A 144,179-nucleotide genomic window follows, 5' to 3' on the forward strand; every position below is an offset into this window, starting at 1 on the left:
CCGGCAGCGACCACGGACGACAAGACGGGATGGCAATGGAATGCGACGATGTTTATCCGTGTGGCCGAAATATTTACGTGCGAGCGCGAGCGTGTGTGTGTGTGTGTGTGTGTGTGTGTGTGGTGCTCAACGCTGTGTGTAACTTCTAAGTTCACAAATGTGTTGAATCTTGTTAAATATTTCACAGAAAACGACCTAACGACCTTCTTCAAAGGCAGTTCTAAAAACAAATGCAGGATTTTTTGGTGGCACTACCGCCCCAGGGAACTATCGCCACAACAGATAACGAATGTACACAATAATCTACATGCAATTTGATACGTGATCAGCACTGTGATGATGAACCTCTCTGTTTGAAACCGGTAACTATGCTGTTTGCGTGGTGTCACCGCCAGACACCACGTTTGCTAGGTGGGTAGCCTTTAAATCGGCCTCGGTCCGTTAGTATACGTCGGACCCGCGTGCCGCCACTATCAGTGATTGCAGACCGAGCGCCGCCACACGGCAGGTCTAGTCTAGAGACTCCCTAGCACTCGCCCGAGTTGTAGAGCCGACTTTGCTAGCGATGGCTCACTGTCTACATACGCTCTAATTTGCAGAGACTATAGTTTAGCATAGCCTTCAGCCTCGTCATTTGCTACGACCGAGCAAGGCACCATATTCAGTAATTAGAATGAATTCTGTACAGACAATATTGTGAATCATGTACCATCAAGAGCGACGTTCATCATTAATGGAATAAAGTTAAGTATCAAACTAATTACGTCCGCTTTATGAATTCTAATTCCTTGTCATGTTCCAGACCTCACGTCAGTGCAGTCCTCCCCTCCTCACGCCAGCCTGCGTGAGATAAAACGCGTGCATTTCGGTCTCCTCTCGTAACACGGTGTTGGCTCTTCTCCCAACCCAACAGTTTGCTCTTAATAAATAGCATTATTAAAAGTGGCTGACGACTCTTTTTATTGTACAGTTACATTCCTTTGCGCATGTACCATAGACATACTAAATTTCTGTAATTGTTGTTTATTTTCATTACTGCTCTATGTTGGTTATTATACCATGGTCAAGTGGTAGTTAACGTGCACAAGGGCAGGCCACTTAACTGTGCAGACAAGCAGTATGGTGAAGAAACATGCAACTTACAAGCAGTCACGAATAAAACTGGTATGAAAACAGTATAAAAGGAGAAACGCGAACACTGTCCAATAGTATGCATGCTTCCTTGTTATAAGTTTTATGTTTCTTGTCATATGCCGGTGGCTGGAGAGGTTGGTGGCCTGTTCTCGTGTACAACTAGCCCATGACATTAGTGTAACAGCCAAATTGGCCTACACTGGAAAATGAACTGTAACTTTTGTAAATATCGCGAATGTTGTCATTAAAGTCTATTGTAAGAATTAACCCTTATAACAGAAAAAAGATCTTTGTATTATCTGTAAATAATATTTTAAGTGGGAGAACAGACTGTTGCAGCATACACGAAATGCCTCCAAGCCTACATGCAATTAAATGATTTAGAAGAATATTCCCATCTCCTGTTTTAGATGCTGTTGAGTGTAAATTACTATGACGTAGTTCAACAAGACATACATTAAAGTTCTACTACTAAAACTAATCTCCTCCCGAACAGGCCATGAAAGCCCAACGGTACCGACCGGCCGCCGTGTCATCCTCAACCCACACGCGTCGCTGGATGCGGATATGGAGGGGCATGTGTTCAGCACAACGCCCCCCCCCCCCCCCCCCCACGGCCGTATTTCAGTTTCCGAGACCGGAGCCGCTACTTCTCAATCAAGCAGCTCCTCAGTGTGCCTCACTAGGGCTGGGTGCAACCCACTTCCCAACAGCGCTCGGCAGGACGGTTGGTCACCCATCCAAGTGCTAGCCAAGCTCGACAGCGCTTAACTTCGGCGGTCTGACGGGAATCGGAGTCAGGCAGCAGTAGCCGACCGCGACAGACGCAGCAACAGTGAAGTAACCGCTTTTGTGTCACATACGAGTTCCTAACCAGGAGCGAATTTTATTACATCATCTGTCTGCTTTAATAGTTTCTGCGTGTAAATTTAATATCTAATAGTGACAGTTGACGCGTTTTCGTTTGCGTCGGAAAGTAAACCGATTTTGTGACATATTACAACTTCCTAATCAGGGGCAAATTATTTAGTTTCACCTGAGTGCTTCGGTAGTTAGGTTTTCGAATATCTGCGTATTACTAGACACAGCTCGTGCGTTTCCGTCACGGTCTAGAGTAGAGTTGCGCAGCACGTGCCGATAGTCCGTTTAACTGCATAGTTTAGATTTCCACGGTCTTTAGTATGGACAGGGACTGCGATCATTGTGTGCGGATGCCAGCCGAGTTGGTGACACTTCGCTCTCAGTTTCAGGCTGTGATGGCTTCGGTTATACAGCTTGAGGCTGCAGTGGATGGGCACGACTGTTGTGGGCCGGTCGTGGGGATCCAGCGGCCGTCCAGCGCGTCACAGTCCGCAGATCGGTCCTCACTGATGGCATACCCAGTTAGTGTTCGCACTGAGACTGATCCTTCACCTGTGGTCGAGTGGGAGGTCGCCACGGGATGAAGCAGGTGGCGAAAGACTTCCCAGGTGGCCGCACGTAAGGCCTCCCCGGTTTGTCTGACAAACAGGTTCCAGGTGATGTCTGTGGCTGACGCTGTCGCTGAGCAGGATGCTGTTGCCTGTCCTGTTTCAGAGGAAACCACTCAGCGGGCAATCGCAGAGGGTGTGACTATTGGTAGTTGGGAGCTCCAACGTGAGGCGCGTTATGGGGCCCCTTAAGGACTTGGCTGACAAAGAGGGTAAGAAAACCAATATGCGCTCCATGTGCATACGGTTGGAGTCATTCCAGATGTGGAAAGGGTCCTCCCGGATGCCATTAACAGCAGGGTGCAGCCAACTGCAGGTGTCGGTACCAATGATGTGTGTCGCTTTGGATCAGAAGAAATTCTCTCTGGTTTCGAGCGGCTAGCAGAAGTGGTAAAGGCTGCCAGTCTTGCTTGCAAGATGAAATCAGAGCTGAACATTTGCAGCATAGTTGATAGGACCGATTTCTGGCCTCTGGTACAGAGTCGAGTGGAGGGTCTGAATCAGAGACTCAGACGGTTCTGCGACAGTGTAGGATGCAGATTCCTTGACTTGCGCCAACGGGTGGTTGGGTTTCGGGTTCCGCTGAATAGGTCAGGCGTCCACTATACGCAGGAGGCGACTACACGGGTAGTAGGGGCTGTGTGGCATGGACTGGGCGGTTTTTTAGGTCAGAGGGTCTCGGGGAAACACAAGAAGGGCTTCAGTCACAAAGGGTGCAGGCTGAACACCGAAAGAACGTAGATGCAGGAACCATTGGTATAACAGTTGTAACTTCCGTAGCTGTGTTGGGAAAGTACCAGAGCCCCAAGCGCTAATAGCAAGCACTGATGCTCAAATTGTTGTAGGCACTGAAAGCTGGCTAAAGCCGGATATAAACTCAGCCGAAATTTTTGCGAAGAACCTAACGGTGCTCCGAAAGGATAGGCGAAACACGGTTGGCGGTGGCGTGTTTGTTGCTGTCAGAAGTAGTTTATCTTTACGCGAAATTGAAGTAGATTCTTCCTGTGAGTTAGTATGGGCAGAGGTCATTGTTATCAACCGGAATAATATAATAATTGGATCCTTTTACCCACCTCCCAGTTCAGATGATACTGTTGCTGACAGGTTCAAAGAAAACTTGAGTTTGAGTTCAAACACTTACCCGACTCATACGATAATAATTGGTCGTGACTTTAATTTACCCTCGATATGATGGCTAAAATACATGTTTAATTCCGGTGGTGCGCATAAAATATCATCCGAAATTGTGCTAAACACATTCTCTGAAAATTATTTCGAGCAGTTAGTTCATAAGCCCACGATTGTGAAAGCACACTTGACCTATTAGCAACAAATAATCCTGAGTTAATAACGAGCATCAAAACCGATTCAGGTATTAGTGAACACAGAGTTGTCGTAGCGAGATTGAATACTGTAATCCCGAAATCCTCTGAAAATAAGCGAAAAATATACCTATTCAAAAAAGCAGATAAAAATTCACTTGACGCCTTCCTAAGAGACAACCTCCACTCATTCCAAATTAATAATATAAGTGTAGACCAAACTTGGCTTAAATTCAAAGAAATAGTATCGGCAGCAGTGGAGAGATTTATAACAAGTAAATTAACAAACGACTGAGCTGATCCTCCTTGGTACACAAAACGGGTTAGAACACTGTTGCAGAAACTACGAATCATACATGCCAAATTTAAACAGACGCAAAATCCCCAAGATTGGCGATATTTTACAGAAACTCGAAATTTACCGCGGACTTCAATGCTAGATGCCTATAACAGTTTCCACAACAAAACTTTGTCTGGAAACCTGGCAGAAAATCCAAAGGGATTCTGGTCCTATGTGAAGTATGTTAGCGGCAAGAAACAATCAATGCCTTCTCTGTGCGATAGCAATGGAGATACTATCGAAGACAGTGCTGCCGCCGGTCGCGGTGGCCGTGCGGTTCTAGGCGCTTCAGTCTGGAGCCGCGGGACTGCTACGGTCGCAGGTTCTAATCCTGCCTCGGGCATGGATGTGTGTGATTTCCTTAGGTTAGTTAGGTTTAAGTAGTTCTAAGTTCTAGGGGAGTGATGACCACAGATGTTAAGTCCCATAGTGCTCAGAGCCATTTGAACCATTTTTAAACACTGCTGCCAAAGCACAGTTACTAAACACAGCCTTCCTAAATGCCTGCACAAAAGACGACGAAGTAAATATTCCAGAATTCGAATCAAGAACAGCTGTCAACATGAGTAACGTAGAAGTAAATATCCTTGGAGAAGTGAAGCAACTTAAATCACTTAATAAATGCAAGTCTTCTGGTCCAGACGGTATACCAATTAGGTTCCTTTCGGTGTATGCTGATGCTTTAGCTCAAAACTTAACAATCATATACAACCGTTCGCTCGACGAAAGATCCGTACCCAAAGACTTTAAAGTTGTACACGTTGCACCAATATTGAAGTAAGGTAGTAGGAGTAATCCACTAAATGACAGGCCCATATTGTTGAAGTCGATATGCAGCAGGAATTTATAACATACATTGTGTTCGAACATTATGAATTACCTCGAAGAAAACGGTCTATTGACACACAGTCAACATGGGTTTAGAAAACATCGTTCCTGTGAAACACAACTACCTCTTTATTCACATGAAGTGTTGGGTGCTTATTGACAAGGGATTTCAGATTGATTCCGTATTCCTGGATTTCAGGAAGGCTTTTGACACTCTACCACACAAGCGGCTCGTAGTGAAATTGCGTGCTTATTGAATATCGTCTCAGTTAAGTGACTGGATTTGTGATTTCCTGTCAGAGGGGTCACAGTCCTTAGTAACTGACGGAAAATCATCGAGTAAAACAGAAGTGATTTCTGGCGTTCCCCAAGGTAGTGTTATAGGCCTTTTGGTGTTCCTTATCTACATAAACGATTTTGAAGACAATCTCAGCATCCGTCTTCAGTTGTTTGCAGATGACGCTGTCGTATATCGACTAATAAAGTCATCAGAAGATGAAAACAAACTGCAAAACGATTTAGAAAAGATATCTGAATGGTGCGAAAAGTGGAAGTTGACCCTAAATAACGAAAAGTTTGAGGTCATCCACATGAATGCTAAAAGGAACTCGTTAAACTTCGGTTACACGATAAATCAGTCTAATCTAAAAGCCGTAAATTCAACTAAATACGTAGGTGTTACAATTACGAACAACTTAAATTGGAAGGAAGACACAGACTTACTAAGGAGACTGCCTACACAAACACAACAACGGAGATTCCGTGAACGTTGGACACCGAACACATACTACGTCTGACACTGACAGATGTCGCTAGTAAAATCTAAAATCTGAACTCCACTCGAACTGGCCATGAATGCCCAACGGTACCGACCAGCTGTCGTGTCATTCTTAGCCCACAGGCGTCACTGGATGCAGATACGGAGGGGCATGTGGTCAGCACACCGCTCTCATGGCCCCAAGTCAGTTTACGAGGCCGGAGCCGTTACTTCTAGATCAAGTAGCTCCTCAGTTTGTCTCACAAGAACTGGGTGTATCCAGTTTGCCAACAGCGCTCGGCAGACCGGATGATCACCCATCGATGTTGCAGCCCAGCCGGACAGCGCTTTACTTCGGTGATCTGATGGGAACCAGTGTTAACCACTGCGGCGAGGCTGTTGGTTAAAGTCGGTAATACTTCGTTGTAGCTAGGCAGACTCTTAAAGAAACTTTATGTTAAAGTAATCTTCCAGTCACCTGCAAATACTTATGTTCTTGTCGGTTCGATAAAGGATGATTTGGGTTTGTGGAATGCTGGAGTCTACAGAATGCCAAGCCAGTGTGGTAAAGTATACAGTGGTCATACCACACACACAATACATGCTAGGTGCGTGGAACAGGATCGTCACACTCGTGTTTCGCAGCCCAATAAGTCCACCAAACTCGAGTATATCATTCTTTGACTTATTCTAGCATGGAAATATTGGCAAAAACCAAATAATTCTGGGATTCGTTTTTTTAAGGAATCTGTGGTAATGCGCTTGGCAGAAGATGTTGAAACATCCCCATAGAAAAATTTATAAATAACAGTGCTCGAAAACCTCTACGTTATTTGATCTTCAAACAGCTGAGTAAATCTGAACGTACTCAGACATTTCTCTCTTTACTTATTCAGATCAACACTAAACTGACACACAATACTTTTTTTTTTTTTTTTTTTTTTTTTAGCGCAAAGCAATCTGACTTTCAATAATACCTACAAAAGAATGGCCCTGACTAACAATAACCTATACCTTTTATGAATCACTTACCTCACAAAAATCTTCGTTACTGAAATTACTGCAATACAGCGGGCGCCAATACTGCCAATTAAATAAAAGATTCTAACTACTGAAGGCACTAACTACTGATAGGCATTGTTAGCAAATGAAAGATTTTGATGGAGAACAAACAATGTATTTACCTTAATAGTGTTCAAAAGTCATAATACATATGAATAATTTGTGACATCCAGTTAGACAAATTTCCTTTTTCTGACGGACACACGTCCAGCTCGTCCGCTCATATTAACATCTCAAAACTCTGGCTTCTCTCTCCCCACATCCACCACTGATGCAGCTCACCTCCAACTGCCCACCGCTACGGGCTGTTCACATCCAACTGCCCAACACTACAATATCGAATATTCCAATAATGCCAACAAGGAACAGACTGCACTCAGCACAGTCAGTGATTTTCATACAGAGCGCTACGTGGCGTTACCAACATAAAAACGTAAACAGCCTACTTACCATGTTGTTAAACATAATGGCACCTTTCAACCTGAAAAGGCACGGAACTTAGTGATTTCTATAATATCTACAGAAAGAAAAAAAGATTATCCCTAATGACAGGTCTGCGATAGTTAATTTTACTATCTTAGCACCTGGATTTTAACTCAGAGGGCCTACAATTCGACAAAGGGCATGCATGAAAATATCTCCACAACATATGGGCCTGCGCGCCTTAGATGGAGTAATATTCGCCAGAGAGCGCTAAACTCGGCAGAGGGCTGTCATGCAACAGTAATATATGCGCATGAGTCTCCATGACAGTTTTCCGTATAAACTTAGTTACGTGCACCACCGATCTCCAGTATAAAACACTCACTTGAAGATGGCTAAATGACTGTCAGCCGATGCATCGTGGCAAGATGTCGACGTCATCAAGCAGAAACCTTACCAATTAGTGCAACTTCTCCTTGCGCGCGTATATTAGCCACCAAACTTCAGACGTAGGTGAGAGCAAGAAAATTAGCTGTTTTTCTCGTTGTGATTACTTTGCCGATAAGTCTGGAATTTGCTTCGCTGGATTGGGCGAAAACAACGCCTTTGAGAGAATAATTAAGATTCCATGAATATTTGATGGCTCACAGCTTATATTTTTAATAAACTTCTGTAATGCGATCTAGATGAGACATTTAACAGTCGAGCGAGATGATTAGTGGTTAATGAGCTGCACTCGCTGTCAGGAGGAGGTTTCACTCTTTAAGGTTTTGAGAAAGATTTTCCCCATTCTCCCTAAACTGCTTAAGGCGGCAGCCAGAATGGTTAACTTTTAAAAGTCATCGCCCTAATTTCTGACCCACATTTATCCAAACCGAGATTGTATTCCCTCTCTAACGAGGACGTTGTCTAGGATCTGTTAAATACTAATTCACTTCTAGTCTCTTGTTCTTTAGAGACTAATTGGTCTGTGAAGACTGGTATAAATTGAAGTCGCCAAGTATGTGATAGCTGTTCGCCTGCTAAGTTAACCTGTTGCATAGACCCGTTCATATCTCACACAGATACCAAGCCAACTGACTTCGTCATTGGACGCTGCCGCAAACACGGTAATAAATGTACATTACTCGTCCATGCAGTGATGTAGTGAACTCGTTCCCATGTACTCGTGCAATAAAGTTGTATGTTGTGCACGTCTAAGGACTACACACACACACACACACACACACACACACACACAGACAGACATACATATTACATACTGGAAAAAGTGCTTTAAATTTCTCTGAATGTACATCAAATATGAATCAGAAATAGATCGGATGGAGTTAACAGAAAAATCTATAGGTTTGGGTGAAATCTGCGATCCCCATGCGTTAGGCATCAGGCAGCGGCATCTTCAGGTCTCTTCTCGTCATTTCCCCTTGCTAATTCGTTTTGTACTTTATCGTCATACATCTTGACAATTTTGAAAAATTCAAAGAATGTTTCCAAACATGGATCGCTTCACAACTGTTTCTAGTTCTTCGAACATCACTTATATCAAGCCCAGAGAAATCTCAGTTGTATTCGAAACTTAATTTAGTTAGTCTGTAGTATCAGCTCATTTGGTATCAGCAAGTCAGCATATTTTACAGGTTGCACGTAACTGTTCCATCTCTTCGCACTTTGCACTAGTGTCCTAGGTTTATCTCACAGTACAACAGCCTACATACGTTCACCATCAAATGAACTACAAAAATTGTTTCCATTGTAAGGTTACCGAGTGTGCGGGAGAATTTTTCGTCCACCTAGGGCTGGCACTAAGGAGAGCTGAATTTGCTCGCTTTCCTGGGTGTGTGACGGCCGCCCTGGACGAGCTGAGATGCAGACAAAAGGAGCGCGTCGCAGGAAGCGGTTAAGTCCCAAAAGTTTGGAACTTGGACGGCTCTAGCTCTCTTGGAATTTGTCTAGGGAATGCACCAAAAATGGCACAGTGTCAGGCAAGCTAAAAGATGTCTCCCTGCGGCACTTCAAGAATCTATAATTCACAGTCAAGTATTGAAGCAAATCTAAATACATGTTCGAGCTCCGAAAAGTGAGGCACATCTAATGACGTAACAGTACGACGATATCTTTAAAACTACAGAAGTTAATGTTTGACAGCGAATAAACATTTTCACAATGAACCTCTGAATAAACAATTCTCAATTGCTTCATGCTTTTTCAACATACGATATCTGACGTCGTAGCACTGCACCATAGCTATCATCTCTGAAAGCTATCTATCTATATTTTATACCTTGATTTATCACATTTTTATATCTTTTCATTGGGAAATTATTCGTCAGATCGTCATATCGGCCGCTGTTACACAGCAAATGAATACAGCGTGAATACCCCACAATTTGTCACACTTGTGTATTTACTTAATAAACATTTTTCTACTGTGCCAGTAATTTTATTTCAGTATGTATTACTACTTATAATACAACATCATTGTAATCGAAGAAGTGGTCAGTCACATGTATTAGATGACGCCACCTTTGTTAGAGTACCAAGACATGCTTCTGACAAGCAGACTTGAATAACAATATTTGAGGGAAATCTGTTCTCATTTATTGTGGGCCCACTTGTGCAAGAAAACTGGCTTACTTATTTAATGAGAAACATTTGTTTATACATATTGTGAATGATCTGTGGGTAACTGAAAGTGTATAATATTTCTTTATTTTGACACTGTTGTGATACAGGATGGTCCATTGATCGTGACCGGGCCAAATATCTCACGAAATAAGCGTCAAACGTAAAAACTACAAAGAACGAAACTTGTCTAGCTTGAAGGGGGAAACCAGATGGCGCTATGGTTGGCCCGCTAGATGGCGCTGCCATAGGTCAAAGGGATATCAACTGCGTTTTTTTTAAATAGGAACCCCCATTTTTTATTACACATTGGTGTAGTACGTAAAGATATATGAAGTTTTTTGTTGGACCACTTTTTCGCTTTGTGACAGATGGTGCTGTAATAGTCACAAACAAATGGCTCACAATTTTAGACGAACAGTTGGTAACATGTAGGTTTTTTAAATTAAAATAGAGAACGTAGATACGTTTGAACATTTTATTGCGTTTGTTCCATTGTGATGAATGTGCCTTTGTAAACTTATCATTTCTGAGAACACATGCTGTTACAGCGTGATTACCTGTAAATACCACATTAATGCAATAAATGCTCAAAATGATGTCCGTCAACATCAATGCATTTGGCAATACGTGTAACGAAATTCCTCTCAACAGGGAGTAGTTCACCTTCCATAATGTTCGCACATGCATTGACAATGCGCTGACGCTTGTTGTTAGGCGTTGTCGGTGGATCACGATAGCAAATATCCTTCAACTTTCCCCACAGAAAAAAATCCGAGGACGTCAGATCCCGTGGACGTGCGGGCCATAGTATGGTGCTTCGACGACCAATTCACCTGTCATGAAATATGCTATTCAATACCTCTTCAACCGCACGCGAGCTATGTGCCGGACATCCATCATGTTGGAAGTACATAGCCATTCTGTCATGCAGTGAAACATCTTGTACTAATATCGGAACATTACGTAGGAAATCAGCACACATTGCACCATTTAGATTGCCATCTATAAAATGGGGGCCAATTATCGTTCCTCCCATAATGCCGCACCATACATTATCCCGCCAAGGTCGCTGATGTTCCACTTGTCGCAGCCATCGTGGGTTTTCCGTTGCCCAATAGTGCATATTATGCCGGTTTACGTTACCGCTGTTGGTGAATGACGCTTCGTCGCTAAATAGAACGCGTGCAAAAAATCTGTCATCGTCCCGGAATTTCTCTTGTGCCCAGTGGCAGAACTGTAGACGACGTTCAAAGTCGTCGCCACGCAATTCCTGGTGCATAGAAATATGGTGCGGGTGCAATCGATGTTGATGTAGCGTTCTCAACACCGACGTGTTTGAGATACCCGATTCTCGCGCAATTTGTCTGCTACTGATGTGCGGATTAGCCGCGACAGCAGCTAAAACACCTACTCCGGCATCATCATTTGTTGCAGGTCGTGGTTGACGTTTCACACGTGGCTAAACGCTTCCTGTTTCCTTGAATAACGTAACTATATGGCGAACGGTCCGGACACTTGGATGATGTCGCCCAGGATAACGAGCAGCATACATAGCACACGCCCGTTGGGCATTTTGATGACAATAGCCGTACATCAACACAATATCGACCTTTTCTGCAATTGGTAAACGGTCCATTTTAACACGAGTAATGTATCACGAAGCAAATACCGCCCACAGTGGCGGAATGCTACGTGATACCATGTACTTACACGTTTGTGACTATTACAACACCATCTGTCACAAACCGAAAAAAGTGGTCCAACTAAAACATTCGTATTTCTTTACGTACTACACGAATATGTAATAAAACATGTGCGTTCCTATTTTAAAAAACGCAGTTGAGATCCGTTTGACCTACGGCGGCGCCATCTAGCGGCCCAACCATAGCGCCATCTGGTTTCCCCCTTCAAGCCTAGCCGAGTTTCTATCTTTGTAGTTTTTTCGTTTGATGTTTATTTCGTGAGATATTTGGCCCGGTCACTATCAGTGGGCTACCCTGTATATTAGTTTAGTATGGAAGAAGTGGTCACGATGAGCCTGATGCAGTCTGTAGCACTTAAGAACGATGCATTTTTGGTGGGGGCGGCCGTCAGCCAATGGAAAAGTGGACAGTAGCTGAACACCACGTGAGTCAAATTGGGACAGGGACTTCTTGGAGTGAACAGCAGAAGGGAGCGCTTCTCGACACTCTTACGCGAGTTCTGGAAGAAGAAGAAGAAGACAAACCTAACTGTGGTGACGAATGGTATTCTATCGTGGAGGTGTTTCATTCTGGGCCGTAAACGGCCGCTACTAAACTTTAACTTCGGAAAGGACTTTATATTTTGAGAGGAATGAATGTGCTCCAAAGTAGGATTCTAACTTGTATTAAGGATTTTTATTTATTTAGCGTACGGCATTTAAGTTCATTTCAGTACTGGATCACGTTATTCTACATCACATAAATTCACAGACAAACATCTAGTCCTAGTATATATTTAATAGATTTTTGGGATGCCATGAGAAATTCTTCCAAGTCCCACTGAACGCTCTGGCACTACATTCTTCGCTGACGTGTTGGATGGTCTGCTTAGGCGCGCCGCAGCCACATGCTGCAGAAGACAGCAGTCCCCATTTGAAGAATGAGTCAGCACATCTTCCATACCAATTTCCTAGCCGGTTCAGAGGTGACCAGATCTTGCGGGGCTGATCAAACGCAGGAACTGTTTATCTGAGATGTCCTTCCTTCAATTAACATTATTCAACACAATTCTCTATCGGCTACTTCAATTACAGACCTTAGAACAGAAACCTCATTATTATTAAAAATAGAACACTTGTTATTAAATTTTTCATTTAACTTTTATTTTATACTTCTGTTTAGTATATTAACTTGCAATTCTATCCAGTGCAAAGACAATTTGACTGCAGGATCGCAGCTACAGGTTATTATTTGCAGCGAATTAGCGGTATGGCATGAAAGCAGACGTGTGCGGTTCGACCCTGTAACTACATCGAGCTATTCATTTTAAACAAAGCGGTGCACAGTTCAAGTGCCTAAAGCACTAGCACTCACAGGTGAAGACGCAATTGGTTTGCTCATATGGAATGCTGTTAGGAACAGCAGCCATTCAGCAGTAATCGTTAGGTAAATATTCGGCTTGTAAGTGTGTAAGGCCTGGAACGTTTCTGTAACATGAATGTAGGGTTTCACGTACCTCTTCACCAGATATGATTTGGAGCTGGAGAAATGTGCTCTGAATTCGCTTGGGGCTCTTTTGTAATGTGTCGGTACAGCTTTCTCATTTAGCTCTTATTTACTACCTTAACGTATCCCAGACAAAGGAAAGCACCCTATTCTCAAAACGAACGTTTCACATCTTTGTATTATAGGCCGGAATGATTCCTCATGTGAACTAGCACTGTGACTAAAATACTGGACGTACTGTTGTAGCCCGGCGTGTGTAACATTTTGCAAATACCACAACAGTCCCTGATTGCTAATACATTTTTATTCAGTAATTATGACCATCCCCTATCTGTCTTCATGAAGTTAGGAGAGTAACCTAATAAAATAAATGACATCGTCACATACAGTGAAATCATGACAAAATGGTGAAAACACATGACCTGTAATGTCGGGTCATCGTTGGCATCATTATGAAAACAAATCAGTCTGAAGATGATTATAATGATTGAAACCGGTAACTGAAAAAACCGAAATTTGCGATCAGAACCTGTTATGGTAACTACAAAATTTCGTAAGAGTGGACCGTAGTTATCATCATAGTGACATTGCCACCCCTCATCATAGTGTATATAATCACGTCTGGTCATTCTGTATTATGTTTTTGGCGATTTCTCTAGATGAAGTCAAGCAAATGCCAGTAAGTTCCCATTGTATAGGTCACTGGCGATTGGTTCCCACTGAAGTAACTTCATTTCACCAGCAATTCGCTCGTATCTCATGTTCTAGTGATTAGCGACGATACCTCTCGATCGCTGGGTGCCCGGTCGGGTAGGAGGTTTTCTTCGCTCGCAGCTGAATGTTTGTGTTGGCAAAATAATTTTATCTCATTTTCATGGTTAAGGGGTTTCGAACAATTAGAATGCTGTCAAATAGCAAGGGATGTATCATGTAAACGGAAGACACAAGTACTTCCAGTCCTTACTGTAACGAGGGGGGCCGGCCGGAGTGGCCGTGCGGTTCTAGGCGCTACAGTCTGGATCCGTACGACTACTACGGTCGCAGGTTCGAATCCTGCCTCGGGCATGGATGTATGTGATGTCCTTAGGTTAGTTAGGTTTAAGTAGTTCTAAGTTATAGGGGACTGATGACGTCAGATGTTAGGTCCCATAGTGCTCAGAGCCATTTGAACCATTTTTTGTAGCGAGGGTTTGTTAGTGTTCGTCTAATAAACTGAGTTACTTTCTTGTATTCTTTCAGTCTCCATTTGCAGCAATGATATCGCAATCATTTTAGAATTCGTCAGCAGATGATTTAAATACAGTATTTGTCTTCTCTGCAAAAGTTCGGTCGTTTGCAAAAAAATCCTGTACTCCAAACGAACCCACAATTTAATTATCTCTGTGATAACGGCTACTCCACAACTCCATCAAGAACAAAATAATCCGCCAGTCTAGTGTAGTCAGGTAACGTTGCCCGGAAAAACTGCAACGTCAGCCGAAGTGCAGCTATATGAACGACAATACTGCCAGCCACTGTTGACCGGCAACGTTTGCAGCAATATATTTCTGGGCCAGACTTGTTTATAGGGGCCACAGTCTTGAAATGGACGAGAGCGAGTTAGTGGAGAAGAGTGCGACTGTCCTCGACTTGGGTATCGAGTACCTAGCTTTCCCGAATTAATGACACGACTTTGAGTACATCGTAAAAGCAATTCCTTCGGGAACTGTTAAGACCAATAACCAATAGGAAAGACTGTAAACCACTAACAACCAGATTGGCCATCACCTTTCAGTTACTGGCTACGTGTGATTCATAAATAACTTTTATGTACGTCTTTAACACGCAGTTCACATCAATATGTATTTTGATACCAGACATTTACAACGTTGTAATGACGGAGCACAAGGAATTCATTAACACAGTCTAAAATAATAATCATATGTTTACGTTAATAATTTAGTGTGGTTTGACAGCACAGTAAGAAAACTACGAACATAGCAAATGAGATGCACTTACAACCAGAGTTATGGGACATGAAAAATAATGCATATAAAATCGTAATTTAAAAAAAGGAAGTTTGCTGCCGATAAACATGGAAACACGCCTGACAAAGCTTCGAAAACGCTTTGTAAGTCATAACAAATAAAACGGAATACCATTATGGCCCCCTAATGCAAATTTATTACTAAGGCAGATCGTATTTTTCACATTGTGATCTTCGTGTGTAGGATTTTCTGTGTTCCACAGCTCCGGTCTGCGAGCTAACATCACAAAGATGTTCGGGCTCACATTCGGTATCTCTTCGTCGAAATGTCTTGTCTCAAACTCGTACACAGGTTGAACCGTTCGTGTCGCATTACAAGCTGTAAGTTAGGCACTTGCCATCCTGTGGTTAAATTGTCTGGCTGATGGCAAGTTTGCGAAATACAAAGTTAATATAACATACGAGGGATGGAACTTTAATAATTGCAAATATTTATTTACAACTCGTACAAAATAGATACGTGTTTCAAAGTTTTACTGACCTTCCGTGTGTATAACCCGCTGCCAGCGATGAAGTCGTAGGATACTCTTAGCAATGCCAGTTGTGTAGACAGTTCGAGCGGCGCGGTCTATTGCCCGACGAATTTGTAGCAGATCTGCAGCGAATTCCGTGAAGTGTTTCCTTCAGTTTAAAAATCGAGTTGAACTTAAGAGGGCTGAAGTCAGGGGAGTGAATGAACAGCATAGAGACAGAAGTAGTGAAACTTTCTGCAGGACCTGACCATCATTTTGCACGACAATGCTCATGTACGTACAGTGCAAGCTGTTACTGATTTGTTTGACTGATGCTGCTGCTAAGTGCTATACCACCTACTGCACTCCCCTGACCTAAGCCCTCGTAAGTTCAACTCTATTTCTAAACTGAAGGAAACACTTCCCGGCATTCGCTTCAGAAGTGCTACAAATTCGTCGAGCTATAGACCGCTCCGTTTGAACTGTCAGTCCGCAGCTCATTGTCTCGCGGTCGCGTTCTCGCTTCCCTAGTAAGAGGTCCCTGGTTGGATTCCTGGCGGGGTCTGGGATTTTCACGTCCCTCTAGATGACTGGGTGTTTGTGCTGTCCTCATCACTTCATCATCACTCATGAAAGTGGCGAGATTGGACTGAGCAAAGGTTGGGAATTGGTACGGGCGATGATAAACGCGCAGTTGAACGTCCCACAAAGCGAACATCATCATCATCATCGAAGTGTCAACACAACTGTCACTGCTGAGAGTATCCTACGACCTCCACATCGCCCGCAACGGATTATACACAATGCTGGTGACTACTTTGAAGGTCAATAAACCTTATAAACACGCATCTATTTTGTACGAGGTGTAAATAAATAGTTGCCACTATTAAAGTTCCAACCCTCTCGTAATAACAGTAATCATAATATCGGGAACTAAATTAACGACTCATAAATGATGCAGCCCACACAGTTGCGATTTGGTTAGAATAGAGTTTATTCAGAAAGCAAACTAATAGCGAAAGTGGTAGTATTTAAAGTTACTGTAACACTCGAGAGCATAATTAGACGCAGTTCCATCATTCACAATCTCATCGCGAAATAAAAGTCTAATATTCCACCTCGTTATCCTCGCGAAAAGTTATTCACACCAGGCGCACGGCTGCTCACCGCTCAGAGTCCCGCGATACCACGCAACGCGAAATTTTCCAAGTCACTTCCCAGCTGCCTAAAGACCAACCGTCCGCTTTCGCGTCTGCACCAATACTGTATCCTTTGGTGTCTCCAGCCGAACTGTCCGCTTTCGCGTCTGCACCAGCACTTCCTCTGCCTGTCCCCGGACGTGTTTCCCGTGCACCGAATATTCTCGCTCAACTGACCATGGCAGTTCCCTTTCCTGAAGTCGTCCATCTGATTGGCTACAGCTTATTCTACATTATTTTACAATTTAACATTTTTAAATAATCAAAGCTTGACCACTTTCTGGTTCTAAATAAAGTAAAAATAATATTCATTACATAATAAATGTTAAATTCTTTTACATAAAACCAATACTATTTCCTTCTTATCATTGAATGCCATGGCCAATAGCCTTGCACCTATATGCTTTCTGATAAATAAATGAAGAAGTAAAGTAGCTATTACGCACTAAGCTTTACAACAAATATTCTATTACCTAATGATTCAATTAGGTGTCATGCTGTCATCGTTCAATGTCTTTTGTTTGGTGGAAATGATGGTCTGATGCTTAACTGAAAATATTGATAACATAAATTTACTATATCTTATAAACAAATGAAGTTGCAGAGTTGATTTTTACAACGTCTGTCAATTTAATGATGAGCTTCTATATGAAATGTCGATCGTTAAGATTAAGGTCTCTCTTACAAAACTTGTGAATTTAACTTTAACAGTAAATCCGAAACTATAATAGATATGATCAGTATTCAAGTTTAATTGGGATCACCATGAAAATTTATGGAGGGTGGCAGATGAAAATTACTGTGGCTTGATTTCCTGCATTGCTAAAGAATTAAATAGTTTTCATAAATGTTTCCCTTTATGTTCGATCTTAGGTCCGCCATATTTAACACTGTTACGTTTCCTTGGCCACAAACGGCTTCTACTGGGTTTCCCTATGTCGTAGGTTCCCGTCTGTGTCACTAGTCCTCAACAGACAATAGACGCCTGTGAGTTTCCCCATCTCGTGGTGAATCTGCGCCCTTTGTAGCACGCGGTTCTGGTCGACAGGGTTCGTTTCACAATTCCTGTAGGCTGACTCTTTCAGCCATGTATTTAAATGAGAGCTCAATGTTCGTTAACTCAGAGGTTGCAGATGCAAGTATCATATAAATGAAATTCACGGTTCTCTCGTTTCTTCATATCTACATTCCTGGAAAAACGGACTATTACGACGTGCTTCTTGGGGGCCAATTTTCGGAGGAGTATTATCAAAAACTAACTTATTCAAACAAAATAATGTTGTTTTGGAGCTGAGATTACGTCACTTCGCACCCGCAGCACTGCCGATGCGAGAAAGAGCAAGCGAGGCTGAGCGTGAGATGGAAGCATTTATAGACGAGGAAAGAGGTAGAAAAGGCACGGCGATAAGAAATATCGTCCGCCCCTTGGTAGACAAAAACAACTCCATGGCCATAGCTTGACGACTATCTGCAACAGCGTGCTCCACCAGCAATACTGCCTTGTCATACAGCAATATTCCCGTTTATCGCAGCAACATTGCAGTAATGTTGATCGAAACACTTTTGGGGCCGTAATTTGTTGTGAAATACAGCTCATCTAAATTCACCTTCCCGAGTTCCAGCGACCGTCTTCTGGCGGGGAGCGAGCTACGTGCATTACTTAATTGTTGATTGTAGCAACGTGTAAATCTTCTAATAATACAAACTGTATTTCAATGCGTCCTCTGCCCACGTTTTCTGTTAGAAGAAAAACTAGCAAAACCGCAAAATTACCTTTCATACTTCTTCCAGGGATGGTACATCCTGATACCAGTCATGTATCGTACAATGTATGCAGTCAGTCACGTGTGGCGTGTAACTGCTCCCTTTTGAAACGAAAGATATGACAACGAATACAAAATCTAATAAATAGGAAGTACATGAATCAACGACTCTGAAAACGCCTTTCGTTTTCATTTCTAAAAACAGAAATAGTAGAAGAGCTCTGTAGAAAGTAAATTATTGTAATAGCAGAAGCCAAATTTCGTACCAAGCGTTCCCTATTCACCTATGTATAAAAGAAGTAAGTCACAGTCCTCACGAAAGATGGGTCGAAATGTGATAGTTGATAGTAAAAGGTCTCCAATCTCAGATTCACACAACGTTCTCGAAATTTTGTCAGATACATACAATCCGTTTTTCTCCTAACAATTTGTTTCACTTAATATGAAAGGTACCTACAAGTTCCCCAGCAAGATGCCGCAGTTAGAATATAAAGTAATCGAGCAAAACAAAAGTTGTGACCTAAGAGATACCAAATAATTAAAAGAATTCCTTAATGAACTGCAATTTACTCACTCTCTTGCTAACAAGAGTATTTTTAATGTAATCAATTAATAGAATACCCTCATTTACCATTTCTGTTGCTCTATTCTCAACGGTATTTTACACAAAAATGTAAGAACTGCAGTTCAACAGGAGAACCAACTTCACCGGCAGACGCATTAGCATTTAGACACATTAAAACTGTAATCTTCTCCTCTAATTACGTAAGACCTGTTGCACTGCACAAAATGAAAGGAAAATACATTTTAACATTAGGATTTTAGAGCACATTTAAAACCACCCAGAACGATTATATAGCTCTGTAATAATTTGTTTATAGTACGACATTCCGACATTCATAGTACATTACGCATTTAGTTTATGACCAAAACACACACACAGAGGCAGACAGACAGACAGACAGAGAGAGAGAGAGAGAGAGAGAGAGAGAGACTACATAGATTTGAAACTACTCCAGCAATTAAACAAGTTTCAAAGTCACAGTTATTATCATAAAGATTTCAGCAGTTTTGTATTTATTCCTCTATTTATGGTCAAATCTATTTTTAAAATATTTTTGGAAATGGTTTGATCCTTTCTTCATTTGTTATGGGTTTTTTCTCCAAGTTGTCGATTAGTATCTTGCGTATAAAAAGTGAGACATCTTCAGGTTCACCTAACACTCTCTTGTGGGGCAAACACTTACACCTAGCATAACTGAACCTACTTTATATATATCTTCTAATGGCTAAACTGTCAGAAGGAGATAGCTGTTTATCTCATGTTATATCATAAATTGGTAATGAAAACTGTTTAAAAATACAGGTAGTGTTTGTTACACGAATCCAACAGACAACACTACTCCCTCAGAGGACAGAGTTAGTTTGTCTCTGTACAAGTTCTTGATAAAGTCGTATGAAGACTCTGCACTGAAGTCTACTTCCACTTCTTCATTTAGCTGTAACTACGTAACATACGCATCACATTTGGATTTTTACAGAACTTTTATCTCACGTTACTCCGGATAAAGTGCTACTGAAAGTGTCATCTAACTTAAAATTTAAATTCATCATTACTGAAAGCAACTGGAAATCAGTGTTATGATCTTGAATTTGCTGAACAGGAATTAGAGTTTTCAGGCGTACATTAGTACTCTGAGCAGCAGCTAACATATCATTTTTAAATCTCAATTTCGTTTAATATTCAAGACTTCGTTATAGCTCGTAAAACGGTTGGCACCACTTCGTTGCTGACAGGATCCAAAGTGGCTCTCATGTTTGTCGGATTGAAATTCACGTGGCCAAATTTTAGTTCATTCTACAATTTCCTAAACAAATATGGGACTCTGTTGCTTGAAATTTACCAGGCTGATATAATATTCCATCATCTCTCCAGGCATGCAACCGGGATAGTACTATTTCTTTTTCCGATAATCCAGCTGACAACCTTCAGCTATCTCCACGGTGAGCCGCTGCCCAAATTTAAATCACTTTTCACAATACTGTGAAGTAAACGCCCGTGCATCGGAGATAACACTGCTGGTAACAAGAGCGCCAGTCACAGATAAAACTTATGTGTCTAAGCGTGGAACAAAGCAAGGACAGAGTCAGCAAGGCCTCAGTGCTTACCAGTCATGTGGTTGATTATTATGAATGGCATATGTTGGAATGCCACGCTGTGAAGACCCACAACAATAATTTCTCTGAGAAGGGAACCTCCCCATCGCACCCCCCTCAGATTTAGTTATAAGTTGGCACAGTTGATAGGCCTGGAAAAACTGAACACACATCGGTCGAGAAAACTGGAAGAAGTTGTGTGGAACTATGAAAAAATGAGCGAAATATATAAACTGAGTAGTCCATGCGGAAGATAGGCAACATCAAGGATAATAGAAGCACAGGAGCGTCGTGGTCCTGTGGTTAGTGTGAGCAGCTGCGGAACGACAGGTCCTTGGTTCAAGTCTTCCCTGGAGTGAAAAGTTAAATTTTTTACTCTCATTTTATGTGTACAAGTTAGGTGGGTCGACAACAAATTCCTGTCATGCGACGCACATGCCGTCACCAGTGTCGTATAGAATATATCAGACGTGTTTTTCTGTGGAGTAATTGGTGGACCTATGACCTTGCGATCAAATGTTTTCGGTTCCCATTGGCGAGGCACGTCCTTTCGTCTACTAATCGCACGGTTTTGTGGTGCGGTCGCAAAACACAGACACTAAACTTATTACAGTGAACAGTGACGTCAATGAACGAATGGACAGATCATAACTTTGCGAAAAGAAAGAAAGTAAATTTTTCACTTGAGGGAAGATTTGAACCAAGGACCTCTCGCTCTGTAGCTGCTCACGCTAAACACCGGACCACGGAGCTACTGCGGCTACGGTACGTTGATGTTGCCTATGTTCCACATGGACTACTCAGTTTGTATATTTTGCTTATTTTTTCATAGTTCCACACAACTTCTTCCTGTTTTCCCGATTGGTGTGTGTTCAGTTTTTCCAGGCCTATCAACTGTGCCAACTTATAACCAAATCTGAGGGGGGTGCGATGGGGAGGTTCCCTTGTGAGTGTGCAGACGTGAAATGGGGCCTTTTTCTCTGATTCACTGACTTCTCATCTTTATGGAAACACCTCCAGAAATTCTTATAAACTGTTCTTCAGTTAATAACAAAAAGACGGAATCCTGAATCAGAAACTCGTAATAAATATCAACATATGCGGTGGCATGATAAAAAAATTTTATTAGTGCAATTCAAGATACCAAGAGCGAAATTAATTCGTAGACAGGGATTTTAGGTGATTTGAGGGCCCGTATATTCTTCCAGAGAGTGTTGAAGTTGAATTCTACAAGGAATTCACTCATTCGAACCTTAGGCCGGACAAAGCTGTAACTCGTCTTAAGTACACCGAAGGAAAATTTAGTTTCCCCCATTGCACGTCACGCTTATACCGTGTAACAACGCCACTATATTCGAGGCGGTGTGAGACGGTCTGACAGCACTTAGCACTGTTGCCAGCTTTCAACTGCGAAACGCCAACAGCTGCGGGGGCAAAAAATAGTCGTCTACATAGCTATGACAACACTGAGGTGTTACTGAAGAGACATTTACAAATTCGCGTTACGTTATTGATTGAGGTAGGCCCGCGCAGCTGCCGTGCTCAGCCCACTGCAGTTGTCTGGGATCAAATTATGCCCAGTCAACTAAAGCCTTGACAATGACCCAATTACGCGAAGATGAGAGCCCACGTTTCCTCAAGTATGCTACATCCAGCTTAAGCCACTCACTGATCAATAGATCTCGTGAACTACCAAATTCGGAGCATGTTGAATGCTACGCTTCAACTGCTGCTCCACACAATTACTTCTCTTTTGTGCGGGATTTAGATCGGGCGATTCAGCACTACAGAGTAAGTTCTCATCTCGTAAGTTTAAGATATCGTACCGCGACCCTATGACTGGTTATTGGCCTTTAGGGTAAATGAATTACTTCAGCCACGATCGCACAGAAGGTCAAATTGTAGCCTATCTGTACTTGGCATAACTGTAATTATCTGCTACAACATTAATCATGAGAGTTGGTACTATTCTTCTGAAATACATCATAAGGAAAGAAAAGACGCACTACCAATGAATTACACGAATTTGACGGACATTGTCAGATGTGACGTACATGTACAGACAAATGATTACAGTTTTAGAAAAACTGGATGATTTATTCAAGAGACAGATCTTCACAAACTGAGCAAGTCGTAAACTGGTTGGTCCCCCTCTGGCGCTTATGCAAACATTTATTCGGTCCGTCACTGGTTGAAAGTGTTGTTGGACGTCCTCTTGAGGGATATCGTGCCAAATGACGTCCAACTGACGCGTTAGATCTGTGTTATTGATAGCTACGCTGCTACAACGTAGGAGCGCTCTGCTAGGTTGTCACTAAGATACCGACACCGACGACAGCGCCCTCTAGCAGGCGCTGTGCAGCTCTACGAGCTCCGCTCCGGATTCAGCCCATTTGATTCCGAGTAGACGACCAAGCAACATAGTTTCTATTTCATAGTGGACGAGCCACTACAGATTTTGCCTTTGCACCTTCTAGCCGATGTTTGATTGATGAACGGCTTCGCACCTACGTGCTCATCTGTACGCGAAGTTAAATAAAATAGTGAAACCACTTTTAACTGCCATACCGAGCATTTCACCTTTTCCTGCTCCTATTCACTACCTATGTTCGGCCTACACTTCAGTTTTCAGGAGCAGACCCACACGCCACCTTCCAGGCGGGGTACAAAAAGATCGTCAAAATCCCTAGCTAGTTGGAGGGTCCAACCCATAATGCTCGGAACGTTCCTGAGTGAGGAACGATCCAGTGACGTTGTTGGCCAAGACAGAGTTTGATAAGTACGAAGATAAGGAATAGAAACTGTTGCTGAAATGTAAGCCGAGGATGCTTGGCCATGAAGGGCTACAAAACGGGGCGCAGAATATCGCCGACGTAGCGCCGTGCTGTAGGGGTGCAGCGGCCGTCAGTTGTAACACCATAGCTCTAATGATCTACTGATTTATTTTGCTTTTATTTATTTAATGTTATTTCTGTACATGTGTGTGATCGAATGGGTAACACACAACTGTATATTTCTTTATTTGTTAATATGTGCAAATGTTCTGTGTTATCCAATGCGTTTGTTTGTTGTTATGTAAACTGCTGATCCTCACTTAGGAATCTTAGCAATTATTGCACCATAAGGTGTAGTGGTTCCCCACGGGAACGGTATTGCATCAGAATGCGCAAATTGTGTTTGGCCTTGCGGAAAAAGGTGGGACTGGTAGCCACCGGAGGTAGACGAGGAAGTCAGTGGGAAAGGAGACGGAGACGAGCCAGCAGACGGAGACGGAAGCCGTCGGAGACGAGCCACCAGACGGACACGAGTTACGAGTCCGTGCTATTCCATGGGAAAGACGCATATTGTGCTGATTTCCAAGAGAGGATTTTCATGTTTCTCTCCAAGGGCTCGAATAGTTGGAAATATTCTGGAATTTGTCTTTATCATCGCCATCAAGAAATCGGCCTGCAATTCCACCTACCTGCATGCAGTTGCCACCACATTGCGCAATCATTGCATCATAGTAACATTATGATGTACAGTGAAGGATCAGCTTAAAGGATGTGCTAATGTGCTGAAATATAAGGTAAATTATATCTGAATTTGTGTATCTACCTTGACTTTTCTCTTCATCATAACCTCTTAGGATCCTCACCGTTTGGACTATACTGATTACCGAGTGTCCTTACTGAAAGTACATTGGAGCCTAGAGTGATTTTGTTAATTAAAGCCTCTTGAACTGAAAATTGATTTTCCTAGTGAAAACTGCTTATTAACGTGTTGTTGCCAACTTCAAGTAAAAGTTCTTAAGACTGAGGCTTAGTAAATTATTACATTACTGCTTATTATTGCAAATCGCAGAAGGTGAGTCAGTGTCTTGCATATATGTTATTTTTGTGTCTCACTGCAGTAAAAGTGGAAAACTGCAATAGTAGGAAATTCTATATTCAGGTTTACTCTCTCTCTCTCTCGTGTATTAGAACTGCATATTAATAATAACGTTATAAAGACAAGTCACTTTGTGTAAAGTAATAGTGTGTTTCGGTAGCTGTTATAATTTTGCAAGTTGTTTCTGCTGCTCTAATTGTTGGTTTCAACCTTATCATACGTATATGTATGTATCAGAGTTAATTGCACTCGCTTGTGGTCAAGTATAGGTTGTGTTTATCTGTTAAAATTATTAATTACTATTTTCTTCAATGAGGATGTTGATCATTCTTTTGCCTAGTTAGGCTGGCGGCCGTTTTACCATTATCAGTTTAACTGTGCAGGAAGGCAGTTTCTTCGTTTGTCACTGTTTAATTAGTTACGTAATTCTGACTTTCATTTCCGATAAGCCACTTCCGTTAGGTACAACATGGTCAAACAACAAAATTCCTCTCAGAGGGTAACACTGTTCTGAGTGCGTTATACCATAATTACTATAACAAAATAATTTTGTTTTGTAAACTGACTCCTACTTTGGGGTTATGGTGTAATAGTAGCAGAGTGTAGTGTTATACGTGGCTTTTCTTTGACAGGATTACTTGTTCTGTTGGGACATAATAAGTAATATACCAAACTTGGTATTTGATTACGCAAGCTACGTAAACATTGCACCACCACGCAGCCCAGTAGTGTTATACAGTCAGTGGGGCCCTGCTGTGAAAAGATATGGCATCCCACACCGTCATTCCGGTTGTCGGGTCACATAGTGGGCGACAGTCAGGCTGGTTTTCCACCTCTGCCCGTAGCGTCCCCAGTGGCCTGGAAACCGACTGCCTGGAGTCTTCAGTGATGAGTCCCACTTCGAACTGAGCCCCGATGACCATTTGTTCGTGCATGTACATCACATCTACCGATTTCAGTCCCATTAGGATAATCCCTTCGTAATGCGTCGTTTATTTATTTTTAGGTTTTTATCTTAGGGCGTAAAATATGATGTCCTTTATCTTCATTTGTTCACCTTCAATCTACGGAAAACACGCCTAACTGTATCATATTCATTTCTTTTATGATACTTACAAAATTTAAAAAAAGATAACTCACAACAAAAACGCCACTGCAGATTCAGTACTCCTATGCCAACAAAATATTTGTCTCAATAACCTACTAAGCTCTTTGCAATTCACTTTCGTTCACATTTCTTTCATTACTTGTTCATTCGACCGAGTCGGCACCATCACTACCTCGCGCACTGGCTTCCTAGCTGTTAAGTCGCATCGTCGCCGCTACACGACAATACCCTGTCCTCCGAAGATGGCGGGAGTCTGCAGAAGGTTCTAGAACAGTTGTCGTCAAACTCAGGAGCGAATATTAACACCGCAAGGCACACATCGGGCCGCATAGGAAGGGGGGAGGGGGAATTAAAGCGGTCACTGAAAGATATGTTCAATTCTCGTCAAACCAATTTATTGATGGAGGCTTACAAGGCGGGGGGGGGGGGGGGGGGGGAGTTAAAGTGACCACTGAAAGAGAAGTTCAATTTTCACCAAACCAGGTTATTGATGGGGGCTTTGCAACTGACACATTTCCAGTCTATATAATATTATAGGGTATAACACCAAATATTTTTTTACTGAAAGCTAAACATATTTGAACTACATGCACATTTCTGAAGGCTTAAAAAGTGACCAATATTCCATAGCTAAGCGGGGACTCTGTCCAGCGCTATCGCAACGGGATTGTGTGTTTGTTTTCCTGATTTCCGGGTATATTTACTAGGAATTTTCAAGCACTACTATCTGAAAGAATAAAAATGGTTGCAGCAGTCCATTTTCAATCGGACTTTTGTATTAGGCCAAATACAACACAGGCCAGACGGGTTTAAATAATACAACTTAATTAATTCCAAATTGTCACCAAGGGAAGGAATGGTGGATCATAAGTTTGAATATAAAAGGGCTTGGAAGTCAGTTTTATCTGTTGTATTATGACTGTGTTTTGAAAGTAGCTTACACTTATTGGGGCAGACACGTAAGCCACTTTTCCTGAAGAGTAGTGTAGCCACTTTTCCCGGTTGGACGCGATGTGGGCATTAGTGGTTCACAGAAGAAGCCATCTAGCCGAAATAAGTAACAAGAATTACATTTGAGATTTTGAAAAAATAATATGCATTTCCATACAGGTGAAGTAACAAGAATAGTATAAAAGACTGCTTTTAGATCAGACGATTCAAAAACAGAAAGTTAATGTAGGCTTTCCCTACATGAGATTCGCCAGAAGATGGTAAGAATGACACTCATCGAAACGTCGCGGATTTTCGATGCAGCTACCCCGATGGAAACCCGAGAAGATTTCATCAAAAACAGAAAGGTTTTTTGTAAATGGTCTTCACGGGTTTGCCGCCGGATCACGTTGGGCAAAAACCCGTGGAGACTATCTGTAACACATCCGCCGGGAAAGCTTGAAGAGTCACAGAAAGGTTTTTACTAAAAAATACCGGGACAAGATTCATTTGTGAATCTGACTGACAACAATGGTGATATTTATAAGAACTAGCCTGACCAGTTCTCGACAGGCAGCAGCACTGTTAACGACAAGCCGGCCGCGGTGGCCGTGCGGTTCTAGACACTCCAGTCCGGAGCCGCGCTGCTGCTACGGTCGCAGGTTCGAATCCTGCCTCGGGCATGGATGTGTGTGATGTCCTTAGGTTAGGTAGGTTTAAGTAGTTCTAAGTTCTAGGGGACTGATGACCACAGCAGTTGAGTCCCATAGTGCTCAGAGCCATTTGTTAAGGACAAGAAAATACACAATGGCCACTTTTTCGTCCTGGCCACTTAACGACATCTTCCGCTATCGATGCTGTTATTACTAAGTAACCTACATAAATCAGTATCTTATGTTAGTTAATAATAGCGATTGCAATATAAGACACGATCATAAATGCTTACTAAATGATTGGAATGCCATTTTGCTCATTGAATATTACAACATCCTTCATCTGATTTCATCTTATTTGGTACGAACTAGTATTACATTTGAAGACGAAATTCTTTACAGTGCGTGTCTCGATTCCGCGTTACTTCTCTTTGACTCTCATATCATATCATCTGATCTCTGCTAGTTGTGTACCTAGTGAGTTATCATCATGATGAAAATCAATAAAATATTCTCTCTCACACCTCTATTAACCTTGATGCCCCCTCTGCCCACATAAGCGGCGAACTTTACTTAGCTGCCAGCCGAATTCACCACCGTCATTTAAAATTAAGCACATCGTAAATTATTATTCTGTAAGGTATTCTTTCTTTTTTTACTGAGCAAGAAAAACACACTTTTCAGAAGAGCTTAAAGGTGGCTGACGTTTTTGGATTGTGTTGTTAGCTGCTAGAAGCATATTATTATAAAATACGGCTACGAACCGCGGGTCCTACGAACATGTGAAGACAGCATGCTGCCCGTGGGCCTCAGTTTGACGAACACTATTCTAGAAGCTAAGACCCGGCAGCCACCATCTGCTGTTAGGTAGACCGCAGGCAAGGACACCAAAAACGCTATCCTTATAAAAGTTGTCGAGTCTGTTCTTAATATCGGGTGGTTATAATTAAAGTGCAGCTACTCGCAGAAATCCTGTGTGGGCTGTAATTATCTCTTGGGAGCGAAGCTTGGTAATGTGTGATGCGTTTATGAGGAACCGATTTAGGCTAGAAAAAAAAATACTTCCTGTTTTTGCCACCAGGTGCAAATCTGGAGCTGTAAATTCAGGAAAGACATGTAGAAATGTTTTCATATGTAATGGATTAAGAACGGGACGCGCGTAGAAAAGCAGGAAACGTCAAATAAGTGCGAAAGCCATAACATTGACTTTGTTATTAACTGCCACTTACACAGTTCGTTCAATATGAGCATCGGGACGTCGACGAGATGCTATACAGTGCCAGATTTGCACCTGGTGGCCAACATTAGAACTAATATTTCTCCAGCGCAAATCGGTTCCGCATTAACGCATTAGCAAAAAAAAATGGTTCAAATGGCTCTGAGCACTATTGGACTTAACATCTGTGGTCATCAGTCCCCTAGAACTCAGAACTACTTAAAACTAACTAACCTAAGGACATCACACACATCCATGCCCGAGGCAGGATTCGAACCTGCGACCGTAGCGGTCACGCGGTTCCAGACTGAAGCGCCTGGAACCGCACGGCCACACGTGCCGGCCGCATTAGCATATCTGCCAAGTTTCGGTGCCATACGATAATTACAACCAGGGATATACCTCCCGTAGTTAATGCATTTTAAATATAACTATCCGGTACTGGCAGTGTTTTCTTGCAGCCGTGCGAATACGACTGTTGTCATCTTACGTGACGGGAGTGTCCACAGCGTACTCATCATGAACATGCAGAAGAGAGGGTAACATGGCAGGCTATGGTTAAACAAACACCCTGGTTCGTTTTCACGGTGACCTGAATGACTGGTCTCAGGTCATGGTGCGGAAAGCACACCCAAAACCTCACAGAACCACCTCTGGCCTGAGCCGCGGGTTAAATGGGTCATCGGGACTTCGGTGCAGTCGACAACTTTTTATTAGTTGAACAGAAGACCACTCGCGACTAGTAGGACAACACTACATGTTCGCAGTCGGCAACCATCCAGTTTCTGTGTTGTTTCGCCCACTGAAGAAGTGCAACTTACGTGCCACTCAGAGCGATGGCCTCGTGCGAAGAAGCCGTGTGAGAATGGGAAAAACCTGCCGTTTAAAACCGATACCGGTATTTTAGTTCTGAATAACCGGTATTTTCCCATTTTTGTTTGGTTTCGGTTGTAATAGGCTTTTTTAATGTTTTACTAATAACCAGGTAAAATAACCGGCGTATCAATCTGCCATACCATCAGTGCTACCATTTTTGTTTTTTTAAAAAAAGACCTTTTTTTTAAAAAAACTTAATATTCAATCCTAAAATTTCCGTCTCTTGGGAATGTTGAAAACACAGAAAATGAGAAAAGCGGTCAGCTCAATTTTAATATAAGCGTACAAAGTGAGAAACGAGCAACAGGCGTAGGACATAAGAATCAGTATAATAATATACCTTAGCCCTGTGGCATGGCCTACTGGGCGATACACGTGCACGGGCAGTATCGAAGACTGTCTCACACCTGGTCTATAGGGTAGTTTCTCACTGTCTCCTGGGACACCGGTTGTATTGCAGAGTGCCATAATCTCTGGTTTGGAAGTATTTTACAAAGTGTGGTCGCTATGAAGCACGGCGTTCCATTTTATTTAAAATAGTAAAAACAGGAGGAGGCACAACAAACTTACGACATCATGTGACGAGAAAACAATTACAAGTTTGCCTGAAACCATCTATACGGTTATGCAGGTTAAGATCCCAGGTATCACATACTGCACCCTTTCACCCTGGCGGGCCCTCATTTAGGAGTAACTGTGTGTGACACTCACAAGGTACGAAGAAAGTTCGATCAAACAGTATGGTTGCATTGTGTAATGGATAGGATAGTAACCTTAAGTGCAGGAGATGGTGGCTATGAATCTCGCCAGGTGCAGTAATGTTATTAATTTTTTGTCGAAATGACTGTGATCGTCATTTTATCCAATTAATTGATTTGAATGTAATTTTTTATTTCTGTTCCTTTATCACATTACTTTAATTACGATATTAAATTTCTTCATTTGTTTCTTTTCTTTTATATCATTTTTCCAATCGGAAATTTTGTGAATATGAATTTAATTATATTTATCTATAATACTACTCAATTACTTGAAAATTCCGACTATCAATTAAAAAACATACGAGCAAATAATATGTTTACATTGACTGTGCGGTCGTGTGAAAAATGTTTTTTTCGGTACCAAGCGTGCATTTTTTTCTGCATGATAATCGTCATAAAAACATTTCCGTCATAACCTAAATACCTATTGCACTATGGACAAAAACCGCAGATGAAGATTTAAATCAAACAAGGGTTTATAAGTATAACAAAATTCAAACAAAATGACAAATAGATATAACGAATGCAATAATGTGAATGAAAAAACCTGAGAGATGAAAAAAAAATTAAATCGAAATTAATAAATTAGTTAATTACAAACACAAGAACAAAGATTTCAAGTGGAAAAAGAATGATAGGAAGAAAAATGAGAGCAAATGAAGAAGTTGATGTTGTGGTTAAAATGATGTGACAAAGCAATGGAAATAAAAAACTGCATTTAAATAAATTAACTGTATAAAAATGACGATCAAAGTTATTTCGATAATGATTTAAAAATAAAAAAGTTACTGCTCCTGAAGAAATTCGAACACTCAATCTCTACCAGGTGAAGCTATTAGCCTATCCATTAAACCTCGGAACCGGATTGCTTAACACGACTTAATGAACGTTATTGAGCATCACGCAAAATTAGTATAGTTTTTTCGTCAATTATTCGCAAGCAAGGCCCAGCAGAGCGAATGGCTGCATGGTATGATACCTGAGACCTGAACCTACATCACCGCGTATTTGGTTTCAAAAAGTGGATCCCATCGCTGGGGACCTCTCCCTGTTAAATACGCTAATACTGATGAGAAGACGGAGGTAACTGCTACAGAACGTCGACGGCGGCAGCACCCTTCCGGGAGCGGCGAGGCGCCAGAGTCGCTCGGCTGATGCGGCCGGCCTTGGAGCTGTTGGCGGCGCGCCGTGAACTGGTGCTCTGGAACGGGAGCGCCGAGCGTTACCTTTCACGCGGATCATCAAGCGGCGGCGGCGGCCCCGGCACACCGCATCCCAGCGCGGCCATCCTCCTTTCACCTGTCGGCGTCGCCTGCGCGGACGAGGCCGGTATTGCGTTGCGTGTATTAACGGCCGAGTCGTCCTTGCCCAAATAGCGTGCCGCGGTGGCGCGAAAGGAGAGCTGCCGCTCTGGAATTAGCTTCTGCCTTACGCAACGCATGCACGCACCTACACACACACACACACACACACACACACAAACACACACACGCACACACACACTCATTAGCACACCCACATAAATAACACCAAGTTAGCTGTAAGAAAGCTGCGCACATTTTTTGTGGCAATGATTCTTCATCGAAACAATTAGTGCAGATCTATATCAGCAGACAGACACTGTTCATACACTGAAGCGCCAAAGAAACTGGTATACCCATGCGTATCCAAAAACAGAAGTATGCAAACTAGCAGAACATGTGTCTGGCGCAGTTGTTACATCGGTTATTGCTGCTACAATTGCAGGTTATCAAGACTTAAATGAGTTTCAACGTGGTGTTATAGTCGGCGCACGAGATATGGGACATAGCGTCTCCGAGGTAGCGATGAAATGGGGATTTTACCATACGATCATTTCACGAGTTTACCGTCAATATCAGGAACCCGGTAAAACATCAAATCTCCGACATCACTGTGGGCGGAAAAAGATCCTGTAAGAACGGCACCAACGACTACTGAAGAGAATCGTTCAACGTGACAGTAGAGCAATCCTTCCACAAAATACTGCAGATTTCAGAGCTGGGCCATCAACAAGTGTCAGCGTGGGAACCATTCAATGAAACATCATCCATTATGGGCTTTCGGAGCCGTAGGCCCAATCGTGTACCCTGGATGACTGCACGACACAAAACTTTACGCCTCGCCTAGGCCCGTCAACACCGACATTGGACTGTTGATGACTGGAAACATGTTGCCTGGTCGGAGGGGTCTCGTTTCAGATTGTAACGAGCGGATGGACGTGAACGGGTATGGAGACAATCTCATGAATCTATGGACTCTTCATGTCAGCAGGGGACTCTTTAAGCTGGTGGAGGCTCCGTAACGGCGTGGTACGTGTGCAGAGATATGGGACCCCTGATACGCCTAGATACGACTCTGGCAGGTGACATGTGCGTAAACATCCTGTCTGATCACCTGCATCCATTCGTGTCCATTGTGCATTCCGACGGACTTGGGCCGTTCCAGCATGACAATGTGACACCCACGCGTCCAGAATTGCTACAGAGTGGTTCCAGGAACACTCTTTTGAGTTCAAAAACTTCCGCTGATCGCCAAACTTCCCAGAACATTATTGAGCTTGTCTGTAATGCCTTACAACGTTCTGTTCCGAAGAGATCTCCACCAACTCTTACTCTTGCGGATTTATGGACGGCCCTATATTAGTCGAATCCATGCCACGTCGTGTTGCGGCGCTTCTACTTGCTCGCAGGGGCTCTACACGATATTAGGCAGGTGCACCAGCTTCTTGGTCTCTTCAGTGTACAATGAAACAGAGTGAACAAGGGGCCGTCAAATGAAAACTAGATATGTGGAAGAAATGTGTAAACTGTTTATTATTTCAGCATGAATGGCCACCACCATTGATACTTTTGTCCCACTATGGGACAAGACGATCATCAGTAACGGAATATAAAAAGTTTGTTGTTGCCTGCGGAACCCATATTGTATCCAGACTTGCACCCTTTGGATGCAAACCGACGGCCACGAATGTCTTTGTTGAGGGCTCCAGTTGTATCGAAATCGCAATAGAAGCGATAGGGACTACATGGAGGATGTGTAAAGGCTTCCCAGCGAAACTTCTGCAGCTCAGTCGAAAGAACATTGACAACATGTTGGCGAGCAACAGAACTGTGTCGTCCGTCAACATTGCTGGACATATGGACTTCATGGCGCGCACTGCGGTATGTGGACACTTTGCATAAACTGAAGCGCGCTGTCTAGTCCAAACGCCCAGGAATGTTGACGGACGGAATTATTCTGTTGTAAGATAACGCCTGCCTGCATCTTGCCAAGGTTCTTCCGGCTACTTCACAGAAGTTTCGCTGGCAAACCGTTACACAGCCTCCATACAGTCCTGATCTCTCCCCACGCAATTTACGTATTTTTGGTGCCCTAAATAAAGACATTCGTGGCTGTCTATTTCTTCGGACGATGAGGTGCACGCCTGGGTACAAACTGCGTTCCACAGCGAACCGCAAACATTTTTTCCGTGAAAGCACTGACCGTCTTGTCACACGGTGGGATGGATATATTAACAGTAATGATGTTTACTTTTGAAATAATGAACAGTTACTTACTTTTTTGCTACCTGTCTCCTTTCACTGACCGCCCCTTATATCTACATTAATGTTCCGGATGTTACATTACAAAATTTAATATAGTATACGTCTTATAGGGCGTTCCGATTTTTTTGATTACACTGTGCTGCCTAAGTATGATGAGAGCTGTTTGTGAGATAAAGCATTCTGAAAACTTTGTGGTAGCGCAGATAGGTGGATATTTTATATTTATTGCAGGCCCGAAATGTACAGGTGCAAAGAAATAAGAAATTAATTTTCTTTCGAGATTTTTTAGTGCAATTTTGTGTAAGAATTCACGGATCTAGTCATTACATCAGTGGATACGCAAACAAACCAGGGATTTAGAAGTAACCTACAGGTCAAAAACAGAAAAGCGAAAAAACCAGAGACAGAAATGTTACACACTGTCACTAGAGTATAGGTGTTGCTTTCTATTTATATGGACAACCTTCGTTGCATGAAGTGCACTACTTCGTAACACCTGACTTTTCCTTTACTCTAAGGTAAATATTTTTCTTTCACTTAAGAACATTCTGGAAATACAGTATATCATGGAAATCACTGCGACTATGGACGTTTTCACGTAGTATAGTGTTACGTCTTCATACTTCGGAAAATGCCCATATATCTTCATTTCTTCCAGCGACTGCACTTCACCAGCTTTACTGAATGGAGTGTTTACAAAAAATTTTGTTCTATGCACCCAAAAACGTGTTCTGCGTGTGTTTCTGTGTTGATACTTACGTGCCATTTACATGTAAAACGCTTGTGTATTGTGAATCCCAACAACTGATAACCCGGACAGCTAGTTCGAAGCAGAGAATACAGTATTTCTGGTGTATTCTTTACATGGATACAGCATTTGGAAATGGCTTTGAACACAGTTTATTCTTACTATCTGTACAAGCCGACCAAGACGCGGCTCACATGACAGATGTCGTGGACTTCCCGACCGTGGACTTCGCGACCCGTGACGTCAACATGGTGTTTCCGACCACAGATATTTTAGCCGTAGCTTTTCCGACCGTCAAAAGAAGCCTCAAAAGCGGAGGAGGCTCCGGTCCGAAATACGACAGTGCAAAGATATCTGTTGTTGGCTGCGGATTTTACGACTGTTGCTTAATAAGTACATCCCAGTCTAAATTAAAACCGAAGATCAAATTTCTGCGAGTGAAACAAACAGCAATGAAATTTATATTATTGCTTGTCACAAATACGAGGGCTGTCCAGAAAGTAAGTTACGATCGGTCGCGAAATGGAAACGACTATGAAAATCCGATAAAGCTTTGCAAAGATGTGTTGGGCAGTGTCTCTAGTATGACTCTAGGTAGAATTATGTCGCTCCTTTCATTTCTGAGCTCTTAGTGAGCGCGTAAAGATGTTATAGAAAATAGTGTCTCCCGCCAAGTACGAGGGCCTGGTGAGAATTTTCCCCTGAAGCTATGCCACCAACATTACATAACTGTCGTGCGGTTTCTTCTTCAAGACAATTCTCAGCCTCATTCTGCAGGGGCAATGAAGACGTCACTGCATCGTTTCAATTGGAAATGTTTGGTTACCCACAATACAGCCCGTAATTGTCTCCCACTGAGTTTCATCTCTGCTCAAACGAACCGCTGGCTATGAAGATAACATTTTGGCACTGACAACGAGCTTTAGGCAAGCGTAGAGAATTGGCGGAAAGCACTGGCGGCTGCCTTCTATGATGAGGGTATTGGGAAGTTGGTACAACGCTACGACGAATGTCTGATTCAGAACGGCGACTACGTAGAGAAGTAGCTGAAAGGTGTAGCTAACTGTTACAAATGAAACATTCCTGATTTTCACTGTGATTTTCATTTCCCGATCAATCGTAACTTACTTTCTGGACAGCCCTCGTATTTAGCAGTTAGCTCCCAAATACGTCGCGAATTTAGAGCGGGGGCTATGTACATAATACATAAGCAGGCATAAATGTTTATTTTCTTATTTGTTTAATTTTAGTCTAAATAAAAACCGAAGATCAAATTGTTGCGAGTGAAACAAACAGCAATTAAATTTATATTTCTGCTTGTCACAAATATTCAGCTGTTAGCTCCCGAATAAGTCGCGACTTTAGAACGGTGGTTAGGCAGGAACCTAAGAACGCAGCTCAAATAGCTGCGAGCGAAATGAGAAGCAATGACGGTAAATTTCCCCGCTGCCGCATCAAAGGGGGGCGCAGCAATGAGGAAGGCTCTGGTGGGAAATGTCATGTTACAAAACTGGTTACTTGGAAGTGCAACGGTACAGCGCCACCTAAGATTGTTCGGAAACGTCACGCTCGGAAAGTTCACGGAACCCGCTTGGTCTTTATTTTCATTTGTTTTCCGAGAACTGGTAAAAAAAAAAAGTGCTGCTCAGGAACTGTAGTTCAAAGTGAGTGTAAAAGCGAACAGTGTTATGAAAATAGGAAATTTCAGCTGATTCTTTTCCTTCGATAATTTTTTTTAGATATCTCGTATAGACCTAACTCACTAAGAATGCTGCGATTCGCTTCGTTACACTACTTGTAATCCATCATCTTCACAAAAGTCCGTTTAGAATCGGTATGCAGAATTTCATATACCTCGAGCCTTCATGAGCACTGAATTTTGTGAAGATCGACCGAGCGATGGATCCCTGACGTTACATCGAATTGTGGAAAAAAGATCCATGTAGCACAATTGGTCTAAAAGGAGAGACTGGTTGATAGGACACATAAAAGTACCTAATGCCTAATTTGGCGTGGGAGGAAGTGTGAAGCATGGAAATCGTAGAGGGAGACCAATAATCGAATAAAAAGTAGAATATAGTAGAATTCAATTTTTTGTAGTTATATGGAGACGGCGAGGCCTGCACGTGATAGATTAACGTGGAGAACTGTATCAAACCAGTTTTCGGATTGAAGACTACAATAACAACAAGTAAACGACGCCGTGAATATGTAAACGCTGAAGACCGGAGCTTGAGGAGTGCAAAACGTCAGCAGATGTTAATACCTGCTGCGCTGGCAGCCCCTAGGAACTTGCTACTTAGAGGAAGAGCAGAGCCAAGAACAGGCGGGGAGGGTCTTCCGACAGCGAGATTAGTGTGTTGTCGAGCGTAACAATGCTCACGGCCAACAATTATCCGGCCGAGCGGGCAGCGCCGCGAAAATTGCACTCCTCCTCCTCGCCAGCCGCAACAAGTGTTCTAGCCGCTGGCGATAGCTGCACGACTGCAGGCGGAGATCTGTTTTCGCTCGGTTTGCGGCCGCGCACATTAGTATTTGCGAGGGTGGGCTCCGTGCAAGAAGCGCCGCCTGGTGCTGGCGGATGCCCCCTGCGGCTACACGGACAGGTAGCAAGCAGCGAGCTGGCTGAAAGTCTGCAGCCGGACGGAGCGTGATTTATGCATTAGCTTCGCAAAGCTTCTGCTCACCCAACGGAAACACTGGCGTTTTTTCGTCATTGTCAATGCCATGGTCGGTGCAACACGTGTTTACCTAACTCCGTAAATCAAATTATACGGCAATACATATTTTCCAAGGCCCGGATTTACGCATAGGGCAGGAATGAAGGAAGAATAAGAGTTTTAAGGTCCCGTCGAGAGAGAGGTCATCAGAGACGGAGAAGAAGCTCGAGTTACAAAAGGATGGGGATGGAAATCGGCCATGAGCATTTCAAAGAAACCATCCCGACATTTGCTAGGAGCGATTTAGGGAAAATCACAGAATATCTAAATCTGGATGACTGGGCGGGAATTTGAACCGTCGTCCTCCCGAATGAGAGTGCAATGTGCTACCCAATGTGTCACCGAGAGGAAAGGGAACGCGGACAGAGGTCGGCTGACGGTTGGATTTTCGGCAGACATCGCAAAGAAAAAGAAAATAGAGACGGTATTGCATGTAAAGCAAAATCACGATTCATGTCTATTGATACTGTCGATGTCAGAGACAAGCAATCAATACCAAATGTTGACCAATATAATCGAACAGCTTTCATTTCACAAAAGTTTTCATTTCACAAAAGTTTTCATTTCAAAATTTTATACACAGTCCCATCTAATTTCTCTCATATTTCAACCCAAGGGCCTAACTTAACTTGAAATACTGATTTGGCGCGCCACACGTTACAATTTACTGTACACACATACCTGTTAAAGGTGGTATTATACATGATGTCCTCTTATGACATGAATTAACGTAGTATTTCTCTTTCATGTCTCACCAAATTTGTGTTTCCGTTTTCAGCTGCATACATAAAAGTTTTGATTGTGTTGACCAATTTCCTGCTACGTATATGGGAAATTTTCTGAAATTTCACTATTTAATGGTGAGTTTTCTTCACGTATAACATGCAGCTTAAGCAGCTAGACAGCGTCAGTCTTTAAAATGTCATACATATTTAGATAATTTTTTTTTGTTTAGGTCCCACTTTTTCAATGGAAATTATGGAAATAAAAGCAGCCGTTATCAATCTAAAAAAACAGTAAGTAGTGTATTTTAATTCTTTCGACTCCGTTTAACAGATAATATATTTTTCTGAAGCTATTGCCTATTTTTTCTGCTTTCACTAATAGCTTTCAAAGCTCACAGTAATTGCCTTAAGTCTAAATTGTTTCTTCTTTTAATATTGACCACTGGAGGAACACTGATGTACAGATAATTTAATGCAGAAATCCATAGGGCCTTTACCGATCTTGAAAAGGCGTTTTTACCACGTGAGCCGTAATAGGCTATGGAGGATTACGCCTGAATGTGGATATCATTGTCACCTAATAGAGGTAATCGAAAGTCTTTTCAAAAACACACGCATTGAAATAAACATAGATAGCAACCAATTAAAAGCGATTATTATTAATCAAGGTGTAAGCCTTTTTAACATTTAATTGGGTTCATTCCTCGTATATTTAAATTTAAAGTAACAAAGAAATTAAGATAGCGAGTGAGAAATATCTGAATGTGCTTTTGCTTTTGTTTGCAGACTGTATCTTTATTATTCAAAATAATGAAGATGTCCTCCAATGATCAGTATATCAGTTGAACAAAATATGCAAGAAATCCAGTTGAAAAGTTTTTAGTAATGAAACGAAATAATGGCATTCCGAAAAAAATACCAAGTGAGATCAAGAATTGTTTTAGATAATTTACTTTTGGAATAAGTCTCTCAAATCTCTTATTTAAGGTATGCTGTAAGTTTTGATTTTGACACTGATATTGAAAATTAAATATAAATTCCAAACCGTCTGTGCTATCATTAGAACAAAGTTTGGCCTAAATAGACCATTATCAAATTCTATAAAGTAAGGAAAAAGCAAGAAAATAAATTAAAACACAGAGATGAGGTTCCTATGGAGGGCGAAGAACTGAATAAGGAGACATATGTTTAGAAATGAAGATGTTACAGAACAGAATTAAATATTTTCTAAATGAATGAAAAAATCTGAAAGCAAGAAGTGAAGATAACACCTTATAAATGTCAGGTCACAGAATTTCCCAGAAGATCCTAAACTATAAGATGAATGGGAAAAGAGATATTGGAAAATCTCGGAAACAATGGGAATGATTTTATTGCGAGTTCAGGACAGACCATAGTCTAATAATTGAAGGGAAGATAATGATGTCAATGAATAAAACAAAGAAAATAACTTATGTTTCAGTGGATTCTCTACACAGCACTTATTTTAAGGGAAAAAGCAAACTACTTCCACTGTAACTAGATTTAGATTTAATTTTAAGGGCCTAACAAGTAGTTAGTCATAGGAAACTTGTCTGAAGAAGGGGAGTCGCTTATGTGGCAAACTTTTTTCGAACCGGCCCTGAATATGAGCTACATGTGCAGCATTGTAAGCAAAAATGTCCCGTTTATAACTCACTTCTGGATTCGTGTCTTATTGATTTCAGAATTCGCTGAACTATGAATAGATAGTCCACAAACCGGATAACCAATAGCTTGTTGTTAACTTCAACACATGGAAGACAAGCTAGCTGCAATGTCTTGTAGCTTTGGTTGACTGTTGAATTTTGTTGTCAATGTCTCCGGTAGCAACCACGAGGCACAAACTTCATTTCACGTTCAATTTTTCGGTTGTAATCACATAACATGAACGCGTTAAGTCTCCAGTCTCTTCTACAACTTTTCTGGCAGACAAAGCTTAGCATACACCGTATCTTTGATTTTCTAAATGTGAACCTAACCACCTTAAGTCGAATCTCGTATTCTGTTGATTGAAGTCCGCTTCTTAAGGGGAGACGGTAGCAGAAATAATGAAAAATTTACAAATTATTTTTATTTTGCTTATTTGATAGAAAATATAATTGAGATTATTATCCCAAATTTTTTACTTGAAATTCTAACTACAAATGGCATAAAAAATTAAAACCCTAAGCAGTGTAATGTGCCAAGCCCGTTTTTCAATGTACCAAACGGAGGAAACATTTTATTGCAGAATTTGGCCTGTGAACCTAGAAAATACAGCTTTAGAAGGCTGTGATTTTTTTACATGTAACAGCAGTGTTGTAAAGAAGGCTGTGGAGCCATTTTCTTGTTCAATCAGTGTGATATAGAAGGCTGTGGAGTGTTGTAAACAAGTTTTGTGCTGTTCAGTGGAATTCGAGTGATGCTTGATTTATTGTGCCGTTCTTTGTGCAAGGTTGAATCTGTTGATCGCTTTTCACAATGCCTAGGCCTGGTAAAGTATTAAAAAAATATAGTACGTCCCATATTTTCAATATAAAGCGGAAAACTGACATTGAGGTTAGGGTCGGGCCTGTAGATGCAAACATTAGCTTGTCTCCAAGTGCATCTAAAATAAAACTTGGGACAGGGATTGTGTCAGAAGAAACAAATCATGACAGAAATACAGGCTTCAGGATTGTGGACCTGGAAATGGTGGCAGAAGCGCTTAGAAAAGCCTGCAAGTGCTCTGTTTGTGGACGAAATGTGGATTTTGTTAACGATGAAAAGAGAGAAGGTTTGGTTTGCACATTGCACATTTTGTGTGTCAAAACTGTGATGCTAACAGACCGTTCAAGACATCAAAGGACAGTAATAGAATCTGTGAAGCCAATATGGGATTTGCTTATGGACTAAGATGTATTAGGATTGGAAGAGATAGTGGAAACCTTTTATGTGGTATTATGAACATGCCTGGTCCTCCCCTAAAATTTTCTGTAAAGAATACTTCTCTCCTCAATGCAGTTGCAGAAGTAAGTGAAGAGAGCATGAAAATGGCAGTCCTGGGGGCAATTCAAGAAAATTGTGAAGCAACTAATAGCAAAGATATAGCTGTTTCCTGTGACAGTTCCTGGATGAAGAGGGGGTGTACTTCACTGCATGGAGTTTCAACAATCATTGGTGTTGGCACTGGAAAAGTATTGGATTTAGAGGTGATGTCTAAATATTGTTCTGCATGTTCCTTGCACAAGAAATATATTGATGCAGATAAAGAAACAGAATGGCAAGAAGCCCATAAAGCTGTTTGTAGCAGAAATTATGCTGGCTCCAGTGGTGGGATGGAAGCTGCAGGTATGATGGCTCTGAGCACTATGGGACTTAACATCTTAGGTCATCAGTCCCCTAGAACTTAGAACTACTTAAACCTAACTAACCTAAGGACATCACACACATCCATGCCCGAGGCAGGATTCGAACCTGCGACCGCAGCAGTCCCGCGGTTCCGGACTGCAGAGCCTAGAAACGCACGGCCACCGCGGCCGGCGCTGCAGGTATGAAATTCATTTTCCATTGATCTTTGCAAAAGTATGGAGCAAGATACGTACAGTATTTAGGAGACTCTAATGCTTTCAAGAATGTAGTTGAAAGTCAGCCCTATGGAAAAGATTGCACTATTCAGAAAGTGGAGTGCTTAGGCCATATTCAGAAGAGGATGGGTGGACAACTCTGAAGACTTGTTGCAGAAAATAAAGGCAAACTACTAGAGGATGGGAAGCCACTGGGAGGTAAAAACAGACTAACAAAGAAGAGAATTGACAGCCTACAAGTCTATTATGGCGCTGCAATTAGAAGTAACCTCACAAGCTTGGACAGTATGAGGAAAGCAGTATGGGCCATTTGGTTTCATTACTTGTCGACAGACACTACACCTCAACATGGCCTCTGTTCTAATGAATGGTGCAAATTTTTGAAAAGTAAGGAAAGTGGGGAAGCTTATACCGATAAAAATAACCTTCCTTATGAGGTTTCAATGGCCATTAAACCAACTTTTAGAGCACTGGCTTCACCAGAACTACTAGCAAAATGTCTGCATGGGAAAAAACAGAACTCACGTGAAAGTTTCAATGCTCTTATTTGGAAAAGATGTCCAAAGACTGTGTTTGTTTCCAATTAGGTGATAAAGATTTCTGCTTTGGAAGCTGCAGCAGTGTTTATGATGGGAATGTGGCAACACTTCACATCCTCAGCAAGTTGGGCTTTACAGCTGGAGTTTTCACTGAGCAGATACTGCAGATCATCGATAAGCAAAGAATCGCGAAGGCAGAGACTTCAGTCCAGAACAAAAATAAAATTGCTAGGCAAAGGAGCAGAGAAGTTAAAAGAGCTGTAGAGGATGATGAGAAAGAAATGGAATATGGATATGGGCAATTTTGGCTAAGATATGATAGATTTTTTTTTTTTTTTTACGTTTCATTCAAACTTTAAAATGATTTTTCTGCAGCTTAAGGTTTTAAGTTTTCAGGAACACGTATATCAGAAACTACTGGAAGGATTGCAATGAAATTTGGCAAACCTATTATTTTACTTTGAAGCAATATTTAAGTGGAACAAATTTTAATCGAGATATTATACACATTTTTGGGTTGATAATATATTGAAAAGTTTGCTTGTAAAAAATGTTCGAATCCAAAATATCACAGAAAGTAATCGCATTAATTTACCAAAAAGTTACTGCGCTTAATTGTACACCCATTAGTGTAGATTATTGTACCATTAAAAAAATTTGCCTAATTTGCCTCGAAATTATGAAAAAGCGTAGCTTAAAATAATAATGCAATAAAAAATTCAAAATTATCTCACTGCATTCGATTGTTATTAAAAATTCAGATTTTTTTAACAAATCATATTAGATCTCTATACATAAGTGTGCAAAATTTCAATGAGAATTAGCAAAAAATGGCAAAGTAATGGATTTACAAAAATATCAGTGCAAGACTGCCACCGTCTCCCCTTAATCTGGAGAACCATTAGAACAGTGCGTTCGGCTCAGAGTATCATAATCGTAAAGTTTCTTCGTAGGTTCAACCGTTTCTATAAATATTATCTCCACTTCGGCACAAAATTTCTCATTGCATCGTCACTCCTGTAAACGAAGCATCGCGTAACTTGCTGTGCTTTTGTATCACTTTTAACTAAAACAGCAATCACTCAGGCAATTAAATGGATCACAATGGGCCATAAGAGAATTGACTCGACGTTTGACAGTCTACTTTTTGCTGATGGTCTTGCAATCTTTCCATTGGCTCCACGGCCACGGTGGTCTCGCGGTTCTAGGCGCGCAGTCCGGAACCATGCGACTGCTACGGTCGCAGGTTCGAATCCTGCCTCGGGCATGGATGAGTGTGATGTCCTTAGGTTAGTTAGGTTTAAGTAGTTCTAAGTTGTAGGGGACTAATGACTACAGCAGTTGAGTCCCATAGTGCTCAGAGCCATTTGAACCATTGGCTCCAGGCACAGCTCCAAAACTATTAAGTCTGTTCAGAACATTGGTTTGTTAGAACTGGATTTCTCTTACCGCAAGATCTTTCATCCATGATATCTATTCTTACAGGTATTCCATCAATATACGTAAAATACATTCAGAACTACCCCCTCTATTAAAAGTAAGTTCCTACTGCTGTCTTAATATTGTTAGTTATATCGTATCACCGTGGTGGAAGATCATTACACCCCGTCATGAGTTGGGTCATTTGTATGGTTGATTTTTTAAAAAATATTTAGACAGTTCCATACTTACATTAGCAAACGTGAACACAAATTTGCTTGTACAGGTAAAGGATTTTAGGTGGTGGTTGGGTCGCTACAGAATATTTGATATGAAAAGAAACACAGGACTTAAGAGTTAAATGTTTTGATGAGTGGTTTGAGGAATCTAGAAACAAACGGGATAAACAACAGAAAAATGGCAGGAGACGAGAATAAAATTTGTAACTTAGTTTCATCCCATGCCTTGAGAAGCAATACGCCTATGAAATACGAGGTAGAATAAATTGCGAGAAAAACACGACATTTAATCAAGGTGTTGGAAAATATCGTACGTAAGTAATGTGTACTTGGAAGTGGCCGAAAAAGGTGTCATAGTAGTAAATGGACGAGTAAATGATAATACTCCCTAGTAAACTTGTACTGACGAACCATAGTGGATAATTGTCGATATACATGAAATCACTAATGATGAATCTAATGAAGCAACGAAATTGTGGTTGAAGTCCGCAATGTTTTCACACACACACACACACACACACACACACACACACACTTATACATAAATAAATTTATAATCTACAGTTACTTAAAACTATAAATAAGATGACTAAACCCTCGCAATATAATCTGTACACCAGTACACAATGCAAAAAATGAATAGGGTTCATCCTAGATGTGGCGCAATTTTTCAAATTCAAAAATAAAAAATTTTTGAAAACTATTTCAACACAATGTCGACATTACTGATAATGAAGGTACAACAAGAGTTTTGTCCAGACAGTACCAGAACCTCGGCACAGAGTAGATCAATTTCTAACATACTGTCGTCGAGTTGAAGATGTATTCGTTCTAATCATACTCAAGGGCACAGACTTAACTTTCAGGTGTAATCAGCGATGCGTATACTCCGAAAAGAGTACCAGTGTATTTGTATTTCAGAGTCACTTAGTGGGCAACTGGAAATCATGAAACTAAAGTGATTGCCTCCAAGTTTTGTTGTTGAAGCTGAATACATGAGAAAGCTCTTCTTTTCAATTTCTGTATAATCACATTTTATTATTTCTATCTTCTTACGACATAATGTTTCGTGATCGCAATGAATGAATTAGTTTGTTAACTTCCTACTACTTTCGTGAGCTAAAGTAGTAAATCTAGGATACTGTGATGCTTCCTTCATGATACTCGGAAACTTTTATCAAGTGCTTCTTGACAATGTGTATGTAACATATAATAATAACAACAGCAGTAAAAAAAGTCATAATTTAGTTTTGGTAATTGTTGAAGTTCGATAATACTAATGGTAAAATGAACTGAGTGATTCAGTTAGGGTGCATATTATCTTGGGATAGTTTCCTTTTGACACTGACTTTATTATCGAAGATTTTAAAGCGTTCCTTTTGCTTATATTTTGAGCAGGGTGAAAAAAAATATTTTCCTAATACTGGTACACATCTGTCTTCATATCAGTGATCATTTTAGCTTGTCACAGGTAATTTCACAAGGCACACCCTTTGTTGCTAAGCTGACTATATCGCCGATCGAGTGGCAATAGCGTCAAATGGATTTTCCAGCTCCCCACGCGTCTTCAGCCACGGTGGCAGGTTTATTATATCTAGTCATTCGGAGATAATCACGGAGAAACTTAACTGTTATGTGTATTCAAAAACACTAGTTGTTACATAGGTGAGTTTGAAAAAACCTATCGTAAAAAAAAAGAATTACAAAATTTTGAAAATGTCATGTTTTGCTTTCTTTCTCGCAGTCAGTTTAAACATAAAACCTTTAAATTGCGAGTGCACGTGCCAACATTGAAATCAAGATAAATGCGAATCCCTTCCATGTCGCTGCGCTGTTTTAAGTAACCCCATTTAACGTTAATGTCATAAGATGAGACTATTGCAAAATGTTAAGCCATGCAACTTTCACAGCAAATGTGTAGAGCACATTCTGTGATTTTGCTTATAGATTGAGCCAAAGTTCAAACTAATAACATTACATGTGATATGCATCAGTGTACTAGGTATGTATACAATCACCTAAAAGGATATTTCAGTGTTGCTTCCGTTCTCACAGCCTTGCTTATAACATTGTGCAAACATACCGGAAGTCTGTGCCGGCCGAAGTGGCCGCGTGGTTCTGGCGCTGCAGTCTGGAACCGCGAGACCGCTACGGTCGCAGGTTCGAATCCTGCTTCGGGCATGGATGTGTGTGATGTCCTTAGGTTAGTTAGGTTTAACTAGTTCTAAGTTCTAGGGGACTAATGACCTCAGCAGTTGAGTCCCATAGTGCTCAGAGCCATTTGAACCATTTGAACCGGAAGTCTGTAAATTCCTACCGTTGTCGTTTACGGATTTTCTGTTAAAACTGACTTCGTGAAGCAAAGCAAAACATATTTTCTAGTTTTACAGTTGCGTTCTTTAAACGATTTTTTTGCAACTCGGCTACATAATACAGTGTTTTCTTAAGTACCGTACCCTGAACAGTTTAATTTCTCTGTCATTATTTCTGAGCTATTAAATATAATTAAACCCACCTCCATGACCGTGGACGCGCACAGAGTGTAAATATCCATGTGACACAATTGACACTCGAGTGACAATATCTACTGCCTTGCTACTAGCAACCCAAATATGCACAAATTAGCAAACATTGCAAGTACGCTTAGTTTGAATGACACGTTTCCGACTTAGGTTTCATCAAACCAGAGTTAAAGTGACATTGAGAGAAAATCTTAAGTTTTCACTTGATTCCTTACGATCGTGATAGCCCTACCCCGAACACGATCTTTAAATCCTGTTCAGACGTAAACGTAAGAGTTCCTTCATATGAATAGACGCTGTCTTTTTTCTTGTTAACATAAATTACATGGAATGAAATCCTGTAACCATTCTCACCAATTTGATTGCATTACACGTACCTGTAGTTTAGGTAGGAGGCACTACCATTCCTTCTAGATTTAGTGAATTAGCAGCGAGTCTTCCATTTTCGTCGGATTAAATATTTAGTTTCACATTTGTTGAAATGACAGTTGACCAGGTTCGACAGTCGCAAAAGAGCCTTCAGCTGCTCGTAATTACTGCCTTTCATCGTAATAGAAAATAATTATTTTTCCTACGTACAAACAGTTTCCGCGAGCAGTAATTTCCTAACTCAACGCCTGCACAATACGCTCTCTGAACGTGGCATACATCTGACAAAGATAATGTGATTTGCAGTCAAGAACATGTCTGATTCCAACGGCTGGCAGTTCATTAACTGACCGACATTTTTTAATCGTATCAAATTTAAAACAAGAGGAAACATTATTCCACCAAAGTTTGTCCGTTTCAATTCGTAAAATGGATGGGACATCCATTTCCTTTATGAGTTTTACTGACATCAAAATCGTCGAGATATTAAAAAAGGTTAACGTTTGTTTCTAGATTATTTCGTACAAAGGTGAAACTCTGTAAATTGAGTGCTTCATGAAAAAACAACTGGTGATGTAGATGTATGATGATTTTAATATGTAACTGTTGGAAAACAAAGTATAATTTATAAACCACCGTCACTCGGATGTTACCGTATATATAGACGATGCCTGCCTGGAATATGAAGTGCAGAGTTTTTGTCCATGACTGAGTTATGATTCACTTCTAGACGTGAGTGGGTAGCCACTAATTCCCTGGGGACAAAAAGTTAAAAATTTAGTTCTTGTGGGATGACACCTCCCGAAAGCAGTCAACTCATTTATAACGAAACTGGGAATTTGAAAGATTTTCTAGCCCCACATCCGGCAAAAATTTTTTCGAACGCTCATAGACTCCTGCGTAAACGGTTCTTGTATACTGATAAACCTGTTGTTCGGGACTGACATGTAATGTCTAGACGTTCTAGCAGAGTCGTTAACAACAGTTAATAATATTTTATGGCTTTGGATTTTTTATCCATTCATTCATTTTCGACATGTGAGCTGCGAATCCAAAGTATTTTGCAATTTATTTAGAGTACATCTTTCACTGATTTTCATATAATACAATTATGTTCTCACTGGTATCACATTGTTAGTAATCTTTGTATTACAGACCAAGTAACGGCAGGTTTAAACAGCACAGTCATGCACGGCATTTTCCAATGCGCTCAGTACTGATGTTTCTGGAAGCGATCTCGCTCATTATCATTTTGTTTTCTTCGTAGTTCTTCAAATGAATCTTAGCTTAGTATTTACCATCCCGGCAACTAAATTTACGTAAGTATTTCTGCACTGTATTCCGGAAATATTACTGGTGGCTACTTATACACTCTTCTCTTCCTGTACTTACAGACCAAACAGAATTGTTCGCCTGTTTGTTTATTTATTTACTTAAGATGATCTGATTATGGTCATTTGGCCGTTTCTTGCTTCGGATGAGGGTTTCACGAATATAGTACCTTTCCTACATCGTAGTTACCTATGAAATAACCATTTTAATATGATAAATAGTATTAAGACGAACTGTGTGTGATCTGAGCAACAATGCGAGTACATAATATTCAGTATGAGTCTTTCTGCCAAGTGCAGGCTAGTTCAAAGTCTGCGGGCACTTCTCAAGGAATTTGTTACGATTCCAACACGCCTAGGACAGAAAAATTTTTGAGACCTTTTAAGTCATACGTATTTATGCGTAACGGTCTTGTTACAGTAGTCTGAGGTGGAGTAGATGGTCTTTTTCCTTCTGTCGGTGCTGACTTGCTCTCTTGGTTTCTACCTGCTAAGAAGCATTGGGTTCGGTAGCGCATTTAGTTAGTTATTGTGTAGGTACGTTTTACGTACGCGACAGAGTGGAACTGTCAAATATATCAAATGCTCCCCAACACCAATGAAATAACGCATTATCCGTAGAGCCACTATATCATCGTTATGTGATCACGTAAATGCATAGAAATACTTGAGTCTACTGTCATACCGCCAGGAAGGATTTATTTTTGTTTCTGTGGCTAATTTCTTTGACCATAAAAACATATTTTTGTATTTTCAACATTGCAGCACGGCTAGAAATCGTGATAATCTAATACATAAGAAACTATCAGCCTCAATGAAATCAACCTTTACCTAGGTTTCAGCCCAAGTAATTGAACCTTCTTCAGAAGATATACCTGAATCTATAATATGTCTAAGAGGGCATGGTCTAGAAATAAAACTAAAACAGTCTGAATAGGAGTAGTCACATTTTAAAAATGCGGTACATACGTACTAAGTCAACAGCAAGACTTAACGCTCTGGCGTGCGCCTCGTCTCCATGGACGCTTGCGGTGGGCCTCGGGATCTCACGTGAAACGTGGCTTTAACTAGTGCGTTGCGTATCAATGTAATCCACGCGAACATTAGGGTCTGCAAAATTCAGATCTGTTTTCCACAGTTTTCTTAACAGTTCTGATTTTAGTCTCCACTTTCATTTCCTTGACCTGGTTGTTGTTTACCTAAAGTAGCAAGAACACAAGCACTGAAAAAAATACAGTTCCGCAACCTATTTGATATCCAGTCGTTGCGCAAGTATGTTTTACTCTGTCTGTAAAGAGGTAGACGTCGACAGCATGCTACACTAAAACTTTCCTTCGTTCCCTCCCTTGACTCACAGAAATGAAGCTACTCGCTTATTTCAACTTCACCAGTTCGCCCGCGTTTGCTTTAGCATCCCCATATTTTATAGTTGAAGGGGTCCTACCTGCAGATTACGCCATCTGATCAAAAGTATCCGGACACCTGTTAGTGGAGATTAATATGGAGTGTTTTCACCCTTCGTCTTTATGATGGCTTGAACTAAGCTGGGGACACTTTCAGTGAGGCGTGTGAATGTCTGTGGGGGAATGTCTACCCATTCTTCCTCAACAGGCGAAACCAGAGAATATAGTGACGTGGGAAACTAGGGTCTGGAGCGAAGTCGACATTCTAACTCATCCCGAAGGTGTTCAGCTGGGCTCAGGTCGGGACACTGGGCAGGCCAGTCCACATCAGGAAAAGATGCTACTTTATGACAGGGTGCGTGGTCATGCTGACACAAACAGTCATCGTCACCGAGCTGTTCTTCTACACAATGCTGTGAAATGTGTTCACATCCTTCCGCATTTAGTGTTGTCCCAAGCCCAATAAGGAGGCAACAACCTAACTACAAGAAATACCCGTATACTGGAACACTGCCTCCTTCGTACTTCACGTTTGGCACTACAAGTTTTGGCAGGTAACGTTCTCCAGTCATTCGCCAAGCCGAAACTACCAACCGAGGTATCGCAGTGGTTCGCACACTGGACTAGCGTTCGGAAGGACGGCGGTTTAAAACACCGTCCGGCCATCCAGATTTAGGTTTTCCGTGATTTCCCTAAATCGCTTAAGGTAAGCTTAAAGGGCTCGGCCAATTTCTGCATCTACAGCTACATGATACTCCGCAAGCCACTTAATGGTGTGTGGTGGAAGGTACTTTCGGTACCACTATCTGATCCCCCCCAACCCTCTTCCGCTCGCGAATAGTGCGTGGGAAGAATGATTGTCGGTAGGCCTCTGTATTAGCTCTAATTTCTCGAATTTTCTCCTCGTGCGAGATGCATGTGAGGGAAAGTAATATGTTATCTCCTGAAAAGTGCTGTCCCGAAATTTCAATAGTAACACTCTCCTTGATGCACAACGCCTCTCTTGTAACGTCTGCCAGTGGAGTTTGTTTAGCATCTCCGTAATGCTGTCTCGCCAGCTAAACGATCCCGTGACGAAATGCGCCGCTCCTCGTTGGATCTTCTCTATCTCCTCCATCAGCCCTACCTGATAGTGATCCCAGAAAGGTGAACAATACGCAAGAATCGGGCGAACAACCGCCTTATAAGTCACTTCTGTCTTGGATGAGTTACATTTCCTTAAGATTATTCCGATGAATCTGAGTCCGGTGTCTGCTTTTCCCATTATCTGTTTTATATGGTCATTCCACTTAAGGTCGCTCTGGATAGTTACACCTGGATATTTTACGGTAGACGCTGTCTCCAGCTGTTTGTCATCAATAGCGTAGCTGTACAGTAGTGGATTTATTTTCCGATGTATGCGCAATGTTACATTTAATTACGTTCAGGGTCAACTGACAGAGCCTGCACCAATCATCAATGCTCTGCAGGTAGTTCTGAAAATTCTTACTATTTTCTGGCGTTGGTACTTTGATACAGGCAACTGCATCATCTGCGAAGAGCCTTAAAGAGCATCCACGCTTTCTACTACATCATTTATTTGAAATGTTCAAATGTGTGTGAAATCTTATGGGACTTGGCTGCTAAGGCTATCAATCCCTAAGATTACACGCTACTTAACCTAAATTATCCTAAGGACAAACACACACACCCATGCTCGAGGGAGGACTCGAACCTCCGCCGGGACCAGCCGCACAGTCCATGACTGCAGCGCCTGGGACCGCTCGGCTAATCCCGCCCGGCGATCACTTATGTATATTGTATACAGCAACGGTCCAATCACACTCCCCTGTGGGACTCTGGATATTACCTTTACATCTGTCGATTTTGTTCCATTAAGAGCGACGTGTTAAGTTCTATCTGTAAGAAAGTGTTGAACCAATAACAAGTCTGCTTCGATACTACGTACGCTCGTATATTTTTCATTAAACGGCAATCCGGGACAGTGTCAAACGCCTTACTGAAATCAAGGAACACGGTATCAAACTGAGCGCCGTTGTCCACTGCGCTGTGGATCTCATGGACGAACAAAGAGAGCTGAGTTTCGCAGGATCTCTGTTTGCGGAATCCATGTTGATTTTTATAGAGGAGATGTTCATTTTCCAAACACGTCATAATTATTAAGCATAAAACATGTTCCGTAATTGTACAACAGATTGCCATCAACGATATAGGTCTATAATTGTCTGGATCTGTCTTACGGCCTTTCTTAAAAACGAGAATGACCAGCGCTTTTTTACAGTCGCTAGGTACCTTTCGTTGCTCAAGCAATTTCTTTCCCCAGCCTCCCAAAACTCGTACTTAAATTCCGTCTCTAAAAATTTCGTTGTCGATGGGGTAGTTAACTCCGTTATTCCTTCTTTCCTTCCTTCCTTCCAAACCCAAACTCTTGCGTCGGATTGCCTCGGCGTTTGGCGTTATTCCTCACTACAAATCACTCGTTTTCAGCCATTCGCTGTCCAGTGGAGTCGCTGTTTACACGACCTCAAGTGTCGTTTGGTGTTGACAAAAGAAATGTGTGGCTAGGGACCTGCTCGTCCATTGTATGCCATTGCTCGACCACTGTATCCCATAGTTTCTACGTCGCTACCCACAGTCACTGTGATAGTTGGATTTCTGGCAGCCCTTTGAGACTCACGAGTGTCCCATTCCAACCTTGGAAATGCTCGACGGTCGCTGTCAGTCAGTACATAAGGCCTGTCTGGTCTTTGTTAGTTTTGATTCTTCCTTCGCGTTTACACTTCAAATTTATATCACAACAGTCGGCCTAGACTGCATTAAAAAGATTTTAATGTCCCTGAGCTATAGGTGTAGACCTAAAATAATATGCCGCAAGGATAAAGAAGGAAACCTGATGACAGAAAAGAGGAAAGTGATGAACAGATGGAGTGAATATTTTAAAGAAATGCTGGAGGGTGAGCGCGCCGATGAGGGGTAACGGATATACAATACAGCAGAACCAAAAAGAGAAGAGCCTACTCTTGCAGTATTACAAAAGATGGTCAACGTAAAAAGAAGGTCATAAATTGCCAGGAAATGATGGAATGATATCCGAGGTGTTAAAGAGAGGAGACGGTTATATATACGGGCTATTTAAGCTGGAATCAAGAAAGATTTCCAGATGAATGGACTAATGGTGTAATCCAGCCTATACATCTATGCATAAGAAAAATGATAAGGCGTGTTGCGATAACTACAGAAGAACCACTCTGTTGAATGTTGCATATAAGGTTCTATCTGGTATCCTATAAAACAGACTAGTGTCATATGCGGAAGGTATATTGGGTGATTAACAGTGTGGTTTGAGGCCTAATAGATAAACTGTGGACTAAATATTTCTATCGAGACAAGTACAGGAAAAACCATATGAATATAATATAGAACTCAACAATATCTGCTTTGGCTTCAGGAATGCCTTCGATAGTTTAAATAGAGAAGAAATGTTAGAAGCTATAAAACTGCTAGGCATACAATACAAATATAAACTGACAGGAAAAACATAGGAACAGCAAAAAATAATTAATATAGAGCAATGAAATTTCGGGAATACATTTGTCTAGGTAACATTTAAATGACTAATATTCCAAGGACACAGGTTAATGTAAGCGCGAGATTCGCCGTTGCAAATGTCAAATGCTGGCACATCAATGAATGTAACCGACAGGATGTGGAATTTAAGCATGTAAGCATACATGTATTGGGCTGTACAGGTGGTCGGTCAATACAAGGACGGTTAATGATGTTTGTGGATGAAGCTGGGCTTGTCGTCTAATGATGCCCCATAAGTGCTCGATTGGAGACAGGTCTGGTATCGCGCAGGCCAAGGCAACACGTCGACAATTTGTAGAGCATGTGGAGTTAGAACAGCGGTATGTGGTCGACCGTTATCCTGTTGGAAAATACCCCCTTGAATGATTTTCAATCAATAGATTGACATACAAATTTGCAGTCAGTGTGCATGGGATATCGACGAGAGTGCTCCAGCTGTCATACGAAATGGCATCGAGATCATAGCTTTAGGTGAAGGTCCCATGTGTCTAGCACGCAGACTGGTTGGCTGCAGGTCCTCAACTGGCCTCCTCCTAACCAACACACGGCCATCATTGGCATTTAACCAGAACCACTTTTCATCAGCAAACACAACCAATTTCCACCCGGCCCGCCTATGAGCTCTCGCTTGACACCACTGAACCTGCAAACGGCGGTAGTTTGGGGACAGTGGAACGTACGTTACTGGTTGTCGGCCTGGGAGCTGTAACTGATGTAACCAATTTGTAACAGACCACCTCTGCCAGCAGTCATTTACAATAGCTGCATTCCTGCCAAGTCTTCTGAAATATCGCAGCTTCCCGTAGCTCTATTACACGACCTTGATAACGGCGTCTGCGTCGCCTTAAAGGAATTATTGACTGATATCAACGCACCACGTCCGGTCTCAAAAGTAAGTAACGCAAACGACCGCTAGAACGTATTTAATCAAACTTGATTTCATCCTCATCGTAGCGCTACGAGCGCCTCCATTATGTGACTGGTGCGGAATTTGAACAGACATCAACTTTCAAATGTAGAGATACGCCTACAACTTTCGTTTATGTCGCACAACTACATCTTCGTGTTGCGATTTTTTTCCGTGTGTGTATTTCTGTTATTAAGGCAACGTCGTCAGGTTCAAAAGCAATGGTGAGAGTAGACGGGGGAATTAACCGAATGTTTCACTATTATTAAAGGAGCTAGGCAGATGATGCTCTTTTCACAATGCTTTTCAGTTTGACCTTGGAAGCAATTACACGAAAACTCCAAGCATCTGGGTACATAAGTGTAAGGGCCACGGAGTTGGCTACATATGCTGCTGACGTTGCAGTTGTTAATACAGTAAGTATTCCATTGGAGAGAGCAGTGGTAGAGCTAAAGAAGCCACACACATACGAAATTAATGAATCAAAAACTAAACGTACGAAATTTCATAGAACAGGGGACAACAGCAGCAGGTTTTAATTTTCAACATGTGCAGGACTTTGAATACCTTGGGGCTAACATTAATAATGTAAATTCCATGTCCACTGAAATAAAATCCCGCGTTTTAAGTGGTAATATGTGTTATCATACATTTAAATAGCTAATAACATCTAGGATGGTAAGCCGACAGCTCAGTATGACTGCTTGTAAGGTTATGAATATGCCAACTGTTACGTATGGATGTGAAGCATGGACACTAACCAGCAGAATATTTGAACGAAGAATACCACGGAAAATTTGTGGAGGGATCCATAATAATGATAGCACTAGGAGAGCGAGGACCAACTATGAGTTGGATCTTCTCTTACTGGTAGGTGATATTGTAAGGCTAATCAAAGGTAAAAGAACAATCCAGGTGGGGAACATCCTAAATACGGAAAACACAAGAACTACAAGAAAGGCCTTCCGATGGAAACCGACAGGAAGAAGGTTACAGGAAATACCACTTAAGCGATGGCTGGGCAACGTAGAAGGAAACCTCACAGCCCTAGGAATCAGAGGGTGGAGATGGAAAGTAAACGAGAGGGCAGAATAGGATGAAACTGTTAAGAAGACAAAGACCCACTCAGGCTTGTGAAGCCACAAGAAGAGGAAGAATGTCCCCTGATGGATTTGTAATTCAAGTGATATCCAATGACAAGACCATGTTCAAAGACACTGAGCTCGTTTGACTGACCCATTCTGCTTACTGTGGAAGGTGTATGTGTCAATATCTTGTTTTGGACGTCTGAAATCGTGCTCGTAATGTCTGAATTGCTTAGATACTCTCAAGCAGCCTCGACAAATACGCTGCGCCGAACACAGTTGAGCCAGAGGTGATCTTCGCTCTGCGAAGATGCACGCCAGATTTATCTGATGCTCGCGAAAAGTGGAGAGGAGACAGTTAGTTGAGCTTCGGTGTTAGAAATGAACAGACGACTTTTGTTTCGGTATCAGCAAGGGACAAACAAAATCAGCAGTTGACTTATTCAGGAGAGAAAAAGAATTAATTTTTATATTGGTATGATTATATTTGTGTAAAATGGCTTACATGTAAAGATTAAGTTTGTCTTATTTGCGGTAGCGGTTTGATAATGCAGCATTCTTGATTTGTCTGATGTGCGGAACAGGCCTTCTTTTTTTTCGTTTGTTTTTTGTTAGGATATATCGACCACTGAGACAGAACTGAACTTAAGAATTAGATTTAGGAATTTTGTTTATGTAGAGATTACGAATGTCAATTTCAATTTTTGTAAGTTCAGTATTTGTAATTCTTGGATTATTGTTACGTGACCAGAGAAAGGTCAAATATTTTTGAAATTTCATTAAATGTTATTAAGTCAAAGGAAATGAAATTGGAATTGAGCTCATTTAAACGACAGTCACTGTCCATATCCAAAGAGTCAACTAATTTTCAATATATTTAAAAACTATCGTAAAAAATTAAGAATCAAGAATGAAAGCAACGTTTGTACGCATCGCACCTCCGCATATTTATGTAGCTATACATTGTAGCTCTGTTATCGAGGCTCGCTGTACCTACGAGCGTAGTTTGCACATAGGTACGACAAACTGTGTAGAGAACAGATTCTTTCTTTAGTTAAATTTCGCAGGGATCAACTTCACTTTCAACGTAATCAGTTTTCTTTTATCGAAGTTCATAGTCAGGTTTTCTGATTGTGGTAAGTTTCAGACGGGGCATGGTTTTCTTCAGATTCTCGCAGCTAGATTTATCTATGCATTCTCACTGTTGAATTTTCCGACCAACAGTTAGCGTTAAGCTATTTACAAATTAGGATTTACTTGCAGATCAACTTCCACTCACGAAAAGAAATCGAATGAGATACCTTTCAACTGCTTCTCTACCGATAATGCATTACTCCCCGCTTCCTTTTATACTGACAGGTCAGCGTCTCTTGTTATCCAATGGCCATTTCCGCATTTCATGGAGGTGTCCCAATACTTTTGCTCAGATAAACAATATATATAAATGACCTAGTAGATAGTGTCGGAAGTTCCATGCGGCTTTTCGCGGATTATGCTGCATTAAACAGAGAAGTTGCAGCATTAGAAAATTGCAGCGAAATGCAGGAAGATCTGCAGCGGATAGGCACTTGGTGCAGGAAGTGAGAACTGACCCTTAACATAGACAAATGTAATTTATTGCCAACACTTAGAAAGAAGGATCCTTTATTGTATGATTATATGATAGCGGAACAAACACTGGTAACAGTTACTTCCGTAAAATATCTGGGAGTATGCGTACGGAACGATTTGAAGTGGAATGATCATATAAAATTAATTGTTGGTTAGGCGGGTGCCATGTTGAGATTCATTGGGACAGTCCTTAGAAAATGCAGTCGATCAACAAAGGAGGTGGCTTACATAACACTCGTTAGACTTATACTTGAGTATTGCTCATCAGTGTGGGATCCGCACCAGGTCGGGTTGACAGGGGCATAGAGAAGGTCCAAAGAAGAGCGGCGCGTTTCGTCACAGGGTTATTTGGTAAGTGTGATAGCGTTACGGAGATGTTTAGCAAACTCAAGTGGCAGACTGTGCAAGAGAGGCGCTCTGTATCGCGGTGTAGCTTGCTGTTCATGTTTCGAGAGGGTGCGTTTCTGGATGAGGTATCGAATATATTACTTCCCCCTAATTATACCTCCCGAAGAGATCACGAATGTAAAATTAGAGAGATTCGAGCGCGCACGGAGGCTTTCCGGCAGTCGTTCTTCCCGCGAACCATACGCGACTGGAACAGGAAAGGGAGGTAATGACAGTGGCACGCAAAGTGCCCTCCGCCACACACCGTTGGGTGGCTTGCGGAGTATAAATGTAGATGTAGATAATGTAGGTATCGGAGCCCTTCTTATTTATCCCTTCAGTTATCCAACGTAATATATGAATTATTTTCCAAATATCTATGCATATCTGAACACGAACATGCAGGAGAGTAACCTTTTTCAGTTTTGAAATGTTATCTGTTTTAGAGTTATGCATGTGATAAAGGTTTCTCTTTGGCTTCAAGAAAGGTGACCTACAGGAAATGCAATTTGTTATGTGTGCGTAAGGTACTTGCAGGGATCAATGTTATGCTGAGACCATAGGTACTTCCTTTGGAAGTTTGAGTGAGTGAACCATGCAGTACTTGTTGAAAAATTAAAGAATCACGGGAAATTCTGAGCAATGCTTCATTTTGTATTCGTAGTACAGGTACAGAGCGCATCAACAGGGAACAGGTAACATTTTACAGGGAAAGTGTATAAGAGGGGGCGGGTGCCACAAGGCTTTGTTGTACATACGTATGTACTACACACTGATGCTGAGGCAGAACGTGGTGTGCACCCGGGGGGGGGGGGGGGGGGGAGGCTGAGGCAGAACGTGGTGTGCAACCAGGGGGAGGGGGGGATGCTGAGGCAGAACGTGGTGTGCAACCAGGGGGGGGGGGGATGCTGAGGCAGAACGTGGTGTGCAACCAGGGGGGGGGGGGGGGATGCTGAGGCAGAACGTGGTGTGCAACCAGTACTCCTTGGTCATCATGGTGCGTTACGCGAGCTCAACTGGACCCATGGATGCCCATGTGAATGTTCCCCTGAGCTGAATGGGGCCGCCGCCAGGTAGTTGCCGTCCCACAGTACAGTTGTCAAAGGGCTATTCTCTTGTAAGATGACGGATTTGCGCTCTCCCATCGGCATGATGAAGAAGATAACGGGATTGATCGGGTCATGCAACGCTCTGCCGCTGCGACAACGTCCTGTGCCGATGTTCACCTGCCCATTTCAGTCGTAGTTTCCGATGTCGTGGTGTTAACATTTGATCATGCGTGGATCGTTGGCTGCGGATTCCCACCGTCAGGGCTGTTCTGTTTGGTGCACTGTATGTTCAGACACAACATTAAAGTCTGATGTTAGCTCCGCCAGCAATTCACCACCTGTCCTATTTTACCAGTCTGCCATCCGCAATGAAGGATAGCCAGCCAGCTCCACGACGTCTAGTCGTGGTTTCACCTTGGTTTTGCCACGTGTTGCTGACACTCACCACAGCACTCCTCGAACAACGGCCACGTAGCGCAGTTTCCGAAGTGCCCGTGCCGAGCCTCCGGGCAATCACACTCTGCCCTCGGTTAAACTCAGACAGACCGCGCGCCTTCCCCTTTCTGCACAGCAAGCTCACTGACACTACATTCACCGTGCGTATGTCCACTCCTCGTCAGGTTACGCTGCTGCCACCTGCACGGGTTTATTGTATAGTTGGTCGATGATCATAACGTTCTGGCTGATCAGCGTAGTACATATCATATGTTATTGTATACAGGGTGATTCAAAAAGAATACCACAACTTTAAAAATGTGTATTAGTGAAAGAAACATAATATGACCTTCTGTTATACATCAGTACAAAGAGTATTTAAAAAGGTTTTTTTTTCACTCAAAAACAAGTTCAGAGATGTTCAATATGGCCCCCTCCAGACACACGAGCAATATCAACCCGATACTCCAACTCGTTCCACACTCTCTGTAGCATATCAGGCGTAACAGTTTGGATAGCTGCTGTTATTTCTCGTTTCAAATCATCAATGGTGGCTGGGAGAGGTGGCCGAAACACCATATCCTTAACATACCCCCATTAGAAAAAATCGTAGGGGGTAAGATCAGGGCTTCTTGGAGGCCAGTGATGAAGTGCTCTGTCACGGGCTGCCTGGCGGCCGATCCATCGCCTCGGTTAGTTGACGTTCAGGTTTCATAACTAACCTTTTTCGTAGGACTCTCCATACAGTTGATTGTGGAATTTGCAGCTCTCTGCTAGCTCTGCGAGTCGATTTTCCTGGGCTGCGAACAAATGCTTGCTGGATGCGTGCTACATTTTCATCACTCGTTCTCGGCCGTCCAGAACTTTTCCCTTTGCACAAACACCCATTCTCTATAAACTGTTTATACCAACGTTTAATACACCACCTATCAGGAGGTTTAACACCATACTTCGTTCGAAATGCACGCTGAACAACTGTCGTCGATTCACTTCTGCCGTACTCAATAACACAAAAAGCTTTCTGTTGAGCGGTCGCCATCATAGCATCAACTGACGCTGACGCCTAGTCAACAGTTCCTCAAGCGAACAAATGTACAACTAAATGAAACTTTATAGCTCCCTTAATTCGCCGACAGATAGTGTTTAGCTCTGCCTTTTGTCGTTGCAGAGTTTTAAATTCCTAAAGTTGTGGTATTCTTTTTGAATCACCCTGTATTATATGTATGAATCTCCTATACATAGCCGGCGAATCAAATTTCTTTCTATTTGCAGATGACGCAGGTGCCATAGTGAAAGAAATGAAATGCAGCGTATATGTTTTAGCTAAAACAGATATGGTGCACATTGTGTCTTGGTTAACAGAATGCATACTGATGCGTAACTGCAACAAAACGTAATACAAACAGTTTCTCGTACGGAATTCATTTCGAAGCAGAAGTTCATTGACATAAGATGGCCAAATAATCAGTGAAACTGAAAAAAATTGTAACCTTACGGCTGAAGATAGATGAAATTTTTCGCTGAAAGTTTCACATTGAAAATCTTGTGCAGAAACTACCGTTACTGTCTTGACCGTGAGAATAATTGCCATGATCTATGACAACTGAAAGGCAAACGTTTGTTTAAATTGTATGCTTTCACTCTATCATAGCCCGTGCTATCATATTCTGAGGAAACTTAATGCATTCATAAGAATGCTTCATTAGTCTAGAGCAATGTAGTCAGAATGATCAGCAGTGTCAGTTCGCAGACTACGTGTAGCAGTTGTTCAAGAGCCCACCTTGATCTTCTAATCCCTCATAGTCTTCATGGTTAACTATATGGTCTAATTCAGAAGCAGCTGTCAGTGAGCACTAGAAGAACTAAAACTGCACTTGTTTGATACTTCCTTAAACATTGCACTGAAAAATGTGCATCATTCAGCAGCTTTTGTTTGAAAATACTTCTGGGTTGAAACACGAACCTTTTATTCTGTACTGGCACTGTGGCGTGTTAATTTTTGTATGCACCATTGTAAATATTTTTGGATTTTTGTTTTATTTTTTCTAATTTCCTTTTCTTAGTTTTGCATTTTCTAAATAGCTTTCTGTGAACTGTGTAATTCCATGAATAATATGGTTTCTGTCACATGCCCTCCCCCCCACGACCTGATATATTACATTATAAGGATGGTGTGTAGGTTCTTAGCGTATTTATTTTCATGTTGATATATCGGGTTCTACGGATTTATTTAGCGGTTCTCATTTTTTATTTGTAGTTCACTATTGCTATTTGAGTTTATATAATGTCATTTTTGTCATTTGGAGGTAGTGAGTGGAGCTGTGCACGCTAGCAAATGGAGTGATAAGTCGAAAAAACGAAACATCTCCGTCATATTCTTCTGTTTGAATTCAATACAAGGATGATAACAGCGGAGGCATCTAGAAACATTTACGCAGTGGTTGGGTTTAATGCCATTGGACAGAACACGCCAAGAAAATGGTTTTTTTCGTTTTACGAAGGACCGTTTTTACATTAGTGACTGTACACGCTCACGAAGACCTTCGGAGTTTGATGAAGATCATTTAAACGCGTTGGTCCACCGTGATCAAAGTCCGCTCAAAAATTGGCAGATGTGATGAACTGTTGTCATTCCACCATCGTGTGATACTTGCATGCAGTGGAGAAGATTCAAAAATTGAGTGTATAGGTACCGCATGCTCTAAGCCAAAATCACAAAAATTAGCTCGTGGCCAAATGAGAACATGTGATTGCTCGTCATCAACTGGTGCGTGAACAACACCGACCATTCCTATCCTGTATCGCTACTGGTGACTAAAAATTGTGTCATTATGCTAACGAAAGGAAAAGAAAGGAATGGGTGAACCCAAACAGAGCAACAACTCCAGGCACAAACACCTGTGTGCATTCACAAAAGATAATGTGAAGGATACGGTGGAACAGCAACGGTGTGGTGGACCGTGAATTGCTTTCGAGGTGTAACAATCACTGTTGAGATTTATTGTCGGTAAGAGATTTAATGTCAGTAAGTTGAGATTTATTGTCAGTCCAAGAACAACGACCAGAAAGAGACGTGAAGTGATGCTACTCCACCATGACGCCCGCCCTCATTCTGCTGGACTGACGAGAAACGCTGTACAGTAGTTGGGTTGCGAAGTCATTCCGCACTAACTTGATTCAGCCCATTTGTGCTCTCAGATTTTCACCTTTCCCGCTCTCTATCGAACAACCTTCAAGGAATTTCCTTACCGGATGAAAATGCGCACGTAACATGGCTTGACGTGTTCTTCATCTTAAGAACGACGTGACTTCCACAGTCGCGGAATCGAAAGACTTCCCCAGTTTTGGAACACTGTTGTAAACACGATGGAGAATATACAGGGCGATCAAAAAATCAGTATAAATTTGAAAACTTAATAAATCACGGAATTATGTAGATAGAGAGGTACAAATTGACACACATGGTTGGAATGACATGGGGTTTTATTAGAACCAAAAAAATACGAAAGTTTAAAAAACGTCCGACAGATGGCGCTTCATCTGATCAGAATAGCAATAATTAGCGTAACAAAGTAATACAAAGCAAACATGATGTTCTTTACAGGAAATGCTCAATATGTTCAGCATCATTCCTCAAAAATAGCTGTAGTCCAGGAATAATGTTCTGAACAACACTGTAAAGCATGTCCGGAGTTATGGTGAGGCATTGGCGTTGGATGTTGTCTTTCAGCATCCCTAGAGATGTCGGTCGCTCACGATACACTTGCGACTTCAGGTAAACCCAAAGCCAATTATCGCACGGACTGAGATCTGAGGACCTGGGAGGCCAAGCATGACGAAAGTGGCGGCTCAGTACACAATCATCACCAAACTACGCGCGCAAAAGATCTTTCACGCGTCTAGCCATGTGGGGTGGAGCGCCATCCTGCATAAACATCGTACGTTCCAGCAGGTGTTTATCAGTCAGGCTGGGGATGATGCAATTCTGTAACATATCGGCGTACCTCTCACCCGTCACGGTAGCAGTTACAAAACCAGAATCACGCATTTCCTCGAAGAAAAAAGGCCCGAAAACGGTAGATGTAGTGAATCCAACCCATAGCGTGACTTTGTCGTCGTGCAATAGAGTTTCCACGACAGTTCTAGGATTTTCGGAGCATGAAATGAACTTCGTCGGTCCACAACACGTTACTCAACCATTCGTCATCTTCCACCATCTTTAGAAACGCCCACACCGCAAATGCCCTCCGCTTCACTAAATGGCCAGGTAACAATTCATGATGTCGATGGATTTTATACGGATAGCACCGGAGGGTACACCTAAGTGTCAACCAAACAGTAGTGTATGGAATGCCGGTGCGACGTGCGACTGCACGAGCGCTGACTTCCCCGTGCATAGACGAAACCGCTACAATCTCCATTTCTTCCTGAACTGTCTCAGCAGCATCACGCCTTGTGCTCGGTCCGCCACTACGGGGTCTATCGTCTAAACAACCCGTGTCTTCGAAACCATTCTCGCCACAGCTGCATTTGTCAACGGACCTTTAGCCGTTCGAATCCCCTTCCTATGGCGATAGGATCGTAACGCTGAACTAGCACATTCCCCAGTCTGATAATACAGATTCACTAAAAGCGCCTTTTCAGGTAACGTCAACATGCTGCGACTGCTGGCGCATCTGATTCTCTCTCTCATTACAGTTCCTTTTATACACGATTGTCATGCGCAGTCACTGACGTTTTTCTGTCCAGCGTCATCTGTCGTACATTTTGTGAACTTTGTTTTTCTTTGTTCTAATAAAACCCCATGTCATTCCAAGCATGTGTGTCAATTTTTACCTCTCTATCTTCATTATTCCGTGGTTTATTCAGTTTTCAAATTTATAGTGACTTTTTGAACACCCGGTATTACTGATGACCAAAGACTCTATTATGTGTATCTGTTGTGTAATAAACATACGGAAAAGTGCTCCGAACTTCTGCCCCAACCCAATATATGAAACTTCCAAATCCCGCTATGGCATGGAAATGTATCAATTAAACCTGGTATTATCGAACTAGTCAACAATATTATTTGGCACACTGTTCGTAAGATATTTATGTATCGCATTACGTGGATGGCTGGCCGCTGTGGCCGAGTGGTTCTAGGCACTTGTCCGGAACCACGCGGCTGCTACGGTCGCAGGTTCGAATCCTGTCTCAGACATGGATGTGTGTGATGTCCTTAGGTCAGTTAGGTTTAAGTAGTTCTAAGTCTAGGGGACTGATGACCTCGGATGTCCCATACTTCTTAGAGGCATTTTTGTTACGTGGATGAGTCATTCTATATCTCCTACTTACAGATTTCAGACTCCAACCTGAAATACATGACAACCTTAAGCACTACATAGCGTCACGAATCCTCTGGTACTGTTGTTGCTGGAGGTGAGTTAGTGCCGCTGCATTATCCGTTGCGGAATAACAGCTGTTAATTCGAGATGCAGTGTCAGGACGCAGACAGCATTTCGGCGCGTCTGGGCGCACCGCCAAGGCGACCTCCAGGGCACGTAATCCGCCAACTAATGTTCCCGGTTATGCTAATTTCGCGCCCGTGAAATACGCAGCGGCGCAAATCACTGAATTCCTGCAGTCCACGGAAATGTCTCTAGAAACCGAAATCTTAGGAGAAGAAACGTCGCAATTTTTCGAATTTCTTTCCTCTAAGGTTGTTTCAAATGGCCGACGATGCCCATCGCTATAATTCGCTTATTTTTCTTTCGTTAGAATGTGCCTGTCGAACATGAATGAATGACCAAATAAAGATTTCTTGGGTTTCACAACTACAGGTTAAGTGTTATGCAAAGGTTTCTGACGAAGCCTGAAGTATCTGCAGGTGACAAAATGATGGTTACGCCATCTATTTTTGGATGTTCTGTAGGATTCTTGAGGCGTTAGTCTACTCTGATTTGATACTGATATTTTTAAATGAACCTCGAATTTTATTGTGAACGAATTACGCATCGTGCTCTTCGTAAGTGATCTGCAATTATTGCGAACGAAATACTAGACGTTTACTTCTTTCACGGCGGTTCAAACTGATATCTCAGTTCTTACCTGCATATTAAGGTCTTTTCACATAGTGGGTAACGACGAGACTACTGTATTTACGTCTGAAGTTAACATACATACTCCGTAAGCTACGGTACGAGACATGGCGGAGGGTAACTTATGTCACAGATACTCATACCCTATCCTGTTCCATTTGCAAATTGAACGAAGCAAAAACGACTATCTGTATGCTTCCCTATGAGCCCTGATTTATCTTGCCTTTTCGGTTCTCACACGGAATATATGTTGGTGGAAGCAGGATCATTTTGCAGTCTGTGCAAATGCCAGTTCTTTAAACGTTCACAATATTGTATCGCCAAAGAACCGTCTTCTTCCCTCCGGGGATCCCCATTTAAGCATTTCCGTGACGCCCGTGAGCTGATCGAGTTCATCGGTAATTAATCTAGCAGAGCTCCTATGAACTAATTCGATGTCTTCTTTTAATCCGCCCTGGTGGGGATCGAAAACACCCAGAAGTGTTGAAGAACGGGGCGCACAAGTATTCTGTACTCAGCCTCCTTTACAAATTAGCTACACTTTCCTAGAATTCTCCCAATTAACCGATGTCGTGCTCCCTAGAACCTCTCTTCAGTGCTCATTCCATCTCATATCGCTTTGCAGCGTTACGCCCAGGTATTTAACCGACGTGACTGCGTCAAGTAGCGGACCAAAACTGTATTTCAGCACTTCAGTATTATTTTCCAACTCATTTGATGAACCTATAATTGTGCACACTTAGAGGTAGTTTCCATTCATCATACGATTAAAAGTTTTATCCTTTTGTTAAATGAAGTTCATCTGGAAGAATGAAAAGAAGAGGAAATATAGAGTCCCTGGCATGAATTATCACTAAAATCAAAACAAAAAAATGACAAATATAGGAGAAGAAGTTGGCTTTTGTCGAATTCAAGTGGATGTCACTATAATATTGGTCTTTGATACCTATGCTAACAAGTAAGTGTTAATGATTATATCGTAAGAGTAGGATACATGGCGGAGGAGTAGGCTTGTAGGAGTGGAAAAACATTATTTCCCTCATAATATTCAGGTCAGTTTCCGCGTATTTTTTTCAGTTGTTGGTTCAGAACTCTTGTGTGGACTTGGCAAATTATTTTTGTGCACTTTTGCCACTGGCTTTCGCCGACTAACTGCTGTTCTGTTTCTGTCTTGATGTAGTGGTCCACGTCTTATCGACAATGATAAATCGGCACAAAAATAATATGGATTCTCTTTATAACGATCCTAACAAGGCAAATTGTATTTTTGTCAGATTTCAGCAAATGCAACCTCTGTTCTACACAAAACAACGGCGCTGGCTATTTCATTCACCAATAGCCCCAGATTATCTGGTGCCATATTGTATACTTTTTCAATGTTACTGTATGCTATATCTATTTCGGGACGTCCTCGTATGGATCATCAACAAACGATACACTCTTACCTTTGATTATAACACCTTTTTTCTTCTCTTTTGAAAACTGAAGAGCAGAATCCTTATAACATTTCACCAGCTCTGAATGAATTTCCATTTGTTTTTCATTAACCATCATGTATGAACATAAGGAAAATAAAATTTACTAGGCGACTGCAGAAGCATTCAAGTTGACGGTGCCCTCCCTTTACGTTACATCGTAGTTAAACACTTAACGTAACAATGTGCATTATATCCACGAGGATGACCAAATGCAACTGAGATTTACATTGGCAGTTGACAACTGGTCTGAAGGTTGGAGACTTCAATCTTACTTATCATCTTTTGAAACTCATGCCTTTAAATCTTTTCCAGACCCTCTCCAACATCCGTATCTGTCACATTTATGAAGAATTCGGGATCAACTTGCTTTGGGAGGTCCTAAAGGAACACATCATTCGTTCCTTCTGGAGGCTAAAACCGTCGTCCGCAGATAGTTTTTTCGATTCCTGTGGCAGAAGAAATCGACGTGAGAACGGGGCAGAAGGCTGAATGAGGATGTAACAGCACCCAGGATTTCTCAGGTAGTTCATTTGAGTGGTAACGGTAATGGTGAGTATCGTGATACCGCACTGACTTGATTTTGGGTGGTACACTGGAAGGTTTGGGAAAGCTAAAGACGGAACCACAACCTGGAGTTACTATCCTGATTTCATCGAAAGCTATGGTAGCGATGTTGCTACTCGCAACAAAGAAACTACTCACCATAGTAAAAATGTCTTGTACATCAATTTATTTATTTATTTGCTATTTTGTTTTAGTCTGTTATCTACACAAAAGAACAGACCGAATGTTGGAAATGAATTGGCATGAATAAAGCACATATTATTTTAACATAATTTCAAATCTATTAGTAATAACTGAGCATTATGCTATTTAGAGGAAAAAATCTACATTGAATAACAACATTAAAACAAAATAATAATAATAATCATAATCATATTCATAACTTGAAAAGTATGTATACTACCATTTGGTCAAATAACGCACATGTATCTCCTCATCCGGAATCAGGAGGGCCCACGCAGCTGGTCTGTTACACCATGCAGCATTGGTAGATCACAAATTTTGTAATTCATAATTCTGGACTACGCTACTACAACACTATACTACACAGCACTGCACTACACAACACTACACTGCATTACTGTACGTAGTATTAGAACCAAGCTCGATCTCTCCATTGTATTGACGGTTAGCCCCCGTTGCGGTGAGGTGCAACTCAGGGATCACAGGGGCAGTGCTGCTGTGCCATAGAAGGTGCAGAGATTGGGAGATGGCTGTCAGGGACTCAGGAAATCCTTCTTGGTCCTCCCTGAGGCTCGTCTCCTCACTGCTTCCAGGAGGTTGTTGTAGAAGAATGTTCTGCCTTGGCCCGTCTCGTTATCATGATGTAAAGCCTCTTCTTGGTTGTCTCTCAGCTATGTAGGCTTGCAGTTCATAAGCTGATATCTTATCTGTAAGCAAGTTCAGCTCGTACCAAGTTCAGCTTATGCCACAGGTCTTCATTCCTTATTATGTTCTATATTGTTTCATTTCCATATGGGTTCCTGTCCTGGAATGTAACATCTTGTCCAATGGCACACTCCCAAACGATGTGATCGAGGGTAGCGTCTGCTCCACATTCATATCTCCCTTTGTCGGAAGGAAGTATGTCATTTTTGTTTTCTCTTTTATGTTAGGAAGGAAGTCGTAGGTTCTCCTTCCTGTCTCTGCCCTATCCCAGATTTGTTGCCTTCCTCATCAATGCGTGCTTCTATTTCCTTATTTGATATGGCTCTTGTATCCAGTATCTCCTTTACCTTATCGGATTCGCGCTTTTTGAGCCAAAACTGTGCACCTCTCTTTCTTACTGCTAGTAATGGAAGTAGCAAGCCTAGTATCTCCAGCAGCGCTTCGGTCGGTGCTGCTCTACACGCGCCTGTCAGATGCAGGAGTACACTCCTACACTTCTCTATGCTCGCCGTAGAGCCTGTGCTGTCCTTACTCTACTGGCTCTAGGAACCCAAACTCTCGACCCGTTGCCCACAGTACCGAGTACGATGCGTTGTGGTACTTTCTTATTGCACTTAGTGGTACCTGAAAACTTCTTTGGCCAATTATTGCTAATTTATTTAGGATTTAATGCCTCTCTGGCAGGAGGTTTTTACACGTGAAAGAAAGTTTTGCTCTTCGTCTTTATTCCAAGGCACCTACACTCCTGGAAATGGAAAAAAGAACACATTGACACCGGTGTGTCAGACCCACCATACTTGCTCCGGACACTGCGAGAGGGCTGTACAAGCAATGATCACACGCACGGCACAGCGGACACACCAGGAACCGCGGTGTTGGCCGTCGAATGGCGCTAGCTGCGCAGCATTTGTGCACCGCCGCCGTCAGTGTCAGCCAGTTTGCCGTGGCATACGGAGCTCCATCGCAGTCTTTAACACTGGTAGCATGCCGCGACAGCGTGGACGTGAACCGTATGTGCAGTTGACGGACTTTGAGCGAGGGCGTATAGTGGGCATGCGGGAGGCCGGGTGGACGTACCGCCTAATTGCTCAACACGTGGGGCGTGAGGTCTCCACAGTACATCGATGTTGTCGCCAGTGGTCGGCGGAAGGTGCACGTGCCCGTCGACCTGGGACCGGACCACAGCGACGCACGGATGCACGCCAAGACCGTAGGATCCTACGCAGTGCCGTAGGGGACCGCACCGCCACTTCCCAGCAAATTAGGGACACTGTTGCTCCTGGGGTATCGGCGAGGACCATTCGCAACCGTCTCCATGAAGCTGGGCTACGGTACCGCACACCGTTAGGCCGTCTTCTGCTCACGCCCCAACATCGTGCAGCCCGCTTCCAGTGGTGTCGCGACAGGCGTGAATGGAGGGACGAATGGAGACGTGTCGTCTTCAGCGATGAGAGTCGCTTCTGCCTTGGTGCCAATGATGGTCGTATGCGTGTTTGGCGCCGTGCAGGTGAGCGCCACAATCAGGACTGCATACGACCGAGGCACACAGGGCCAACACCCGGCATCATGGTGTGGGGAGCGATCTCCTACACTGGCCGTACACCACCGGTGATCGTCGAGGGGACACTGAATAGTGCACGGTACATCCAAACCGTCATCGAACCCATCGTTCTACCATTCCTAGACCGGCAAGGGAACTTGCTGTTCCAACAGGACAATGCACGTCCGCATGTATCCCGTGCCACCCAACGTGCTCTAGAAGGTGTAAGTCAACTACCGTGGCCAGCAAGATCTCCGGATCTGTCCCCCATTGAGCATGTTTGGGACTGGATGAAGCGTCGTCTCACGCGGTCTGCACGTCCAGCACGAACGCTGGTCCAACTGAGGCGCCAGGTGGAAATGGCATGGCAAGCCGTTCCACAGGACTACATCCAGCATCTCTACGATCGTCTCCATTGGAGAATAGCAGCCTGCATTGCTGCGAAAGGTGGATATACACTGTACTAGTGCCGACATTGTGCATGCTCTGTTGCCTGTGTCTATGTGCCTGTGGTTCTGTCAGTGTGATCATGTGATGTATCTGACCCCAGGAAAATGTCAATAAAGTTTCCCCTTCCTGGGACAATGAATTCACGGTGTTCTTATTTCAATTTCCAGGAGTGTATATACTTCTTTTCGTTTCACAGGCTGGTCATTTTTTATGATTGTGGGATATCTCGTTCTTGATAATGTTCCTTTCAGTAACATACAGACTGTTTTGTGTTCTTCTATCGTTAGTCTGCTTTCTACGCACTAGCTGCTTAGTCTTTCAAGAACTAACCTACTGTTTTCCCCTAATTTAGCCCTTATATTAGCAGATACCATAATTATAAGATCCTCTGCCAAGGTGATGCAACCTCTAGTGTTTGTTATACCCTGAAGCTGGTTCAGTAGTGGTTCTATGTCAACTTTCAAGAACTCTGGACCACAAATAGAGCCCTGTGGGCATACTTTGGTGATGTCTTTCTCAGTTTTATTTCCAGGACATTCTAATTACACATGCCTGTCAATGCATGCTTTTATTTCCTTATTCGATACGGCTCTTGTGCCCAGTATCTGCTTTACCCTGTCACATTCGGGCTTTTTGGGACAATATTGAGGACCTCTCTTTCTTACTGCTGTTATAGAGACACCTTGGACGGTTCACCTGTTTCAGACGTTTGAACAGGGCAGACCACCACAAATTATGAAACGCCCCAGCAACGTCGATCATTATGCCTATAGCATACTCGTCGTCTGAGGTGTTTACAATATTTATTGCGTGATTTATCACATCCTCCATGAATTTCCCTTTCCTGAAACCGTACTGCAGAGGGCTCATGCCTGCTAATTATCTGTGGTCCCTCAGCCGGCGGCACAGAAGCTTTTCCTGTACTGTGGCTAGAGCATTTACCAAGCAAGTCGGCCTGTAAAATTTTGGTTCTCTTGCGCCTTTGTCTCATCCTTTTTTAGTATAATGATATTCGAGATTTTTCAGATTCTGGGCACCAGCCCCTGCAAAAAGACAATTGCTTAATAACACTGTTACACATGGCACAATTTGGTTATTAGCTGATGTAACACTTCTGCCAGTATTCCATTAGGTCCTGGTGCTTTTTTTCTTCTCTAACTTCATAATTGCCAGGCTCACTTCCTGCTGGGCAAATAGAATCACAACACTGTTCTTCACATGCTACTATAGTAATTCAGAGAGAAGACGCTATTTGAATTCTGTCTTCCATCGTTGTATCTGTAAGTAGGCTGTTTAGGTTTTTATATTGATAACGCCACGTAGCGCTCTGTATGAAAATCATTGGATGTGCTGTGTGCAGTCTGTGGCTCGGTGGCATTGTTGTAATATTCGCTGTTGTAGTGTTGGGCGCTTGGCTGTTAACAGCGCGTAGCGTTGCGCAGTTGGAGGTGAACCGCCAGCAGTGGTGGATGTGGGGAAGTGAGATGGCGGATTTTTGAGAGCGGATGGGCTAGACGTTTGTCCATCAGAAACAGTACATTTGTAAGAATGGATGTCATGAACTGCTATATATATTATGACTTTTGAACACTATTAAGGTAAATACATTGTTTGTTGTCTACCAAAATCTTTCATTTGCTAACTCTGCCTATCAGTAGTTAGTGCCTTCAGTGGTTTGAATCTTTTATTTAGCTGGCAGTAGTGGTACTCGCTGTATTGCAGTAGTTCGAGTCACGCTGATTTTTGTGAGGTAAGTGATTTGTGAAAGGTATAGGTTAATGTTAGTTAGGGCCATTCTTTTGTAGGGATTATTGAAAGTCATATTGTGTTGCGCTAAAAAACATTGTGTGTCAGTTTAGTGTTGATCAGAATAAGTAAAGAGCGAAATGTCTGAGTACATTCAGTTCTGCTCAGCTGTTTGAAAATCAAATAACGTAAGGGATTTACCACCACAGTAATTTACTAATTTTTCTAAGGGGACGTTTCATATGGCGTCCCTACCAGGATACCTCACTGGAATCTTCTGATTTTTTTCTTGTAGTTTGTATAATTAGTGTAGCTATTGTTTATTGCTAGCATGTAATCATAGAGAGAATTTCCTTGGTAGTGTAGTTTTCATTGTTGTACAGTAAAACAGTTGTGGCATGCATGTAGATTTGCACCTAGTATTTCGCAGCTGCGCTTGCAATTAACTAGATATTATTTTCAGTGCTATGTTAATGTGTTTTCTTAATTGCGCTCTTCAAATTGTGCTTTTCTGTGCTATCGTGTGAAAAATTGTGACAAAAATGGCGTGTGAAAAACTTAACACTAGGCTCCAAAGTAAACTGAGAAATAATAGTGACGACGAGCGTAGCTTATCAGCACCACTGTGTAATGAATTAACAGACATTCAAAGTGGTAATTTGGTAATTGTGCATAGGCAAATGGAGCGGGCGGCAGATAATGGCATAGACAGTGAAACAATTAGTGAACAGGGAAGCATTATCGATCGATCGGTCGGCAACAGCTCGCCTCAGGAATCCGAAATGACAGGACCCAATCTCGCAAATACTGTAGATTCAGGTTTTGGGTCCTCACCGTTTTCTCAAATAAGTCAAGACACATTTACCGCTTGTCAAAATATGAAACTTGCCGGTGCAAATTCACTGCTGAAAAGCACTGAGGAACATGTTTCAGACACCAGTGCATTGTTATTACAATTAATAGAACAAATGGGACAAACACAGCGAAAGCTTCAGAAGTTAGACACAATGGAACAAAATCTTCAAAGGTTAGACACCACACTTGAACAAACACGTGAAGATTTAACTACTGAGCTACATAAAATCGAATCGAAATGCCAAAAAGTCTGTAATGATGTAAAAACACAAATTTGTGAACATTTCCAACCTATTTTTTCGCGGCATGAAAATACATTGCAGAATCACGAAGCAGCCATAAAAGAGCTGCAAACTATTGTTCATGAAAATCATGAGACCTTGCAAGCTAAGATTGACTCAGCTGCATCTACCGATTCGGTTACGCAACTTGCAAAAACTAAGGAAAACTTAAAGGAGACCGTAGATAAGATTTCAACACAAATGGACACTCTGAAACTTGGTTCAGAAAAACACACTGAGGAAATACGTTCACTATCGGAGAAAGTAGCGGAACTTTCGGATCAGTTCACTACCTTATCTACAAAGGTGGATGATGATCTGAATGACACAAGACCTGTAGCCTTCACTGACACAGAAGAGTACGATAATACAAGAATTACATATTTCAGAGGTCACTCGCGCTCCGATACGGGAAGAGGGACATAGAAATACGGAACAGCCACAAAATAATAACACAGGGTACTTCGGAAATTATGAAAGAAATTGGCAAGGTATACCGAATTTTGAGATGGAACCGCCGAAACGACGTAACAATGACCGACATGCGACTCGCCGACATGATCATTTTGACTATAAGCTGTTTATTACAACACGTAAATTCAAATCATTTAAGAATTCCGGCAACGACATTCATCCACAAGCGTGGCTTGATCAATTCTCTCATTGTTTTCCTCCCAACTGGTCATTAGAGCACGGATTAGAATTTATGTGTGGCTACTTAGAGAATGAACCAGCTGTACGAATGCGATCGGTCATTCACGATTGCCACAGTGAAGGAGAATTTTACCATGCCGTCCTCTCAGCATATTGGTCTCAAGCCACACAAGACCGAGTAAAACATAGCATCATAATGATGAAACATTTCGAACAAACTGAATTTTCCAGTCTTGTGAAATATTTTGAAGACATGTTGCAAAAGTATCAGTACCTATCAAACCCTTACAGCCCCTCAGAACTCATCCGCATTTGCTTAATCAGATTGCCTGAACAATTACGACATATTATTTTGGCAGGACGTTGCAAAGACGACATTGAAGCTTTTCAGGGACTGTTACAAGAACTGGAGATTGACACTGACAATCGCGGAACGCAAGAACAGAAGCACAACAATTACAGGTCACATCCGTCACAATTCCGCTATGACAGAAATAATAACGGGAGACGACAAGGCTATTCTTACAACGTAAATCGTGACCAAAAGAGACACCACCCGAATGACAACCGTTGGCAGAGTAGTAACAATTACAGAGAACGGTCGCACTTCCGTAGTAATTAATATGACAGAGATAACCATGGAAACAGACAATATGGGAACGAGAACTATTATTATCACGGGAGACAGAATAACTTCAGATGCTACGGCCCACCGTACAGTGATAATTCAGGGAGAAATTCTCCACCACTTAACCGACAGGAAAGAAACTACAGGAGCTACCGACATGACGACAGACGATATAATCGTACCGACAGACCTGAATTTCATCAGAACTGGCGGGATTCAAACAGGGCTGGGCCCTCTCGGCAAGGTGAATTTGTAGAAGTTAGGTCTCCTAATCCCAATAACGATGTACGCCAACAATGAGATAGCAGAGAATGACACACACAGCAGGCAGCCACGTGCGGCGGCTGGCTCAGAGAAAAATAACATAGACGCTAACCTTGATAAAAATTTGAGTATTCTTTACCTCTGTACCATATACCACATGATAATTCAGTTGAAGCTGGAGCTCTGCATAGTAGGAAGAGTAAAGGCTTGCACCACATTTCACATGTAAAACCGTTTATTGAGCTATAATCTGCTTTTTAACTTAGTCTTTACCATAACATTTTTCACTTCACGCTACTAGTACAATTTGTCACACTGAGAAACTGTTAACATGCAACAATGTTTTGAAGTTCACTATCCAGTCTAGAACCTAGAGAACATACTTGGTATTTACGAGTGTGTTGTTATAGTGAACAGGCGACACAGTGTTATTGTGTGTGTACATTCTTGCTTGTTCGTTGCACGATTACATAACGACTACAAGGCTCATATACTGAGAACATGTACTGGTACTGCTAATGAGATTTTAATGCAACATTTTTGTTTACTGGAAAATAATTTCTGGGTTTAAAGTACTTTCTGAGAGATACCAGATGACACAGTGGTTAGATCATTTGACAGCTACACGATTATGTCACGACGCTACTAATGAGTGAAACAATTTATATTATTGCTTTTGCACTGTATCTGTTTTATATCTGCACAGTTTTTCTGTATTATTCTGGAAAGTAAAACATGTTTTAGTAGTAACTTTTGTGGTATAGCTACAATGAGACAGCCTTTTCCGTAGCACAACAATACGTTTCAGCACAGTACTTTCTTCATCACGGCAACAAGCGTAATAACTAAGATATCTATATGCAAAGCATTTCACTTTTGTTTATGAGGAGGTGAGTACATTGACTTCAGCAGAACTTTACTTACAGACGACGGTAACTACGACACTTCCACAGAATTATCTTACAGCAAGACGCACATTTAGCGCTACAAGACACGCATTTGAGTGATTAATTTTGTACTTAAAACATATTTTTAAAGATTTTTGAATTATAAAGAAAGTTTTCCGTGATACATTTCATTCCACTGCTCTAATCTGTAACACCTGAGGGTATAATTACATTAATTCTCAGGGGGAGTACACGCTTACTTTGTGTAACATGTGTTTGGCAAGCACAAGGAGCCCTAGCTAATATGGTATTTGCTTATACAACTTTACACATCGATACCATATTTCTCTAACACAGAATTACACAGCTATCTGATTATTTAGCAGAGAAACAAACACTTTTTTTTTACTATGTCAGTGACACATGTTTACACAATTACACAGTTGGATAATTTCACACTTATGAAATTGTATTTTGTCTGTACTTTGTGAACTGTTCATTTTTTTTTGAACCATTGTGATACTATGAGAGCTTTGAATGTCGTATTTGGTAAGGGAGCATGATTTTTAAAATACGTTTGAGGTAGATGACACTATTGAAATGAGCAGAGAATTTTTTTTTTAGGTTTTGAAATTATTGCAGAAAGCTACGACGTTTTTGAGATTTGGCTGAGGTGTTATGGTGTTATTATTACGACGACAATGTGTATAATGCTGTTGAGGTATGTTTATGATAAATGAGATGATGCTATATGAGGAATCTGATTATGCTATGTATTTATTATAATATAATATTGAAGAAGTGTTGACGAATATGTATATGTGTAATAAGGTAAGGAGTAATGAGTAGTGGTTAGGGACTCTGATTTGTGAAAAAGAATGTTTTAAACCAAGAATCGTACTTTAAGAGTTATGAAATGTGTGTAAATGCGTGAATGTATCACAATGCCGGCGAAAATTTTTTGGACACTGTTATATATGAGATTTTTTTTCTACACACTTCTAATGTAAATTTCTAACCTTTGAATTTTTTTATTTTTTATGAGACTGTCACTGTAGTGGAAACTGCTGCCATAAATATTTCAGTAAAGAAAGTAGATGACCTTCATGTAATGTGCTGTGGAGGCCCATCCAAGCGACAGTCACCTGGAAAAAAAGCCATTAGTGTGTGCCTTTCAGAGGCACAGGTGGTGAAAAAAGGAGGCCATTAACCTCGCTATTCACATTCCTTTGTAGAAAGCACCGCAAATACTACATGCTCCCTGATTATGAGAAGTGTCTTTCTACGAGAGTTGAGAGAATTTCTAATAACTTATGAAATGCCACATGACTACTGAATGATAGTTTTATGCTTTACTTTGTACATATGTTCATTTCGTTTAATATCTAGTTTCTAGCTGCACTGCGGCATTGGTTAAAATAAAATTTTATAGATGTACTAATATAGATATTTTATGCCTACAGATCCAGTAAATAATAACTTTATGATATACTTAAAAAAACGAAGGAGCACAAAAAGACATTTCCCTTCACAGGAATTGCATACATAATTTTCTTTTCAAGTAGTTGGTAATTTCTTTTGTAGAATAAGTTGTGGTGCACCACTTTAATTACATAGACATTAAGATGTTAATAGACATTTTCCTTATCTGCATTGTTGTCTTTAGTGTCCTACTATTTCTGCTTGTGGGTTTGTCATGTTTAGATATAAGTTATTACATTTGCTGCTGCTGTTTGCCGGGCATAGTGCTACTGAATTTCACTTTGTATTACTCTGTTAAGCCAGTTTTACTACTGATTTATTTTTCTTGTTGCTGAACATTGGCTCATATTCGTTGTAATGTTGCATTTGCTCTGCTAATATAGATATACTGCTGCTTGCTTTGCCAATTTCCATTTTTTTTTTTGTCATTGCTGTTTGTGTTAATTTGTTATGTGCTGCTGCATTGCCTCGTCCCTTGGTATATATACCTGAGCTCAGTAGATTTAAGTTAGTTTAAGAGGGGGTAGACTATATAAGAAACTAACTATGATGAATTGGAAGAAATGCGTTGATAAGCTATAAGAAAATGGTTTGGCCAAAAAAGTAGTGTACAGTGGAGAAAAAACTATTTTTGAAAGAGGATGTGAACAGAATACAGAAAGCATCTTGGATAGGATTTTTTTTTTTTTGTGGAAACAAATGTTGAAATAAGAGGAAAGATCTACAGAATGAAGTTTTGGGTTGGACTGCAGTATCAAATGTTACACTGAAAACAAACCCTGTCCTTTCCTCCTATGTTATTCAGCTATGTGTTTGTGTACTCTTGTGTATTTGTGTTTTTCCTGTCTTTATGTGTTTAGCTAATAAGAGTTATGTTGTAGAATTTTTCTGATAATATGTTATTTACTTTGTAGAGATGTTTAGACATTACTTATTCTGTTCTGATTTAATGCTCATGTGTGAAATTAATGTTTCGAAAACTATTCTCATTATTTTATATATTTACTTATGTCATAATTCCTGTAACACTGATGTATATGTCTATTTCTATTCTTTTGTAAAGCCTGTATTACTACAAATGTTATCTGTATTATTACGTTTTCATGAAGTTTTCTGTATCTCTGTAATTGTATTCTCATGTTATGAAATTGTAATTGACACCAGTTCTTCAAATTAAGTAACTTCTAAGCATTCATTTCACTGCACACATTTCTGTTGGTCATAGTATATGCACAGTATGTGAAAAGTTGGAACTGTTAATGTTTACACGGGTGTTAATAATTCAGCAAGGGACTGGTTAACAGCATTGCTGGTTCTAAGGACAATTCTAAAAACTTTGTGAGTGCAGAAGTGGTGGTTTGTGGACTTGCTATATTGTCCACAAGACTCTTCGATGGTGATTGTGCACCTGCACAGTCGCAACGGATGGCTGCTAGCCATCTCTACAAGGACTACAGTGAGTCTACACCTTTGATGACTCACCAATACCATTATTTCTACAAGGACTGAAGTGGGTCTGCACCTTTGTTGACCCACCAATACCATTATATCTACAAGGACTGCAGTGGGTCTGCACCTTTGATGGCCCACCAATACCATACTCTCTACCAGGACTACAGTGGGTCTGCTCTGTGATGACCCACCTACCAATATTCTTCAAAACTTCGACTGACTCTGCTGTGGGTTTGCTCTGTTGTGGCCCATTACCTGTCTGCATGTCAAGAGTCAGCACAGTCTTTCCGTTGGGAGGACAACACTACTTCTTCAAGACTTCATGGAAATCCACTACTTCCGTGTGCATTTTATTTACTGCTCAGACTTTGAGAAAAACACCTCAATTTTACTGTGATGAATGCTCAGGACTGTCTTTATGGACTGTGAGAAAATCTTTGCTTTTGTCCAACGGTTTATCAAAAAGTGTGGGCATTTGAGTTCTTTGCTATTGTAATTATGAAAAAATTTTTCCAATTTGAATTGGCCACTGCCCAAAACAATTTGTATAATGTTTTGTGGGGAGCTTGGGGCTATGTAAGTAGGCTGTTTAGGTTTTTATATTGGTAACGCCACGTAGCGCTCTGTATAAAAATCACTGGCTGTGCTGTGTGCAGTCTGTGGCTCGGTGGCATTGTTGTAATATTCGCTATTGTAGTGTTGGGCTCTTGGCTGTTAACAGTGCGTAGCGTTGCGCAGTTGGAGGTGAGCCGCCAGCAGTGGTGGATGTGGGGAAGTGAGATGGCGAATTTTTGAGAGAGGATGATCTGGACGTGTGTCCATCAGAAACAGTACATTTGTACGAATGGATGTCATGAACTGCTATATATATTATGACTTTTGAACACTAGTAAGGTAAATAAATTGTTTGTTCTCCATCAAAATCTTTCATTTGCTAACTACGCCTATCAGTAGTTAGTGCCTTCAGTAGTTTAAATCTTTTATTTAGCTGGCAGTAGTGGCGCTCGCTGTATTGCAGTAGTTCGAGTAACGAAGATTTTTGTGAGGCAAGTGATTTGTGAAAGGTATAGGTTAATGTTAGTCAGGCCCATTCTTTTGTACGGATTATTGAAAGTCAGATTGCGTTGCGCTAAAAAATATTTTGTGTCAGTTTAGTGTTGATCAGAATAGGTAAAGAGCGAAATGTCTGAGTACGTTAGTTCTGCTCAGCTGTTTGAAAATCAAATAACGTAAGGGATTTACCACCACAGTAATTCACTAATTTTTCTAAGGGGATGTTTCATATCGTCTGGCAACAAAATTCGGAGTAAGTACTGCACTGATGTTTCCCAGTCTGTCGTCATCGTGCCATCGGATATTCTTAGAGTAGATGCATTAGTGTCCGAATGCAACACTTTCAATTGGACAACACATCGTCGACTTGCTTACCTCAAACATACCCTAACTATACAACATCTAGAAAATGCTCTACAGTTTAAGGTGGGATCCGAACCACGCATCGTTTCGGATTACTCCTCACATCGTTGAAAATTGACGGTGAGATTAAAGGCAAACTGAAAATTTCCTTGGTACGACCACAATTCGTTGCCCCGCTCTCACGATTTCCAGGCATATGCTCGACTAGTACAACACCAGGCCGAAACATGCATACCTTGCTTTCCCCCTCACTTTTATTTCCTTTCACTTCTGGTACGCGTTTTCTAGGAAGACCCGGACTCTTGGTTGTTATTTCATTCCACCGCTGAACTGGCGGAATCGTGGCTCTTTAATAATTAAGGTAAGGCTGCCATCAAGTCGAATGTTGGTTTGAATACAATAGTGCTTTATCAGTGATGGTGCTGTCGGATTGGTATGCCCTTAGTTCTCCTCCGACTTCTGAATTGCGTTATCCAACCAGTTTAACACGAACTGCGAAACATGCTACAGTTTGGTATTTTCACGTTACGAGTCACTACCAGTCATGTAATGACCTATAAATGACAGGAAAAACCATAGGACTCCTATAAATTATAATTCCAGTCTGACTTTTAACCACATTGTCACCGAGCTACACTCTTACTGATAATTAAATTATGATGGTAAATATAGTTTCAGACTCCCATGAAGCAAATTCTTCCAACTTTTCTGGCAAAATTTAGCACTATGATGTTTTTATACATCTACATGACTGCTGTGCAGTTCACCCTTATGTGTCTGACAGAGGGTTCATCGAAACATCTTCAGACTATTTCTCTACGTTCTGATTTAAATTTTGTAAAAAAGAAAGCGCCTTTGTTTTAATGATTGCCAAGTCAGCTCAGTTATCATATCCGTGACACTCTTTCCCATGCATCGCAATGATATCAAACAAGCTGCCCTCCTTTGCACTTTTTCAGTGTCCTCTGTCCACCTCTAATCTGTATCTACATGTACATGGACACTCTGCAAATCACGCTTAAATGCCTGGCAGAAGGTTCATCGAGTCACCTTCTCAATGAATCTCTATTGAATCTCGAACGGGACACGGAAAAAACTAATACCTGTATCTTTTCTTGCGACCTTTGATTTCCATTACTTTATTATAATGATCGTTTCTCATTACGTAGGTCGTCGTCAGCAAAATATTCCGCGTTCGGAGGAGAAAGTTGGTGATTTAAATTTTGTGAGTGGATGCCGCCGCAACGAGAAACGCTTTGGTTTAATGGTGTCCACCACAAATCCTGTATCATATCAGTGAAAATATGTCCCCTATTTAGGTTAGGTTAGTGGTGTTTAACGTCCCGTCGACAACGAGGTCATTAGAGACCGAGCGCAAGCTCGGGTTAGGGAAGGATGGGGAAGGAAATCGGCAGTGCCCTTTACAAGGAACCATCCCGGCATTTGCCTGAAACGATTTAGGGAAATCACGGAAAACCTAAATCAGGATGGCCGGAGACGGGATTGAACCGTCGTCCTCCCGAATGCGAGTCCAGTGTGCTAACCACTGCGCCACCTCGCTCGGTGTCCCCTATTTAGCGATAACACAAAACCTGCTGCCCTTCTTTGTACTTTCTCGATATACTCCGTTAAACATATCTGGTAAGAGTCCCAGAACGCATAACAGTACTCCAAAAGAGGACGGACAAGCGTAGTGTAGGCAATGTCTTTAGTAGATCTGTTACATTTTTTATGTGTTCTGCCAATAAAACGCTGTGTTTGGTTTGCCTTCCCCACAACATTTTCTACGTGTTCTTTCCAATTTAAATTGTTCGTAATTGTAATTCCTAGATATGTAGTTGAATTTATGGCCCGTAGATCTGACTGATTTATCGTGTAACCGAAGTTTAACGGACTCCTTTTAGCACTCTTGTGAATGACATCACGCGTTTCATTATTTAGGGTCAATTGCCAATTTTCGGACAATTTAGATATCGTTTCTAAATGGTTTTGCAATTTGTTTTGATCTACTCATGAGTTTACTAGACGATAAACGACAGCATCAACTGCAAACAACCTAAGACGGTTGCTCAGATTGTCTCTAAATTGACTATTCAGATAAGGAAAAGCAGAGGGCCTATAACACTCACTTGGGGAACGCTAGAAATCACTTCTGATGTACTCGACAACTTTCTGTCAATTACTACGAACTGTGAACTCTTTGACAGCAAATCACGAATCCAGTCACACAACTGATACGATATTCCGTAATCACGCAATTTTACTACAAGCCACTTGGTGGTACGGTGTCAAAAACCTTTTGGAAATCTGGAAATACGAAATCAATTTGAAATCCCTTGTCAATAACAGTCAACACTTCGTGTGTATTAAGAGCTAGTTGTGTTTCACAAGAACGAAGTTTTCTAAATCCGTGTTGACTGTGTGTCAATAGACCATTCTCTTCGTGGTAATTCGTAATGTTCGAACACAATGACGTATATGTTTCGAAATGCTACTGAATATCGACGTTTAATGATATGGGCCTGTAATTTTTCTTCGGTGACCTGTGCGGATCTTTCGTTGAGCGAGCGGTTATGTATGATTATTAAGTATGGAGCTATTGTATCAACGTAATTGCTATACAGTCTAGACCAAAAGACTTACTCTTATTAAGTGATTTAAGTTGCTTCACTACTCCGAGGATATCTTCTTCTAGATTACTGGTGTAGGCACTTTTCTTGATTCGAATTCTGGAATATTTCCTTCGTCTTCTTTTGTGAAGGCATTGCGGAAGGCTGTGTTTAGTAACTCTGCTTTGGCAGCACTGTCTTCCATAGTATCTCCATGGGCTTTGTCTTACCGTTAGCATACTTTACATACGTCCAGAAACCCTTTGAATTTTCTGCCGGGTTTCGAGACAAAGTTTCGTTATGGAAACTGTTATAAGCATCCCGCATTGATGCCCTCGATAAATTTCGAGCTTTCGTAAAAGGTCGCCAATCTTGGAGACGTAGCGTTTGTTTAAATTTGTCATGCTTTTTACTTGTTTCTGCAACAGTATTCTGATCCGTTTTGTGTACCGGTACCATGGGGGATCAGCTCCGCCGTTTGTTAATTTATAAATCTCTAAATTGCTGTCGATAGTATTTCACTGAATTCAAGACACGTCTGGTCTATACTTATACTGTTAATTTGGAAGGAGTGGAAATTGTCAAGTGAACTTTTGCCTGCTTTGTTGAATAGGTATATTTTCCGTTTATTCTTGGAGGATTTGGGAGTGACAGTATTCAGTCTTGCTACCAGAACCCTGTGTTCTCTTATCCCTATATCCGTTTCGATTGTCGTTATTAGCTCAGGGTTATTTGTTGCTAAGAGGTCAATTGTGTTTTCAAAAATGGTTCATATGGCTCTGAGCACTATGGGACTTAACATCTGAGGTCATCAGTCCCCTAGAACTTAGAACTACTTAAACCTAACTAACCTAAGGACATCACACACATACATGCCCGAGGCAGAATTCGAACCTGCGACCGTAGCGGTCGCTCGGTTCCAGACTGAAGCGCCGAGAACTGCTCGGCCACACCGGCCGGCTGTGTTTTCACAACCGTTTACTGTTCGCGCGGGCTGATGAAGTAACTGCTCAAAATAACTTTCAGAGAATGCATTTAGCACAATTTCGGATAATGTTTTACGTGTACCTCCTGGTTTAAACATGTATTTTCGCCAACATATCGAAGATAAATAAAGTCACGTCCAGCTATGACCGTATGAGTCGGGTACGTGTATGAAATTAAATTCACGTTTTCTTTGAACCTTTCAGTAACTGTATGATCTGAGTTGGGAGTCGGTAAGAGGATCTAATTATTATATTATTCCGGTTGGCAAGAATTACCTCTGTTCATACTAACTCACAGAAACTATCTGCTTCAATGTCGTTACAAGATAAACTACTTGTTACAGCAACAAACACGTCATCACCAACGGTGTTTAACATATCCTTTCGGAACAACGTTTGCCTTTTCGCAAAAATTTCGGCTATATCTGTTAGGGTCCCATACACTGCAGCAGCACTCTAGCAAAAGACAGACAAATGTAGTGTAGGCAGCCTGTTTAATAGATCTGTTGAATCTCTTACGTATTCCGCCAACAAAACGCCTTATTTGGTTTGCCTTCCAGTTTGTACAGATATCGTGTCTAAGTCATTCTGCAATTAAGTTTGACCTTATAATGACATAACTAGACGGTTAATGATAGCATTTTTGTTCCAATGTTAGTTCCGGTACCGATAAACGAAAACTTTTACGCCCTAAGATTTCCTCTCTGGATCTTGAAGACCACTACCGATCAGATACCACAAATACACTACGTGATCAAAGGTATCCGGATAACTGTCTGAAAATGACTTACAAGTTCGTGGTGCCCTCCATCGTAAATGCTGGAATTAAATATGGCATTGGCCCACCCTTAGCCTTGATGACAGCTTCCACTCTCGCAGGCATACGTTCAGCTGGAAGGTTTCTTGCGGAATGGCAGCCCATTCTTTACGGAGTGCTGCACTGAGGAGAGGTATTGATGTCGGTCACTGAGGCCTGGCAATAAGTCGGCATTCCAAAACATCCGAAAGGTGTTCTATAGGATGCAGGCCAGGACTCTGTGCAGGCCAGTCCATTACATGGCTGTTATTGTCGTGTAACCACTCCACCACAGGCCGTGCATTATGAACAGGTGCTCTATCGTGTTGGAAGATGCAATGGCCATCCCCGAATTGCTCTTCAACAGTGGGAAGCAAAAAGGTGCTTAAAGCATCAATTTACACACGTGCTGCGATAGTGCCACGCAAAACAACAAGGGGTGCGAGCCTTTCCATAAGAAACACGACCACACCATATCACCACCGCCTCGGAATTTTACTGTTGGCACTACACACGCTGCCAGATGACGTTCACCGCGCATTTGCCATACCCACATCCTGCCATCGGATCGCCACATTGTGTACCGTGATTCTTCACTCCACACTCTTCAATCGTCCATTGTTTACACTCCTTACACCAAGCGAGGCGTCGTTTGGCATTTACCGGCGTGATGTGTGCCTTAGCAGCAGCCGCACGACCACGAAGTGCAGTGAATCCTGATGCAGTTTTGAATTCCTGTGTGATGGTCTGTATAGATGTATGCCAATTACACATTACGACCCTTTTCCACTGACGGCGGTGTCTGTCAGTCAACAGACGAGGTCGGTATGTATAGTTTTGTGCTGTACGTGTGCCTTTACATTTCCACTTTACTATCACATCGGCGATAGGGGACCTAGGGATGTTTAGGAGTGTGAGAACCTCGCCTGCTGGCGTATGACACGAGTCACACCCAATCACCTGATCACGTTAGAAGTCCGTGAATTCCGCGGAGGGCCCCATTCTGCTCTATCACGATGTCTGATGACTAATGAGGTCGCTGATATGGAATACCTGGCAGTAGGTGGCAGCACAATGCACCTAATACGAAAATCGTGTGCATTTGGGGGTGTCCGGGTACTTTTGATCACATATTGTATATTGCAGTTTTGATAGGTGGAGCAGGGATCCTCTTCAATCACTGCCCGGGCCCTGAAGCCGCTTTCTTCAGTAGCGGCCGTTACCGGCCGCTCCAACCGACTTTCTTCTAGAGAGAGTTTCTGTCGTGTTTTGACTCATTAAACCAGCGGCGAAGTCGTGCTTTCGAAGAGGAAGAGTTGCCAAAAGGCGACTAGCTGCCCACCTAGTCCAACGAGGAAGCGGGAACCCTCAAGATTTACTAACAACAATTGCCACTTCTGATCACCTATATCGGAAATGAAGCTACAAGCTGCAACGCAAGACGTCACGGCGTCTGCGTAATAAGTACATTCGATAGCAATATGTGACAGGGTTCAAATGGCTCTAAGCACTATGGGACTTAACATCTGAGGTCATCAGACCCCTAGACTTAGAACTACTGAAGCCTAACTAACCTAAGGACATCACACACATCCATGCCCGAGGCAGGTTTCGAACCTGCGATCGTAGCAGCAGCGCGGTTCCGGACTGAAGCGTTTAAAACCGCTCGACCACAGCGGCCGGCCTACGACAGGGTCAAAGGTATTTTAAATAATAGAACCCAGTACGCTGGGCTGTACATCAAATGTTTACGAGAGATAAAGATCTGGGGTGGGCTGGCCCAGGGAGTGTTATACGAGCGCTCGTGTTCTGCAAGTATGTAACCGACATGTTGGACAGAGTGAATGCTGATGCCGCGGTTGTGTAGGGAAAACTGTTTTCCTTGAGGTGGATTCACGGTCAAGTGGAAAAAGAAGTATCTTCTTCTAAATATTGGTTAATGCAAGTAATTTCGTTGGACAGGATTACCGTTCCTATAGAGTTTGAATACAAGATTTATGTTATGCTGCGTAACCATTGATTATCTAGGCGTACCGTTGTGAAACTGGATGATATGTAAGCAGCACGTTAGGTCATGTTTAGGCGAAAGGAATGTCCAGATAAAGTTTTTTGGGAGAGTTTTGAGTCAATGTAGAGAACGCTTGTGCGCCTGGTTGTTGAGTACTCCCAGAGTGGGCTGAGGTTCCAGCTAAGTCCAATTAAAGGACGATGTCGATACCATTCAGAGGCGACCTACTAATTTTGGTACCAGTCAGTTCCTTTTCCAGTATCTTTTATTGAAGACTTACGATCTTTACATTGTCAGAAATTTAAAATTTTGACATAGAAACTTTATGACACATGCTACAGTATATAAATGATGAGAAAGATAATAAAAATAAACATACAAATTTCTAATTTAAATTTTCGTATTAACGATCCTTTTTGGCTGTTGCCGGTGAGGCGACTCCGTTCGTCAGGTTGCTGCAGCTTACTTTCCATACCTTGAGACGCTGTGTTGCTGCACAATGATACTGAAATGGGCCTGTCGTTTTAGTGTAGTTGAAAACGTCTTGTTATCTGGTGTGACTGCTGAAAGCCGTCAGAGTTTTATAAAAGCTGATTTTAATGCTATGGTTAGGAAGCTCATAAATATTTCTTTATCCTTTGGTGTTTTTCTTGTTTATTATGTTATTACATAGGTAAATTAGAATTTGTAATTCCTCCGTGTGCTGCAAGTGGAAGATGGAATCCGCTTGGTGGACGATTGTCCGTGTTATTATTGATTTCGTGCACATAGGGAATGGCTTAAAATCTGGTGTTATGATTCTCGATGTGGCGAAATAGTTCAGCACGGTTCTCTTAATCAGACAGAGTTTGTATTATAGTTTGATAAACGGTTGCGACCGATCGAGAGAGGCGTTTACCTGTCAGTGTTTTGTTGGTCGATATCGTACTGTTAATAACCTTGTTCTACGTGCTGCAGACTTCTAAGGGTACGAAACACGCAGAGAGATTTTCCCATGAATTGCTCCGCCGATATTGTGAGTGTATTAACTCAATGTTATCCTTGAGTCTGTTGCTTCTGACAATATCGAATAATTTCTGTACAGTCTTTCCTCTGAGACTGAGGGCGCCTTCTTTTAGGTTGCTCTTTTACATGTACACTGTGCAACACAATCAAAGAGTTTTAAAAATGTTCCTTTACAGAGACAACCTGCACGACAGTCATAGGCGCCTGCAGGCAGGCAAACCCTTGACACCTCTTCTGCGGATGGCAGCTCTTTTTCTATAAATAGTCATTCCGATGAAGGCAAAATGTTCGTAATAACTTGTTCTCATACCAAGACTGTCTCATGAAAACTATACGACCACGTGGAAATAGCCTACAACTCGAGTGAGTTTTCTGTATGACTAGGGAGACGCGAATAATCAAAAGTAATTTAGGATAATTCTACATTTTTCATCATTAACTCAATAAACAGTGACAACAAAGAAACCTCATTTGTCCTACGATTGATCACCTGAAGTACAGTTCCACGAAGTACAAGAAACGGAACAAAATGAAATTCTTTGTATCCTAGAATACTCGGAACAATACCAAAACCATACGAAAGTATCGAATTCCACACTGATATCACATACGGACAACTGAAGCACCGATGTTGTTTCGTAAATATGGAACAACATATCTCTCTTTGAACCACGGTTATTACGTTTGGACACGACTGAATGTATCTGTACATGTATAGCTCTGAAAGCGTAGCAATCAAAATATTACTCCAAGATATGGTAACATAGCTACGACTCCACCGTAATATAGCAGCATAGCATAAAATGACTCCACCGTAATATAGCAGCATAGCATAAAGATGACTAACGGGAAGTAGAATCTGCTCATTACACACAACGCCCTCAAGCCAGCCCAGAGAAACGTGGAGATGCAGCGCCACCAAAAGCAAGCAATACAGTGCCTTTGACCGGCTTTCACAGCTTAGCAGTCGAGAACAAGGTTGCAGTAAGTCTTGCACTACTTCAGTGATTGACAACTCGTGTAAAAACAAATGATTTGAAACGTGACTTTTAATGAACGATTTTCTAATATTTTTGATGTTGTGAACAAAGTTGGTACAATGGCATGTCTGCACTAATGAGTACTGTTCTTTTCATCAAAGGAGCTACGTTTGTATGGTAACAGTATACTGCAGACCCGCTTTAGCGCAAGTCAGCATTCATTCAAACATTAACAATAGTTTTTAACATGAGTAAGTAATAGCCAAGCTATGCTCATGCAGGAGATTTCGTCGCCAACCAACCTCAGCCGTTTTGCGACCACTTTCACCGAACACAAGCACAGAAGAATCACTACAATCGGTAACAAATGGCTATGTGTGCAACAGCGGCAAGGAAACTGGTCTTTGAAGGACTGTAGCCGGGAAGTCAGTGAGGTATTCTGACGCCGGTGCGATCAGGAAATCATGAAATCGGCAGCCTCTGGTCGCCAAGTGGGCTAATGCATAACAACCTGACGAAAACTAAAGAGCAGTAAGATCTATGCCGTTTATCGTTCTAATTTGAACAAGGAACGTTACTATTACGTGTGTCTCTACCCACGTATAGTATGAACAAAGGCTGCAATATTTTGCAAAAAAAGGTTTTTCATTAGTCTTACTGTCATCTAAAACTCAATCTCGTCTACAAGCAACCTTAGTAGAAAAAAATGCTTGCGTTGTAGGTCAAGCATAAAGAAACACATGTACCATAGAGAATTGTAACCCTTGTGTGTCTTAAAATTATGATGAAACTTTAAAAAATAAGACGGGTCGGTATTTAGGCTGCTTAGATAAGAAGTAGTCGCATGAGTAGTTACTGTGTTTCAAAACAGATACATATTCTATAAATTACTTACCAGTCGTAGTTCAACTCACTGAGCCGGCAAGTGTGTCCGAGCGGTTCTAGGCGCTTCAGTCTGGAACCGCGCGACCGCTACGGTCGCAGGTTCAAATCCTGCCTCGGGCATGGATGTGTGTCATGTCCTTAGGTTAGTTAGGTGTAAGTAGTTCTAAGTCTAGGGGACTGATGACCTCAGATGTTAAGTCCCATTGCGCTCGGAGCCATTGGAACCATTTTTTCAACTCACTGAAAACACTGAGAACTGCGACTGGCGTTGTGCACACACCTAACAATCACTTGCTTCTCCAGTTTCTCACAGCAAACACAAGCACGAAACGAAGGATTTGGTTGGACGCGAGAGCGGTCGGCGCCATGGAATGGGAATACAGAAGTAACTGACGCTAAGAGTAGTCGTGGCCAGGGATAATGACCCTTTAGTTTATCGTCTGATCGCAGACCACTGATGTACCGTATGCTATAAAGAGTAAAAATAAGATCAACGAAATATTTCAAAACAGCGGCGCAGATAATTGGCCAAGTATAACGTAACAAATGATATAGTATGCAAAAGACAAACTCCCCAAGACTTCTTACAATGTTTATATACTTGCTAAATGTCCACCCTTCGTCGTTCATCTACTTGGTAGACCAGTTCTGCCCACATCATCTGACACAACAGATCAGCAGTACAGCTCCTGCAATGAGGTGTCGCGAGTCTTCGAGGTTCTGTGGCAGAGGCGGAACATATCCTCGATGTAAAGCCACGTCAAGGCCGTCGACCGTGGTGGACATTCGAATAGCGCCAGGTCGTCGGCCGCAACATGGTCCACATCTGCATCCACAAAGATACTTTACAAGCCCCGGCACGGTGAGAGGCGTATGGTGCCCTGTACCACTACCAGACAATTCATTTCCTGTTCCGAATAGAGCGAGGCAGAAACGACTGTCTATATGTCTCCGTATGAGCCCTTATTTCACATATCTTCGTGGTTCTTACGTGCAATGTATATTGGCAGCAGAAACATTTGGCAGTCAGCTTCAAATGCCGGTTCTCTAAATTTTCTCAACCGTGTTTATCAATGAGAATGTCACTTTCTATTCAGGAATTCTAAATTTGAGTTCCCGGAGCATCTCCATAACACTTACCAGTAACAAATCTGACAGCCTGTCTCTCAATTGCTTGGATGTCTTCCTTTAACTCGAACTAGTACGGATGCCAAACACTCGAGCAGTACTCAAGAATAGGTCGCACCGTAGTCGTATATGCGGTCTCCTTTACGGACACTAGAAATACTGTATCAAAACATTACAGGTTTGTTTTTCCTAGTCATTCTGATTAACTTACATTATTTCATACTTAAGCTAGCTGTCATTTACCACACCAACTGGAAACTTTGTCTAAGTCGTCTTGTATCCTCCTACAGTCACTCAACTTCGACACCTTACCGTACACTACGGCGTCCTCAGCAAACAATTGCAGATTGCTGCCCACCCTGCTTGCCAAATCGTTTCTGTATATACAGGGTGGTCCATTGATAGTGACTGGGCCAAATATCTCACGAAATAAGCGCCAAACGAAAAAACTGCAAAGAACGCAACTTGTCTAGCTTAAAGGGGGAAAACAGATGGCGCTATGGTTGGCCCGTTACATGGCGCTACCATAGGTCAAACGGATATCAACTGCGTTTTTAAATAGGAACCCCCATTTTTATTACATATTCGTGTAGTACGTTAAAAAATATGAATGTTTTAGTTGGACCACTTTTTTTCGCTTTGTGATAGATGGCGCTGTAATAGTCACAAACGTATATGTACGTGGTATCACGTAACATTCCGCCAGTGCGGACGGTATTTGCTTCGTGCTACATTACCCGTGTTAAAATGGACCGTTTACCAATTGCGGAAAAGGTCGATATCGTGTTGATGTATGGCTATTGTGATCAAAATGCCCAACGGGCGTGTGCTATGTATGCTGCTCGGTACCCTGGACGACATAATCCAAGTGTCCGCACCGTTCGCCGGATAGTTACGTTATTCAAGGAAACAGAAAGTATTCAGCCTAATGCAAAACTTCAACCACGACATGCAATTAATGATGATACCCAAGTAGGTGTTTTAGCTGCTGTCGCGGCTTATCCGCGCATCAGTAGCAGACACATTGCGCGAGCATCGGGAATCTCAATAACTTCGCTGTTGAGAATGCTACATCAACATCGATTGCAGTCATACCATAGTTCTATGCACCAGGAATTGCATGGCGACGACTTTGAACGTCGTGTATAGTTGTCCCACTGGGCACAAGAGAAATTACGGGACGATGACAGATTTTTGGCACGCGTTCTATTTAGCGACGAAGCGTCATTCACCAACAGCGGTAACGTAAACCGGCATAATATTTGGCAACGGAAAATACACGATGGCTGCGACAAGTGGAACATCAGCGACCTTGGTGGGTTAATGTATGGTACGGCATAATGGGAGGAAGGATAATTGGCCCCCATTTTATCAATGGCAATCTAAAATGGTGCAATGTACGCTGATTTCGAACGTAATGTGATACAGATGTTACTACAAGATGTTTCACTGCATGACAGAATGGCGATGTACTTCCAACATGATGGATTTCCGGCACATAGCGGCGCGTGCGGTTAAAGCGGTATTGAATAGCATATTTCATGACAGGTGGATTGGTCGTCGAAGCACCATACCATGGCCGCACGTTCACCGGACCTGACGCCCCCGGATTTCTCTCTGTGGGGAAAGTTGAAGGATATTTGCCATCGTGATCCACCGACAACGCCTGACAACATGCGCCAGGCATTGTCAGTGCATGTGCGAACATTACGGAAGGCGAACTACTCGCTGTTGAGAGGAATGTCGTTACACGTATTGTCAAATGCATTGAGGTTGACGGACATCATTTAGACCATTCATTGCATTAATGTGGTATTTACAGGTATTTACGCTGTAACAGCATGCGTTCTCGGAAATGATAAGTTCACAAAGGTATATGTATCACATTGGAACAACCGAAATAAAATGTCCAAACGTACCTACGTTCTGCATTTTAATTTAAGAAACCTACATGTCACCAACTGTTCGTGTAAAGTCGTGAGCCATATGTTTGTGACTATTACAGCGCCATCTATCACAAAGCGAACAAAGTGGTCCAACTAAAACATTCATATTTCTTTACGTACTGCACGAATATGTAATAGAAAGTGGGGGTTCCTATTTAAAAAAACGCAGTTGATATCCGTTCGACCTATGGCAGCGCCATCTAGCGGGCCAACCATAGTGCCATCTGGTTTCCCCCTTCAAGCTAGACAAGTTTCGTTCTTTGTAGTTTTTTTCGTTTGACGCTTGTTTCGTGAGATATTTGGCACGGCTACGATCAATGGACCACCCTGTAGACACCGGTCGTAACACCCTTCCTGTGGCACTCCTGATGATACCATTGTCTCTGATGAACACTCGCCGTCGAGGACGACATACTGGGTTCTTTACTTAAGAAGTCTGCGAGACATCTACATATCTGTGAACTTATTCAACATGCTTGGGGGTTGCACCCCTCTACCATCCTCCACACCTACAAATCCTTAATCCGTCCCATCCTCTGTTATGCCAGTCCTGCCTGGATATCTGCCCCCCCCCCCAACTTCTATAAGTCCCTCCAGATCCTTGAGCATCATGCACTCCGCCTCGCCTTCCGTATACGCCTCCCGTCCCCCACGCGGATCCTCTATGATCTCATTCCTTTCCCCCGTCTGCTCCTATTCCTCGAACATATCCGCATCCTCTACACCTCCCGCTGTCGTGAACCCCCTCACCCCCTGGTTGCTCCTCTCCTCTCCGATCCCCGCCCCCTGCCACGTCTTCACTGTTGTGTCCCCCCTACCCTCCATCTCTACACCCTACATCTCCTTTCCCAAGGTGGCTTCCATCAACTCCCCCTCCCGGATGATGCCCTCTCTCCCTCCATTTATCCCTCCTATCAACTCTGATCCTCACTCCCCCTCCTTTCCTCTGTCCTTTCCCTGGGCTCCCTCTTCCCCCCTTCTGTCCTGTTTTATCCCCACTGAACCTCTCCATACCTCCCTTGTATTCCCCTCCTCTGCCTACCCCACTCCCTGTCGCGTCTGCCCAGCGCCCCCCACCCCTCTTATGGGTCCTCATCCTCCATCAGCTCCTTTCCCAGCTCCCCCCATTTTTTATTTTTCCATCTTCTGTCCAGTTTCCCCCCACCTGCTCTCAGCTGTGGTCTGTCACATTTGACAACTTTTTAGTGCAGTGTTCCAGTGACTGTTCAGTGTTGTTCGTCTTTCTCGTGTTGCGAACAGAAACCGTGCTGTCGCTGGGTGTGAATTTTATGTCTTTTGCGAACAGAAACCAGACTGTCGCCGTGTTTTTTTTTTATTGTCTGTCTATTGTTTTACCTGTCTGCTTTGTATGTATTTTCTTAGTGTCATCATCCCTCTGTTCTTTGTTTTAAGTTCCACGATTTCTTTTCGCCATGTTACTCTTTAAGTCTCCGATTTTATCGCCTGTTTTTATTATTTATTCTCTTCATCTTTCTTACAAAGTCTGTAGGCTGAAGAGCGGCATACTAAGCTGCTGCCAGCCCGCCCCCTTCGGGGGGAATTGAAATTCAATAAAGGAAAGAAAATCAATAAGCTCGCACCTTCGTTAACAGCCTGCAAGGGGAACCGCGTCAAATGCTTTCCGGAAATCTAGAAATATTGAATCTACCTGTTGCCCTTCACCCGTACTTCACAGTATATCTGTGAGAAAAGAACAAGCTGAGTTTCGCACGAGTGATTCTTTGTAAAACCATGCTGATTCGTGGACACAAGCTTCTAAGACTCAAGAAAGTTTATTATATTCTAACTGAGAATATGTTCAAGGATTCTGCAGCAAACAGAAGTAAGGTATACTGGTGTGTAATTTTGCGCGTCTGTTCTTTTATCCTTCTTATATACTATAGTCAGCTGTTCCTTTTTCCAGTCGCTTGGGACTTTGTGCTGGGTAAGAGATTCGCGATAAATGTAAGTTAGATTTAGGACCAATACCGTAGAGTACTCTTTGTAAAATCGAACTGGTATTCCATTCAAACCTGGCGATTTATATGCTTTCAAGTCTTTCATTTGTTTCTCTACGTCAGGAGTGCTTATTACTATGTCGTCTGTACTTGAATCTGTCCAGTGGCCAAATGACGGTATGTTTGTATAATTCTCCTGTATGAATGATTTCTTGAACGTGAAATTTAAAACTTCGTCTTTCATTTTGCTATCTTCAGCTACCATATCAGACTGGTCAACAAGGAACAAAATGGAAGCCTTAGGTCCGCTTCGCGATTTTACATAAGACCAAAATTTCCTCGAGTTTTGTGGCAGATCTTTTGCTAAGATGCGACTATTGTGGTCGTTGTATTCTCAGCGCATAGACCTTTTCACAGACGCACAAATCTCTACTAACCTTCTCTTGTCGTCATATGTGCGTTCCCTTTTGAATCGAGATTTCAAAAGCCTCTGCTTCCTCAGCATTCTCCGAATTTCGTTATTAAACTGTGGTGGGTCTTTTCTATATTTTATTAACTTACGAGGAACGTAACTCTCCAGACCACGATACAGCGGCGTGGCGACGGGGTGACGTTTGGATGTAATCCCGTACAGAATAGTGGAAACGTGGTGGGTCACTACCTTGATGGATGATGAAATCCCTGCTATCAGTTTCAGGATGTGCCATAAGCCATAATTGCAGCACGTCGAAATGGGTGGTACAATGGACAGCTCTGTCAGCGAGGATGAAGGATCCATCGACTGTCTTGCAGCATACGGCACAAAACATAACTTTCTCGCAATCCCTCACGTATTCGACAGTTTCATGAGGATACTCCGTCCCACATACGCATATGTTATGTCGGTTGATGTCTCCCGAAAGATGCAATGTAGCTTTTTCACTGAAGATTAATTTTCTCGCGAAGTCCTCATTTTCGAAATAGTCCTGCAAGTTAATGCAGAAGTGTAGACGTCGCAATTGTTGTCATGGCTTCTGGCTTGCAGAGGGGGTCCAATTTGTACGGCTTCACTCTTAATCGCCAGAAAGGAATTTTGCGCACTGCTAGTAGCTAAGGGATGTTCGTTTCTGCAGTACGCTGAGAGGTAGAGCTTGTGGGACAGCGCAACGTGACATGCCTCACACGGTGCAGTGTCTGTTCTGACGGCTGCTCAACCCAAACGTTGTGCATCGGACTAACAACAGTGCCCCTCGAATTTCTTGTGCCATTTCACTACGGTGTTGCAACTTGGTGGCGTCTTGTGAACTTGGCGCAGAAAGCTCTTTACACACTCACTACTGCTTGGCAATGGCGAAATCCTAGGACAAAATGCCATCTCTGTCTGGTTCGACCCATTTTCAGTAGTTTTCGGTGGTTTTCCAAACCAGTGTGCCGGCAAAAAGAAGCACTTCAAGAGTTTGTCTCATACTGTATCATTAGTTTCGTTATGTTGTATCATTTATCTACAAAGATTTTTTTGAATGTTTCATATCAGAGAGAAAAGACGGGGCATTTCGAGTAAAGCGTAATGCATACGAGGGACGGGTCATAACACCCCCAAAAGTCGTGATATTCCGCGAAAATTGGGACATCTGGCACCACTATTGATATCCTTAGCATGAAGGGAACCCAGTAACCCAGTGGGAGGGCGTGTGGTACGAGGGGAGGGAGAGGGTGTGGATGAGCAGATAATTTCACTATTGGTTTGAAGAAAGGTGGCATATGTGAAGGACGGTGACAAATAACAAGGGGAAATCAGAGCCGTTTCGATGTTCACTGGGAAACTGGTATGCATCTTCTACCCTCCGACCAAGCAAGGATCCTGTCTTCACCCTTCAGACGGAATCTTAAATCTTGAGCGTTGGCTATGTTGCCTGTATGTATGGCAATCAACATTCATTAAATTATAGTAATTTTCCAGCCTTCAGAACACTAAATATCTCATACCTGAGCACCAGACACAAGTGCGTATTTCTTAAGTCGCCGTGGGAACTGATGACAATTTGCGGTTGCTCGGAAACTAAATTATAACTCTCTGTTTGAGACCACACTTTTGTGATGAACATGAGACAGAGAGCAGATATACCGGCGAACAGCAATAAAAGTTGTAGGTGAAGAAACCTGCATAATTCTTAAACATGTTTCGTGTTTGACCTTTCTTATTTATAAGTCAAAACTAAAGCTTCATTATGGGCGTATTATTGTCGCAGAATTTCGATTAATTGGTTTTCGCGTATCTTAATGTGCATAATGACCAATTGGTAATTCCAGAAGTGTTCTGAGCCACATGGGCTTATTGGATTCCCACATTCTTTCTTTGTATTTTGTTTTTTTTCCCATTCTGAATGTGTTTTCAAAAAAATGGTTCAAATGGCTCTGAGCACTATGGGACTCAACTGCTGTGGTCATAAGTCCCCTAGAACTTAGAACTACTTAAACCTAACTAACCTAAGGACAGCACACAACACCCAGCCATCACGAGGCAGAGAAAATCCCTGACCCCGCCGGGAATCGAACCCGGGAACCCGGGCGTGGGAAGCGAGAACGCTACCGCACGACCACGAGATGCGGGCTGAATGTGTTTTCTAGAGCTTTACTATAATTATGATAAAAGTTCGCAAGACTTGCGCTTTCGGTAACACGTAGTCACGCAATGTGTGCCTTTAGTATCTGGCCATGTGTCTGCTTACGTTGTGATTAGAATCCACATTATTTTTGTGATTGTAGGCTCAATAAAAATTTAATGGAAATTGTTGTTACTGATTGTTCACGCCCTCTCCATAATTTTCTGTAATGCTTGGCCTGCGTTTCCCAAGGTCACAGTTTTACATTTTTCTAACAGACTGGGCTATGAACATTGCATACAGCTACGTCAGGGGACGACGCGGTAATCTGATTTTTGTAATTCTTTTTCTATTTATGCAATGTCAAGTTCAGAAATATTATTGCGTCAAAACAGTTCGAACCAACTCTAAAACATTCTCGAGAAAAGCGACTTCGAAGTTTCGCTACTGTCTTTCAACTGCTAAATCAAGATCGACTTATCTTGTCGTGTGGCTGTGTGGTAGAATCCTCAACTAGCACGTTGGGGTTTTAGATTCGATTCCCAGCAGATGGAAATTTTTAAACAGAGTTGCATATCCCGCAGGCAATCCCGTGAAGTTTGTATAAAACGGAAAAAGTCAGTAGCTCTCGGGACTGGTAATTGGTGATTCGACTCCAGCCCCGATCATTCCCTTTTTCGTTTTTTTTTTTTTTCAGTTCACTTCGAATATGTACGTAATTTAAAAACAAAATTCATCAGATACACTGATGATAAAATGAATCTGAACACCAAGGAGTTGTGAAGCATAAACGAAATTTGGTAAGCGTGTTTCTACATCTGAAAGAGGAAATCTGTTCAAATCTTGTGGCAGTCACAGATGAGTGATGCTAGTAGCGACACTATGACGATGCAAATTAGGTTTGCTGTAAATGCAAGCTGTGACGGTCGTGAGCGTTAGTTACCTTTGGTACTGGACGTGGTGAGTTGATATTAGCCAAGAATGCCTTTAAGACGACGAAGGCGGCATTATTAACAGCTCAATGACTTTGGGCGAGGTTGTGTAATAGGACAAGTAGAAGCTGGATATTCGTTCCGAGATACTGTAGAAAGACGTGGCAGGATGTAGCCACTGTGCATAACTGCTGGCAGTGGTGGTCATGAGAATGTACGGTCTCAGGGAGACCAGGCTCCGGACGGCCACGTGGGACTACCGAGAAGGAAGACATCGCGTCCGACGTATGGCTCCGGCACAACGAACTGTTACAAATTGGTTACTTTAAGGACAGCTTCGAGCCAGACAGTCTGTAGCGTTCATTCCACCTACCCCAAACCATCGCCAGATGCGACTCCAGTGGTGTCAAGAGAGAACTCATTGGAGGGGAAGGTGGAGACCTGTTGCATTTTCTGATGAAAGCTGGTTCTGCTTCGATACCAATGATAGCTGTGTTTTGGTTAGTAGGAGACCAATTGAGGGCCCGCAACCAAACTGGACATACATCTGGAGCTACGGTCTGGGGTGCGATTTCGTATGACAGCAGGGGTAATCTCGTAGCTATTCCACGCACCCTGATTCCAAATTTGTACATCAGTCTGGTGATTCGTCCTATTGTGCTGACATTCATGAACAAAATTTCAGGGGGGGGGGAGGGGTTTCCGACGGGAGAATGCTTACCCACGTACCAGTGTTGTAACCCAACATGCTACACAGAATGTCGACATGTTGCCTAGTCCTGCTCGATCACCAGACCTGTTTCCAATCGAGCACATATGGGGAATCATCAGACGACGATCACTGCGTCATCCACAACCAGCATTAGACGTCCCTGTACTGACCGACCAGGTGCAAATGGCGTGGAAATCCATCCCAAAAATTGACGTCCGGCACCCGTACAGCACACTTTATAACATTCCTGTCCGCTACTGCTATACCATAACCTTAAAGTTGAAGGCAGGTAGTGAAACAAAACGATCTTGTTAAAGCAATTACGGTATAAAGCGACAGAGCAGTGTTACCCTCTGAGAGGAATTTTGTTATGTTGACCGTGTTGTACCTAACGGAGGTGGCTTATCGGAAGTGAAAGTCAGAATTACGTAAATAATTGAACAGTACCAAACAAAATTTTGCCTATCTGCACTGTTTAACGGATAAAGAAAACAGTCGCCAGCCTAATTAGGCAAGAGATTGATTAACATTCTCGTTTAAGAAAGTAGGTATGCGTAACTTCAACATACAAACACTACCTAGACTTGGCCACACGCGAGTGCAATGAACTCTGACACCTGCATATGTTAACGTTAAGGTTGGGACGAACAGCTAGAGCAGCACAAACTATTTGCATAAATATAACTATTACTCTCAGTGCTTATTCATACTGAATGGTTTTTATAACGTTATTATTACTATTCACTGCAGAATCATTAATTGCACATAGGATAAGTCTCTCTCAGTTAAATACTTTACTATTTAAAAATGAAAGTTAATTAGAATCCACTAACAGGTTGCTTCTCACTATCATTTGAATAAAGAAATTATGGTTTTCATAATTAGTGGTCTTTCCGTTACTTGTTACCGAGCATTAACGCAATAGCCAAACTGTAGATCCTGTTATACTATTAATATGCACTTCTAATACACAAGAGAGACAAACACTTAGCAAACATGAGTATATAACGTTTCACAACTGCAGTTTTCCACTTTTACTACAGTGAGATACAAAATTAACATATATGTATGATAGTGACTCACCTTCTGCGATTTACAACAGGCAGTAATGTGATCATTTACTAAGCAAAACTTTATAAGCCTCAGTCTTAAGAACTTTTAATTTGAAGTTGGCAACAACACATTAATAAGCAGTTTTACTAGGAAAATTATTTTCAGTAAGCATCATTAACTTTAACTCACTCTCTTGCCACATTAACTTTAACTTTCTTTTTACTATGTTCAAGAGGCATTAATTATCAAAACACTGGTCTTTAATGTTCTTTCGGTAGGGACACTCGGTAATCACTTTAGTTCAAACGGAGAGGAACCTGAGACGTGTTATGATAAGGAAAAAATCAAGGTAGGTACATAAATTCAGTTATAAGTTACCTTATATTTGTGCACACTAAAGCATCCAATGAGCTGATCCTTCACTGTACATTATTATAGCATTCCGATACAGTAACTGCGCAATGTGTTGGCAACTGCATGTTCGTAGGTGGATTTGCAGGTAGAATTGCTGGACTCTGTCATTTCTTGGTGGCGATGATAGATAAAAATTCCATAATAGTTCCAGCTATTTATCCATCCATCCGAGGCATTGGAAAGTAGCAGAAAAAGCCTCTCTCGGAACCAGCAGAATATGCATCTTTTACATGGCAGTGCACAGTTTGGTAGCTCGTCCCCGACTCGTAGCTCGTCCCCGACTGACTCTTGTTCCACCTTTCCCACCTAGGCCAACCACAATTTGCGCGTGCTACACAGATCCGTTCCCGAGGGGAACCACTACACCTTTTACATACAAACTAACTAAGAACCCTAAGTGAGGATCAGCAGTTTACATAACAGCAACCAAATTCATTCAATAAAACAGAACATTTGTACATATTGACATTTCTACAAAAAATTATTCATTCAGAAATTACAAATATATATACAATAAGTTTTGTTCCCTCCAAATGGGACAAAGAATTTAAATGACAGATATACTACAATGCATAGAATCAAATCATGACGTCAAAGTTTTAACAAAGAAAGGAGTATACAATTTTGTGTTATCTATTCATTCAAACACATTTACAGAAGCTTAACGATGTAATATTAAATGAAACAAAAGCAAAATAAATCAGTAGAGCACTAGAGTTATGGTGTTACAACTTGAATGCCTGAATCTCACATTCTGGCGGTTACACCGCTTATTAGTACACCAGCATTTCACATTTTCAATGGCTAAACTCGCGCTTCCGTTAACCTGTGATCTTGCAGTGCTAATGACTTCAGAATTTTACCTAGACAAATGAACACCTGAGTCTTCATTACTCTACATTATCTATTTTTGGCGCTGCGATCTTTTCCGTCACTGTATATGCTAACTAAGAGACATCTAATTGCTATTTTTTATGAAAAATGATGGTATTGTTTCTAATTATACGTTGCACACAAAAATCCAGTTTTCATAGCAAATAGACATTCTTAACTGAATGAGATTTTCACTCTGCAACGGAGTGTGTGTTGATATGAAACTTCCTGGCAGATTAAAACTGTGTGCCGGACCGAGACTCGAACTCGGGACTTTTGCCTCCCTCTGGCAAGTGCTCTGCCAAAGGCAAAGGTACCGAGTTCGAGTCTCTGTCCGGCACACAGTTTTAATCTGCCAGGAAGTTTCAGACATTCTTAACTGACTAAATTTAAAATAACTTACAAATTAATATGGCAGACGAGCAGTCTACCTCACAGCCACACCGCCTATAGAGAAAAATTTCGAAGTCTATTTTTCGGCCGCGCGTGATTAGCCGAGCGGTCTAATGGCGCTGCAGTCATGGACTGTGCGGCTGGTTCCGGCGGAGGTACGAGTCCCCCCTCGGGCATGGGTGTGCGTGTTTGTCCTTAGGATAATTTATGTTAAGTAGTGAGTAAGCTTAGGGACTGATGACCTTAGCAGTTAAGTCCCATAAGATTTCACACACATTTGAACTCTTTTTTTCTATTTTCTCGAGTATTTTTGAGATCTCCATTGAACTACTGTTGATAATTGATACCTGAGTTCTGATGTTGACATACCAAAAAAATTAAATATTTTTTGTGCGATCATTGTAAATCTACATCTACATCTACATCTACATGATTACTCTGCAATTCACATTTAAGTGCTTGCAGAGGGTTCATCGAACCACAATCATACTATCTCTCTACCATTCCACTCCCGAACAGCGCGCGGGAAAAACGAACACCTAACCATTCTGTTCGAGCTCTGATTTCTCTTATTTTATTTTGATGATCATTCCTACCTATGTAGGTTTGGCTCAACAAAATATTTTCGCATTCGGACGAGAATGTTGGTGACTGAAATTTCGTAAATAGACCTCGCCGCGACGAAAAACGTCTTTGCTTTAATTACTTCCATCCCAACTCGCGTATCATATCTGCCACACTCTCTCACGTATTACGTGATAATACAAAACGAGCTGCCCTTTTTTGCACCCTCTCGATGTCCTCCGTCAATCCCACCTGGTAAGGATCCCACACCGCGCAGCAATATTCTAACAGAGAACGAACGAGTGTAGTGTAAGCTGTCTCTTTAGTAGACTTGTTGCATCTTCTAAGTGTCCTGCCAATGAAACGCAACCTTCGGCTCGCCTTCCCCACTATATTATCTTTGTGGTCTTTCCAACTGAAGTTGTTCGTAATTTTAACACCCAGGTACCTGGTTGAATTGACAGCCTTGAGAATTGTACTATTTATGGAGTAATCGAATTCCAACGGATTTCTTTTGGAACTCATGTGGATCACCTCACACTTTTCGTTATTTAGCGTCAACTGCAGCCTGCCACACCATACAGCAATCTTTTCTAAATCGCTTTGCAACTGATACTGGTCTTCGGATGACCTTACTAGATGGTAAATTACAGCATCTGCGAACAACCTAAGAGAACTGCTCAGATTGTCACCCAGGTCATTTATATAAATGAGGAACAGCAGAGGTCCCAGGACGCTTCCCTGGGGAACACTTGATATCACTTCAGTTTTACTCGATGATTTGCCGTCTATTACTACGAACTGCGACCTTCCTAACAGGAAATCACGAATCCAGTCGTACAACTGAGACGATACCCCATAGGCCCGCAGCTTGATTAGAAGTCGCTTCTGTGGAACGGTGTCAAAAGCTTTCCGGAAATCTAGAAATACGGAATCAACTTGAGATCCCCTGTCCATAGCGGCCATTACTTCGTGCGAATAAAGAGCTAGCTGCGTTGCACAAGAACGATGTTTTCTGAAACCATTCTGATTACGTATCAATAGATCGTTCCCTTCGAGGTGATTCATAATGTTTGAATACAGTATATGCTCCAAAATGGAAGGGAAAGGACGAGAGGACAGCCCCGGCGGCAGCGATCAGCGATCTGAGAGTCGTCCAGCAGGCTGCCCGCCTGGACGCGTTTCGCAAGCGGTGTGCGGGCGGCCGGCCGGACAGGCCCGGCGCATCGCAGCGCCTGCCCCGCTGCGCTACGCAATGCGGTGCACGACGCGTGACCCGCGCTTCACGATGTGGGTCACAGCCAGCCTCCGCCGTCAGCCTCGGCTTCAGCCGTGTGAACTGCCGGAGAAAGCCGCGCGACACGCGGGCCGCGATCAGCATCCAAAGTAGGCGGGACGCGTCACGACCACAGCTAGATAGCTAGCTGGCCTAGCCGTCAGCCCGCTCCTGCCGCCGACCAGCAAGTGGAGCTCCGCCATAAACAAACGGGGGAACGAGCTCGGCACGGGGTATGGAACCCGAGTTTTGTCAGAAATCGATGGACGCATTGCCATCAAAAGTGTAACTTGTCCCCTTTAATATCTCCACCAACGATCGCGGCTCGGGACGCTACAGTACACGGTGGGCGGTCACCACCAGGGTCGTGCGCAGCATGTAACGTGGGCTGAGGCGCTCGTATGAAAGGGACCAAGCAGACGGCCATGATTCAGTCTAGTAAAGCCCATGTGTGCTTTATCAACCACTCTGTTCTCCTTATTCAGTTTCAACCTCAATTCCTTCTAGACTTTCTGGTTCTCATTATTGGCTTTCATTCAGTACTCGGCTCTCGACGAACTTGACTTTTCTACAGGTTACACATTCGTCGAGTTAGTGGACAGAAGAGTGACGTCGATATCTCACCCCATCTTACTTTCGATGAAACGTTTGCACCTTGTACTTGTGTTATGGGGTCCACGTATGCGGAACTTTCGCAGAAACAGCTCCAACAACAACAATAGACCAGGACAGTTTCCTTCAAACGAACACGTCGGACTATCTTTCCAATTCCTGGCCTATCTGAAATGTTCTGTATGTAATGACGTCATCGTTGACAAGATGTCAAGTTGGAGCTCCCTCTCCCCCGCCCACTCTTTCTGTTGCGGCAAGGATCAGCATCAAAATAACCACCATGGATCAGCTATCCTTACGACAAGAATACCTCCACTTACCACAATCCATACGGGAACTTCTCTGCTTTATTTGTTTTAATAATTACTGGATCAGAATGGTACTGCTCTCTAATCTTGTATCACTGACATTAACATAAAACTTATTAAAAGTTAAATAAATAAATATCAGTAGTAGAATCTTCATTCATTCCATTGCAAAACCACTGTCACATTCAACATCATCACCGCCACCATTCAACGTAATCATCATGAACATCATTTCTCTACATTTACTAATGATATCATCTTCCTACTGTCATAATCATTAATATCTTCATCATCGTGATCATAATTTTGTATCTCAAAGACACTGTCTAAAGCGCTGATGGAGAAACACTAATCCGTTCTTACGCCTCTAACCACAATGAACATGTGTTTGCCTATACGAAAGTGGTTGCGGCATAACTTTTCTTTTTGTTTTAACGAAACGCTTCATTGGCCAGTTATATTTTTCGTTGCTTTTGTAACTGTCAGAATTGGAGTCTACTGATATGCGACTCATTCTCAGCTGTCTTATCTTGTTATGACGATGACAGAATTCAAACGTTATAAAATGTTTAAAATCGGAAATACTCAGCCGGAGTAAAAATTGATCAATGTTTATCTTAAGATCACAATTGCGCAGTAGGTTAGACTCTATACGTTACGTGACCATGCTGTCATCGTGATAGGTGAATACGTGTGGGAACGATCGGTAACTGAGTTAGTAAAACTTGCACCATGATCGACAACTGGAGTGTCGTATTTCTTTAAAAATCCACTCTAAGAAAAAAGAAAGACGCACCACGAATGAATGAATGAGTGAATGGGACGGAAATCAGCAGATGTAATGACATGTAAATGTACAGACAAACAAATGATTAGAATATCAGGAAAAAAGGGTGATTTATTCAAGAGAAAGAGCTTCAATAACTGAGCAAGTCAATAACGCGTTGGTTGACCTCTGGCCCTTATGCAAGTAGTTATTCGTCTTGACATTATTGACAGAGCTGTTGGATGCCGACGTGAGGGCTATCGTGTCAAATTCGGTCCAACTGGCGTCTTAAATCTTCAAAATCTAGAGCTGGTTGGAAGGCCCTGCCCATACTTCTCCAGACGCTCTCAACTGGGAAGAGATCGTGCGGCCTTACTGACCGCGGTAGCGTTTGGCAAGCGCGAAGAGAAGCAGTAGAAATTCTCGCCCAGGACTGGTTGCCGTGAAAGGCCACAAAACAGTCTCAGAATGTCGTCGACGTACCGATGTGCCTTAAGGGCGCAGCGGATGACAACCAAAGGGATCCTGCTACGAAATGAAATGGTACACCAGACCATCACTCCTGGTTTTTGGGATCGGGCGGCAGTCAGTTTGATGTTCCAGCACTATCTGGAGCATCTCCACGCCCATCTCCGCTGGTCATTGGAGCGCAGTTTGAAGTGGGACGCATCAACGAAGACAATTCTACTCCATTCGATGAGATTCAGGGTCGAAGACGCGCCTGGAGACTCCCTGGATACCAGAGGGATAGCAGCCTGGTTGTCGCCCGCTATACGGCCCTACAACCAGGGGTAATGATCTGAAGTGCCATATGATTTCATAGCAGCCCATTTGGTTGTCATCTGCAGCACACTTACAGCACAGCGGTACATCGACAATATCCTACGGCCCATTTACACTGCTGGCCACCGTAAACGCAACACCAAGAAAGACAAGAGGTAGCACAACAAGATTTATTTTGTAGATAACATGTTGACCAAGTATCAAATGATTACGTTTACAGACGTCTGTGACATGTGGTTCCTGCCAGAATCAGTAGCCAGAGTAGCCGCCATTGTTGGAGATCACCGCTGCCACACGTCTCGGCATTGAGTCAAAGAGACGTTTGATGTGTTCCTGGGGTACAGCAGCCCAAGCAGCTTCCACACATTGCCAAAGATCATCTGGTGTGGCCGCTGGTGATGTAATCTGGGTCACTCGTTGAGCAACCATGGACCACATGTTTTCTATCGGCAAAAGATCCGGAGAGCGAGCCGGCCAGGGAAGCAATTCAATCTGGTTATTGACGAAGAACCTTTGGACAATGCGTGCCACGTGTGGTCGCACATTATCCTGTTGAAATATGGCTGTGGCCGAGCCCTGAAGGTTAGGAAGGACAACTGGCTCCAGCACCTCGGATATGTAGCGCCGGCTATTAAAAGTACCGGCAATGCGTACTAGAGGCGTGCGAGAGTAATATCCAATACCGCCCCATACCATAATACCCGGTGCAAGACCAGTGTGGCGGTGGATAATGCAGCTGTCCAGCATCCTCTCTCCACGGTGTCTCCACACTCGAATCCGACCATCGTGGTGCTGCAGACAGAAGCTTGCCTCGTCAGTAAAGACAACGTCATTCCATTCTGCCGTCCACATCCGTCTGTCATCACACCATTGGCGACGGAGACGTCTGTGGTTCTGCGTCAATGGTAGACGAAGCAATGGACGTCTTGCGGACAGACCACTCTGCTGTAAACGGCGTCGAATGGTACGCGCAGACACTGGATGATGCGTAACAGACGCAATGTGCTGTGCTATGGTTCGGGATGTCACTGAGCGATCCGTCACTGCCAAGCGCACAATTTGCCTATCAGCACGTGCAGTGGTGCACCGAGGTAAATGCGATCGACCACGTCGGTCCGTCGTACCCTCCTGCATCCAACGGTCTTCTTCATGTGCCGTCTCCTCTAAGAAGGTTGGCTGTCATCATGGCAATTTCTGATCTTGATTTGGCCTATCTAAGGAGTTCTGACGTTGAACAGTTGTACCAATTTTTTAGATTGTCAATCCAGGATGTCCGTCTTCTACCCCTCGTTCTCTTCCCACAAATTTTCCCTTCTAGTATTATTCGCAATATTTTGTAATTTACTCCCCTAATAACATGGCCTAAATATTGTAGCTTCCTTACTTTAATAGTTTTAATTAATTCTTTTTCCTTTCCCATTCTTCTTAGGACATCTTGATTAGTAATCCTCGACACCCAACTAATTCTAAGTATTCTTCTATATGCCCACAGTTCAAAAGCTTCTAAACTGTTCATGTCCTTCTTTTTCAATGTCCACGCTTCCATTCCGTATAATAATTTTGAGAATACATAGCATCTTAGCAACCTCATTTTTGTGTTTAAACAAATGTCTCTCGAACAGAATGCATTTTTCATCTTATTAAAGATACTTCTGGCCTGTCCTATTCTCGATTTAATTTCTTCTGAGCTTTCAATCTCCTCATTTACAATTGTTCCGAGATATTTAAATTTACGTACTTGATTTCATGAAGATGAAAATGAAAAAAAAATTCTGTAATGTTTTGGAGAGTATTAGTGGCGTGCTGCTTGAGAAAGTCAGGTCGATTAAATATCTAGGCGTAAAGTTACAAAGCGACTAGTAATAGGACGGGCACATATCCGCATTACAGTTGCTTGGTTTCGTTCAACACGACTAGCGATTTCTCTGTATGATAATCCACGATCTCGGTAAGCCACTATCCTTCCTCTGTCGAACTCGGATACTTGATCAAAAGATGTTCGCTGTTGTCTACGAGGCATAACCGATCGTCTTGTGAAACAACCACAAGGTAAACACACGTGCCGAACGTACACTCGTCGAAATCGCCAAGCCTTAAATGGCGCTATGAGGTGGCTCCACAGGCGCGCGTGATGTGCGTCTGCGCTGAAATTCTAATCAGTTGCATATCTCATCGCTGCAAACCCATGGTGTCAATTTCACTCGATTCGGATGCTTCCTTCAGGGTGTTGCATTTACGGTGGCCAGCAGTGTAGTTGCCTTTCATGGAAAGTCGTCTGGGGCTTACACTTCTACAAGATAAAACCCGCAACCATATGGCAAGAATTTCTGATGGTTGTCTTCGTGCTTACCAAACCCTACCTTTGCCAGCAAGGTTGCCGGACCTGCTCCCATTTGAGAACTTTTGGTGCATTCTGGACAGAAGCTTCCAACCAGCTCTGAACTTTGACGATCTAACGCTCCAGTTGGACAGAATTTGGCACGATATCCCACAGGAGAACATCCAATAACTCTGTCAACGCGATGCCGAGTAAAGGCTAGACCTGGACCAACGCGTTATTGACTCGTTGTATTTGTGAAGTTCTTTCTCTTGCATAAATTATCCAGTGCTTCTGAAACTGTAATCATTTGTCTGTACATGTGCATGTACATCAGATCTACCGATTTTCGTCCCATTAGTATAATTCCTTCGCGGCGCGTCGTTTATTTTTGTATCAGAATGTTCAATCAACAGGTGTGTAGAGCTGCTCCGCTTGTCACCTCAACCACTGTTTCATTAGTAGAAAATACAAATTTTCGTTCTGAAGATTCCTCCATCCCCCTTCCCAATGACCACGGCACAACAATCAGCAGTTACTGAGAAGCTGAGATAGAACTACTATTTCTCACCTACGACTGCTTGACTACACTATCGATTCGGTATTATGTACACGCATTCCCTTCTTTAGTATCATCTGTATATCTTTCAATGCAGTATTGAACCGGTTTACATATTAACACAGATTCTGTTCATCTGGAATAACGTTGTGTCTAATATGTTACCCAATTGGGCAACAGGCGCAACGAATGGTGGCAGGGAGAGGGGGGGGGGGGGGGGTAAGTGGTCACATACGTATAATATTCAACTACCATTTGGTCAGGCTCATAAAATATCTCGTCAGAAGTGCCGTGGAGAACTGTGATAGGACCACTTTTGCTGTTTATATGAATAAAAATATTCTCGGATAGATGAGCATCAATCTGCGGGTGTTTGCAGATGTCACACTACTGTACAGGAGAGTAAGGTCTCTGAGTGACGGTGGGAGGATACGGAAAGACTTAGATAAATTACTATTTTCTGCGATGAATGACAGCTTGCTCTAAATGTGGAAAAAAGTAAGTTCATGAAGATGAAAATGAAAAAAAAAAATCTGTAATGTTTTGGAGAGTATTAGTGGCGTGCTGCTTGAGAAAGTCAGGTCGATTAAATATCTAGGCGTAAAGTTACAAAGCGACTGGTAATAGGACGGGCACCTGTATGGAACGCGAATGGTCAGATTTGGTTTATTGGGAGGATTCTAAGAAAGTGTACTGTATTAAGGAAAACACGTCTGGAACACTTGTGCAGTCCACTCTTTGAGTACTGCTCGAGTGATTGGGATCTCTATCAGCTCACATTAAACGAAGCACTTCAGAGGCCTGCTGATAGATTTTTTACCTATATTTTCGATCAATACATGAGTATTACGGAAATGATTCGTGAACTCAAATGGTAATCCATTGAGGGAACAAGACGTTTTTTGGCCAAAAACCAATTACGCAAGTTCATAAAATCGTCATTTGCGACAGACTGCAGAACGATCCTACTGCAATCAATATAAACATCGCGTAATGAACTCAAAGACAAGAAGACAGAAGTCGAGCCAAGTACGAAACATATGCACAGTTGTTTCTCCCAGCTTCATTTGCGGATGATCAGGAAAGGTTATGAATAGAAGCGCTAGAAGCCACACTCCGCCATAATCCTTATAGTGCCTTGCACAGTGCATGGGGGCTTAATTATACAATATGCAAATACTTTTAATTTTTTTTAGTAGCTGTCTGTCCGATTACGAAGTCTCGTAAACGGTTGGCCCTGACTAGTATTACTCCGCGATCTGACTGCATAGAATAACAACAAAGAATGAAAGAAAATTTCCGTTAACACAATTAATTAATTAAGTCCCCAGCAACTATGAAAGCTACGAAACAACAATGCACAAGTGTCGCTGTTCTGTGTGTGGAAGTGTGATTCAACGTACACATCTTGCACGGTTCTTCCTCAATAAGACCAGATATTTTAAACACCATTTATGCTGAAGTAATTAAAAAAAACAAAAATACTATAATTGCACATAGAAACCAGAAATACAGTCTAATACAAGAACACGAGCCAGATGCTTGTTGACTGAACCTGTGACCAAGAGGCATTATTGTTTAAGACATTCGAAATAAAAAAAATAAGAAAATTTTCTTTCACCTTTATATATCTTGACGGAAAGTACTCTGATCATTACAATATCTCCATTCGAACAGCATTTGGTGTCTAGCCCATCAAAACATCTGCACACAATATGGCCTCAAATATTACAGGTATCAACATCCTCTCTCCAAAGCACTAACTACCACCACATCTCAACAACGACCGACTACTGCCACTTCTCAACAAGCACTGCCAGTGGAGGCGGCGGAATAATACTCTCTGGCGCAATCTCTGGCGCTGTGGCTCAGTGTAGCCACCTTTCAACAGTACGTATGTAAATGTAGAAGTAAGTGTGATAGGGCCGTTACTGTGCTCGTGCCTGCTCACGCTCTTGCTCGCGAGCAGAGTAGTTGCGGCGTGGTGGAGAGTATGCAAATGCGCGCGTCGTATGGTCACAACACGGGAAAGCGCTAACTGTGAAACTGGGGATGCCAGTTTCGACTGCGGTTGCATTTAAAAACAGCAATGACGAGCAGATATCGTGTAACACCGAGAATGCCTTCGAACTTCAATTCGCACTACCTGGAATGTTATCATTTTAAACAAAAAGATGTATTCGAAAAATGTAAGTTTCGTAAGGCGCTAAGTGCTGAATTTACAGAGGAACTATGTGTCTTACCACGTCAGAGAATACGCAACGGGAAATTTGGTGGACATGAGCGTGTACATCAGGTCTTAAAACTTGAAAGGAAGCTCTATAAAGAGGAAGAAGACGAAGAAGAAAACTCAAGTTTTTGTGCTGCTCAGGTGATTTACAAAATCGCACTACATTTACCAAAAATTTTCCCCCTTTTAAGTATGGTTATTTAGTAAAAAGATACTGGGTGGCTATAGCTGACCATTTATGTCCACTTCCGGCAGAACTGTTCCGCCTGGTGTCGTTATCAAACATGACAACTGTGCGTTCAGAGCCAGCTTTGTAAGCAGTTCACTGTGTGTTCTTTAGATGTCGTAGGCACGCTTCTGGGTGTTACATTCTTAGGAGCATCGAAGAAAATGTAGAAAATATAGGTTTTCCATGGAATTTATTTATTGACGGAGCGCCAGTCAGGTCGGTGGAAAAATTAGGATTCGTAGCGCAAATGAATAGATAATGAGTAAACATCCAATACCCAGTTTCTGCTTATCTGCAGCTTGAAGTAAATGACCTGTAATGCGATAGGGACTGTAAGGACAATCTATATCTCTCCAGGATTTTCCCTCAGAATCGGCGTACTCGTTTACACGTCTCTACACGGTTCCCCACCCTGTTCTCTGCGTCGGTGGAGATTGTACTGTTCTTGCTGCTCGCGGAACACGTTCGCGTTGAGGCCCTGATCTAGTGGCTAACGTCGGAAGCTCAACAATGCGGTGAGGAGTGACGCTGTTTTCTGTAAGAAGTTAGCAACGACAAAAGGCTATAGCGAGCAGCAGAAGACCTGTAGAGGATTGATGATAGCTGCAAGAAATAACAGTTGATTCCGGACGTATATAAATGTATCATATTATACATGAATAGACGAAGAAATTCACCATTGAGAGGTTACTCTGTTGCTGACAAATCACTGGAACAATGACTATTGAAATACCAAGGAGTAACACTCGGGAGCGACGTAAATTGGAACGACCAAACACTGAGGTGACGGAAGTGAAGGGACATACACAGACGGCGGCAGTGTCGCGGACACAAAGTATAAAAGAGTGGAGCTACACGAAAGGGGCAATCGATTTTGGCAATCGTTAGGGAATTCAACATTCCGCCACAGTGTCAAGAGTGTGCTGATAATACCACAGTTCCGGCATTACCTTTCACAAAAATTAAACGAGTGTGTGGCATCGGGGGAAGTTCGGCCGCCAAGTGCAAGTCTTATTTCAGTCGACGCCACACTGGGCGACTAGAGCGCCGGTGATGAGGATGAAATGATGATGACGACAACACAACACCCACTCCATGAGCGGAGAAAATCTCCAAACCGGTTGGGAATCGAACCCGGCCCCGATTGCATGGGAGGCAAGCATGTTACCATCGAGCTTAATTTCATTCTGTTCGTTAATGGTCTCAGCATTTGTCCCGGTTGGACGTCCCATGACACGGGTTCAAGTTCAACGTAAATCCGTTCACTCAGTTTTTTTATTACAGAGGGCAGCTAACCCTCTGACCGAACACGCTGAGCTACCGACCAGCTAAGCAGGTGGACTATCTATCACAACGGACGTCTTAGTGTTCACTCAATGACAGGGGGCAGCGGCATTTGTGTAAGTTGTTAGTGCTAACAGACAAGCAACACTGGATGAAATAACCGCAGAAAACAATGTGGAACGTGCGAGGAACGTATCCGTTAGGTCAGTGCGGCGAAATCTGGACGTAGGTAGCTACGGCAGCTGGGGACCAACGCGAGTGCCTCTGTTAAGGGGCTCCGGAAAGGCTCAAAATCATGAAAAGTTCAATTTTTACTTTTTTGCGTTTTCTGAATCTGCAGACTATTACCTTTTAATAGATATATAATTTATTCAATTCCGAAGACTACAACTATTTTTAAATTTTTTTTGAAATGTGTTCTACATGGGCGTGACCCACTGTGGCGCTGTTAAACTGCTGTCAAATGGTGTTATTATTAACGTCCGTGTTCATCAGGTACATTCTAGTGATGTGAGATAAAGTATGTGTTGTGGCTAACCTGTGATGGTTCAATATATATCGCTGGTGTGATTGTCGATTGTTTCATGTTTATTTACTCTGTCGTTATCTCGAAAATATTCGTAATTAATTCTGTTCCTTGAGTCTCTGTTTTGTTGAAGTATAATAATGAGTAACAGTAAAGTTATTAGAAATCCTCTGAAGGCTTTTAAGAAAAGGAGAAATGTTGGAAAGCCAAAGGTATTTAGAAATATGGGAATGAAGATAGGTTCTAACATGGTACGAGCGATGCTTGCTTTAGACAAGGAACGCCTTCGGGCTGCAGACAGGGCTGTAAAGAGTCTAGAAATACAAGCAAGAGTAAACAGGAGGAGGAACAAGAGGAAGCTGGAGGAGGAGTTTGCAGAGGATGAAGATAATCCATCCTATGGACCTGGAATGCACTAAAAAGTTAATCCAATCTTTGTCGCTCGATTCCCAAAACTTTTATTTTCTCATACTAATTACATGTTTTCTAAGGATCTTCCAAACATATTTGTTTCAAACTTTCAGTAAATGTTACACAGTACCTTCTGCATAATTTAACACAGCCTTTTTCCAAAAAACTGTACATTTTTGAATACATAAATAAAAAATTGCAAAAAAATGTTGTGAATTTTCATTACAATTGAAAAAAAAATCATCTTTAATAACTGAACTAAAATTTTGTAAAATCCCTGTGTTAAGTTGTAGCCCATATTCCAATAAATAATCTGTAAAAAGTTCAACTTCCTACCTCAAATACTTCGTGAGGAAAGATGTAATTTATAAGCGTTATTTTAACATTGCAAGTATAGGGCGTTCCGGAGCCCCTAAACAGCACGACATCGCCTGCAAGCGCCTCCCCCGTGCCTGTGACCACATCGGTTGGACCCTAGACGACTGAAAAGCTGTGGCCCGGCCAGGTGAGTCACGATTTCAGTTGATGAGAGCTGGTAGCATGGGCTCAATTGTGGCACAGACCACGGAGCCACGGACCCAAGTTGTCAAGAAGGCACTGTGGAAGCCGGTGTGGCTCCATAGTAGTGTTGGCTCCATACTAGTGTTGGCTGTCTTTACATGGAATGGGCTGGTCCGACTGAACCGATCATTGGCTGGAAATTGTTATGCTCGGCTACGAGGAGATTATTTTACAGCCACTCAGGGACTCCATTTTCATGGATGACAATGAGCGATGTCATCAGGCCACATCTGTTCAACAAAATCCGATTGCAAGATTTTAAACATGGCTGCAGCAGCAACTGTTAAAATTCTTCACAATAAAAGGATGACAGCCAAAACAGTTGCAGGATAATTTTTTTTTATTAAAATTCTTGACCAAGGTTTCGGTACATATAAATATACCTTCATCAGAAGTAAACCTTCCTGAACAGAAAGACACATTAATTAGAAAAGCCATATCAACGAAAGTGAGAAACAGAAGCTTAGGTAACGGTGAAATTACCAAAGTAATACAGGCACAAAATCTTTAGTACTTACTAAAATTACATCATGCAATGGAGAATAATAAAACAATTGTGCCAAAGGCGTCGTCAGTAATTAAGACATCATCTCCATTTGTACAACATGTGTAATGGGCGCAGGGTCAAAGCGAACAGTTTAGCACCATTACTTCGCCTATGAACTATTGAAACACGAGTGTGAAAGCACTAGGGCAGATGGTTTCGCCGAGAGAGGGCACTTGCATGTGCCAGACTCGCGCATATTAAAATCCATGAATACATACATAAGAGCATCAAAAATTACTGAAGGTTGTGTTAATTCAAACTCTGTCTTAATAAATAAAACGTATCAGCCCAATTAAAGACATTTATGTAAAATAGAAATATAGAACCAATTTACTTGTGTCCTAGTGTCAAACGGATAAAGTTTGCGCTTGGAACATCTAACGAGAGAGGGCACTAGTGTAATGCGCGAGAGTCTCGCGTAACGGAGGCAGTGAAATACATACTAGCGAAAACAACCAAAATGTTATAATAAAACGAAACCATCTGTCATTATGAATAAAACATAGTAGTCATTTAACCACACATACACATTGAGGAAAGTCCACTGGACCTGACGCGATACCAATTCGATTCTACACAGAGTACGCGAAAGAACTTGCACCCCTTCTAACAGCCGTGTACCGCAAGTCTCTAGAGGAACGGAAGGTTCCAAATGATTGGGAAAGAGCACAGGTAGTCCCAGTCTTCAAGAAGGGTCGTCGAGCAGATGCGCAAAACTATAGACCTATATGACGTCGATCTGTTGTAGAATATTAGAACATGTTTTTTGCTCGAGTATCATGTCGTTTTTGGAAACCCAGAATCTACTATGTAGGAATCAACATGGATTCCGGAAACAGCGATCGTGTGAGACCCAATTCGCCTTATTTGTTCATGAGACCCAGAAAATATTACATACAGGCTCCCAGGTAGATGCTATTTTTCTTGACTTCCGGAAGGCGTTCGATACAGTTCCGCACTGTCGCCTGATAAACAAAGTAAGAGCCTACGGAATTTCAGACCAGCTGTGTGGCTGGATTGAAGAGTTTTTAGCAAACAGAACACAGCATGTTGTTATCAATGGAGAGACGTCTACAGACGTTAAAGTAACCTCTGGCGTGCCACAGGGGAGTGTTATGGGACCATTGCTTTTCACAATATATATATAAATGACCTAGTAGATAGTGTCGGAAGTTCCATGCGGCTTTTCGCGGATGATTCTGTAGTATACAGATAAGTTGCAGCATTAGAAAATTGTAGCGAAATGCAGGAAGATTTGCAGCGGATAGGCACTTGGTGCAGGGAGTGGCAACTGACCCTTAACATAGACAAATGTAATGTATTGCGAATACATAGAAAGAAGGATTCTTTATTATATGATAGCGGAACAAACACTGGTAGCAGTTACTTCTGTAAAATATCTGGGAGTATGCGTGCGGAACGATTTGAAGTGGAATGATCATATAAAATTAATTGTTGGTAAGGCGGGTACCAGGTTGAGATTCATTGGGAGAGTCCTTAGAAAATGTAGTCCATCAACAAAGGAGGTGGCTTACAAAACACTCGTTCGACCTATACTTGAGTATTGCTCGTCAGTGTGGGATCCGTACCAGATCGGGTTGACGGAGGAGATAGAGAAGATCCAAAGAAGAGCGGCGCGTTTCGTCACAGGGTTATTTGGTAACCGTGATAGCGTTACGGAGATGTTTAACAAACTCAAGTGGCAGACTATGCAAGAGAGGCGCTCTGCATCGCGGTGTAGCTTGCTCGCCAGGTTTCGAGAGGGTGCGTTTCTAGATGAGGTATCGAATATATAGCTTCCCCCTACTTATACCTCCCGAGGAGATCACGAATGTAAAATTAGAGAGGTTAGAGCGCGCACGGAGGCTTTCAGACAGTCGTTCTTCCCGCGAACCATACGCGACTGGAACAGGAAAGGGAGGTAATGACAGTGGCACGTAAAGTGCCCTCCCCCACACACCGTTGGGTGGCTTGCGGAATATAAATGTAGATGTAGATGTAGATGTAGATGTAGATGTAGATGTAGATGTAGGGTAAAGCTTAAGGAAACGTAATTCATACATAAAAGTGGCTTGCAAAAGACTTGTTCCACCGATTCGTGAGTATTGGTCATCAGTCTTGGACTGTTACCAGGTTGGATTAATAGAACAGAGCGGCAGGTTTCGTCAGAAATCGTTTACTATTACGCAGATATTCTATAAACTGTGTAACATACTCAAAGACCAGCGACAAATCAAAACAGAATGGACAGCGAATAGAGAAGTTTAACCCTGTCCATGGAACGGAGACTTCACCATAGCAATATACAGTTAACTGGTACAATTACATGGTCATCAGAACAAAATCTAAATACTGTAAATGAAACATTGTCATTACACTAGTACAACAATCCGATCACAATTATTAGGATAGGAAATACGTAGGCTGCTGGACGGGATCTGTTAGATTTTGTATAAGTGTACTAGAATGAAACAAACCAGCAGGGCGCGCAATAAAAACTCAATTGGAAACTACGGCATATGGTGGGTGTCCTGGCAAGTACTGTGACACCACTGTAGTTGAAAACTTCTGACACAGGCATACCACGGATAGAACCCTTCGGAATGGAGCCGTCAGTAGTTTTATGTTGAACTTCATGTTAATGGCTGCGAACATTGCAGTTGCCAGCGAAAATTAGCACCGGCGGGCCCCTAGACGACTGAAACGTACGGGGATCGCCGCTCCCGGTGTCGCGACCTTTCATTCTGCAGAGATACAACTCATTTAATGGACAACATTCTCCAGTGTGGAACTGTAGCTAGAACTCTTTAGCTAGCGTACACTTAAGTCGTATTTAATACGTCTGATAATGCTCTGTAGCTGTTAATGCAAGCAGAACTATGGTCTATGTTATCTAGCAACTACTGTCACTAGCTTTTTAACTTCGAGAAAGTTTGCTCGATTGATGACCCGCCAGGATAGCCGAGCGCGCTAACGCGCTGCTTCCTGGACTCGGGTAGGCGCGCCGGCCTCGTATCGAATCCGCCCGGTGGATTAACGACGACAGCCGGTGTGTCGGGCAGTCTGGATGTGGTTTTTAGGCGGTTTTCCACATCCTCCTAGGTGAATACTGGGCTGGTCCCCACGTTCCGCCTCAGTTACACGACTCGCATACATTTGAAACACATTCACACTATTTCACGATTTACACTAGACGCAGACAGCTGGGGTAAACTCATTCCGTCCCAGGGGGTATGGGGTGGCGGCAGGAAGGGCATCTGGCCACCCCTTACAATTAACCATGCCAAATCCGTACTTAACCCTGCCGACCCTGTGCACAATGCGGGATAAAGGCTGTAGCAAAAGAAAGACAGTTTGCTCGATTGATGGAGACTAATCGCGGTTTTTGTCGAACAATGAGGTCTGAAATGGGTTCCACTCAGCATTGTGAATCGAATCTCAGTTTGTTGGAATAAATAATCATCTCTGTAGACACGAGAGCCAAAGATTTGATGGATTGCAGGACCTCATGCAGGTTGGATGCTTCTTTTTCCTTTTCTTTCTCTTTCCTGCGTTTTTGTTATCACCATTGATTTGCAAATAAATGCAGACCATGAGAAATGTCAAAATTTTAACGATTTTACCATTTCTGATTTGTATCACTAGTGCAAAAATTGAATTTCTCATGTTCAGTCATCCATTTGGACATTAATTATGCAGTATTAATATCGATATTTGCTAATAAACTGTACTGAAGAGTGCAACATCGTATTAAATAAAAGATTTTAGTTACAATTTTAAGGTTATTGCTAGGTTTTGATTCTGGATTACCTGTGAAAGTAGACCCGAATATGCCCTAGCGTGAAAATCATGCACTCTGAGATACAAAACTTTGACCCATTTAGGAATACAATCTACCTGCAAAGAGATTACAGAAAAATAACCAAGGCAGTTAACACTTTCTTAGTTAGTGCTATGATTAATAGAGATCATAGGTAAAAGAAAATTGAATTTAAGTGAGTAAGAGTAATCATATAAGATATATCGCCAAACGTAAAGGTGATTTAGCAACATGGCTTACAGCTGTTTACAGTGCAGTAGGAATATACTTCCAGCTTGTTTTAGTCCTACACAGATACAAGACATCGAATAAACACACTCTCTGTAAAACAAAGAACTGCATCTCTGCCAGCTGCGTCGGGTCCAAAATCTACCTTGTATGCTGAAGACATCTACAGAAACAAAAAGTATAATTTTCATAACGATTACTATTGACGTTAACGTGAATTGCAACTGGAAAATTGGAAACTTCTGTCACTTATGGTAGCCAAGTAATACATATCGGGTGAAGTAATCGTGTACAAACCGCTGAATAAAAATGAGCCTTAATTCGGTTAAAAAGCAAATGAATAACGGGAAGAGTTACTGTACAGAATACTTAAACGTAGATTCGTATAACTGATCTCAGAGAAATGAAAAGCTCACAATGATACACATATTGCTTGTGCCTAAAGAAGACGTGGCGCTCAGACAGCCAAAGTGTAAGAAAATTTAACGAAGCACGATCCACTGTAAATCGCAAAACACAAAGGTTCACTGATTGGGAGTGTGACTAAACTGTCTCTAACACCGTTCGGTTGAATTATTAACAAGCAAATTCTGGAACCGAACCTCGAAACATATTCGCTTCGTAAAGACACAAAGAGCCGGTTACGCCGTATGTCCACTGCGTGAAAGTTGAAGCAATTTCGTGAAGCGAATTAAGAAAAAATTAACCATTGGATACGTTGTGAATAATTAACGAAATCGTCGCAACCAAGCTACGTCTTACCACCACCCCGTAAAGGAACACAGCAACCTACGGCATTTGACAACAAGCACGTGTTGTGTTCGCGTAATGGAATGCAGGCGTAGCCGCTCAAGCCCATGTCCTAGCATGCTCAGCGGGCGCACAGTTATTTCATTGGTTTGTTCATCAGGAATTCAAAGACCCAGGGAGCTTCACAAAACCCAAAGGTAAACGAGTTGTTTATATTTGTTACTAGTTACAGAACAGAATATTTGCAGTAACCCTGCGGTAACTTGTACGCGAAGATGATTGGATTGTAACATAGAACATTAAATATTGAATGCTCCGGTCTAAGAGCCGAGACTACGTCGGACATATTTGTATTCGCTCCTTAATTCATTTGACAAGTTTACTTATCAAATAACCGTTCTCCTGACGAGGCGGCTTGAATGACCATGAATCAGTGTAACATGAGACGCTCTGGGTTTCTGGATTATTATGGTATCGGCTGCCTACAGAGAGATGTACAGAATTCAATTTGGGCAGGAAGCTGCGCTCTGCTTCGTATGCGTCGAGTGGCGTCCCACATCGGAGCTAACGGTGGACGTCGTCGAGAACCCGTCCATTATACGGAATGAGACGATAATTTAGGAATATAAATTGCACGTCTCTCGGGTATAATAGTCGGCGAGCGGCGAGGGCGCGCGCTCGTCGCGATAATCGGAATTACGCATGAAATTGTAGTTGCCGCGTAATTTTTAATGCCCCGCGGTCACGGAACTGGAACCTTAGGACGTCTGCAAACACAGCTACTGTCCGCTGGAATCCCGCAAATTGGTACAAGCACTCACCGCGTTCGCCTTTTATTGCGGAGACCTTTACCACTTTTTGTAGACATTGGTCAAAAACTTGAGGTTGGTAAGTTCATATGTATGAACTCATCTACTCAGTCGCACAGTGTAATTTCTGTACACGAAGACATCATGCTGTCCCTTCTTATTTCTTCCCCTTTGCAATTCTCACTCTCCCCTCTACCTATTCACCGTCCGACACTGCTCTCACTCCCCCCTGCTTTTCTCTGTTCCCACCTATCTCTCGCTTTTTATCTTTCTTTCTTACCATTACTCTCTCTCTCTCTCTCTCTCTCTCTTTCTCTCTCTTTCTGCCGTTCTATAGGTCTTGGAACTAAATGTTCTACCCCAAAGAATGATAACAAACCGAGCCAATTCCTGGTGGAACCCATCGTATTAAATCATTTCCTGCGTTAGCACACCTTGAAAGCTATGTTTTTCTAGGTGGAATGATCGATGGTTTTGAGGCGAGTCTTTAGTAAGAGTAACACTTCGTGCTGCACAGGTAGATAGAAACTTTTAAGTCTACTCAGTGTCTGCTAATGGGACAGTGTGGAACTACTGGAGGCTGGTGAAACGATGACAGTGAAGCGATAATATTTAATACTTCACTTCACTATAGCCTTTCAGTATCTTTTTGAGTAACATATTTCTCCACTGGAACACAGTACCTGTATTGTCTACTGACTCAGGAAGCAATACACACTCACCTTCAGTAATTTACTTTTGAAAAGAAATAACTCTCTTTGAAAATAAATTCCTCATGGAGAGACCACACATTCACAAATGCAAACAGCTTGTTACGGCAGTTATGAGGTATTCACAGCTAATGTGTTTATGGTGCTGGTTCTCTATTAGTTAATCTCCTAGATGGCCATACTTTAATAATGATTCTTATACTATTAACAAATGTGAGGTTATCTAATTATCTTAGGCGAAGGTACGTTGAATTTTTTATTCGGTGACAAATAGGGTGACTGAATTTACTTACATTTCTGTTGATCTGAGTAGGTGTTCTACTTTCTGGCTTTGTATGTCAGCATGAATGTCGCTGCTCTACGCCCATTGACTATATTATGATGTTATTTTTGTATTTTAACTTATCAAACTGTAATTGTGCTTCGCTTTAATACATTTTTGGTGACAAACGGTATAGTTTGAAGAGGCTCTTGACACAAAAATTATGACAGTTGTTTGTATCCTTCAAAGTGCTCGCATAAGATTATATGAATGTATAGTCTTCGTTAATTTGATATGCTATTAGTATATCACTTCTGAATGTGTTTGGTGCTGATTATGCCATGGGTTACCCTCCTAACACATCATACTTGGTCTTATAATTTCATGTGAATCTGACTGATAATTTCTGATTATTTTCGCTGAAAATGTTTCAGATACTGGGTTTCGTAGTTATTGTGTTACTGGATGGTACTTTTCTGTTGAAAAAGTCTCTAAATTGAATTAACATCTTTTAGCTCTATATGTTTGCGTGAACTGGATATTTGCAATATTTTATATGCACCATTCTGATACCTTTGTTATGCTTTAATGTAAACATGTTATTCTGTAGTCTTTATGAAGACAAAGGATGTTGTTATCGTAGATTAATTAAGTATGTAAGAAGAATACCCCTCTGTTGTGCAGTTTTAAATATTTGTTACTTTGTCTTATTGAAACTCTTTGGTTGGAATACAGTTTTGTTAACAGATGTGTGATTAGTGTAATTTTCACCCTTATTACGATTTTAATATCTTCCTAGGCCTTCATCTTGGAACCGTTTATTGGGAGTTCTGGCCCTGTAATGCCAGTGTATGTTTTGTGTTGTTTCTCTTGAATTTGTTGCTCTTCACTCAGATATCACATCTGTAATGTTCGAAATGAACGGTACTTTCAAGTCTGATATGTAATGTTGGCTGCAAGTTAATTTTTCGACATAGGTAATCTTTCTGGAAGAGGAGGAGGAGACTAGCGTTTAACATCCCGTCGACAGCGAGGTCATTAGTGACGGAACGCAAGCTCGTATTAGGGAAGAATGGGGAAAGATATCGGCAATGCTCTTTCAAAGGAACCATCCTGGCATTTACCTGACGGGGTTAATGGGAATCACTGAAAACGTAAATCAGGATGGCAGGACGCGAGTTTGAATCATCGTCCTCCCGAATGTAAGTCCAGTGTGCTAAATACAGCGCCATCTCGCTCGGTAGTATTTCTTGTGACCTGGAAGGCCATTTCCTTTCCTGTTTTGACATGCTTTTTGTTTTGTATTTCGTACAGGACAGTGTAAATTTTTTATGACCGAAACCGGTCGGAATAAAATATAAATAAAAATGAAGTCAGCATTTGTGTGTCACGCTTCTTATAAGGTATTATATGTATGACTACTTCGCCTACGTACACACATAACAGTATAATGAAATGTTCAATTAATAATTTGAATACACAGTGTTCAAGTTCCACAACGTTAATACGATGTGTACAAGTTATTAATATGTCCTTCCTCCTTCAAGAAGCGTCTGAGTATTCCATAAATATCATGGTATGTCCATGTGCTAAATGCGATATAGTTACACAATCATCTTACGACATCCCTCTCCCAATAGTAAGCTCAATTAAATAATTATAAATAAATTATCGATATCACTGACAGCACACTACTTACTGGCTACATATTACGACAAAATAAATGAAACGCTATTCCGTTCAAACTTATGAACTGAAGATTCGTCACGACACGGGTTATGTAGATACAGAAAGAACTAAACGTAACTCACGACAACACAGGAATACTTTCACAGACACAAAAATGGTTCAAATGGCTCTGAGCACTATGGGACTTAACATCTGAGGTCATCAGTCCCCTAGACTTAAAACTACTTAAACCTAAGTAACCTAAGGACATCACACACATCCATGCCCGAGCGACCAGCGACCGTAGCGGTCGCGCGGTTCCAGACTGAAGCGCCTAGAACTGCTCGGCCACCCTGGCTGGCAGAGTGAAGAAGGCTGAAGTGTTAAAATTTCATCTTAAACTTGATACTAAGTGTTTCCTGTACTGAAGCTCGCGTCGTTACCGTCACAGTAAAGAAGCAGCTAACAGCAGAGTAGGCCGGTCAGGGGAGCTGAATGACTTCGAATGTGGACTAGTCGCCGGCCGAAGTGGCCGTGCGGTTAAAGGCGCTGCAGTCTGGAACCGCAAGACCGCTACGGTCGCAGGTTCGAATCCTGCCTCGGGCATGGATGTTTGTGGTGTCCTTAGGTTAGTTAGGTTTAACTAGTTCTAAGTTCTAGGGGACTAATGACCTCAGCAGTTGAGTCCCATAGTGCTCAGAGCCATTTGTGGACTAGTCAATGAATGTCATCTGACTGCGAATAACAGATCCAAAGCTGCTCAGGTCATCTACCTGTGATATGATTGTGAAGTGTAACAGCGGAGAAGTAACCGCAGCTTAATCAAGACGAGGCACAAGTCGTGAACCACTGAGCAGAGTGTAGTGTGATTGTAACAAACCGCATGAAAGCAAAGGAAGAAATCACGCTTGAGTTCCAAAGCTCAACAAACAGGCCAGCTAACAAACTGGCTATGGATAGGGAATTTAAAAAGGATCGGGTACAACGATCGAGCAGTTTCTCATGAGTCACACGATTCTGTACTCATCGCTAAGCGACGTCTGAGACGCTGTAAAGAGCGACTCCTCTGGAGAGTGGATGACTGAAATCGAATGACTTAAAGTGATGAATTATCCTATATCCCGTAACAATCCTATGGAAAGGTTTGGTTTTGGCTAATGTCCGGACAACGATTCCTACCATTACGTGTAGGGCCAAAAGTGACGTATAGAGCACTAGTTTTGTGGTATGGGGGTGTTTCTCGTGTTTCGTGTGGTGTCCTTAATGCACTTAAGAAAACACTAAATGTGGAAGGATATGTACATAGTTTACAGCACTGTCTCTTACAGAAATCGAAGAACGGTTCGGAGACGGTTGTAAGTAGGCTATCTAGGTTTTTATATTGGTAGCGCCACATAGCACTCTGTATGAAAATCACTGGCTGTGCTGTGTGCAGTCTGTGGCTGGTTGGCATTGTTGTTGGAATATTCGCCATTGTAGTGGGCAGTTGGCTGTTAACAGCGCGTAGCGTTGCGCAGTTGGAGGTGAGCCGCCAGCAGTGGTGGATGTGGAGAGAGAAATGGCGGAGTTTTGAAATTTGTAAGACTGGATGTCATGAACTGCTATATATATTATGACTCTTGAACACTATTAAGGTAAATACATTGTTTGTTCTCTATCAAAATCTTTCATTTACTAACTATGCCTATCTGTAGTTAGTGCCTTCAGTAGTTAGAATCTTTTATTTAGCTGGCAGTAGTGGCGCTCGCTGTATTGCAGTAGTTCGTGTAACGAAGATTTTTGTGAGGTAAGTGATTCATGAAAGGTATAGGTTAATGTTAGTCAGGGTTATTCTTTTGTAGGGATTTTTGAAAGTCAGTTTAAGCACAGTCATGTATAATTTTTCAAAAGGGGACGTTTCATATGTCGACCCTTAGCCGAGGATACCTCACTGGAATCTTCTGATTTTTTCCTTGTAGTTTGGGTAATTAGTGTAGCCTTTGTTTATTGCTAGCGCGTAATCATACAGAGAATTTCCTTTGTAGTTGTAGTTTTCATTCTTGTACAGTAAAACAGTTGTGGCATGCATGTAGATTTGTACCAAGTATTTCGCAGCTGCGCTTGCAATTACCGAGATACTATGTTCAGTGCTATGTTAATGTGTTCTCTTATTTTTGATCTTCAAATTGTGTTTTTCTGTGTTGTCGTGTGAAATATTGTGACAGTAATGGCGTGTGAAAAACGTAATACTAGGCTCCAATGTAAACTGAGAAATGACAGTGAAGACGAAAGCAGTGTGTTAGCGCCACCATGTAATGAATTAACTAATGTTCAACATAGTAATTTGGTAATTGTGCATAGGGAAATGGAGCTGGCGGCAAACAATGGCGTAGACAGTGAAACAAATAGTGAACAGGGAAGCATTATCGATCGATCGGTCGGCAACAGCTCGCCTCAGGAATCCGAAATGACAGGACACAGTCTTGCAAATACTGCAGATTCGGGTTTTGCGTCCTCACCGTTTTCTCAAATAAGTCAAGACACATTTTCTGCTTTTCAAAATGCGAATATTGCCGGTTCAAATGCACTGCCGAATAGCACTGAGCAACATGTTTCAGACACCAGTGCACTGTTATTACAGTTAATGCAACAAATGGGACAAAGGCTACAAAAGTTAGACACAACGCTTGAACAAAATCAGAAACAAATGGGACAAAATCGTCAAGAGTTAGACACAATGGAACAAAATCTTCAAAAGTTAGACACAATGGAAAAACACCAGAGACAAACACGGCAACAGTTAGACACAATGGAACAAAATTAGAGACAAACACAGCAAAAGCTTCAAAAGTTAGACACAATGGAACAAAATCTTCGGAAGTTAGACACCACACTTGAACAAACATGTGAAGATTTAACTACTGAGTTACATAACATTGAATCGAAATGTCAAAAAGTCTGTAATGACGTAAAAACACAAATTTGTGAGCATTTCCAACCAATTTTTTGGCGTCATAAAAATGCATTACAGAATCACGAAGCAGCCATAAAAGAACTGCAAACTATTGTTCATGAAAATCACGACACCTTGCAAGCTAAAATTGACTCAGTTGCATCTACCGATTCGGTTGCGCAACTTGCAAAAACTCAGGAAAACTTAAATGACACAGTAGATACGATTTCAACACAAATAGATACTCTGAAAATTGGTTCAGAAAGACACATGGAGGAAATTAGTTCATTATCAGAGGAAGTAGCCGAACTTTCGGATCAGTTCACTAACTTATCTATAAAGGTAGATGATGATCTGAATGACACAAGACCTGTAGCCATCACTGACACAGAAGAGTATGAACAAATTAAGAACTTCAAACAAAATCAGAATCAAATTAATATGCAACACAAAAGAGAAATCCGGGAAGTACAAAATCAGTTGGCACAAGTAATACAAAAACTACATATTTCAGAGGACACTCGCGATCCAACACGGGAAGAGAGACTTAGAAATACGGAAAAGCCACAAAATAATAACACAGGACATTTTGGAAATTATGAAAGAAATTGGCAAGGTGCACCGAATTTTGAAATGGAACCGCCGAAACGAAGTAACAATGAGCGATGTGCGACTCACCGACATTATGATTTTGACTATAAGCTGTTTATTACTACACATAAATTCAAAACATTTAAGAATTCTGGCAACGACATTCATCCACAAGCATGGCTCCATCAATTCTCTCATTGTTTTCCTCCCAACTGGTCATTAGAGCACAGATTAGAATTTATGTGTGGCTACTTAGAGAATGAACCAGCTGTAAGAATGCGATCGGTCATTCACGATTGCCACATTGAAGGAGAATTTTACCATGCCTTCCTCTCAGCATATTGGTCTCAAGCCACACAAGATCACACGATGATTCCGTTGAAGCTGGAGATCTGCATAGGAGTAAGAGTAAAGGCTTGCACCACATTTCACATGTAAAACCGTTTATTGAAAGATAATCTGCTTTTTAACTTTGTCTTTGCCATAAAACTTTTCACTTTACATTACTAGTATGCTTTGTCAGACTTCGAATCTGTTAACATGCAACAATGTTTGAAGTTAAATATCCAGTCAAGAACCAAGAGAACTTATTTAAACAGAAATTACGAATGCATTGTTATTGTGAACAGACGACACAGTGTTATTGTGTGTGTACATTCTTGCTTGTTAGTTGCACGATTACGTAACGACTATAAGGCTCACATACTTAGAACGTTTACCAGTACTGCTAATGAGATTTTAATGCAACAGTTTGGCTTACTTGAAAATACATTCTGGATTTGAAGTACTTTCTGTGGGATTAAAGATGACTTAGCATTTGGTTTCTTTGAGAGCTACACGATTATATCACGACGCTACTAATGTGTGACACAATTTACATTGTGCTTTTGTGCTGTATCTGCTTTATATCTGCACAGTTTTTTCTGAATTCTTCTGGAAAGTAAAACATGTTTTAATAGTAACTTTGTGGTATAGCTACAAGGAGACAGCCTTTTCCGTAGCACAACAATACGTTACAGCACAGTATTTTCCTGATCACGGTACTGTACGTAATAACTACGATATCTATACCCATAGCATTTCGCTTTTGTTTATTACGAGGCAAGTACATTGACTTCCACAGAACTTTGCTTACGGACGACGATAATTACGACACTTGGCACATTTTTTACCATTAAGTAATGACAGAGATTATGTTACAACAAGATGCACAATTTAGCACTACAGGACACGCATTTGAGTGATTAATTTTGTACTTAAACCATTTATTTTAAAAAATTTTTTGACATACAAAGAAAGTTTTCTGTGATACATTTCATTCCATTGCTGTAATGTGTAACACCTGAGGGTATAATTACATTAATCCTCAGTGGGGTACACGCTTACTTTGTGTACCATGTGACTGTCAAGCACAAGGAGCCCTAGCTAATATGGTATTTGCTTATACAACTTTACACATCGGTACCATATTTCTCTAACACATAAATTACACAGCTATCTGATCATTTTACTGAGAGAAAATTTTTTTTTTTTACTATGTCAGTGACAAATGTTTACGCAATTACACAGTTGGATATCTTCATACTTATGAAACTGTATTTTGTCTGTACTTTGTGAACTGTTCATATTTTTTCGGAACCATTGTGATATCATGAGAGCTTTGAATGAGATGTGGTATGGGATCGTGATTTTTAAAGTACGTTTGAGGTAGATGACACTACTGAAATGAGCAGGGAATTTTCTTTAGGTTCTGAAATTACTGCAGAAAGCTACTACGTTTTTGAGATTAAACTGAGATGTTATGATGTTATTATTACGACGACGATGTGTATAATGCTGTTGAGGTATGTTTATGATAAATGAGATGATGCTATATGAGGAATCTGATTATGGTATGTATTTATTACGATGAAATATTGAAGAAGTGTCGACGAATATGTATATGTGTAATAATCTAAAGAGTAATGAGTAGTGGTTAGGGACTCTGACTTGTGAAAAAGGATGATGGAAACCAAGAATCGTACTTTAAAGAGTTATGAAATGTGTGTAAATGCCTGAATGTATCACAATGCCGACGAAAATTTTTTGGACACTATTATATTTAAAGGATTTTGTTTCTACACATTTGTAATGCAAATTCTCGACCTGTGAAATTTATATGAGACTGTCACTGTAGTGGAAACTGGTGTCGTAAATATTTCGGTAAGAAAGTTTAGTGACCTTCACGTAATGCGTCATGGGCAACCAACTGCACGACAGTCGCCTGGAAAAAAATCATTAGTGTGTGCCTTTCAGAGGTACAGGTGGGAAAAAAAAGAGGCCATTATTCTTGATATTGACATTTATTTGTAGAAAGCATCGCAAATATGACACGCTCAAACTTGAACACATATGATTATATTGTGGAGCTCTTAATTTATGATATTTACTAAAATGCCTAATGAAATGATGAGAAACATTTTACATCTATTGTCTTTCTAGTTGAGAGAATTTTTTTGCCGATGGAGACGCCACTTGCCTAGTGAATGACGTTTCATATGTTGCTTTATATATATATATATATTTGCTCATTTTGTTTAATATCAAGTTTCTAGCTGCAGCAGCATTGGTTAAAATAAAATTTAATAGATGTACTAATATCACTATTTTCTGTCTACAGACCCAGTAAAGAATACGTTTATGATGTACTTTCTTAGAAAAGAGAGCGCAAATAATCATTTCCCTTCACAGGAACTGCATAAATAATTTTCTTACGATTTGGTAACTTGTCTGCTATAGTAAGTTCTCGTGATGCATCACTCTAGTGTTAAGATGTGACATAGGTATTAGACATGGCAATCTTTACTATAATATTTTTTATTCTTGAGCTTTGTCATAATTAGATAAAAGTTATTGCATTTGCTGCTGCTGTTTGCCAGGCATAATGTTACTGAATTTGACTTTGTATTACTCTGTTAAGCCAGTTTTACTACTGATTTATTTTTCTTGTTTGCTGCACATTGCCTTATATTAGTTGTAATATCGCAATTGCTTTGCTAATTTAGATTTTTTTTTTGCTGCTTGCTTTGCCAATTTGAATTTTTTGGTCATTGCTGTTTGTGTTAATTGTTTTGTGCTGCTGCATTGCCTCGTCCCTTAGTTTAGCATCTGAGCTCAGTATATTTAAGTTAGCTTAAGAAGGGGTAGACTGTATAAGAAACGAACTATGATGAATTGGAAGAAATGCATTGAGAAGCTATAAGAAAATGGTTTGGCCAAAAAATACTGTACAGTGAAAAAAAAACTATTTTTGAAAGAGGATGTGAACAGAATACAGAAAGCATGCTTGGATAGGATTTTTTTTTTTTTTGGCTGGAGCAAATGTTGAAATAAGAGGGACAATCTATGGAATGAAGTTTTGGGTTGGACTGAAGTACCAAATGTTACACTGAAAACAAACCCTGTCCTTTCCTTTTGTGTTATCCCACTATGTGTTTGTGTACCCTTGTGTATTTGTTTTCTTCCTGTCTCTGTGTACTGTTTCATAGAATTTTTTCTCTTCTAATACTAAGCTACATTCACTATGATGAGGAATACTGTTATCCTCAAATATAATAATATGTTATTTACTTCGTAAAGATGTTTAGACATTATTTATTCTGTTTCGTTTCAATGATCATATGGGAAATTAATGTTTCAAAAACTATTCTCATTATTTTATATATTTACTTATGTCATAATTCCTGTAACACTGATGTATATCTTTATTTCTATTCTTTTGTAAAGCCTGTGTATCTACAAATGTTATCTATACTGTTATGTTCTTTATTGATGCATTTTGTACCTTTGTTATTGTATCCTTATGTTATAAAATTGTAATTGACACAAGTTCATCAGATTAAGTAACTTGTAAGTTACATTTCACTGTACACGTTTCTGTTGATCATAGTATATGGACAATATGTGAGAAGTAGGGACTGTTAGTGTTTGCACGTGTGTTAATAATTCAGCAAGGGACTGGTTAACAGCATTGCTGGTTCTAAGGACAATTCCAAAAACTTTGTGAGTGCACAAGTGGTGGTTTATGGACTTGCTATATTGTCTGCAAGACTTCTAAGGACAATTCCAAAAACTTCGTGCATGCACAAGTGGTGGTTTATGGACTTGCTATATTCTCCACAAGACTCTTCGATGGTGATTGTGCACCTGCACAGTCATAACAGATGGCTGCTGGCCGTCTCTACAAGGACTACAGTGGGTCTGCATCTTTGATGGCCCACCGATACCATTATTTCTACAAGGACTGCAGTGGGTCTGCACCTCTGGTGGCCCACATTTACCATAATCTCTACCAGGACTTCATTGGGTCTGCTCTGTGATGACCTACCTACCAATATTCTTCAACTTCGACTGACTCTACTGTGGGGTTACTCTGTTGTGGCCCATTACCTGTCTACATGTCAAGAGTCAGCACTGTCTTTCCGTTGGAAGGACAACACTACTTCTTCAAGACTGCATTGAAATCCACTACTTCCGTGTGCATTCTCTTTTACTGCTCAGACTTTGAGAAAAAAAAAACCACCGCAATTTTACTCTGATGAATGATCAGGACTGTCTTTATGGACTGTGAGAAAATTTTAGCTTTTGACCAACATTGTATCAATAAGAGTGTGCATTTAATATCTTTGTTATTGTAATTATGAAAAATTTTATCAAATCATTATTGGCCACTTCCCAAAACAATTTGTAAAACTTTTTGTGCGGAGCATGGGGGCTATGTAAGTAGGCTGTCTAGGTTTTTATATTGGTAGCGCCACATAGCACTCTGTATGAAAATCACTGGCTGTGCTGTGTGCAGTCTGTGGCTGGTTGGCATTGTTGTTGGAATATTCGCCATTGTAGTGGGCAGTTGGCTGTTAACAGCGCGTAGCGTTGCGCAGTTGGAGGTGAGCCGCCAGCAGTGGTGGATGTGGGGAGAGAAATGGCGGAGTTTTGAAATTTGTAAGACTGGATGTCATGAACTGCTACATATATTATGACTTTTAAACACTATTAAGGTAAATACATCGTTTGTTCTCTATCAAAATCTTTCATTTACTAACTATGCCTTTCTGCATTTAGTGCCTTCAGTAGTTAGGATCTTTTATTTAGCTGGCAGTAGTGGCTCTCGCTGTATTGCAGTAGTTCGTGTAACGAAGATTTTTGTGAGGTAAGTGATTCATGAAAGGTATAGGTTAATGTTAGTCAGGGCCATTCTTTTGTAGTGATTTTTGAAAGTCAGATTGCGTTGCGCTAAAAATATTGTGTGTCAGTTTAAGCACAGTCATGTATAATTTTTCTAAGGGGACGTTTCACGGTAACTTCGTAACAGCATGAAAACGTGAAAGTATATCTTGTCATAAAGTAGTAACTGCGGGCGGTAACACTCCTGAAATCGACTGGCGTTCCCAGAGGCACGACCTGAACCCAGTGGACCACCTTCGTCATGAGTTAGAAAGTCGACTTCAGGCCCCAGCGTCCAACACCGGTACCTTCTATGGTTTCGGCTCTTCAAGAACAACGGGTTGCCACTGCTCCACAGATTCTAAGGAACCTCACTGAAGTTTTTCCCAGCAGAGTTCAAGCCATTTTAAAGGCGTAAGGCAGACACACCACATGTTAATGTACACTAATAGTTGTCCTGATTCCTTTTACCATGTAGTGTAGCTACAGTACCTCACCCCAATGACATTCACTTTTATCTTAATTCCTCAAACGACCAACGAAAATGCACGGCTCTGTATGTCAACGCCACAAGAGGTCTTCCCACACCAGGACCCCAGCAACAAACGTGTCTCCTACCACGTCGTTTTCTGTGTTGTAATGACTACAACTTCACCTACATATGACAGTTATCCTGTAAACGGAAGCAGGATTCGTTTTTAATGGGCACAATCCTCTATTCATTTATGATATAATGAAACGCTGATCGTCAGCGATTTTCCCTGGAGTGGACATTTAGAATATTTGTGAGGCAATCCAGCAAACACGTCCATTTCTCAGTTTTGTGTGCACGTCAAATAATATAAACATTTACTAAAAGGTAGGAGGACATGTAGTTCATTGTGACATAATAGGCTTTCTAGGGGACTTAATCACTAAACTGATCCATCATACTTGATACGTGGAGATTTACGTGGGTCGTACTGCATCAATTTTATTGCGTCGTATATCAAAGCGACTGTATTATCGCAGGCGGAGAGAGATATCAAACTGTCACACTACAGGCAAAAGATTCCAAGTAAAACGCAGTATTTTAACAAAAACTATATTAATTGATGATTGACATCAGATGAAGATTCAAATACCAGAACTATACCTTAAGTAAGAAATTAAAGCGAATTGTATGGCTCAGTAAAACATTCTTACAGCTTTGGAGAAACGTGGCTATTCTTATTTCGAAGTGTCACTCGTGTTGCCTTATTTTTGTAAACTCAATTCATTGAAATAAGTAAAAATTGTGATTCCTTATCAACAGCACCGCAGTTTTGCGGAGGACGTAATTTGAAATTACACACAGTTTATTTATAGCTGAACTGCTCTTCAGGCAACAGTGATATTAGTCAAAGAAGTTTTTAACTCACAAAGATGTCTAAGATAGTCCTGTTTTTGAGTGCAATAGCCCTCACTCTGGAGGGCCAGGAGTTGCTGAACTCTGGTATGAACCAGACGCATGTCAGCGGCTGCAGTCTGATATATGATATTTTTCTGGTAATTTTGGATAGCCAGCATCTAAGCCATTTAAGTATGTGCCTGACGTGTGAAGGTTTCTTAGGAAATAAACGTGCAAGCAATTTACGGCATTTTCTTAAGTAAATCAGTCAGTACCAATTGATAGTTGAAAGAAAAGCGTTAACATTAGGAGTACAAGAGAAATTCCACTGTGAAGTGCAGAGGAGTTGGAGACAGACAGATAGATAGATAGATAGAGAGAGAGAGAGAGAGAGAGAGAGAGAGGGAGGGAGAGGGAGATGGGAGGAATACACTTAAGTCCTATATTATTGAAGGAAGAAAAGGAAGTCATTTGGAAGACGAAGGGGATCCAGTACCAGAGTCCAAATTTCACAGAGCTTTATTAGACTTATACTCAAACAAAGCAGAAGGAGCGGATAAAATTCCTTCGGCGTTTATAAAATCATTAGGGGAACTGGGAACCAAACAATTATTCAGATTTTCTGTGTATAATCTATGAGACTGGAGTTATACCCTAAACTTTCAGAAGGATTCATCTACTCAATCCAGAAATAACAGAGGCACATAAATGCGAGATCTATCGCACAGTCAGCTCACCTCATGCTTCCACGTTGAGAACAAGAACAATGTGCAGAAGAAAGAATACTGAGGATCTGTCAGATAATAAGTGTGGCTTTAGGAAAGGTAAAGCACAAGAGAGGCAGGTGTGTTGTTACACGTTATACATAAGTCAACATTCCAAAAGAATCCTGACCATTCATAAGATCTGTCGTTCCATAAAAGTCGTTCGGCAACGTGAAATGATACATGATGCTTGAAATTTTTAGAAAATTTTGTATAAGCTACAGGGAGTGATGGATAATAGGTCTGTACAACATGTACAAGGACAACTGAGACGGAACAAAAATGCAAGATCAACACGAGAAGTGGCCGCATTTAACACAGCGTAATCCAGGCTTTCAGTCTTTCTCCTCTACTATTGAACCTGAACATCGAAGAAGCAATGATGGAAATAAAACAACTTTTCAGGAGCAGGACTGAAATTCACAGTGAAAGGATTTAGCAGATAAGATTTGCTAACGGGATTTCATTCCTTATTGAAAAATTAGGCAGACTTACAGGACGTGTTGATTGGAATAACAGTCTCATGAGCAGTGGACATGGGCTGAGAGTAAGTGAAGACGTTACAAAGACGCGATTAGCGAGAAACTTACTTCGTAGCCTGCAAGTGAGTATGCGTCTGGTGTTGGCCTCTGCACAGAAGTGCATTATGGTCTGTGGGACAAATGGAAGAGATGAGAATCTAATTTAAGCATAAGAATTTATATTTGTATGTATATCAGCTTCCAAGTGCCTCAGCTAACTTTCGGAGAATAAAGTGAGGATGTCGACAATGGCCAGAAATTCCAGAAAAATTGCGAGCAATATGTAATAGAGGATAATTTCCAGCTGCTTGAGTAAAGGCTGGTCCACATGGGCTCTCTGTCAGACCGCCAGCAGAGATCATTCGCAGTCCCGCTATTCCACTGCCAACAACAAATCTTACAAAGTGCATTAGTCCACAGGAGAAACCGCGTGAAGATCTTCCACTAGGAAAAGAAAACTCGGAAAGTGTTCGCAAACTTATGTGGAGAGAAGCGTTCCCCTACTCATACGTTCACACAGTCGTGACCTATAGATCTGTCTCCACAGTCCCATTCCTAAGACGTAATCAAAATACGTCATGAAAGTTACGAGAGGTTTCTTGCTATTATAGTTCTGAAACAAACCGCATGGCTCATTTACTTATCAAATTTTAGAGTGATTTTATGAAGAGATCTTTCTCTGATTTGAAATGTCTTGGAAGTTGTATTAAACGTATGTGCTAAGGTCTAATGTAATTAAATTAGTGTTATATTAAAACACTTTATATATTTCTTTGTCATTGTTATTAAACTTGTAAGTGAAGTAAAGAGCATTAGGTGAACACAGTTAGAAGAAGGTTCAAAAAATACGACGTGTGTTAAGACAGCTGGGATTAATTGTCGTGGTAGGAACAGACAGTGATGGGAATGTACCCGAGAAACAACCAAGGGTGATGAAACGAGAAATCCTATTAAGGAGTAATATTTAGAAAAAGGGCACCTGTGCGCTTTGTACCCTGAACGATGCTAGCGAGTAAAAGATCAGTGCACTAGTGGCGTTAGCCAGAAATGGCTCTACGTGTACTTAAAACTTGTCGGAAACGGTCAACACATCAAAAGCTACTATTAAACGCTAATGGAACTACGTAAGGCGTGTCTAGGAAATTGTGCTGCTAGAACGAGACGTTGAACTTTCCAGCACAGCCTCAATAACTTACGTAAAAGAGAGATATTTGTCCTTTGAAGAATGTACCTACAAACTCCCTCGGTTAGTAGACATCAATGGAGCGATAAATTTCCCTTTCGCCGCGGGTCCATTGCACTGACGTGGCGCCTTGGCCATTGTCTGACCGCAGCGTTTATCTTGCGTCGCGCTGCCGTCTTAGGAAAGCGTTCTGCGTGAGCTGCCTGCAAAAATGGGGCCGCGAGGGTACTTCACGGCCGCAGGTGGGGCGATGGCGATCCGTTATTTGAGAGCACCGAGCCGGACGTGCCGATCTATCACGGACCAACCAGGGTCACGGGCCTCCATGTGGTCCCGAGAAGTAATCGCCCAGCGACGTCGCGGGTGCGTTTCCTTAGCCGTTCTTTCTGCGAGATGTACTACCGCTATAGTCAAAAGGACTACCTCGACAATTTTTTGTCGATTTTACAGTATCGCGTAATCACCGACAACTGCATGTTGTTTGGAATTTTAACGCTATCCGACTACAGAGTATCCAGGATGGGATATGTACGGGGGTTGGAACGAAAATAGTGTGAATTATTTATTCACAACCGATACAAAAGAGTTACGTATTTGCACCTGTTACTGACCTTCAATGTAGTCACCAGCGTTGTGTAGAACCTGTTGACAACGATGTGGAAGGCGTAGTATACCGTTAGCAGAGCCTGTTCTGTTGATAGCGCGAATGGAGCGCTCTGGTGCTTGTCGAATCTCTGGAACAATTTGGAAGCGAATGCCACGAAGTGGTTCCTTCATCTTCGGAATCAAATCATAGTCACAAGTTCGGGGAGTACGGCGCATGGTCAGTACTTCCCAGTCCCATCGACCGAACAGAGCAGCCACAGCTTGCGATGTATGCGCCCGCACATTGTCGTGCAAAATGATGGGTGGGTTGCGCAGAAAGTGTCACCGCTTCTTTCGCAAAGCTGGTCGCAGGTGACGTAAGTCCTTGTGACTTTGATTTGATTCCGGAAATGAAGGAACGACTTCGTGGCATTTGCTTCAGAACTGTTCCAGAGACTCGACAGACAGTAGACCGCTCCATTCGCACCATCAACAGAACAGGCTGTGCTAACGGTATACTATGCCTTCCACATCGCTGGCAATGGGTTCTACACACCTCTGGTGACTACTTTGAAGGACAGTAACAGGTGCAAACATGTAACTCTTTTGTATCGGTTGTGAATAAGTAGTTGCCACTGTTTAAGTTCCAACCCTCATATATTATGGACACGGTTATCTACCTATGTCAACGTGATACAATAAATCTGAAAGTCGATTTCCAGGAGGTTTAAGACCCTGTTCCACACAAACTGTTTCTAATCCCGTAGCGGGCCTGTGGAGTATCACTTCAGCTGTGCGACTTGCTTGGTGATTGGCTCTCAGGAAGGTAGTGGTAGGCGGGGAGTAACAAGTAAAGAAGAGGTGATTCGGGAGTACCCGAACGAAGTGTTACAGACCCTCTGCATATCCTAACCAATACTAACTGGCAAAAAAAGGGAAGCACCCAGGAAGGAAGGAGAAGACTTCACGGACTGAGAGGGTGTCTGATGTTGCTTCAGTGACTACAAAATAGAGTTAGATTTACAGAGAACTTGGCAGCATGAGCCCGCTTACTACTGCCCTCTAGCCTGGATGCACGCACTGATCAGAAGAGTGACAGAAAGCCATCGTATCCTCTCCCGACCTGACCTGTAACTTTTGTCACTGGTCCTTGATATATCGGTACTGGTAGTGTTTGGAAACCCAGAATCTACTATGTAGGAATCAACATGGATTCCGGAAACAGCGATCGTGTGAGACCCAACTCGCTTTATTTGTTCATGAGACCCAGAAAATATTACATACAGGCTCCCAGGTAAATGCTATTTTTCTTGACTTCCGGTAGGCGTTCGATACAGTTCCGCACTGTCGCCTGATAAACGAAGTAAGAGCCTACGGAATATCAGACCAGCTGTGTGGCTGGATTGAAGAGTATTTAGTAAACAGAACACAGCATGTTGTTATCAATGGAGATACGTCTACAGACGTTAAAGTAACCTCTGGCGTGCCACAGGGGAGTGTTATGGGACCATTGCTTTTCACAATATATATAAATGACCTAGTAGATAGTGTCGGAAGTTCCATGCGGCTTTTCGCGGATGATGCTGTAGTATACAGAGAAGTTGCAGCATTAGAAAATTGTAGCGAAATGCAGGAAGATCTGCAGCGAATAGGCACTTGGTGTAGGCAGTGGCAACTGACCCTTAACATAGACAAATGTAATGTATTGCGAATACATAGAAAGAAGGATCCTTTATTATATGATTATATGAAAGCGGAACAAACACTGGTAGCAGTTACTTCTGTAAAATACCTGGGAGTATGCATGCGGAACGATTTGAAGTGGAATGATCATATAAAATTAATTGTTAGTGAGGCGGTTACCAGGTTGAGATTTATTGGGAGAGTCCTTAGAAAATGTAGTCCATCAACAAAGGAGGTGGCTTACAAAACACTCGTTCGACGTATACTTGAGTATTGCTCGTCAGTGTGGGATCCGTACCAGATCGGGTTGACGGAGAAGATAGAGAAGATCGAAAGAAGAGCGGCGCTTTTCGTCACAGGGTTATTTGGTAACCGTGATAGCGTTACGGAGATGTTTAACAAACTCAAGTGGCAGACTCTGCAAGAGAGGCGCTCTGCATCGCGGTGTAGCTTGCTCGCCAGGTTTCGAGAGGGTGCGTTTCTGGATGAGGTATCGAATATATAGCTTCCCCCTACTTATACCTCCCGAGGAGATCACGAATGTAAAATTAGAGAGATTAGAGCGCGCACGGAGGCTTTCAGACAGTCGTTCTTCCCGCGAACCATACGCGACTGGAACAGGAAAGGGAGGTAATGACAGTGGCACGTAAAGTGCCCTCCGCCACACACCGTTGGGTGGCTTGCGGAGTATAAATGTAGATATAGATGTAGATGTAGATACTGGTACTGGGACAGTTGACTTCCGCGCTGGTCCCACACACGTTCTTACAGGGGATCTAGTTGGCCGTGGGAGTAACTCAGCACCATACAGACTGTTCATGGAGACACGTGCTATTTGTAAATGAGCATTATCCTGCTGAGAAATGACACTACAATACTATCCTATGACAGCATATGAAGACGCGGGATATCCTTGACCTACCGTTGTGCCGTCAGAGTTCCCTAAATCACTGTCAGCTGCATGCGATGGTTCCCTAAGCCATGACGCCAGGAATAATACCGCTGTGCCTCTCAAAAAAATTGGAAAAATGGTACATCTCCCCAAGTCACCACCACAGTCGCCACAGTGATCATCCGTGATAATGTAGAACCACAGTTCACTACTGAACAGTATGCTGTGGCATTCATCAGTACTCCACGTCTCCTGGTCATGGCACCTCTCAACACACAGCTGTATATATTGTATTCTGAATGCAGCCTACACGTGGGATGTTAATTCCATAGTTTGGTAGCTACTGCTCTCTGAGCAATGGTTTGGCATGACACAGAATTCTGCAGGGAGTCTATTACTAGTTCTCAGATGACAGACGCACATATGAAGCAGTTACAATATGCTTGGTGCACAATACAGTGATCCTCCCTTATGGAGGTGAAACACAATCGACTAAAACCATCATTAGGAGTTAGCCTGTCCAGGCAGTCCCGTGCATTCCAACATTGGGCCATTGTCACATCAGCATGTCCCACGGATCTCCATATTGCACGATTCGACCAGCCAGTCACATCGAGACCTCACACACTGACGCCCCTTCCAGTCTCGGTCAGGTGGTGATAATGCCGTCTCACACAAATATTGGCATCTCCGTGTCATTCACAGTAGACACATCCCACCTGACACTGTTTATCGTATGACGAGTTCAGTACCTGCTGGTATGGCAGATTTCATAATATGTATTATGCTTGATTGCATCACAATAAGCCCATAGAATTTTACAAGTGATCGTTTGTGGGTGAAATACTACCAATAGAAGCATGCAACAAACTGGTATTAATGATGTTTTAATGAAGTTACACAAATATTGTGCAACGTAAAAAATAAAATTGCTTAATATATTAGATGTGTTAACCCTTTTTGTTTATTTATTTGCAATATGTCCCATTACAATATTTGTGATACTATGTGTATGTATTCTGTGTGTGTGTGTGGGGGGGGGGGGGGGGGGTATTGGAAAGCAATCTTTATGTGATTATAATGGGAGAAGGGAGATGGTGAAACCCAGTGCAAGCACATACCCTATATCTTGCGAATGTCACCTAGGGAGCTGCCAACCTTAACGTCCCTATCTGCTGGATGTATCACCATCTACAGTGTCACATACCCTTACTTTATGACAGACTGCAGGTTTGGAAACTGGTGCAAAATCTGGTGATCAGGAACTTCATGTTACCACGTCTCCTCTACTTGCTGGCAAAACATTGCAAAAGGAAATTTTCTCTACCACCAGGATTAGAACTGGCTAACCCCCAGGGCTAGCGCTGCCACACAAGAGTACGTTAGCGATCTCAGGCTTGTGTAAATATTCACAGTAAGTGTATTCTCCTCTTCTTGGTTTTACTTGCAACTGGATCTTTTTATTATTCACTCAACAAACATCTGATCATTACTCTGCTATCTACTATCCTTCCTTTTGTTACAGCTACATCATAGCGTCCCCAGCTCAAGTATAATGGCAGCAATCTTACAGTTTTTGGAGACTCCTCAGTTTTTCTGGCAAAACACATTCCTAATATTAACGCACATAATCAGATTTCCCTGTTACAAGACGAAATAGTCACATAACAAAACAAGTAACTGAAATGAAAGTTTTAAAAGTGGTAAGCAAATAAAGTAAAGAGATCAGGGAGGGAGGGGTTTCTTAACAGCAAACAATTTACAACAAGGCAAAAATCACCACCATCAACAATTATTACAATAAAACGATATTCATGTTTGAAGTAAGACCATTCCTCCATGAAGCAAAAATCACATTAAACTAGAATGCTTATAATATGTTCGAATGACAAATTAACAGCTACAAGTACATGTAAAATCTTGATGCAACAAAAGAGCATAATAAGATGGCATATGTTGATGCATATACCAATAATTAAATGGAGAAAACCACAACAGTGTGCTGAAGCAAATCAGAATATGAATTATGATCATTTAAGTGTGTTTCTCGACATACAGGTGACCTATTTATGTAAAATAAATTTAATTCAGCGAAGCTGTCTCATACTTTTTCCAACAGTTTCAACCGCCACACCCTTAGCTACATTATTCACTACATCCATTTATACTAACCAGAATTTGTTTCTACATTATTTAGGGTGTTATTTCTTACTAGTCAGGAACTTATTATTCAGTGGGGTGTTTCTTTTCCAAATGACTCACAGGAATATAGTATTTCATATATTTCACATCAGGTAATTATGAGATTTCTTCCATGCATTTCTTTAAATCCAGATAATGTAATGATCAAAGATAACACTAAAGATTTTGAGACTGTTAACCACATTGTTCTGTCAGCGGCAGATATCTTGTGTATTGACCCATACTGCAGGAACCCATTCCATAAACACTTCTCCTCAAATTGTTTTCAAAAGGCTGTGGACATTGATTCTTTTCTAATTTCGAAAAGAATAATGGAATGAGGAGTCAGTGATTAGAGAAAAACTTTCCAAACTTTCAGACAGATATGTTGAAGGAAATAGTAATCTGAATGAACATATTATTGCTCTTCACATAAGGTTCAATTGAGCAATATCTACTTGTGTTTTACTGTTTTTCTCGAAAGAAAAATATTAGGTTATTTTCCATATTTTCACTCATTAATGCTTCATAAATTGATTGGGGCATGTCTTACTTGTGAAGAGCATTTTTATTACATAAATGTGGGTAACGAGAATATAATTTCGTCCTCACTGAGTCATTATGAAGCCTCCTCTTGATGGGGTTAAGCAGTCTAACTGCATCTTCAAGGTATATAAATTCATCAATGATACCTGCCGTAGATACTGAATCACAATTTAGAAGTAAATGTAATGTCTACTTGTAAAATGCAAGAGACCAGCGAACGCAACAGGAGGGATAGCTTTGTGTTCTGGCCACATACCTATGTCCGTCTACCTGTGGTCGCCTTCATAGTAGTAACGTATTCAGAGAATTAACAATATTTCTCCAAACATATTTACCTCGCAGCTCCATCAAACAGTTTAAAAATATATTTGAGAAGTGGTGTTATTTCTTGTGTCGCCATTTAACACGTACTGCCCCCTAGTGGTGGCTAGCGGTAACAAAAGCTACTATATGGCCTTAGAGTGAACATATTGTCATTAGTGCACCTGTTACAAATTGCTGCTTGCGACTGACATTTGCCTATTGCAGTGCATAGATGATGAGGTAGTGCAGTGACTTAATATGATGTGATCCTTTGAGATGTTATAGGGCGGAGTGGCTTTCTTCTGGGTCTACTGGGGGACCTTTGGCAACAGAAATACACAATTGGACCCAGATGAAGGCCACTGTCATCGTGTCTGAAGTGTTGGTATTTTCAGTGATACTTACACTGAGGTGATAAAAGTCATGGCATAACTCCTAATATCGTGTCGGACTTCCTTTTACCCGCGCAGAGGGCACAAACTCGTCGTGACATAGACTCGACAAGTCGTTAGAAGTCCCATGCAGAAATACTAGGCCATACTGCCTCTAAAAGCGTCGATAGCCGCGAAAGTGTTTCCGGTGCAAGATTTTGTGCATTATCTGATCTCACGGTTATGTCCCGTAAATGTTCGATAGGATTCATGCCTTGTTATCTGGGTAGCGAAATTATTCGCTCGAATTGCCCGGGATGTTCTTTAAACCAATTGCGAAAAACTGTGGCCATGGAACATGGCACACCGTAATCCTTAAAAATTCTACCGTTATTTGGGAAAATGAAGTCCATCAATGGCTGCAAACGGACTCCAAGTTGCCAGACGTCATCATTTCCACTGAGTCACCGCTTCCATCCCATGTAAACATAGCCCACACTATTACGGAGCCACCACCAGCTTGCAAAGTGTCTTTTTGACAACTTGAGTCCGTGGCTTCATGGAATCTGCAACACACTCGAACCCTACTATCAGGCGCTTACCAACTGAAATCACGACTCTTCTGTCCAGGCCACGGATCTCCAGACGTCTAGGGTCCAACCGATCTGCCCGCGAGCCCGGTAGAGACCCTGAGGTGATGTCGAGCTGTTAGCGCCGGTCCTCTCTGCCATAGCCCCTTAAAGCCAAATTTCGCCGCACTGCCGTAACCGAAGCGTTCGTTCTACATCTACATCTACATCTACATTTATACTCCGCAAGCCACCCAACGGTGTGTGGCGGAGGGCACCCTACGTGCCACTGTCATTACCTCCCTTTCCTGTTCCAGTCGCGTATGGTTCGCGGGAAGAACGACTGTCTGAAAGCCTCCGTGCGGGCTCTAATCTCTCTAATTTTACATTCGTGATCTCCACGGGAGGTATAAGTAGGGGGAAGCAATATATTCGATACCTCATCCAGAAACGCAACCTCTCGAAACCTGGCGAGCAAGCTACACCGCGATGCAGAGCGCCTCTCTTGCAGAGTCTGCCACTTGAGTTTGTTAAACATCTCCGTAACGCTATCACGGTTACCAAATAACCCTGTGACGAAAAGCGCCGCTCTTCTTTGGATCTTCTCTATCTCCTCCGTCAACCCGATCTGGTACGGATCCCACACTGACGAGCAATACTCAAGTATAGGTCGAACGAGTGTTTTGTAAGCCACCTCCTTTGTTGATGGACTACATTTTCTAAGGACTCTCCCAATAAATCTCAACCTGGTAACCGCCTTACCAACAATTAATTTTATATGATCATTCCACTTCAAATCGTTCCGCACGCATACTCCCAGGTATTTTACAGAAGTAACTGCTACCAGTGTTTGTTCCGCTATCATATAATCATACAATAAAGGATCCTTCTTTCTATGTATTCGCAATACATTACATTTGTCTATGTTAAGGGTCAGTTGCCACTCCCTGCACCAAGTGCCTATCCGCTGCAGATCTTCCTGCATTTCGCTACAATTTTCTAATGCTGCAACTTCTCTGTATACTACAGCATCATCCGCGAAAAGCCGCATGGAACTTCCGACACTATCCACTAGGTCATTTATATATATTGTGAAAAGCAATGGTCCCATAACACTCCCTTGTGGTACGCCAGAGGTTACTTTAACGTCTGTAGACGTCTCTCCATTGATAACAACATGCTTTGTTCTGTTTGCTGCCGTACCTTTGTGTTTGTCCCACATCAATTTCTGAAGTATTTCACATAGTGGTGCCTTCCTGATAGCACTGAGAACTCTACGCAAGCTTAGCTACTTTCAGTTGTTGAGTGAGAGGTAATGCCTGAAGTTTGGTATTATCGGCACACTCTTGGCACTGTGGATCTCTGAGTATTAAATTCCCTAACTATTTCCGAAATTAAATGGCCCAAGCATCTAGCTCCAACTACCAATCGGCGTTCAAAGTCTCTTAATTCCTCTCGTACGGTCATAATTAGGTCACCTGAGTACAAATGACACTTCCACCGAGGCACTGCCCTTTTAGCCCTTTTGTACATTGTGTACACGATACTACCGCCACCTGTAGCTGTCGCTCTCCCATGACTTTTATCACCTCAGAGTGTTTACAGTATGACGCGATACCATTCTCAGAAAACTTCCATGTTAACTGACTGTGCATGAGGATGCCTACTTATTTACAGCAGAACCTTTATCCTCGTTGTCGATAGAATTCCAAATGTTCGCTAAATACATTACTGACCATTAAAATTGCTACACCAAGAAGAAATACAGATGATAAACGGGTATTCATTGGACAAATATATTATACTAGAACTGACATGTGATAATATTTTCACGCAATTTGGGTGCACCGATCCTGAGAAATCAGTACCCAGAACAACCACCTCTGGTCGTAATAACGGCCTTGATACGCCTGGGCATTGAGGCAAAAGAGCATGGATGCCATGTAAAGGTACAGCTGCCCATGTAGCTTCAACACGATACCACAGTTCATCAAGAGTAGTGACTGGCGTATTGTGACGAGCCAGTTGGTCGGACACCATTGACCACACTTTTTCAATTGGTGAGAGATCTGGAGAATGTGCTGACCAGGGTAGCAGTCGAACATTTTCTGTATCCAGAAAGGCCCGTACAGGACCTGCAACATGCGGTCGTGCATTATCCTGCTGAAATGTAGGGTTTAGCTGAGATCGAATGAAGGGTAGACCCACGAGTAGTATGACATCTGAAATGTAACGTCCACTTTTCAGAGTGCTGTCAATGCGAACAAGAGGTGACCGAGACGTGTAACCAATGGCACCCCATACCATCACGCCGGGTGATACGCCAGTATGGTGATGACGAAAACACGCTTCCAATGTGCGTTCACCGGGATGCCGCCAATCACGGATGCGATCATCATGATGCTTTAAGCAGAACCTGGATTCATCCGAAAAAATGACGTTTTGCCATTCGTGCACCCAGGTTCGTCGTTGAGTACATCATCGCAGGGGCTCCTGTCTGTGATGTAGCGTTAAGGGTAACCGCAGCCATGGCCTCCGAGCTGATAGTCCATGCTGCTACAAACTTCGTCGAACTGTTCGTGCAGATGGGTGTTGTCTTGCAAACGTCCCCATTTGTTGACTCAGGGATCGAGACGTGGCTGCACGATCCGTTACAGCCATACGGATAAGATGCATGTCATTTCGACTGCTAGTGGTACGAGGCCGTTGGGATCTAGCACGGCGTTCCGTATTACCCTCCTGAACCCACTGATTCCATATTCTGCTAACAGTCACTGGATCTCGACCAACGCGAACAGCAGTGTCGCGATACGATAAACCGCAATCACTATAGGCTACAATCCGACCTTTATCATAGTCGGAAGCGTGATGGTACGCATTTCTCCTCCTCATACGAGACATCACAACCACGTTTCACCAGTCAACGCCGGTCAACTGCTGTTTGTGTATGAGAAATCGGTTGCACGTTGTAGGT

The sequence above is a fragment of the Schistocerca nitens genome, chromosome 8, assembly GCF_023898315.1.
Source record: "Schistocerca nitens isolate TAMUIC-IGC-003100 chromosome 8, iqSchNite1.1, whole genome shotgun sequence".
NCBI classification, from domain to species: Eukaryota; Metazoa; Arthropoda; class Insecta; order Orthoptera; family Acrididae; genus Schistocerca; species Schistocerca nitens.